Source organism: Carettochelys insculpta, chromosome 26, assembly GCF_033958435.1.
Source record: "Carettochelys insculpta isolate YL-2023 chromosome 26, ASM3395843v1, whole genome shotgun sequence".
In the NCBI taxonomy this organism is placed as follows: Eukaryota; Metazoa; Chordata; order Testudines; family Carettochelyidae; genus Carettochelys; species Carettochelys insculpta.
In genome coordinates this window covers 2,111,247-2,221,339 of record NC_134162.1, presented here as the reverse complement: position 1 = coordinate 2,221,339, position 110,093 = coordinate 2,111,247, and the positions used below count along the sequence as shown (strand labels likewise).

Here is a 110,093-nt window from a genome sequence, read left to right as displayed (position 1 = left end):
CAGCGCAGCAGACTGAGGGCAGCTCCTGTCCTGCCCTGGCACTGCACAGTTCCTGGAAGAACTCGCCACGTCCGGCTCCAAGGTGCAGGGTGGTGGGGGGCTTGGTAGGCTGCCCCCACCCTGAACCGCGGGCAATGGAAGCTGTGGGGGTGGCACCTTCAGAAGGGGGCAGCGCACAGAGCAACCCCGCCACACCTCTGGCTTGGAGACGGATGTGCCAGCCACGTCTGGGAGCTGCCTGAGGTAAGCGCTGCCCAGCTCACACACCCAACCCCAGTCCAGAGCCCCTCCTGCACCCAACCTCCCCCCCAAGCCCACACCCCCTCCAGCACCCCAGCTCGGAGCCCCCCTGCTCTCCAAACCAGTCACCCCCCAGCCCTGCTGCAGAGCCTGCACCTCCCTCCCACACCCCAGCCTCCCAGCCCGAACCCCCAAATGCCTCTGCAGCCGGGCTTGCCACGCACAGATACGCTGCGGTGCTTCCCCAGGGTGAATTCCATCGCCAAGCACAGCATCTCACCCAGGTGTTTGGGCAGCCAGTGAACGTGGAGGCGTCATTCATACCCTCCCCTAAGACAAGAGCTAGGGGATCACGCAGCGAATTCCCCAGGCAGCAGGTTTAAAGCAAAGGCGAGGAAGGAGAGGAAGCTCAGTGCTCGCCACAGCAGACAGCCACCTGGGGAACTCCTCGCCAGAGGGTGTGAAGCCCAGGACTTTAACAGGGTTCAAAAAAGAGCAGGGGAGTTAGGTGCAACCAATGGCTATTAGGCAGGCTGGGTCGGTGTGGTGCCCTAGCCTCTGCCAGGCTGGAAATGGGCACCGGGGAGGCATTCCCAGATGACTGTCTGCTCGGTTCACTCCCTCGGGGGCGCTGGGCATTGGCCACTGGCAGAAACACTGGGCTACCTTCGGTCTGACCATTCTTATGGGTTTGTGGCTGGCCCAGCCCTGCCACCCCTTGGCTGTTCTGTGCCTGGCGCACTGCGGGAGCAGCCTGGCTCCGCGTTCATGCCCAGCACCACTCACCTCACCTGCTCGCTGCTGCCTGTTGTGGCAGAGTTGACCCTGGCCTTGGATACTTCAGCATTAGCTCTGCTTTTATTAACTGCAGGGTGGGGAACAGCCTCTGCTCTGCACCAGCCGGAGCACGTCCTTGCACCTGGCCCAGCAAACGCAGCTGACTTGTCTGGGGAATGGGATTTATTCGTCGGCTTGGCGGTCATTCCAGCTCTGGCTTAGGCCCAGCCGAGCCCCAGGCTGGGTTGGGGACAGGATCTGAATTCTGAAATCAGCAAACAACCAAACAAACCCACAACCAATGGACACGAGCTCCGGAGCAGCCAGAAAACAGCCCTGAGCCTGGCTCTGGGATCCGTAGGCCTAGGCCTCTTCCTCTTCTCTGGGGGTCTTGGTCATAAAGGAGCTTAAACTGGCATAACATGCATCTGGTTCTCATGGGTGACTTTAATCACAGGGATGTCTGTTGGGAGACCAATACAGCAGCACACAGACAATCCAGGAAGTTTTTGGAGAATGCTGGGGATAACTTCCCGGTACAAGTGCTGAAGGAACCCACCAGGGACTGGGCACAGCTTGACCTGCTGCTCACAAACAGGGAAGAACTAGTGGGCAAAATACAAGTGGGTGGCAACCTGGGCTGCAGTGACCATGAGATGGCAGATTTCAGGATCCTCACATAAGGAAGAAAGGTGAACAGTAATATACAGACCCCTGTTTTCAGAAGAGCAGACTTTGACTCCCTGAGCGAACTGACCGGTAGGGTCCATTGGGAAACTAATATGAAGGGGAAAGGAGTCCAGGAGAACTGGCAGTGTTTTAAAGAAGTCTTATTGAAGGCACAGGGACCAACCATCCCGATGCGCAATAAGAAAAGCAAATATGGAAGGCAACCAGCTTGGCTTAGCAGGGAAATCCTTGGTGACCTTAAACTCAAAAGGGATGAGTATAAGAAGTGAAAACTTGGACAGATGACTAAGGAGGAGTATAAATATATGGCTGGTGAATGCAAGGGAGTAATCAGGAAAGTGAAAGCACAATCAGAACTGCAGCTAGCAAGGAATGTGAAGGGAAACAAGAAGGGTTTCTACAGGCATGTTAACAATAAGAGGCTGATCAGGGCAGGTGTGGGGCCATCACTGAATGAGGGAGGTAACCTGGTGACAGCTGATGTGGAAAAGGCTGAAGTACTTGATGCTTTTTTTGCCTCTGTCCTCACGGACAAGGTCAGCTCCCCGACTACAGCACTAGGCAACGCAGTATGGGAAGGAGGTGGGCAGCCCTCAATGGGAAAAGAACCGAGTAAAGGCTATTTATAAAAGCTAGATGCATACAAGTCCATGGGTCCAGATTTAACGCACCCAAGGGTACTGAGCAAATTGGCAGATGTCACTGCAGAGCCTTTGGCCATTATCATTGAAAACTCGTGGCGATTGGGAGAGGTCTCAGATGATTGGAAAAAAGCAAATGTAGTGCCCATATTTAAAAAAGGAAAGAAGGACAACCAGGGAACTATAGACTGGTCAGCCTGACCTCAGTCCCTGTGAAAATAATGAAGGGGATCCTCAAGGAATCTATTTTGGAGCACTTGGAAGAGGGGAAAGTGATCGAGATTAGTCAACATGGATTCACCAAGGGCAAGTCGTGCCTGACCAATTTGATGAGCTTCTATGATGACATAACTGGCTCTATGAACATGGGGAAGTCAATGGATGTGAAACAGCTTGACTTCAGCAAAGCTTTTAATACTGTCTCCCACAACATCCTTTCCCAGAAGTTAAGGAAGTTTGGATTGGATCCATGGACTGTAAGACAGCTAAAAAAACTAGCTTGATGGACAGACCCAACAGGCAATGTCTGGTTGGTGGTCATTTTCAAGCAGAGTGCCCCAAGGATAGGTTCTAGGGCTGATACTGTTCAACATCTTTATTAATGACCTGGATGGGGGATAGACTGCACCCTCAGCAAATCTGGGGACGACAATAAGCTAGCAGGAGAGGCAGATATGTTGGAGGGTAGGGAATGTGTCCAAATTGACCTGGATAAATTGGAGGATTGGGCCAAAAGAAATCTGATGAGGTTCAACAAGGACAAATGCAGAGTCCTACACTTGGGATGGAAGAATCCCAAGCACTGTTACAGGCTGGGGACCGACTGACTAAGTAAGAGTGCAGCAGAAAAGGACCTGGGGATTACAGTGGATGAGAGGCTGGATGCAAGTCAACAGTGTGTCCTTGTAAACAAAATGGTTAATGGCATATTGGGGTGCACTAGGAGAAGCATTTCCAGCAGATCTAGAGAAGTTATTCCCCTCTATTCGGCACTGCTGAGGCCACATCTGGAGTATTGCGTCCGGTTCTGGGCCCACCAGTACAGAAAAGATGTGGATGCCTTGGAGAGGGTTCAGCAGAGGGCAATGAAAATGATTGTGGGGCTGGAGCACGTGACCTGTGAGGAGCGGCTGAGGGATCTGGGCTTATTTAGTTTGCAGAAGAGATTAGGTAACAGCCTTCAACTTCCTGAAGGGGGCTCTAAAGAGGATGGAGAGAGGCTGTTCTCAGGGGTGACAGATGGCAGAACAAGGAGCAATGGTCTGAAATTACAGAGGGGGAGGAGTAGGTTGGATATTAGGAAAAACTCTTTCCCCAGGAGGGTGGTGGAGCACTGGAATGTGTTACTGAGAGAGGTGATGGAATCTCCATCCCTAGAGGTTTTTAAGTCCCAGCTTGACAAGGTCCTGGCTGGGATGATTTAGTTGGGGTTGATCCTGCTTTAGGCAGGGGGCTGGACTAGATGACCTCCTGAGGTCCCTTCCACCCCGAGGATTCTGGGAGGTTAAAGAGATGGGGACTGTTCCGCTCCGCTCGAGGTCTATCATGGTGGCTGTGGAGTAAGTGCTGGTTACTCCCTCGCAGAGTGCAAGAACTTGGGCTCACGCCTCAGGCCCCCAGCTCGTTGCTCAGCTGTGTGCATGGAGATCTCCGATCGCTCGCTCTGACTCTGCTTCAACGGATCAGCCTCCTGCTGGGATTGTGGGCCCCAGACCGGGACACAGGCTCCCAGCAGCGTTCGCCCCAGGGCCATGTGCAGAACCTCTCCGACAACTCAAGAGCCCTGCTTGTGTGGCCCTGGAGCCCATTAGCTCTTTCAGCCCCAGTGTCACACGGGGAGCTTGTGTGTGGCCTTGTTATCCACCACCACCACCCCAAGTGCCTGCGTCCCAGGGTAGATCGCCCCGTCCTGGGCCATTCACTCTATTTACCTTTAGCCCTATTAAATACACACTGCTCATTTGCGCCCAGGTTACCTAACAGTCTGAATCACTGTAGCGTGACAGGGACTTGCCATTATTCACAGCTTCCTCCATCTCTGTGTTATCTGCAGCTGTGTGGGGGATGATTGGCTGCCTTCTGCCTGGTCATGGAGAACCACGCCGAGGAGTGAAGGGCCGAGAGCTGATCTCTGCCGAGCCCCAGCAGAAACATGATGATTCTGTTTCTCCAGGCACTCGGAGACCGCCCAGCTACTTAACGGGTGCTGGGCACTTTTCATGCCATTTTGGCTTTTTAATCAAAAGGTCCTGCAGCCCTGACACAACCCCCGCACCGAACTCTCCAGAGTCCCATCGACACGACTGCCTTGACTGACCAAACTTGCAACTGCTCCAGAAAATGATACCAAGTGAGTTTGAATCGGTCCAATTCCATAAACTCGTGTTGATTTACAGCACCCTCCTGCGATTGTGCCCAGAGATTTAGACCCGTTGGACCGTTTTCGGTACACTGCACTCCACAAAGCTCCCTGAGACCTCTCTCGGTTCCTACATGCACTTGGCAAGTAACTCTTCACAGCAGACTGTCCCTAGGCACCTCCATCTCTGCCTCTGGCCCACGCACCGCTGCCTCTCCAGGTGCCGGGCACCTTGTGGCTAAATTACCACAGCAGTTAAAGGGCTCCGCTTGGAACATGTGTCACGTTGGATTTACATTGCAGCTGGGTTCTTTACTGGCGAGATGAGTCAGAAGACTTGGAAAGGCCCTGTCTGATCACAGCCAGCGGAGCGCCACGCGGTGCTCTACAGCCAGCGGGAATATTAAGGCCGCGTCTTCGGTGGTTAGCGCGTTACTGCTGCCGAGTTAATTTCCTTTGAACCTGCTGCAGCGTGCGTGGCTGGATGGCACTCCTCAGTAGCAAACCAGCCCAGAGGAGCTGGGGGGCACTGCTGGCCGGCGGGTGCTGAAAAGCTCCGCAGGCGCTATTCTCGTGGGCTCGCTGGCAGCTCGGGGGCCTAACAGGGTCAGGCCGGGGCTGGCGCTGTTCCCGCTGTGGATTAAATTATCAAAGCAGGGAGGAACGCGCTGGGAGAGGCGGGGAGCACTGCAGAGGCCAGGAGGGGAACAGAATCACCATGACGAGCTGGAGAATTGCTTCCAATTCAGCACCAGGAGGTTAAATACAGACGAGCTCCAAGCGCTGCATTAAGGAAAAACCCACCAACATGCAGCCTGGCCTGGGAGGTGTGGGCTGAACCCGGGGCCTGCCAGTCCTGAGCATGGCAGATGGCAGGGAGCTGACTGCACTGCACCCCTGTGAAGGGCTGCGTCCCGGGGGTCGTCCCCTCTGGCTGTAGCCCCCTGGGCTGCCACCCCCCTGCCCCTGGCCTCGCAGAGCAACAGGGCTCCGATTGCTCCTCCGGGGCTCCTTGCCAGGCCTCTCCACACAAGCACCCTCCTGGCTGTCACTCCTCCGTGGGTTGAGCCGCCTCCCAGTCAGTCACTGCCCACCTCAGACTCCTCGCTGCAGCCTGGGACGCCCCGTCCTGTGGGCTGCAGCCAGGCCCTCCCGCAAGCAGCTGCCGCAGCCCTCCTGATGGCCAGGCTTCCCCTCCATCAGCTCCCTTCGGCCCCGGCAACGCTTCCTCTGTGGGGAGCCCTGGGTGCAGCCAGGCGCTCTGCTGCTCTGCAGTTGGGTTCTGGGGATAATCTGCAGCTGGAAGCTCCTGGGAAGCTCCTGGCCTTTGGCATAAGCCACTGCAGCAGCTTTGGCCAATCAAAGGCAATTACATGGTCACTTTCGCAGCGTTACAGAGCAGTTGGGAGGCTGTTGCCAGGGCCGGGGAAGATGCTGAGTGCACAAGCCCCGCTGAGCAGGGAGAACTGCTCTTCGCTGCCACTGGGAAGCCCCCACTGCCCGGGCTCTCTCCGGCCCAGGGTGGGAGCCATGTGCGTAATGCTGTGGCCCTCTGGCGGCTACCGGGCTGCCTGCACGCCGGGCTGGGAGCAGTAAGTGCAGCGCCAGCCCCAGGGAGCAGAGTCCCTCCAGATAAGGGGACTAGGCCAGGGCCTGCTGCGCTGGGCAGGGCAGTTTCCTCTGCACAGAGCCCTTTGCACTGGGTAGTGCTGTGGTGGTGTTGCATGGGCTGGGCCTGCCCTTAACGATTGACTGGGAGGCAGTGGGTGGCCCAGAGGAGGCAGCCGCGCCGCGATGGTGGGTGTTGTTCTCTACCCTGCCGTGGTCTTCTGCTACTTCTGCCTGGTGTCCTGGGGCAGCCAGCGGGACCAGCTGGTCCTGGACTCCAGGGCCTCCCTCAATGTCTTCTGCCTCTTCGCCGTCGTGCAGCCGCTCTGCCTGGCGCTGGGGGGCGCTGGCGGCATGCTGGCCTTCTGCACTGCCGCACTGCTGTCCTACGCCCTTCTGCCTCGGGCCGGGCGCGGCGGCAAGGTGAGGCGGGCGCGGCCCCAGGACAGGAAGGCCAAGAGCGCCTGAAGCCTTGGCCAGGGCCCTGCACTGTTGCGTCTGTGCCCGCAGGGCAGCTCTGTGCACATGGCCCTCCCCTCCCTGGCGAGCTGCAGGACACAGGACCAGAGGAGCCAGGTGTGTGATGGGAGAGGCTGGGGGCAGCGGCGGTCCCTGCCACCCAGGCTGGCCGTTGTTGGACTCCGCCCATGGCCTCCTGCTGTGCCTGCGTCTGGACGCGCCGAGACCCTCGCCAGCTGCTGCCCAGCATTTCCTAGCAACCAGCAGGGCCACTTGAGGCCTGACACTGCCCCAGCCCATGGGATTGCCCAGCAGCTCTTGCCTGCCTGTCCTGCTGAAGGCCCAGCCAGCAGCAGCCTTGTGCCCAGCTCGAAGGGCTTGTCCCTATCTCGTACCGAACCGAAACACCGCCTGGACTGGCCAGCACTGCTGGGGACGCACCAAGGGCCCCTCTGTGCACTGTGCTTCTCTGGCCCCCAGCATGGGGCCAGCCTGCCAGGGGGCGGGGGCAGGGCCATGCTGGTGGGCACAGGGTCACGGGCGCCCAAGCCTGGAGTTGAACCCCGGCCGCTTCAGTAACCTGCCCAATAAATATGAGTCCCAAGTGCTGTGGCTGTGCCCTTCCCCGGTGAGCTGAGCGCCCTGCACCCTCGGGGGTGGGACCATCGCTGTTGGCTTTGCCCCAGGGAGAAGCGCAGGTGGGCAGCATTCACGGCTCACCTAGTGTCCTCCAGGCCCCTGCCCACAGAGAGCCAAGCCTGGTCCGCAGGCTGCAGACTGTGTGTGTTGGAGGGCATGGGGGCAGCCAGGGGCTGGGATGGGGCACCCATGAGGTGGCCAATGGGGCACTGTGCCACCAGTGAGTCTCCCCAAATGCCCTGTGGGGAAGCCTGGCCATCAGGCTCAGAGAGGTGGGAATGGAGCCCATGAGAGTCACTCCTGATTTGCACCAAGCTGAGGGAAGTGGGACTGGGGCCCGGGGGTCACTCCTGATTTACACCGGTCTCAGGGAGGTGGGAAGGGGGCTGACCGACACTGTTGACTTTTCTCGTCACTCGCGCTGTGCTGTGTCACTCTGCAGACTGGCCGTGGCAGCCTGGCCGGGCGCTCTCGTCAGCCCCACACCAGGCGCACGCCAGGCTGCCAGCTTTGTCTGGGGAACTCCTGAGGACCTCGTCCCACGAGACAGCCTCTGATCACAGATGACTGGTTCGTTCCCAGAGGCCCCAGGACAGCCGTGGAGGAGGCGCAGCTCGGAGGATAAAAGGCTGGCAGTCTTGCTGCTACCCAGGAGAGCAGGTCCCCCCTCTTCCCTGGGCAGCAGCACCGGCGAGCTGTTAGCCAAGGCTCGCACTCTCCGTTCCAGCCGTGAACGCCCTGTGACTCAGGCTCTCGCCCTGCACGAGGTGGCCGATTCCCCTGCTCCCCACGGAGAAAGTCAGTACCAGCGGTTGGCTGGGCCAGTCAGGTTAAGTTCTCTCTTCACCCCATTGTGCCCAGAGCTGCACACTCAGCAGTCCCACGCCAGCAGAGTGGCAGGGAGTTCACCCCTCCAGACAAAGCCGGGGAGAAGAACGGTGGGTGGTGAACAGAACTGCCCACAGCTGCAGCCGGTCTTGGAGCTATTTCAGGCAGTGGCTCAATTAAACGATAGGGAACACAGGACTTCAAATCTTGCAGCTGGCTGGGAGTGGAGCTTGTATGGAGCTGAGCCCCCCCCGGGCAGTGTGGAGGGGACTGGCTGGGCTTCTCCTCCTGCACAGGATGGCTGTGCTAGGACGGGGTTTCTGGGTGCAGCGAAGGAAATCAACCCAGGGTGTCTTTACTTAAAACCAGGCCACTTACAGGCAGGCTGGGATTTCCTTCTGCCTCAGGCAAATCCAACCAGGCACAACAGAGCCTCTGCCGGCCCCAGTCACCAACCAGAAGCCACATAAGCAAACCCACAGACTTCCCAACTATCTTAAAATGCCCAGTTCAACAGCCCCTTACTCAGGTGAGAGGTTAGTAAACCTAGCTCACCAATTCCACACAGATTCTTCCAGGCCCCAAAGGGTCCAGCCACAGTCCCAGGTCAATGCATCTTACCCAAAGCAGCACTCTGGGCCACATCCTTCAGCATTTAAAATCTAAAGGGTTATTAATAAAGAAAGAAGAACAGGGCGAGAGCGCAAAATGGTTAAAGCGACAGGTTACACACACCAATTACAGCTAGTGACGCAGCCTGCAATGGTCTATACTGACCCCTGAAAGTCTTTACAAGCATCTTTTTGGGAGACGGGACCCCAGTCCAGACAGGCTGAGTCCATGGGGACTGAAAAGACAAAGATGGTCCCGCCAGGGCCCCTCTTAAAATTCCATTCTTCTCCCATGGGGCTTGGCCAGGTGGGTCTCTGGGCTCTGTTGCCGTTCGCTGCAGCCAAGGAGGAAAGTCCCACATTCCTGAGCTGCGTATTGGACATCTGGGCATCTGTCCCTCTGTTTACCCATTGGCCTGGCTGGGGAGAAGCCTGCGCCTCCCTTCATGTACTCTTGGCTCTAACACATTTCTGTACAGCGACAGAGCCAATAGCTGTAACTTCACCTGCAAACAAGGCCCTGACATACAAGCAACACAGACAGATTGAGGGCATCTGCAGCTTTCACTAGACACCTCACTTGGCCCAGCTGGCACAACGTGCGGTGCCAATTACATATACTCAACATACATGATAGACTTTAAAGCCCAGGCACGGCACAGCAGCACCAGCCCTGGTTGGTTTCACTGCCCACTCCGCCCTGCTGCCATCAGCTTAGTGCTAATTCAATGTGCGGCCTGGGACAGAGCCCTGAGCCCAGTGTCAATCAGGAGTAACCCGCCCGGGCCCCAGTCCCACCTGGTGTAATGCCCCGCTGCCCTGGGTCAGTTGCATCCCTCCCAATTTACACCGGGCTCAGGGAGGTGGGAATGGGGAGTCAGTCTGTGCCCCGTCCTCAGCTGGCATAAATCAGCATTGCTCTGTTGAGCTGGACAATCTTCACAAGCAGAGGAGCTGCCGTGCATGTTTGTTCGTATCACATTAACACAGCGGTAGAAATTTACCCATCCGTGGCTGGCCACGGTTCACCAGGGTCAGCACCCAGCGGGCTGCTGCTGCCGTACTTAATCATGCCTCCTGCAGCTCCCGTTGGCTGCAGAGCACGGTTCCTGGCCCCTGGGAACACCACAGTGGAAGTGTTGTCCTAGTCTGGGCTGCTTTCTCCATCTCCCACTGGCTAGGAAGAGTGCATGAGCCCATAGCTGTGGAGGCAGCTGCTGGCCATAAGCAAACTATCTGAATATGAATACATGGAGATATGTCTGAGAGAGCTGGAAGGGACCTCAGGTCACCGAGTCCAGCCCCCTGCCCTCTTGGCAGGACCACACCCCATCCCTAGCAATTTTTTGTTTGTTTAATTTATTTGCCCCAGACCCCTAAATGGCCTCCTCAAGGACTGAGCTCACACCATGGGTCTAGCACACCAGTGCTCAAATCTCTGAGCTACCCTCCACCTCTGCCTGATTGCTCATCCTGGCTTTAAGGTAAGGGCCTGGGAAAGAGCTGGGGGCAGGGGTAAGACTCTGCTGAAGCGTGACCAAGTTGCCGCTCTGTGTTAGTCCCTAGTGCGAAAAGGGAGACGACCTGCGAGCCCTGACGGCTGGCAGGCAAACGACCCATTTATAAACATGCAAAGACCCCTCGGCTCTTTCGTAAATGAGAAAGAGAAGAGACAGAGCGTGAACTCCCATTGCTGCACTACTGCCACTCGAGCCCCGTGAGCCTTCAGCAGCTGCCAGGCACCAGCTGGGGGTGTTTAATTGCAGTGTAGACGTACCCACTGTGGCAGAAAGGAAGCGCTATTATTCCCAGCTGGGGAACTGAGTCACAGGCAGCCTAAAGGGCAGAACTCCGGAGAGCACAGTCTCTATGTAATCACTAAGCAGCTTGATTTCTGAAGAAACCCTGCCTGGCGGGAGGAGAAACAGTCACAGAACCACCCAAAGTCATTGGCAGCATGGGGCGAAGAACGCCGAGTCTCCCAATCCAGTACTGCTCCACTAGACTGACTACACAGGTGCCCTCAAAGCAGCCTGGCTCCCGACCTGGAGCAGGGCTAGAACCCAGCCGCTCTGATGCCCAGCTTTCTGCTCTAACTACTATACCCTGTCTCGGGAGCACCAGAAATCAGACCGCAAGGGCAGCTGGGCTGCGGTCTCCAAAGCAGGTTTTCCAAAATGAAGAGCCCCACCCTCTGAGAAACCAGCCCCCCTCCATGCGCGGACTCCTAGTGGATAGAGCACTGGGCCTGAGCACAGAACATGGGCTCTGTTACTGACTTGACTGCTGGGCAAAGCCTGGCACACTTGTGTGCCTCAGTTTCCCCAGCTGTATGCCAACACTCCCCTCCTTTGCAAAGCAGCGTGAGGTGACCACTGAGAAGCACCTGCTAGGAGCTGTGGTTAGCACTGCCTGCAGCTGGGCACCCCCTGCCACTTCTGAAACCAGAAGGCAGACAGGTTCTTCCTTGGCATTACACTCACTCGGGTCAGCGGCTGGGTCCCCCCCACCTTACTAGCTGATTTCAGCCACTTAGAACAGCTTAGGTTGGAGTGCATGACATGGGGCCTATGCAAGGAGTAAACAGTAAATGCCAGCTCTGAGCTGCTATCTGCCACCCTGCCCTGATCACGCCCTGCCAAGGCAGCCTGTGCTGGGGCACTCGTATTTCCAGATGTCCTGAGAACTGCATCCTGCTTGGGGCCCCTCCCGGCTCGTGCTGCTGAACTGGTCTCCCTGTAAAAGCCGCTGCGGCTCACTGCAGTCTCTGCCAGTGCTGCCCCTTGTGCTTGGGGAGAAGCCACAGTGAGCCACGCTCAGTCCCACGTTTGCCAAACCGGCCCTGCGATCAGCCACTGTCGCATTGCCCCACGGAGTGGGTTTGCACGACCAAGGCAGGGGAGCTGGGCGCACCAGCCTCCTCTGCATCTGACGAAGCAAGTCTTCGCCTACGAAAGCTAGTCAGGTGCCACAGGACTTCTCAGTGGTTTTGCAGATCCAGACTAACATGGCTACCTCTGGGACCAGCCCCTGCGGGCAGGTCCAGGGTGGGATGAGTCCTTTGCTAATCCTGGAGGAAGGGCTGCAGGACAAGTGCCGGGAGCTGGCAGGGGTCTGTGTCAGCACCACCCTGTGAATGGCCCAGCTGCGCGTCAGGCATGCTGGCCTAGATCTGCAATGGAGATTTGGCTACCGCGGTGCAAAGACTGGGGAGCTCTGCTGCCGGGGTAGACCAGAGCCTGGAGATCAGCACCCAGGCACAGGCAGAGTCCGGCACCAGAGAACAGGAGCCCCAAGCAGATGTTAGGAAGTTTTTCCTAATGTCCAACCTAAACCCTTCTTGCAGCATTTTAAGCCCATTGCTTCTTGTCCTGTTCTCAGAGGCCAAGGAGAACAATTTCTCCCCCTCCACCTTGTATTTGAAAGCTGCTATCACGTCCCCTCAGCCTTCTCTTTTCCTAATTAAACAAGCCCAGTTCTTTCAGTCTTCCCTCATAGCGCATGGTCCCTAGACTTTTAATCACTTTAGTTGCTCTTTTTTGGACGCTCTCCAGTTTCTCCATATCCTTCCTAAAACGTGGCACACAGAACTGGCCACAATATCCAGTTGAGGCCTAATGAGTGCTGAGTAGAGCAGAAGAACGACTTCTCATGTCTTGCGCTCAACACTCCTGTTAATGCATCCCAGACAGCAGTTCATTAATGCCAATATGGGGTCGCCTCTTTTTAAAAAATTGCTGGATTCTGGGGTGATTGTTAGGGCAGCCACAGAGGGATACCAGGGTAGATGCTGCTGCTATGATATGAGCATGCTATAATCACCCATCAATCATATTAACCGTGATACAGATCAGGACTGCAGGTGAACCACTCAAGCACAACATATTTGCTGGTGCTTAAAAGAAAAAAAAAATTGGGGGGGGGGGGGGGCGGTGTCACTCGTTCCGCATCCGAAACCGGCAGCAGATGAACAGGTAAAGCAGCTTTTGACAGCAGTCGCCTTGTGTAACAGCACAGGAGTAACTGATTCCATGTGAGAGTTGAACAGACCAGAAAACTTGTCCCTCTCGCAGTCTACGAACAAACATGAGGGACAGGATGGGATCATCTCCTTTTAAATGCCTGAAGGCCAGTTAGACCGAAGTGAGACTGATCTCATTTTCAGGAGATGTAGGTGAGTGGGAACTTAAGCGCTAGTCACTTTCATTTAGGCCTTATTGAACGTTCAGGCTGACGTGAAACATTCACTTTGATTCACTGATTATAATTATTTGCTCGTTTCCCTTAGTAAAGCACACAGATGTAAAGGTGTAACCCGTCTGGATCAGAAATGCACGCACTGGCTGGGAGGCTGCGCTGCAGACAGGAATGCTGCCGAGTGGAGTTTAAGGCCTTCCACCTCTGGCCAATCAGGCATCCAGGTGTATATTGGGACTGCAGTGCTCAGGGTACAGCCCAGTGATGCATTAGCAGTGTCAGAGGTCACTGCTATGGAAAAGGTGTCATCTCAGCCTGTCGGTAGCTGTGAGAAGAGCAGACTGTTTGTGACCACCGCCCACCCCGGGCCCAGAAGGGAGAGCTCCTTCCTCAGCTGCCTCCTTACACAACTGTGCCATCTACACAGCCTCTTGCGGCAGACAGATCCTAAGTCCACTCCGCTGCACAGAGCCCTTATTAACTCCTGAGGGCCCAGAAAAGTAGGTGCCCAGCTAGCAGAACTGACACACCAGTGCCCAAGGGGAAGGTCAGTGCAACAGCTGCTTGTGCATTGAGGAGGAAGAAAACCAGAGAATTTTCTTCCTGGCCTAGCACAGACTGAGCTGTGAAGGCTGGCGAGTGAGCAAAGGACCTCAAGGCTCCTTTGGAGAACTACAGCAACCAAAGGGCAATCCCCTCTAGAATTCAAAGGCCCCTACAGGGAGTCACACACCTTTGCAGGGTACTCCAAGGGAGCGGAGAGATTTCTTGGAAGCAACGAGCTCACCTTCACACACTCAGCGAAACCAGGCACCTTTCTACCCAACTGGCCCTCCCAGGGACAGAAATTATGGCGGCAGTGAGCTCGCCTCAGGTCATTGCAAGAGCAGTCCCCTTGAACACGCCAGTTGTTGCTTGTTTACCTGCTGGCTTCAGATCGCTGGCCCTGCCCCAGAGAGCCTCTTCTGCCAGAGGCCCTGGAAGCTATTAAGTTTCTCCAGCAGAGAAGCACACCGTGGCAGATACTTTCAGTGGCCTTTGAGGCAGATCCCAAAAGCACTATTGCAGTGAAAATGTTCTCCCCCTTTAAAAGAAGCTGTACAGAAGGATTTCAGATTGTTTGCTTAAGGAAATCCCTGTATTACCCAGAGCATACAAGAGCACACCGGTCTTACATGCACTCGTACGCCCGTCTCCATGCAACAAGTCTCCTGTGATAAGGAACTTTACGTGGAGAGATGAGATGTTGTAGAAACTCAGTTCTCTGAGGGAAGATTCCACCACTCTGGAGGCCATGGAAGAGTCTGCCCTGCCCCCGAAGCTGGGGCTTTTGCTTACAAGTTCTAGAAAGACACGAGCTTGCCGGTAGCCCCCTCTGCTGTAAAAGGCTCTTGGGCACTGGGGAAGAAGCTCCCACTCCTGTATTTCTAGCTCAGTTTGGCACATTAATCCTGTCCTGTCGGCTTTTGACGGTAACAAAACGAAGTTGCTGGTCACCCAGCTCGCAGAGCGCGTTACCGGTGATGCTCGCATTGGCAAGGCTCAACGTTTACTGACAAAGGAGGGTGCTGGCTGTTAGACTCTCCTGAATAGAGTCACTCTCATCTCACTGTGCCAACTCCCTCACCCTTACAGGAGAAGGGGCTGCAACCCTGTCTTGGCCCCCCTGCTGCAGAGACCCAAGAGCCGTCCTGCACACTGGTCTGCCATGCAGTTGTGAGCAAGCACAGCATGCCAGCCAGTGGCTCTGTGAGGCCTTTGCATGGAACACTTCCCTTCCCAAGCAGAAGGGGCAGAGAAGGGGTTGCATGTTTCATCCTGCACCCTGACAACACCAAGCAGAACAGGGTTCACTGGGGCTAATTTCAGGCCAGGCCAGCCTGCTCTGAAACTCTTTCCCCTGCGCAGCACGAGGCAACTCAGGAGAAACAGCACTGTCAGCTCTCAGTTTGATTCCTGGGCAACTGCAGAGATTTTCAAATCCAATTCTCTGTAAAGAGACCAAAAGCTCTGCCTCAAAGAGACCTTAAAGTGGGTAAATGTTGGGGCCAGCCACTGGCTGGCGTTCCCCGGAATGACAGGGACAATCCAATGTGCCAAGAGCTCGCAACCGTCTCATCCCTGGCCTAACCAGAGGGGTAAGCCTTCAGGATCTTCACGTCGTCTACTGGGCGATCCTGGGCATTTGTCTCCACCATGCCCATTCTGTTCACCATCCCGATCCCTTGGCAGACACGGCCAAAGATTGTGTGCTTCCCATCTAGCCACTGGGTTGGCGCCAAGGTTACAAAGAACTGACTGCCGTTCGTGTCTGGGCCAGCGTTAGCCATGGCAAGGATCCCTGCACCTTTGTAAGAAAGGACACGAGTTAGTAACCTGCTCTTAGAGTTCCTGTTCAAACCAAAATGAACTCAGATTCCTTCAGGCAGGAATGAAGGAGCCAATCATGGGGCTTATTACCAGACTCAAACATGAAATTAAATACAGTGGAAAGGTTCTTCCAGTTGCTCTCTGCTCCTATGAAATGTCCTTTGTGAGCTCAGTGGGCATCTTCCTCTGTGTACTGCCCTCCTAAGTGCACTGGGATTCCAGCGTATTGTAACTCCAGCAATAACGGAAGGGAGCCCTTGCATGCGAGGTTCTTATGAGCTGAATTATACTGTATGACTAGATTAGCCACTGCTGGCCTTAGGGCCAGGCAAACTGAGCCCACGCCCAGGGCACTGGATCCAGGGTGCGCTGCAAGAGGCTCAGACTTCTCACTAGCTGCAGCACCCTCCTTCGCACCCCCTTCCCTCTGCCCACTCACTCCTCAGCTAGCCCTGTCCCTGCTCCTGGGGAGCCCAGTGCGGACGGACAGGACAGGCCCCCCCCCGTCTATGCTACTCGCTCTCCAGCAGGTACAGGCCTGGGCCAGGAGTGTCGCATGTGAGTGATCAGGGGAACCAGGCTGGGAACGTTTGTGCGTGGGGGGGGGGTGTAACTAGAAGCTGAGGTGAGTGGGGAAGCTGAGCACGTGTGTGGGGGGGGGGGGGGTCGGTGCTGTGAAGGGAAGAGAGCGGAGTGGAGTGTTCATCTTCTAACCCCATGAGCTAGTAAGTATCAGAGGGGTAGCTGTGTTAGTCTGGATCTGTAACAGCAATGAAGGGTCCTGTGGCACCTCATAGACTAACAGAAAAGTTTTGAGCGTGAGCTTTCGTGATGAAGTGAGTCTGTGCTCACGAAAGCTCATGCTCAAAACTTTTCTGTTAGTCTATAAGGTGCCACAGGACCCTTCGTTGCTGCATGAGCTAGCAGTGAGCTAGGGCCTCTTGGCACCCCCCTGCCCAAGCGAAAAGCAGGCTGGCAGCCCTTGGGGGGTAGGGTGAGCAGCTGTTCCAATCTGCCCCACACTGCACCTGCACCTTTCCCCTCTTCTGTCCATGTGCCGTGTCCTGCCTCACCCCACCAGCAGCTCCCCGAGACCTCTGTGCTCGCCATTCCACTCTGCTTGCCTCTGCTCTGAAGCTGCAGCCTAGCTGCCAAGCTTCCCCTTGGACGTTTTCCCTCTCCCTGCTTCCCCAGCAGAGAGCTGCAGCAGGTGTGGGCTGGGAGGGTGAGAGGGAGCTGGGGAGAAGGGACAGGTAAAGGAAGTGGCATTTGTTCCTGCCCATGATTAACAACATACCTGTCACCAGGAAACTCTCACTTCGAGGGGGAAAAAAATGGGGGACCGGGGGGCAGGGGAATGTGCTGGGCAGAGAAAAGCAGCACTCAGGACTGCGAAATGCAGGGGAGGGAGAAAACTCTTAGCAGGGAAGATAAACTCGCTCTTGATGAGACTGGAGTAATGGAAAAGTTTTATCAGCGGCAAAGGGACAGGATATTTTGCTTATCGAGCCAAGTGGGGCCAGGGCCGCCTCTTGAGCTGGGGGCATTCTGCACAAGGGAGAGCGCTGAGCAGTGTAGAGCTGAGGGAGATTTTAAAGGTCTCATCAAGAATGCAGCACATTCTTCCTCACCCCAGGAAAGAGCATTACAAACTACCTTAAATAACCCAAAACGAGAGCCGCTGGTCAAAATGAGAATTGGCTGGCTTGTGGCTCCAGGCCCACTGCTGAAAGTGTGTGCTGAGTTACACCCGGTGTAATCCCACAGACCCAGGTGTGGCAATCAGGTGTGTAAATCGGGGCAAAAAAAGCCTGGTGCCTACAGAGAATTCCTTCTCTTGTTATACTGCACTTCCCACGCACCTCTACTTCTCAGGCCTCCAGAGAGGCTCTGTTTTCAGGGGAACAAAAGGCCATTTGCGGGGAGATGGCCCAGAGGCAGTGGCAGGAAAGGGCCTGGATGAGGGCTGGACTCAGTCGTTAGTATTGGCTAGTTCGTTTTTGTCATTCATGTGGATTTTGGACCATGGTTGCCATCCCAGCCATCATGTTAAATGCTTCCCTGTGGCCTTTTGCCATGCACCCAGAGACATCTGCCTCCCAAGTGCCCACACTAGCAGGGGAAGGCTGCAAAGGTGAGCGCCCACCTCCACACAGCCACTGCCACGCTGGAGCCTTCCCATCTGACAAATAAAACGTGCAGAATTTTATAATTCTTGGTGGTCACTTGATAACGAGTAGGATACCTTCACGGCACCCTCCTACTGGTGAGCCTGATGATGGCTGATCAGCCCATCACTGGAACCGCAGATCTTACTGCAGAGGAGCAGGTGTTGGTAGCTGTTGGGGGGTGGGGGGCAGTGTTTTCTGCTCTTTTCTTCTTCTCTGCCAGTCTGTCTGCACTGCGATGGGACCTCTCCAATTGCGCCCCACCTCGTGGATTACCACTCTCCACTCCAACGAAGGGTCCTGTGGCACCTTATAGACTAACAGAAAAGTTTTGAGCATGAGCTTTCGTGACCACAGATTCACTTCATCAGATGCCTCTCCACTGGGGACAGTCGTGGGCAAGGTTCTCCCAAACATCAATACCAATGCTTCACTTTTTCACATATGCCTTCAGCACGTCCTTATATTGTTTCCACCAGCCCCAAACGTGCCTCTGTCCTTCTTCCAATTCAGAAAAAAGAATCTGTTTTGGCAGGCGCTGATCAGACATCCGAACCACATGACCAATCCAGCAAAGCTGTTGATGAATGATAATGACATCAGTGCTGGTTGTGTTCGCCTCTTCCAGGACACTAGTGGTCGCACGCCTGTCCTTCAAAGAGATATTTAGGATTCTCCTGAGGCAGCGTTGATGATATCGTTCAAGTGCATTCAAATGATGCTTGTATGTTGTCCAGGTTTCACATGTCTACAGTAGCTCTGGAACAGACACTGCATGGTATACAAGGAGTGTTTTCTTGGGATAGATGCCCCAGTTCTACGACCCTTTGTCTCACGTGGGTGAGAGCAGAGCTTTCACGGCTCAGACAATACCGGGATCTCCCCCATCAATGCTGACTTCAGTGGAAAGATGACTTCCAAGGTATGGGAAATGCTCCACCTTTTCCAGCAGTTCTCCACTGACTTCAATAGAAGGTGCAGGAGCCTGTCCTGTCAGTGAAGTTTGGTGGAGCACCTCAGTCTTTTTGATGTTCAGTGTGAGGCTAAGAGTCTCATATGCTTCAGCAAAGGCACTTCAGATGATCTGAAGGGCTGTGGGAGAAAGAGCAACAACCATTCCGTCATCTGTGCACTGGAGGTCTTCCTTTCAAGCCTTCAGTCTCCTGAGGTTGAAGAGCTTCCCATTCATTCTATAGAAGCTCGCCGTCAATGTTGTGTGTTCCAACCAACCTGAGGGCGATGCTGCAGGGACTCTCGTACTCGCAGCAGGGTCACCCGAGGCAGCACGATCAAGGGGGAGCGTTCAGACAAAGAACCTTCCTAAAAGTCCTCAATGGCAGAAGAGGTGGAGGATAGCAAGGGTGATGCTTCAGCAGCTGTGAAGGCAGATGAAGGCTGCAGCAGACAGGAGACTCCCAGTTGTTGTGCATTCCACGCCATTGGGCCCGAGTTTTCTATCCATCAAGAACTAGATGGTGGCTGCAGCGCAACAGTCCCCCCACATTAAAAGAATCATGCACGGGTGTCTTCCTCTGTGCACGGCTCACCTAAGCTTAAGTCCTACAGCGACTCCCTACTCTCCTGAGCATCCCCTTGTCGTGGCGAGCAGGCTTGCGTGTGTGAGAACTTTATAATATTGTGCACAGAATTTTAATGTCTTTGGTGCTGAATGCCCTCAGGAATACGGGGTGCTGGGAAGTTGTGGGGTTGGCTGTGAGAGAGACACTGAGCACAGGGAGATCTCTGGGTGAGAGCTGCTGGGCATAAGGGGGTGGAGGGTACTGGGCAGTGTGGCAGACACCCTGGCAGCATAGGGCTGGGGGCACAGGTGGAAAGGCAGTGCAGGGGCTGGGGTAAAGATGGTAAAATGTGGAGGTTGGGTGCACAGTGAGGCTGCAGGAGGGGGAAGGGGTTAATGACAAAGGGGGCACAGGATGGGGTGCAGGGGAACCATGCCCGGGGCAGGGTGTCATTTTTCCTAAGGCTGGCCCTGAGTTTAGCTGTGTTGCACAGGTTGCCTATCCCCACATTGTGCTCCTGGCCGTTCAGAACATTGTGTTTGTAACTGGGCTTTACCTAACACACAGAATAATTTCAAAGAGGCAAACATCACTCAGCCCTTGGACTCTGCGATTTAGCACAAGGAGTTCTGCTGGTGTTAGATCACTGATTAACTATCACTGGGATGAGGCGTCTTAGCTGAAAACAGGACAGCTGCCGCACAATTCTGCGCTCATAGCTCCTTCATTACATTTATCCAAAGAGAAGAGACTACCATATTATTGTTCATTCGTCCGCCCAGTGATCCTCGTCAGTTGTTACTTTTTTACAGCCTCTTTAATGCTTTACTTGTCATTAAGAGCTACCATGCCTGCAGCCCTCACTCCACCCACACTCCCATTGACTTCAGCCTACAGACGGTGGGACTGAGTCCTAAACTGGTGGTCTGCCCAACATGCAAGGTCAACACAAGAAAAACATCCACACAAGTCTGTCAAATGGCTCTTACCTGTAAATTTTAGTTCCGGATGAAGTTCATCTTCAAATTGCTTCCCATAGATGGATGCACCCCCTCTGCCTGCGCAGTGGAGAAAAGCAGATATGTCAATTCAGACAGCCACATTACATGTTCAAGACCACTCTCGTTGTCATACAAGTGCCAGCCAACAAACTAGGAGAGGGTGCACTCAATTCTACTGGCGGCATGTGATGTTTAGAGGTAAAGACTAGGGACACAGATGTGTAAGTTACCAGCCAGCATCAGAGCACTGGTGTGGCCAATGACTAAGAATGGCCAGAGTGGCTCAAAACATCATCTTCCAAATGTCCCCGGGCAATGAGTTCCACAGGTTGACTGTGCTGTGTGAAGAAATGCTTCCTTACATTTATTTTAAACCTGCTATTTGTGAATTTCATTGGTGAGCACTGGTTATAGTGTTATGTGAAGGGTAAATAACACTGCCTGTTCACTTTTTCCATACCATCGTGATTTCACAGACCTCTAGAATAGTACCACCCCTCTCCTCCCATTGTCTCTTTTCCAAGTTGAACAGTCTCGTACGGAAGCAGTTCCATACCTGTAATAATTTTTGTTGCCTTTCTCTATATATTTTACAAGTCCAATATATTACAATATATTACTAGGAGGGTGATTAAATACTGGACTGGGTTGCTTAGGGAGTGGTAGAATCTCCATTCATAAAAGTTTTTTAAGGCCATGCTGGAATGATTTAGTTGTGGGTAGTCTTGCTTTGAGCAAGGGGTTGAACTAGACACCTTCTGAGGTCTCTTCCTACCCTAATCTTTCATGATCCCATGATACTCTTTTTAAGATGGGATGACCAGAGTTGCAGCACAGCTTGGAAGCTGAGAGTGCCATGAAGTTATACTAGGCAAGTATGATATTTATTTTCTTATTAAGAATAAATACTACCCTTTGAAGTTTATGTATTTATGTTGTAGAAACCTTCAAGTGAAGAAACTGGGACCATGGGGTGTGTGGCCTAGTACCACTTTCACATAGCTTGTTTTCAAGTGAGGTATCTAATAGGACCCACTGCCATAGAATTGAAGCATTTCACAATCTTTAATGCATTTAATCTCTCACAATCCTGTGAGGTAGCACGTACAGGCTGAACATCTCTAATTCAGAGCTCTCTTGTCCAGCAACATCCATGATCCGGCATGATTTTATTAGCCAAACAATCACTTATCATGGGTGTTGTCACATTTCCCATTGTTTCCTAAGTTTGTGTACAACCACTGGTCCTGGCTCTGATGTTCTGTGCTGTTATTTAGCTCTAGTTTACCCCTAAAATGTCTTCCAAGAGCCCAGAAAGCAGCGGGAGTGCTGGTAACGCCGCTAGACAATATTGCTCTCCCATTATCCAGCAAATTCTCTCATTCTGCACTGGTCAGGTCCAGAGGGTGCGTGGATTAGAGAGGTTAAATTTGTACTATTAGTTCTGCTTTTACAGACGGGGAATGAAGACCACAACAACTAAAGTCGTCCTTACCGGTCCCTGTAGGGTCGCCCCCCTGGATCATGAAGTCCTTGATGACCCTGTGAAACTTGGTGCCGTTGTAATACCCTCGCCGGGCCAACTCGGCGAAGTTCTTACAGGTCTTGGGCGCGTGTTTCCAGTACAGCTCCAGGACGATAGTGCCCATGCTGCAGCAGACAGAGCCCGGGGCTCAGCACCACCACGGTGCAGCCGGGGCCAGTTGCAGGCGCTGTTCAGAACCAGGCATGGCCACCAGGCCCCTGTGCCCCCAGAGCTGCGCCCTGCCCCCTGCAAACAGCCCCCAGGGCCCCTGTGCCCCTCCAGAGCCGGGCCCCGCCCCACCCCGCCCCTTACCAACTGCCCCCACAGCCGGGCCCTGCCCCCCGCAAACCGCCCCCAGAGCCGGGCCCTGCCCGAGCCGAGCTGGGCCGGGCCGGGCCGGGCCCCTCCCCCTATGATCGCCCCACAGCTAAGCCCCATCGCCTCCCCGCTGCACCCCACCGCCGAGCAGGGCCCCCTGCAAACCGCCCCCCCCGCCAGGCCCCATCGGGCCCCCTGCGAACAGCGCCCGCCCCTCACGTGGTCTCCATGGAGACGGTGGGCGGCTGCCAGGAGTCGGGGGGCACGGCGGCCATGCTGCCCGCAGCCCGGAACGCTCCGCCGGGGTACCAGCCGCGCGTGACGCACTTCCGCTGGGGCAGCCAACCCGCTCCCTGCCCCCGCGGGGCGGGGCCGCGCGCGCCGCGCAGCCAATGCGCGCTGGGCTCGGGCCCCGCTCGGGCCGCTCGGCCGCCAATCCGCGCGCGGGGCGGTCACGCGGCTCTTTCGAACGGAGCCCCGCCCCCGCCGTGCCGCGTGCGCCCAGGCAGCGCTGCGCGCGGGACGCGGCGCCTCGGCCGGACTGCGGCGAGCGGGCGGCGGGGGCGGGGCGTTGTTACCCAGGTAACCGCGGCTCGGTTCGCTCTGTCCCCCCCTCCCCCGCGTGCCCCGCCCCCCCGAACGGGCTGCTGGCGCCGGGGGTGGGGCAGGGCCAGCACAGCGCTGCCCCCCCCACAGACCGCAGCGCGGGGAGCCCCGCCCCCAGCCCCGCCCCCACCACCCGCAGCCGGGGGGGCGGCCCCAGAGCACCCCTCCCCCGACAGGCCGGGAGGTGGCAACTGGAGATCGGGAGCCGGCTCGGCTGTGCCCCCCCGGCCCTTCCCCCTGCCCCGAGCCCAGCTCCCACCCCACCCGCGCCGGCTGAAAACAGCCATTGTCCCCCAGTGCATTGTTCGTTGTGCCAGCAGCGCCGCGCACAGCAGGGAGGAGGGAGGCAGTGGGGGGGGGGTTACCCTCCCCCTCCCCGCCCCCCCTCCCCCTCCCCGCAGCGCCTCTCCTCTCTTTGCACCACGCCGCGCTCACAGAGGCCCAGTCGGTGCGATTGTCCGTCTCCCGAGAACGGGTGCGGCGTGGGCTGGAGCACGTAAGGACTCGGACCGAGGGGCCGCAGCGCTGTCCCGGGGCTGGGGCGACTGGGGGGGTCGCTTCCCAGTCCAGCCGCTGCCCTGCTGGATCACTTCGGGCAAGACGCTTCCCGTTTCTGTGCTTCAGTTTCCCCATCTGTGAAATGGGGGTGATAATCCTGGTCACGCTGGCAGGGTTCTTTGAGGGCTGATGATGAGAAGCGGCAGCGGGTAGGAGCTGGGCGTTACACCTCCCTGGCATCTTTTCACCAAGGATTTCAAAGCATTCTACAGCCCTGAGTGAATTTAGTCTCCTCACACCTCATTGAATAATCACACGCCATTAGCTTTGTTTTTCACGTGGGCAAACAGAGGTGCTGAACAGGGACATGAGCTTGAACATGAAAAACAAGCCAGCAGTCCTGTAGCACTTTAAAGACTAACAAAATAATTTATTCAGTGATGAGCTTTCGTGGGACAGACCCACTTCTATAGATGGGGAGACGTGGGTCTGACTCATAAAAGCTCATCACCTAATAAACTACTTCATTATTTTATTAATAAAAGCACAGTTCCAAGAAGGCGTTGCTGGTCCTCATCCTGCACTTGCATGGCCAGGCGATCCCACCACTCAGGGCTGGTTTCCCTGGGGGAGATGGGGGGGCAGAGGGTTTGAGTTATGTGGGGTGGGGGAGAGAGGATGGGGGGAGGGGCTAGGGTGCCAGAGGCAGGCTCTGGCCAGCATCCCTGCTGACCCTCAGGCAGGCTCCCTGCCCGCCCAGCCATGGCAGGGCCACATGCGCCTCTGAAGAGCTGTGAGTGGGAGGGGAGGTGGGTGGGTGCTCCCCATGCTGCCTGGCCATAAACCAATCAATGGGATTGTGCTGGGGGCGGGGGCAGCACGAGCCTCCTCCCCTGACCCCTTCCCCTCCCACCCCCCATGATCGTAGCCGTTGAAAAGCAAACAGGGCCCTGCGGCTGCTTGCGGAGTGAGGTGCAGGGTGGGGCCGACCGGCTGCATCCATGGGCTGGATCTGTCGGCTTGGCCCTGCCCCGTACTAAGGAGTCCTCGCAGTGGGCGAGGAATGGTTTGAGTGCTCCTTTGACCACAGCACCTCCCAGGCTCTTCCTGCATCTCTGCCCAGCGGCTGTGGATTTTCGTGGTCAGCACGCTGCTTGCCCTCTCGTTGGAGGCATGTCACAGCTTGGGGCTTGTCACTGCCGATCCAGGCTGAGTCCAGACGTCCCTGGCTGTTCGCGTGGGGCGGGGGCGGAGGTCCCATTCACCCTGGTGCCTGTTTCTCTTTCAGACAGTCCCTGGTCCACCTCGATACGTCCTGGGGCAATGGAGCTGGCAGAGGAAGGAGGTAGGGGCCGGAACGCGACTGCTGGGCAGGGATGTAACTTCTTCGCACCGTGACTGTGTTCCACTGCGAGGTGCTTTCAGCGCGCTGCTCAATCTGGAGGAGGCCTGTTTGCTCGAATTGGTTCCCATGCCCCCGCTGCTGCTGTAGCACGACCTTCACCGGCTCCTGTGCAGCTCTCAGCCGGTTCCCTTTGTAGCTGGAGAGCAGCGGGACACGCTTGCCTGGCTGAAGGGTGGGGTGGGGCAGCTCCCACAGGTGCTACTAGGAGGCAAAGGACAAAGCGAGCAGCTCTGGGGCAGGTGTCCGAGGGGGCGTGCCTGGAGCTGGCCCGAGCATCGGGATTCTGGCTTGACCCTGGTCTCTGCTCAGTGCCACATGACTGCCTTTGACACCACGTGGGAGCAGAGTCCAGGCCCAGGGGTGAGTGAGGCTCTGGCTCTACGTGGCCTTTGCGGGACCCCCGCCCCCCAAGCCACTCAGGGCTGCAGCTTGGGCAGTGCAGAGCCCCTGCTGCACAATGGCTGGGAGGGCTCAGCACCTCTGAGAATCGGGCCACGTCCTCCGCTGGGTATTGGTGTAATTCTGCTAACCTCAGGGCTGGTGCGTCAGTCTGCCCCAGGCCACGGCCTCTGCCGCACTGCTCGCCTGCAAACAAGACTCGGTGCAGACGAGTCCCTAGTATAAATTCAGGAATGTTCAAGGCACGTGACCCCGGGCCCCAGCAGCACATAGCTAGTGTCCCCACCCCAACCAGCGACCAAAGCGGAGGAGCCCAGATACACTTGCTTCGTTCCACAAGAAGGTCCACCCGGCCTGTTGTCCTGGCTTCCAGTTTGGCCACAGTCTCTCCCAGGCCCTTACTACATCTCTGCCAGGGCCAGCTGCTTCAGAAGGGACCAGCGGAACAGGGCAATGAGCGGGTGATCTGCCCTTGTCCCCACTCCCTGCTTTGGGCCGAGGGTTAGGGACATGTGCGTACTGCGGGTCTTAATACTTACTGTCTTCTCCGTCCCCGACCTTGTGCCTGCTGCTGCTGCTGCGCACCGAGGGAACGTCTTCAGAGACCTGGCTGTGCTAACTCCCAGATCTTTCTTGAGCGCTAACAGCTCGTTGTGTCTGTCTAGGTGGGCTGGTGTTTTCCGATGTACGTTGGATTGCATTGGGAACGTGGAATTTCAGCTGCCTTTTTTTCCCTCAGCCATCCCCCGTTAACTCTTCACGGTCAGCTTTGAACGACTGATTTTGTCCCATGTTCTGGCTTTGCCACCTTGCTGCTGGCCACCCTCTGAGATCATTTGTGACTAGGTGGAGCAGGGCTGGTCCCACTACAGACCCTTGGGGGACACCACGAGTTACCCCTCTCTATTCTGGAAACCGACCGTTCGTTCCCATCCTTGGTTTCCTGTCTCTTAACCAGTTTCCAACCCATGAGAGGACCCTTCTCTTCTCCCATGACAGCTTCCTTTGCTTAAGAGTCTTCAAGGAGGACCTTGTCAAAGGGCTTCTGGAAATCTTAGTGTGCTATAACCACTGGACCCCACTCCCCTTGCCGACATATGTTTTTGACGCCCCCAGTAGCTTGGCAGGACAAGATAACCCTCAGAAACCCCATGTTGACTCTTCCCCTGCATGTGTCATTGAGCTCTTCGCTGTCCTTTCTACCTATTGCTGGTTCATAACAAACGGCTCGGTGCTTCTTTCCAGATGTAACGTTCATCTCTGACGAGAAGTTGGACTTCGGCCTGTCTTCTCCTTCAGACAGGTGAGACTGAAGGGCCCGAGCCTCGGCCGGTGTTAGCCAAGCTGGTCTCAGTGAAGGCGAGAGCTGAGGGTCTGGCCCAGTGTCCATGTTGCTTGACGCTTTGTGGCTGTGTGCACTGAGGGCCCCCCCGGGGTGCTGAGCAATGGCGCTAAGCAAAACCTGAGCGCTGGGACGCTGTCCTGCCTGGCCCTCCCCCCTCACTCCACGTGTGGCTCTGGGAAGGGCAGGACCACGGGGCTTACAGTGCTCCAGCCTTAACTTGCCAAAAAGGTGCCTTCTCCGCCCACCTCCCCCTTGTGTCATTCAGCCACGAACATCCCTCTGGGCCAAGGGCCTGACCCTGCCAACACAGCTGTGAACCACCCCGCTTCACTGGGACCACTTGTGGGCACACGGTTACTGGTGTGCGCGCAGGGCCAGGCCCTGGAGTGGTAAATCCGATTGGCTGCTGCCAGGTTGGACACATACAAAGGGCAGGTCAAGCCCCAGCGAGTGTGTTCCTACCAGGCGGGGCAGCCGGGCTGTGCCCGGCTCCAGTTAGTAACCGAGGTGCTGCCGGCTAGACAAACTGCCCCTGCCGCCGGCCGCAGCACCAGCCGTGCGGCGCTGAGCGCGCTCCGTCCAGGCCCTGGTAACTGTGACTTCGCCCCGCAGCCGGGAGGAGGTGCTCTCGGAGCAGGAGGAGGGCCAGCCCGCGGAGAGGGGCCTGGCACAAAGGCTCGACCTGCATGTGCAGCCGCGGGAGGGCGCGAGCTGGAGCCCCCTGAGCGCCGAGAAGCTGGAGGAGATCCGGAAGGAAGCCAACCGGCTGGCCATGCAGCTGGAGAGGTGCAGCCTGCGGGAGACGAAGAACAGCAGCTGCAAGCCACCGGGGGCCACGGCTCAGGAGCCAGTGGGGGAGCCCCAGGCGCCTGTACGGCTGTTGCACAAGGAGCGGGCGAGCCCGCGGAGCCCACGGCGCGAGACCTTCGTGGTGAAGAACAGCCCTGTCAAGGCTCTGCTGCCCACTGTGGAGCCGGGGCTCTGCCCCTCCCCGGGCGCCAGGGCAATGCCGACCCCCAGCCACCTCCGACACAAGCTGGGCAGCTGCTCCGCCGGCAGCACTCGGCTCTGTAAGAAAGCCACGCCCAGCAAGCCTCCCGCAGGCTCGTCCACAAGGAGACCGCAGAACAGCAAGAAGGTAGGTGGGCCCCTGGGCAGGGTCTGCGCAGAGCTCTACCCTCCCTGGCCAGCCCAACAAGTAGGGGTTAGTCTGGAGTCCTTCTGGAAGAAGGAAGGAGCATTTCCCCCCTTCCGCTGTAAACCTGGCCTGCTCCCTGCACCCCGTCCTCCATGCCTGGAGCCTGATGACTCCGGCGGCTGCACAGCACGATCCAGTGTCTGTCAGTTCCTCTCCTACCCACAGCTCCAAGGTGGAGCCATGAAACAGACCGGATGTGTCCTCTCTCCAGCTGCAGCTGCCAGCCCAGAGCTCTGAGCAGCAGCAGAGGCGCCAGCCCAATCTGTCTGCAGACTCAGGCAGGCAGCAGTGCAGCCCGGTCCCGTGAGGGGGCTTTGGCCTCCGAAGCGTAAGATCAAGGAGCTCTGGGTCAGCAAACAAGACTGTCCGCTCTGCTGGAAGGGCTGGCTCGGACCCTGCCCATCGCTGGGGGAGGCTTCCTGTTCGTCCGTGGCAGGCCAGGGAGCAACACCTTTCCCTCCTGGCCAGAAACGCCCATCTCAGGGTGCCTGGCTGGCCCCGGGCCTGAGAACCCAGGGCAGGAGCTGACCCGGGGATCCCATGCAGCAGCCACAGCAGGAGCTGGGGGCACGGGTAGCGGCTCTGGGGGAACTTGTTCGAAGGGGCCAGGCATGTGGGAGTGCAGGCAGCAGCTGCTCACGTGTAGGGCACTGGGTGGTTGCTGAAGGGCGTCTATCACTGCCGTCACGCGCTGGGCTGCCTGGCACGGCCAGCTGAGCACGGGTGGGAGACCACGAGGGGCTGTGAGAAAGGGGGTTCTGGCTGTGAGCCAGCACTGGTCCCACTGCCCCAGGGGTTGCTGTACTGGGGGTCTCTGTGCTATGGGTCAGCACTGGTCCCACTGCCCCAGGGGTCGCTGCACTGGGGGTCTCTGTGCTGTGGGTCAGCGCTGGTCCCACTTCCCCAGGGGTCGCTGCACTGGGGGGCTCTATCAGGGGGTGCTATCTCCCTTTGTGCTGGCCCCATGTCCCTGCAGGGTTCTGGGCCCAGTACAGCTGCCCAGGGCTGTGGCTCAGGTGGGATGTGGCCACTTGTGGTCCTTAAGGATGCCCTGGTGCTGAGGCCATGACCTCGGTGGCTGGAGAGTTGGCAGTGGGGGTGTCTGTCACTGTCTTCTGCCTCCTGAACCCCCCAAAGGGCCCCAGGTGGAGAGAGCATCCCTCCCGCCCCCGCCCCCCCCGTTCTATGCTGCTGTGGGACTGCTGCTGCACTCCACCCCAGAGGTGGCTGCCTTGCTGCGGCTTGAGAACTGACACTGCCTGTTAGTCCCCTGTCAGTTTTCCGAGGGCGGCAGCTGGGGCTCCCATCTCCACACAGGGGCAGGCATGCTGAGCTCAGCTGCACAGCCAGGCCCTCGGCCTGACCACACGTCACCCTCTCTGCCCTAGCCGAGCCTCCTGGACCTGCCCCACAGCCAAGCGCCGCCTGCAGTGGAGACGAGAGGACCAGTGGGCCTCAGGCTGGCTCCTGCCCAGCCCCGCCCTGCACAGGAGCCCCGGTCACCCCGCAGCAGAGCAGAGCCCCTCCAGGAAGCCGCTGCTGGTAAGAGCATCCAGGCAGACAATGGGACTCCTCTCCCAACCCACTTCACCCCCTGCAGGGCAGCCCAGGCAGCTGAGCCGGGTGCTGCGGTGCTGAGCACTCTGGGGGCAGCCCTCTACCCCCAGCCAGGCAGGGGCTGCTGTTCCCCCAGCTTCAGCAGGATCCCGCAGGGCGGCAGCCCGGGCTGTGGATCTGAGCCCTGCGTCACGGCTCCCTGGTGAGGGATCCCAGAGCATCCGCTCCCACCCTCCAGCAGGGAGCCAGTGCCCCCTACTGCCCTGCCTGGGAGGAGCCTCCCCTGGTGCAGAGAAGAGAACAAATGGGGGTATCGTGGGGTGGGCTGGCTGGTCTCTGGCACGGACCAGCTGATGCATGAGCCCCGTTCGGGGACCGCGCATCGGCCAGGTCTGGGGTCAAGCGCTGGCAGCCGCCTTCGTGGCCCTGTGACGGCCCTGGGCCACGGGAGAGGCTCTGCTGTGGCTCGTGGCTGCCTGGGCATGTGGCTGCCGAGGAGGAAAAGGGGGTGCAGAATCGGACCCTGGTTGTCATCCTGTGGCTGCCGGTTATCAGCTGCTGAGAGGGCAGGGGACGTGGTCATGGCAGCAGCAGGCTCTGGACAAAGCATCCGACCCCTTGGTCAGCAGTCAGCACTCGGTGACACCTGGCGTGGGATGGGGACGGCAAGCTGGGGGGGTGTGTGTAGGGGTGTCTGGCACTGCCTTTGCTTCCTGAGCTCACCCCAGGGCCCCAGCTGGTGACAGCTTCCCCCCCCGTTCTATGCTGCCGTGAGACAGCTGCTACACTCCACCCCAGAGGTGGCTGCCTTGCTGTGGCTTGAGAGCTGATCCCAGCGGCAAGACCCGTGTCAGTTTTCCGAGGGCAGCGAGCTTGGGGGTCTGATCTCCGTGGGGAGGGAGGCGTGCTGGGCTCAGCTGCACAGCCAGGCCCTCGGCCTGACCTTGCTTCACTCTCTGCCCTAGCCAAGCCTGGCTCAGGTGCTTTAAAAGGTGGTCGGCGTTGGGGACGGAGAGCAGGGGGCAGTAACAGCAGGGCCCCTGAGGGACTGCGAGTGGGAGTGGGGTGACAGTGGGCTGGGGGCTGTCTTGGGACCTGCCTGAACTCAGCCCTGATGGTTCCTCCTTCCTTTGTGCCCTGTCAGGTGGGGCGAAGGCCTGCAGGGGCAAGGCAGCCAGCAGCAGGCTGGCCCCAGGGCCGCGCCCCTCCCAGGCCAGGGGCACGCCTGCCCCCGTGCCCTCCAGCCATCGCCTGGTGCCCAGTGCCATCCCCCAGCCGGCCCACCGTGGTGTTGCCCTGAGCGTGGCCGGGGTGCCCAGGCGGCCCAGCCAGCTGCAGCCCGTGGGCCGAGGCCCAGCTGGCGGGAGGGGACAGTCCAGCGCAGCCGGACACAGAGGTGAGAGCCCTGGGTGGGCACAGCAGCTGCCCCTGGGATCCTGCCCAGCTGGAGCACCCAGGGACCTGCTCCACCAGCTGCCCTCCGCACAGCAAGGGGTCCCCCACCTCCCTTCCCTTCCCCTCGCCCAGCCCTGGCGCCCCACACAGCCAGCTGGGTCCCCCACCTCCCTTCCCTTCCCCTCGCCCGGCCCTGGCGCCCCACACAGCCAGCTGGGTCCCCCACCTCCCCTCCCACTCGCCCAGCCCTGGCACCCCTCACAGCCAGCTGCACCACCCTGGCCTGGGGCTCCATGCAGCCATCCAATTGCCTCCCCCAGGGCCCTGTGCAACCGGCCAGTCCCCTCTCTCCCCACAGTCTGGCTGGCGTCCCATGCAGCTGGCCAAGAGCCTCCACCTGTCCCTGGGGTCCCCCACCTGGCACGGGGCTCCACTCAGCCGATGGCTGGTGCTGGACAGAGCTCTCAGCAGCACCCTTTGTCCTTGTGCGCTCGTGGCTCGCGTGCGCCAGCAGCTCGGCTGGCCTGTGCTTCCTGCTGATATCTTCCTTTGCCCGCAGGGCCCGGCCCCCAGCGTCCAGCGCCCCCAGGCAGTCGGCTGCAACTGCCGCGGAAGGTGACCTTGCCCAGCTCCCCGAGGTGATGTGCTCAGCGCGTGGGAGCAGCGGTGCAGGTCAGAGCTGTCCCTGCCGGCACTTTGCCCCATGGACACTTCAGGAGCAGGCTGAGCCCAGCCTGGGTCAGCTGCCCTCTCGCTGCAGGACTCCTGTGGCAGGAGCCACCCTCTGCTCCGCAGCCGCTCAGTGGCAATCCTGTGGCCTGGCGCTGTGCCCTTGCAAGCCCCTGGAGCTGTGGCCAGAACGCCCCCTGCACCAAGGGCCCAGCCCGCCAGTGGACGGTGCCCCGGACGGCCTTGGCAGCTGTGCCCACAGCTAGACACCCGCCTTCCCCGTCTCGGCACACCCTGCCCCACTCCGCCTCCTCTGCGCCAACGGGCTCCGCTGAGACGCTTTGGGACCAGACGCTCCAAGACCCCCAGCGTCCTCGTGGAGGCAAACCTGGACTCAGCTGCCGCCTGTGGGCCATTGTCCTGCCAGGCCTGGGCACCCCTCTGCAGCGTGTGCTGCCTGCGTGCGGGGTCTGGAGCGCGGCTCCGCTGGCGGCTTGTGAGCCCCTGGAGTCTGGGCGCGCATGCGAGCGTCGTGCATTTTACTTGGGTTGCTCGGTCGTGGCGGGGAAGGTGCTGAGCGGATCTCCGGCATGTGGCCTGGGCAGGTTGCTGGGGTGTTCCAGCCTCACCTGCTCTCAAAGGGCAGCCGCACCCTTGCAGGCTCAGCAGTTCTAGCAGGGCAGGCCGGGAACTGGGCTTCCTTGGCCAGCAGAAGCCAGAGCAGTCTGAGCCAGAAAGGCGGCCACAGTGCCTTATGGGGGTTGTAGTTTGGGTGCCCTGCCCCAACCTTCCCTGTGCTCCCGTCGCCCTGTAGGGTTGGGCTACCTCTCCCCGGTGCCTCCCATTCCCACATGCTGAGCCAGCTCCCTGGTCGCCTTCCCTCCCCACTGGCCTCCTTGCCAAGAGGGGAGCTCGTGGGGCGTGATGGGAAATGGCTCCAAAAGTGATAAAGAGCAACAACAATGAGTCGGGGGATGGACCTGCTGCCCAAAAGGGCAGAACACCCGGCCCAAGCGGCTGGGGCAGCTCCTGCCTGGTGTGGGGAGTCACCAGAGACCTGTGATTGACCCCGCATGTAGCACAGGACCCAGTGAGGTTAACAGGCAGGAAGTTAGAATCCCGGGGCTGGAAGGGACCTCAGAATGTCACTGAGTCCAGCCCCCTGCCCAAAGCAGGATCAACCCCCACTAAATCATCCCAGCCAGGACCTTGTCAAGCTGGGACTTAAAAACCTCTAGGGATGGAGAGTCCACCACCTCTCTAGGCAACGCATTCCAGTGCTTCACCACCTCCTGGGGGAAGAGTTTTTCCTAATATCCAACCTCCCCCTCCCACTCTATAACTTCAGCCAATTGCTCCTTGTTCTGCCATCTGACACCACTGAGAACAGCCTCTCTCCATCCTCTTTGTAATCCCCCTTCAGGAAGTTGAAGGCTGCTATCAAATCATTACAAAAGGAAGGGTCATCACACAGCGCATGGCGAGTGCGTGGGGGCTTTGCAGGTTGTGAAGACCAAAGACCAGAAACGGGTTTGAAATAACGCGAGCGCCGTTCCTGGAGGCTTGGTCCAGCAAGGGTCAGGAAGGAGCCCCACTCAGTGTGTCCCTATGGGACCCCTGCTCCTTTCTGTTCACTGCTGCGATGCAGGCCTGGGGCAGAGCCAGGGCAGCCCTGCCAGGATGCCTGGGCAATAGCAAGAGGCAGGCGCACGAGGTACTCCCTGGAGGCGCCAGGCCTGCATTTCACTCACCACTCCCTTCGGGCAGGGCAGGTTCTCAACTAACCCCAGAAAGCATCTTGGGAAACTAGAGATGTCGCCTCAAAAAATGCCTGCACTGGAAGCTGCTGTCGGACCAAACTTTCCGAAGGCTGGAGGAATGGTGGTCAGGCTCTGGGCAGCCAGCCGGGACAGACCAGCAAGTGAGGGTTTCCTGCAGTGGGTCACTTCTGTGCGCATGTCCCCACTGTTTGCAGTGGGGCTGGGACGCATGCCCTGCCCAGGGGCCTCACTCTCCTCATCTCACGCTGCTGGTGGACAGGTGCTGGAGGTGGGGTGAAAATCCGCCTGGGTTGCAATATGGACAGCAGAACCCGGTGAGCGCCTCCAAGTGCGTGAAACAAAGCTGGGCCACTGGGGCTGGCTCCTCGGCTGGCGTCCCACCGTGGGGGGCAGGCTTCCTGGGCCTCTGCCACAGCTAACCCCTTCCTCCTCCAGCACCAGGGCCCAGAACCCACCACACCCCCTGCTCCTGGATCTGCAGCCTGCCTAGCCAGCATCAGCTGAGCCAGATGGGAACACGTGCTCTGTACTGCCCCATCCTGGGTGGCAGCCCAGTGGGGTGGCCCTTTGCTCAGCACCAAAGTGACTGGTCCTGTGCTGCTGCGAGCTGCGTGGGCGGGCTGTGTAACCAGGGAGGGTGGGAGCATACGGCTGAGCAGCAGCAGCCCAGCCCAAGGTGAGAGGAGCCGTGGGGTCCCAGCTCACCCTGCCCCATGGCCGGGCCACAAGCGCTGGTGTGTGCAGGGATCACGTGGAAATGCTGTGACCCTGGTGGGGGGGCACTGGGCCCTGTTCCTGGGAGGAGGATTGGTCAAGAGCAGGTATCTTTGTACTCCGTTGCTGGGCACTGAACCACTAACGGGGAGCGGTGGATGACGCTACTGGACTTTTAACTGTGAAAACCGTTTGTATTACCTTTGCACCAAAACCTGAGCCAAGGGAGGTGCCGGATGGCAGCTGGTGACCCGACTGCGCCTTGCGTGTGTGAAGTTAGAGACTGGCTCTGTGCCTGTATTAGAAATGTGTCAGCGCGAAGGACCCACAGTGGCTGGTGGGTCACCTCCTGGGCAGCGACATGGGCTGAACGGAGACCCAGGCCTGGATGCCACTTCTCACGGGAGCTGATAGGGTGGTGCAGCTAACCATGCGGCCAGTGGCAGCTGCCCCAGCAGGGGATCCGCCAGCGCTCACCTGAGGAAGAAAGGCTGAGTCCCTCCACAGGGTAAGGCAACAAAGATGCCCCTGGCTGCGACCACCTTGTTGGTCAGGCCTCATGAACGAAGTCGGTGTGGACTGGGGGGGGCAGGGGGAGCCGGCCTGTCCTTCAGGGGCTGTATTTTCAGAGCCTCTCAAGACAGCAGCTTGCAACACCAGCTGTACCCTGCAGCAGGAGCTGGACTGCTGTATGGGATGCACCACTCTAACAATCTCTCTCCCCCTTCTCTTGTAATAAACCTTTAGCTTTTCGATTCTGAAGGCCTGGCCCTGCGTGTCTGGGTAAGGTGTGGGGATGTGGCTGGCCCCTCTGGGGGGCTGGCAGCATGTTCTGGAAGGATTACAATATGGAAGTACACATCCCATGTGTAGCCAGCAGCATACCTGTCTCCCGGCGCCAGTGCAGGGGCTGATGGTGGCTAGGTATTGACACCACCATCAGGGCAGTCACTGTTAGTCAGTCTCCACAAAAATGAGGAGTCCTGGGGCACCTGACAGACCCAGAGATGAGATCATGTCCCTCTGCTCAGCACAGGTGAGCCCCGTCTGGAGAACTGCGCCCAGTTGTGGGCCCACCCCTACAGCGAGGGGGTGACCAAACTGGAGAGTCCAGAGGCGGGCGATGGAAATGATTAGGGGGCTGGGGCAGGTGAGGTGAGGCTGAAGGGTTTGGCGTGAGTTAGTCTGAGCGCTGGGGGCTGACAGCAGCTTCCAACTGCCTGAAGGCCAGGCGGAGTGGTCGCAGCAGTGGGGTAACCAGACGGCGTCGGCCTTGCTCCCAGGTAACTGCAGGGCTGTGGGTCCCTCTACAGGGGCTGTCCAAAGAGGCTGGAGAGCGGCTGTTGTCAGGGCTGGTGGACGGCAGAACGAGGAGCAACAGTCTCAAGCTGTTGTGGGGGACGTCTCGCTGGCAGAGCGGGACACCCTCTTGCTGGGAGGTTGACACAGCCCGGGCAGGGGCTGGATGACGCTGCCTGAGCGCTCCTGCCTGCCTGTTTCGAGGTGTCTGGCCAGCCAAGCCCTTCGCAGGCCAACGCTGGGCTCTGTGCCCTCCCCAGGGTTGTGGCGCCTCAAGCAGTGATTCTCCAAACCCCCACGGGCTGCTGGGCCCTTCCACCCCTCCACGGAACCGGCCTCAGCAGCAGGGGGACCAAAGTGGCAGCTCCAGGCCCAGGATCCTGTCCTTCCTGGAGCCCGCAGGACCACCCAGGAGCTGCGCACTGCAGCAAAAGCACAGCAGGCCCCCGGCCCTCTGCTAATCACACCCCACCCAGCCCCCACCTTGCCCCGCGCTGGCTGTCCCCAACGCTGCTGCGAAATGAGGCTGCCGCACAGCTGGGCTGAGTCTTTAAATAGAAAAGCGTCCAGCAGGCGTCATAACAATTCCATCAGCGCCGTCAGCAGCAGCAGCCCCCGCCTCCGCCTGCAGCAGCAAGGCCCCCCCGGGGCTCTGGGCACCGACAAGCACCGCCCGCAAGGGGCGCCTGGGCCGCACCAGGACGGGGGACCATGCAGCAGGGGTGGCAGGGCCAGAGCCCCTCACTCACACAGCGCCAGGGAGGTTCGCCCCCTTGGGGGATCGGTACAACAGCGGCAGCTGGCGTCACTTCCTCTCACCCACTCAGCCTTGGCTGGAGGCCTGGCACTGCGAACGGGGTCCGGCGCCACGCCAGCGTAGCCCGCCGCAAGGGCTTGAGCCACCAGCAGCCTTGTTCCTGGTAGGTGCTGGGCACCTGCCCTGTTTCCCCACCCCAGCCAATGCTGGTGCCACACGGAGTAGGGCCGGGCCAGGACTCGCCCACCTGCTGCAGGTGCCCTGAGCCCCCCGGCTGGGCCAGAGGTGCTGAGTGCACCGTGGGGGGCGCATGACCCTCTGCCAGCCAGTCCCAGCTGGGCAGGTGGAGGGGCTGCAGAGGGCAGCCAGTGGCCATTGAGCCAACGTGCATCCCCCTCAAGCAGGCCACAGCTGCTCCCCAGGCAGGGCCCCGTCAGCTGGCAACTCGTTCCCATGGCAGGGCCCCGTCGGCTGGCGGCTCGTCCCCGGGGCAGGGCCCCGTCGGCTGGCGGCTGGTCCCGGGGCAGGGCCCCGTCGGCTGGCGGCTGGTCCCGGGGCAGGGCCCCGTCGGCTGGCGGCTGGTCCCCGGGGCAGGGCCCCGTCGGCTGGCGGCTGGTCCCCGGGGCAGGGCCCCGTCGGCTGGCGGCTCGTCCCCGGGGCAGGGCCCCGTCGGCTGGCGGCTGGTCCCCGGGGCAGGGCCCCGTCGGCTGGCGGCTGGTCCCCGGGGCAGGGCCCCGTCGGCTGGCGGCTCGTCCCCGGGGCAGGGCCCCGTCGGCTGGCGGCTCGTCCCCGGGGCAGGGCCCCGTCGGCTGGCGGCTGGTCCCCGGGGCAGGGCCCCGTCGGCTGGCGGCTGGTCCCCGGGGCAGGGCCCCGTCGGCTGGCGGCTGGTCCCCGGGGCAGGGCCCCGTCGGCTGGCGGCTCGTCCCCGGGGCAGGGCCCCGTCGGCTGGCGGCTCGTCCCCGGGGCAGGGCCCCGTCGGCTGGCGGCTCGTCCCCGGGGCAGGGCCCCGTCGGCTGGCGGCTCGTCCCCGGGGCAGGGCCCCGTCGGCTGGCGGCTCGTCCCCGGACAGGGCCCCGTTGGCCGAGCTAGCTCAGGTGGAGGTCTCGTCACTCCTGCTCAGTGATCAGACACACAGCGAGAAGGGGGAACAAGCAGACGCATGGCGGTGAGCAGACAGCCCCGCGGCTGGGCCGGCCCCAGCAGGAGGCCGGCGGGCGGCAGAGCCATGTGGCGCACATGTTAATGGAGAAAATTAAAGAACAGAAATCTGACGGTGGGTGGGAGACAAAGAGGAGAGACGGGTTAGTGAGAGTGGAAAGGCAGCAGAGGTAGAGCAGGAGAGCGCCCGGCACCGCCCCACACGCCCCGCAGCCCCAGGTAGCTGCCAGGGGTAGTGCCAGCGCTCAGCAGCTGGGGGCCCGGCCCTGGAAAAGAGCGAGGCACGGACGGCTGGGGCTAGGCCTGGGCACAGGGCCCGGCGCCGGGCTGCTCCCAACGGGCAGAGCCCAAGCAGCTCCTGGAGGGGTGGGGCCCGAGGCCGGTGCCAGAGGTGCTGGGCAGGGCTGTAGGTGCCAGGGGGCGCAGGCTCTTGCCAGGTGGGCATGTCCATAGGGCCTCCAAGCTGCGCCCTGCAGGCCTCAGGCACCTACTCACTCGGAGCCGGAGGAGTCCTCGTCCACCGTGCCAGCCTTGATGCTCATGGTGATGGGCGTCACCCCGTTGAGCTGCTCCTGTAGGGTCTGGCGGGGCCGCGCCCACCCCCTGCCAGCCCGGCTGCTCTCGCTGCCCGGCGAGGAGCCCGGGGGGGCAGCCAGCTCACCGGCCGTGGGGCGAAAGCTGCTCTCGCGGATGGAGGGGAGGCACTTCTTCTTCAGGATCCCTGGGGGGGGAAAGAGGGGTGGGGCCTGAGGCTGGGGGAGCGGCAGAAGTAGGAGGGGCCATGGGGCAGGGGTCGCTCGGGGCTGAGCAGCTGGGGTCAGGGGAGGGGCACCCCCAGAGACACTTGTGGGCAGGCAGCTGGTGCCTGGCTGCAGGCAGGAACGGCTCATGGGCAGAGCCGGCCCCTCCAGCCTGGCCTCCTGCGGCCTGTGTCCTCAGCAGGGTCTGCCCCACTGCATGACCGCGCAGCCCTGGCAGGCGGTGGCCTGGGGCACCGGGTGCCCTGCGAGGGAGCTGCCCCGGGGCCCGTGCCGTGCAGCGAAGGGCCGGGGAAGTCAGGAAGCGCCGAGAGCCGGCAGCACCCCGGGGCTCCCACTTACCTCTCTGGGGCTGGGCAGCAGAGCGGGGCAGCGGCACCGGTACAGGCTTGTCCAGGGCCTCCCCGTTCTCCCTGGCCTCCTTCTCCAGGGCGCCCAGCCGCACCTGCCCCGCTCCCAGCTCCACCCACAGCCTCCCGGGGGCCGCGTGCCCATCGCTCTCGCTGGCCGTGGTCGCCAACTCCCCTGGCCAGTAGGGCTGGTCCTGGGCCGGCAGGTTCTCTGCTGGGGAGAGCGCAGGGAGCTGGGCTGGGGGGGGCCGCAGCCAGACGCCCCGAGTCGCACCTCCCCAGCACCCCAGGCTGCACCTGCTCACAGTGGGCGGGGGGGAGGGCAGTGCCCAGCAGGGGGCAGGGGAGAGGGGGGCAGTGCCTGGTATGGGGCACAGCAGGTCAGTGCCGAGCAGGAAAGAGCAGGCGCTCAGCAGGGGAGGGGGCAGTGCCCAGCAGGGGGCGGGGGGGGGGGCAGTGCCCAGCAGGGGGCGGGGGGGCAGTGCCCAGCAGGCGGCCGGGGGGGGGGCAGTGCCCAGCAGGGGGCGGGGGGGCAGTGCCCCCCCAGCTCACATCAGGGCTCCCATCCTGCCTTACCTCTGGGGGTGCTGTGCAGAAGCTTCTCAGCGGGGGGGCCCAGCAGGGCATCCCAGCAGGGCCCCCCCGGGTACTCCTCGCCCTGGCTCTCCGAGGAGTGGCTGGAGGTGTAGGACGCGCTCTGGTCGTCCTCCAGGGACAGGTCGCTGTCCGAGTCGGTGTCGCGCTCTGGGGGCGGGGCAGACGCAGGGCTCAGCACGGGGCACGCCCTGGGCCGGGGGCCAGACAGCCCCATGCCTCTAAGGGGCCCGTGCGGTAGCGGCCGCCCCACCCCTAGCAACCCTCCTCTGCCCCCCTCACCGTCCGGCTGGGCCGGGGCCTCCAGGAAGAGGGAGCCAGGGTCCGTCTGCCCGCTGGGCATCTGGCAGCTCTGCAGTCTGGGCTCCTCCCTGCAAGACACAGCCAGGACACCTGAGCGAGGGCCACGCAGGGTCCCGGTGGCACAGCCCAGCACGGCCGGCCCGGCGGTACCTGAGCACGAAGGGCGTGTAGCTGTGCTGGCTCCGGCCCGAGGGGACGGTGCTGTGCAGGGAGCCCGAGGAGGCGCCCAGCGGCGGGGGGAAGAGGCGGCCGGCCACATACGTGCTGCTGCAGTTGAAGGCCTGGGTTCGGGGAGCAGAGGAGGTGGAGGGTGAGTCACTGCTTCTCCCGATGCTGCCCACTCAGCCTGCTGACCCTCCCGGGCACCGCTGCCCTGGGGGCACCGGCGACCGACCCGCAGCCCTGGGGGCACCACCACCCTGGGGGCACCGGCGACCGACCCGCCGCCCTGGGGGCACCAGCGACCAACCCGCAGCCCTGGGGGCACCGGCGACCAACCCGCAGCCCTGGGGGCACCACCACCCTGGGGGCACCGGCGACCGACCCGCCGCCCTGGGGGCACCAGTGACCAACCCGCAGCCCTGGGGGCACCAGCGACTGACCCACTGCCCTGGGGGCACCGCCGCTCTGGGGACACCAGTGACCGACCTGCAGCCCTGGGGGCACCTCCGCCCTGGGGACACCAGTGACCGACCTGCAGCCCTGGGGGCACCGGCAACCGAACTGCAGCCCTGGGAACACCGGTGACCGACCCACAGCCCTGGGGACACCACCGCCCGGCCCAGCACCCCACTATCCTGGTGCCCAGCCCACAGCCCTGCTACCCCAGGGCACTGCCCGCAGCCCCGTTACCCTGGCAACCAACCTGCAGCCCCGTTACCCCAGCCCTGGGCTTCCCCCCGCCCGCAGCCCCTCTGCCCTGGCGCCCGACCCGCAGCCCTGGGCTCCTGGTGCCCCTCACTGCTGACTCCCAGCCCCTGGCCCAGGCCTGACGGAGGGGATGCCCCGGGCGGGGCACTCACCGCTGTCAGGGGGGGTTTGGTGGACAGCGGGGGGTTGGCGCCGTGCTTCTTCCTGCAGCTGAACGCCAGAGCCTTCCTCACGTCGGGGCTGCCGACGACGCAGGCGAGGAAGATGAAGGGGCCCTGGGGAAGGGGCCGGGGGCAGCTCAGAGCCCAGCTGGGCTGGGTGGGCCATGAGCCAGGCCCCCTGCCCGGATGCACTGCCAGGGTCCTGCCGGGGGCTGCACAAGCCCCAAACACCCCCCGCACCGCAGCGCCGAGGGGTGAGGCCAGCTCGCCACAGGGCTGGGCACGCAGGCAATGGGCACCCTGGGGCTGCAGCCTGGCCCTGCCCTGCCCCATAGCCCGGCCTGGCCCCGCCCCATGGCTTGACCCAGCCCTGCCCCATGGCCTGACCCGGCCCCACCCAGCCCTACGGATCGACCCAGCCCTTCCCCACAGTCCGACCCAACCCTGCCCCATGGCCTGACCCAGCCCTGCCCAGCCCTACGGATAGACCCAGCCCTGCCCCACAGCCCGACCCTGCCCTGCCCCACAGCCCAACCCGGCCCTGCCACGCGGCCTGACCTGGCCCTGCCCAGCCCTACGGACCGACCCAGCCCTGCCCCACAGTCTGACCCGGCCCTGCCCCACGGCCTGACCCGGCCCCGCCCCACAGCCCGACCCGGCCCTGCCCAGCCCCGCCCCACAGCCCGACCCAGCCCAGCCCAGCCCTTCCCCTCGGGCCGCACTCTTCCGGCCGAGCCCCGCGGTACCTGGAGGCAGTTGCAGGCGGCGAAGAGGTAGTGGAAGACGATGGCGTCGCTGTTGACGGAAAGCAGCGCCAGCAGCCACGTGGCGCTGACCAGCAGCAGCACCAGGAACGCAGCCCGCAGCCCTGGCCTGCGCCGGGCACAAGGGTGAGGCCAGGCCAGATATACCAACCCCTCCCCCGCCCTGAGCCGCCCTCCTGCCCCATACCGACCCCTCCCCCACACCCATACCGCCCCTGCGCCAGCCCCTCCCCCGCCCACCATACCAACCCCTCCCCCACCCAGTGCCAGCCCCATACCGCCCCTGCCCTGAGCCAGCCCCTCCCCCACCCCCACCCCCACCTCACCCCCACCCTGAGCCAGCCCCTCCCCCAGCACACACTAATCCCGCTCCCATGTGCTGGCCCTGCCCTGCCCCACCGCCCATAGCCCCCCTGCACAACATGGCCACCCCCTGCCGCATGCACCGGGGCAGGGGCCGTTCCCCCTGGCCCTGCTCTGCCCGGCCGGGGCCCCGCTCACTCACGCTGAGCCCCTCTTCTCGAAGCGCTGCTGCTGGGCCAGGCAGGCAGCTCTGACAGCCAGGCCGTGGAGGAAGACGCTGGTCTGCGGGGAGTGGGTTGATCAGCAGGCCCCCAAGGGGGCAGCTCAGGCCAATGGCCCAGGCTCTGGCTCACAGCGCCCCCCAGCAGGGAAACTGAGGCAGTGAACAGCAATGGCTCTGTCCCGGGTCAAACAAAGTGAGTGGCAGGACAGAGCCCTGACTCCCTGCCCCGACTCTAACCAAGCAGGGCCAGGAGCCAGGACCCTGACCGCCAGCCCCCCACCCGCCCCCCTTGCTCTAACCACTAGACAACCTTGCCGTCAGTCTGCCTCCAATCGTGTGCCCTCCCCGGCCCCCGTACGCACCGCGACCGCGACAGCGATGGGCCCGGCGAAGCTCCACACCAGCGTGTCATAGATGGAGAGCCAGCAGAAGTCGGGGTTCCCATAGCCCTCGGGGTCCAGCCCCACGGCCAACCCTGGCAAGAGAGGGGCCCAGCTGAGCACGTCCCCTCCAAGCAGGGGCTGGAGGAGCTGGGCCCCATGGCCCCACTGAACAGAGATCGGCTGTCTCCACGGTGCCCCCAGTATGGGCCCCTCCCCTGCAGTACCCACCACAGCAGCCCTGCCCCCCACAGTGCCCTGTTTACGGCTCCATTCCCCCTCCCCCCCGGTGCTCCCTTGCCCCCACCGCCTGCACAGTGCCCACACTACCAGCCCATGTGACCTTATTAGGATGAATGGGCAACACATCATTGCAACCACTGTCCTGGGTCTGGACCAGGTCTTGGGCCAAGTGAGGTGTTTACTAAACGCTGGTGATTTGCTGCTCGTGTGTTTGTTGCATTGTACACGCGGCGTTGTGCGTACTGGCTCTGGGCTGGTATTTGACATTTTACTGTCTGGGAGACCACGATGGGAGGTGGGGCGATGCTGTTGCAAAGAAAGCAGACCTGGTTCTGGGCTGCAGGAACAGGAGCGTTGAGAGCAAGACGAGAGCGTCATTCTTGCGCTCTACTCTGCGCTCGTTGGGCCTCGGCTGGAGGACTGTGTCCAGTTCTGGGCACCGCGGTTCAAGGAGGATGTGGAGAAGTTGGAGAAGGTCCAGAAAAGAGCAACAAGGATGCTGAAAGGTCTGGAGAACGTGAGCTCTGAGGGAAGACTGAAAGAACTGGGCTTGTTTAGTTTAGAGAGAAGACAGAGGGGACATGATACAGTTTTCAAGTACCTTAGGGGATTACAGGAACAAGGGAGAAAACTTGTTCTCCTCGGCCTGTGAGGACAGGACAAGCAGCAATAGGTTTAAACTGCAGCAAGGTTGGACATTAGGAAAAAGTTCCTAACTGTCAGGGTGGCCAAACAGTGGAATAAGTTGCCCAGGGAGGTTGTGGAATCTCCATCGCTGGAGATATTTCAGAGCAGGTTAGACGGACACCTACGAGGGATGGTCTAGACGGTGTTTGGCCCTGCCGGGAGGGCAGGGAACTGGACCCAATGACCTCTCACGGTCCCTTCCAGCCCTAGTGCTCTGTGATTCCATGACTGTGAAAAGTTCCTAGGCAGGTGAAGCCAAACTGGACAGATAAAGGGCCTTATCCGATTCCCATCAACACCTGTCACGTGACTGGGTTTTTGTATGGAGTCTGGAAGCCATTTTATACGCCCAAGGTGGCTACTGGCCCCAAACACTGTCCTGGGGGGGGCCGTGTGAGACATCTAAGGAAAGACGCTGACGCCCCAAATCCGCGTGTGCTACTCACGTCTGTCGCGTAGGTGGTAAGTTACAGAGCGTAGCTCTGTAGCTCTGTAAGAAAATGTTTGAGTGCCGAGCTTCACAACGGGGGGTGTGAACGCAGCCCCAGCCGGACGGACGCACTATGACAGCTCAGACGTCGAATCTGCATTTCAGACACTTAGGTCTTACCAGTGGGATGCAGCCCAAGGGTCAGACGACCTGGACTGACTCAGAGGAACGGGCCCGTTTCTGACATTCGAGGCTGTCTCCTGGGATCGTGCACCTGGGTCGGGGGGTGGGGGTGGACCCTCAAGGGACGAGTGGAAGAAGAAAGGCCTTTGTCCCCGAACACAGAGGGGAGAACAATGATGTACACTTGCATCACGTGGCTGGACTTTTATATTGGTCTGGAGACCATTTGCTATGGCCAGTGTGGCTACTGAGTGATTGGGCAGCAAAATGGCAAATGAAATTTAATGTGGGTAAGTGTAAGGTAATGCATGTTGGAAAAAATAACCCAAATTACACGTACTGCATGATGGGGTCAAATTTAGCTACGACAGATCAGGAAAGGGATCTTGGAGTTATAGTGGATAGTTCTCTGAAGACATCCACGCAGTGTGCAGCGGCAGTTAGTAAGGCAAATAGGATGTTAGGAATTATTAAAAAAGGGATCGATAATAAGACAAAAGATATCATACTTCCCCTATATAAAACTATGGTACGCCCACATCTTGAGTACTGCGTGCAGATGTGGTCTCCTCACCTCAAAAAAGATATATTGGCATTAGAAAAGGTTCAGAAAAGGGCGACTAAGATGATTAGGGGCTTGGAAAGGGTCCCATATGGGGAGAGGCTAGAGAGACTGGGACTTTTCAGTTTGGAAAAAAGGCGATTGAGGGGTGATATGATAGAGGTATATAAAATCACGAATGGTGTGGAGAAAGTGAATATAGAAAAATTATTTACCTTTTCCCATAATACAAGAACTAGGGGACACCAAATGAAATTGATGGGTAGTAGGTTCAAAACTAATAAAAGGAAATTTTTCTTCACACAGCGCACAGTCAACCTGTGGAACTCCTTGCCCGAGGAGGCTGTGAAGGCCAGGACTCTATTAGGGTTTAAAAAAGAGCTTGATAAATTTTTGCAGGTTAGGTCCATAAATGGCTATTAGCCAGGGATAAAGTATGGTGCCCTAGCCTTCATAACAAGGGCAGGAGATGGATGGCAGGAGATAAATCACTTGATCATTGTCTTCTGTTCTCCTTCTCTGGGGCACCTGGCATTGGCCACCGTCGGCAGATGGGATGCTGGGCTTGATGGACCTTTGGTCTGACCCAGTATGGCCATTCTTATGTTCTTATGTAGGTATTGTGCTTGGGGGCCATGTGAGGTGTCTAACGAAAGCTGATGATGCCCTGAATCTGTTTGCTACTGGTGTGTCTGTATTGTGGGTGTAGGTGAAGTTACAGATTTTTAGCTCTGCAGCTGGGTGGGAAATGTTCCAGGTTCACGGGGGGGGGTCTCCACCCCAGCCAGGACAATGGACTGAGCAAAGGCCCAGATGGCCAACGCCCATTTTGTGATGGTGGGTTTTCCTACTGGGACTGCAACAAAAGGAAACTCAGCAGAGACCCACCTGGTCAGGCCAAGGCCTATGGGGAAGAATGGAAGTTTCCCTCCACATATGAAAAGCTGTAAGATGGGCCCTGGCAGGGACTTTCTTTGTTCTTCAGTCCTCAGGAGTTGAGCCTGTCCGGACTGGGGACCCAGCCCTCAGAGGGACGATGATACGGGACACTGGTCTCCAGGGATGGGGCAGGGCTGCTGTCCCATGTCAGGGCGCCTTGCCCATGGGGGCTGCTGCTCCAGGGTGAGGCACCAGGGATGGCTGCTCTGCAGCCTCCAATGGGGAGGCACTGGGGATGAAGGGGAGTGGAGGCTGGGGGCGTTTCAAAGCCTCCTGGCAGGGCAGGCCAGGCAGAAGCTGCCTCCCTGAGGTGTGGGAGGCTGGGGATCCAGGCAGCTGATCTGTGGATTGGCTCCCTGGCAGCAGAAGCCTCCCCTAAGTGTAGGGCACCAGGAAATGAAGCACCACCCTGTTGTGAAGTTCGCTGGCAGTGGGGGCTGCCACCGTGGGGTGCAGGAGAATGGGGCAGCTGCCCACAGAGGAGCTGCGGCCACAAGGCACAGAGGTCTGGGGAACAGGGCAGCTGCCTAGTGGAGGAGCTCCCACGGGGTGCCAGGGAACAGGAGACCCACAAAACACGGGACAATTTGCCTATTTTCTTTAAAAAGTCGGGACGCCTGTGAGACAGCTTAAATAAGGGACTGTCCTGGGAAGAACAGGACAGGTGGTCACCTGCTAGACAGGTGACCTGCCCCTGTGACAGGCTCCGGCTCAGACGCGCGTCCACACAGGGAGAACAATAAATTCCCCCAACAGGGGCACGGGGATGGAGGACCCTGAGGTTGCTCCAGTTCGTCTTCAGTCCAGCTCCGCACTTCAGGAGCATCTCGGCTAGGAACCGAGCTGGAAGGATCGCTGAGCCGGCCTAACAGGGGATGCACTCCAGAGACTTCGACTCCACCTCTGCTGCAAGCTGCACCAAGAACCTCTTGAGGCATGATTGGATTTGCCTTCACAATTCTACTCTCACCCTCTTCTTTGTTTTTGTTAATAAACCTTTAATAAGCCCGGAGGTAAGTGGGAAAGGAGGAGGGAACAATCAAGTGGGTTTGCCGGGGGAAGAGGAGAATGTGGGCCAATCGGCCCCTTCTCTAAGATGCTTGTACACTAATGCCAGACGCCTGGGGAACAAACAGGAAGAATTAGAGGCCCTGGCACGGTCAAAGGAGCATGAGGTGATTGGAATAACGGAGACTTGGTGGGACGAGTCGCATAACTGGAGCACGGTCGTGGAAGTTATAAGCTGTTCTGGAAGGACAGGCAGGGGAGAGAAGGAGGAGGAGTTGCGCTCTGTGTGAGGGAGCAGTGTGATTGCTCAGAGCTCCAGTATAAGGAGGGAGAAAAGCCAGTTGAGTGTCTCTGGGTTAAGCTTAGAAGTAAAAGCAACAGAGGTGATGTGGTGGTTGGTGTCTGCTATAGACCACCAGGTCAGGTAGATGAGGTAGATGGGGATTTCTTCAGACAACTAAGAGAAGCTTCCAGATCACAGGCCCTGGTTCTCATGGGAGACTTTAACCACCCAGACATTTGTTGGGAGACCAATACAGAGGCACACAGACAATCCAGGAAGTTTTTGGAGAATGTTGGGGATAACTTCCCGGTACAAGTGCTGACCAGGGACCGTGCACAGCTTGACCTGCTGCTCACAAACAGGGAAGAACTAGTGGGCAAAATACACGTGGGAGGCAACCTGGGCTGCAGCGATCATGAGATGGCAGATTTCAGGATCCTGACAAAAGGAAGAAAGGTGAGCAGTAACATACAGACCCCTGATTTCAGAAGAGCAGACTTCGACTCCCTGAGAGAAGTGATTGGCCGGATCCTCTGGGAAACAAAGATGAAGGGGAAAAGATTTCAAGAGAACTGGCAGTATTTTAAAGAAGTCTTACTGAAGGCACAGGAACAAACCGTCTCACTGCATAGTAAGAAATGCAAACATGGTAGGCAACCAGCTTGGCTTAACCAGGAAATCCTTAGTCAGCTTAAACTCAAAAAGGGTGCATACAAGAAATGGAAACGTGGACAGTTGACGAAGGAGTATAAATAAATGGCTGCAGAATGCCGGGCAGTAATCAGGAAAGCGAAAGCACAATTGGAACTGCAGCTGGCAAGGGATGTGAAGGGTAACAAGAAGGGTTTCTGCAGGCATGTTAACAACAAGAGGGTGATCAGAGAAGGTGGGGGGCCATTACTGGATGAGGGAGGTAACCTACTAACAGATGATGTAAGAAAAGCTGAAGTACTCAATGCTTTTTTTCACAGACAAAGACAGCTCCCACCCAGCGGTGCTAGACGATGCAGTACGGGAAGGTGGAGGGCAGCCACCTGTGGGGAAGGAACGAGTTCTGAGCTATCTAGAAAAACTGGATGTGCACAGATCCATGGGTCTGGATTTAATGCACCCCAGGGTACTGAGGGAATTGGCAGACGTCATTGACAAACCTTTGGCCATTTTCTCTGAAGACTCTTGGAGATCAGGAGAGATCTCTGGTGACTGGAAGAAGGCAAACGCAGCGCCCACCTTTAAAAAAGGAAAGAAGGACAACGCAGGGAGCTACAGACCAGGCAGCCTTACCTCAGTCCCTGGGAAAATCATGGAGGGGATCCTCAAGGAATCCATTTTGGGGCACTTGGAAGAGGGAAAGTGATGAAGAGTAGGCAACGTGGATTCACCAAGGGCAAGTCCTGCCTGACCAATCTGATTAGCTTCTATGACGAGGTCACAGACTCTGTGGACATGGGGAAGTCAGTGGATGTGATATACCTTGACTTCAGCAAGGCTTTTGATACTGTCTCCCACAACATTCTTGTCCATAAGTTAAGGAAATATGGATTGGATCCTTGGACTATAAGATGGATAGAAAGCTGGCTTGACGATCAGGGCCAATGGGTACTGGTCAATGGCTCAATATCTGGATGGCGGTCTGTTTCAAGCGGAGTGCTGCAAGGCTCGGTTCTGGGGCTGGTGTTGTTCAACATCTTTATTAACGACCTGGATGAGGGACTGGGTTGCACCCTCAGCAAGTTTGCAGCTGACACAAAACTAGGGGGAGGGGTAGATACATTGGAGGGTAGAGAGAGAATCCAGAGGGACCTGGATAAACTGGAGGACTGGGCCAAAAGAAATCTGATGTGGTTCAACAAGGAGAAGTGCAGAGTCCTGCACCTGGGGTGGAAGAATCCCAAACATTGTAATAGGCTGGGGACCAACTGGCTCAGCAGCAGTACAGCGGAAAGGGACCTAAGGGTTATGGTGGCTGAAAGGCTGGATATGAGGAAACAGTGCGCCCTTGTAGCCAAGAAGGCTAACAGCATAGTAGGGTGCATTAGGAGGAGCACTGCAAGCAGATCTAGAGAAGTCGTTATTCGCCTCTACTCGGCACTGGTGAGGCCACATCTGGAATATTGTGTCCAGTTTTGCGCCCCCCAGTATAAAAAGGATGTGGATGTGCTGGAGCAGGTTCAGCAAAGGGCAACAAAAATGATTCAGGGGCTGGAGCACAAGACCTGTGAGGAGAGGCTGAGGGATTTGGGTTGTTTAGTTTGCAGAAGAGAAGACTGAGGGGCGATTTGATAGCAGCCTTCCACTTCCTGAAGGGGAGCTCTAAAGAGGATGGAGAGAGGCTGTTCTCAGTGGTGACAGATGGCAGAACAGGGAGCAATGGTCTGAAGTTTCAGAGGGGGAGGTGCAGGTTGGATATGAGGAGACCTCCCCAGCAGGGTGGTGAAGCACTGGAATGCGTTACCTATTGAGGTGGTGGATTCTCCATCCCAAGAGGTTTTTAACTCCCGGCTTGGCCAAGCCCTGGCTGGGATGTTTTAGTTGGGTTGATCCTGCTTTAGGCAGGGGGCTGGACTAGACGACCTCCCGAGGTCCCTTCCAGCCCTGGGACTCTGTGATTCTATTACTCTACGCCCGATGCTAGAGCACCGGCCCAGTGTGCTCTGCTGGGTGAGATGTGAGGTGCACATTGACCTGCAGCTGTGGCTGGTCCTTTGGCACTGGAAGACCCTGGGTGGATTTGGTGTGACGGGTTTTTAGAACCGCTCATCTGCGGATGTTGGCTGCCCCTGAGGCCAGGTCCCGGGTCCCTGCGCCCAGCGCTGTGTGGGCTGCAACTGGCCCAGCGTGGGGTGGAGGGGCGGGCGGGATTCTCACCGGTGCCGAAGGCGGGCAGGCCCCAGCCCAGGAGGCAGTAGAAGCGCATGGGGCTGTGGTCGATGTCCCGGGGCTCGCGCAGCATGCGGTGCAGGTGCAGGGCCTCCAGGAGCAGCCAGGCGAAGGTGCACAGGTAGAAGAAGTGCAGCAGGATGGCCACCACCGTGCAGGCAAACTGCGGGGAGGGCCAGAGTTAGGGAGCAGGCTCAGCGCACCCCGCCCCCTGCACCGCCAATGTGCCCCGCCCCCTCCACTCCCCAAAGCACCCTGCCCCTCTGTACCCCCAGCGTGCCCCACCCCCTCCACTCCCCAGTGCGCCGCACCCCCAGCAGCCCAGCACACCCCATCCCCCGTGTACCCCCCCAGCCCTGCCCCCCATGCCCCTGGTGCACCCAACCCCCAAGGCTGCCCCAGCAGGCTCCATGGGCAGGGCCCACCCTGCACAAGGGTGGGGAGGCCAAGTGGCACCACGCCACGTCTCACACACCCCACAGGCCCAGCCGCTCCCCCCCCCACCCACCGCAGAGCCACCCACAGCTCACAGGGGCGTCGGCCTGGTTGATGCCCAGCAGGAAGACGAGCTGGGCGAGGAAGAGGGCAGTGGCAGCGTTCTGGCGGATGCTGTGCTGGTTGGCACGCAGGTCCCGCAGGCTGGCCAGCACCAGGACGGTGAGCAGGAGGCTGCCCAGCGTCACGGCCACGCAGGCGTAGGTGATGGTCTGCAGGGGCAGGATCTCCCCGTTCTGTGGGGCGAGGGACCTTGTCGGGCACCAGCCACTGCAGGCCCCGCCCCCCAGAGATCCCATAGCCCCGCCCCTCACCCTGGGGCTCCTCCCACTCCCTGGGGACAGGGCCCACACCATGGTTTAGAGGTGGGAAGTAACTACAGTAAACGCTTTCCTATCCAGCCGCCCTGGGACCGAGAGGTTGCCGGATATTCAGATATTTTGGACAGTAGAGAGGTGCACCTAGCAATGCGTAACAGTAAAGAGAAACTAGAGTAGATATTAAGAAACAGACAAAAACGTCTGCAGGGTACTTTATTTACCAGCAGTCGTACCGTACGCTTCAAACTGCTAGTGCATCTGCCGCATTTATCTGCATTTACTCTCACTGCATGGCGCTTATGGAAAACGTAACTGCCATTGACCTGCCGCTAAAGCACCGGATATGTGAGCGTTCTGGCTGCCGGAATGGCGGACGCAAGCGTTTCGTGCAAGCAGAAATACTTCGTTACACTACTCAAGTAATTTCTGTCAGGGTTTGTAATTTACTCCAGTCATTTCTATTTTTTAAACTTGTACTTCAGTCGAGTATTTTTAAAGAGACGCTGTACTTTCACTCACCTGCCATCTCCCCAAGGACTGAGTTACCCACTACTATCACCCGCTCGCGGCTCTGCAAGCCTGTATCCCAGCCTGCTAAAGCGCCGCTGCCCAGATGTATTATCCCAACATCAGGCAGTGTTGCTTTCCCTTTAAAAATACTCGACGAGTGAGCGACCCGCTGCCGAGCTGCATCTTCATTCAAACCTGTCTCTGGGCAGGCGCTGCCAGGCCTAGACCTGAGCCACCAGGACTGCTGCCCAGGGTTGGTGCATATGAAGAGTCTTGTGTGACCTCACCCGCAGCCAGCCGGGTAGGAGAGGAAATCCAGCATCTCAGCCAAAGGCAGAGAAGACAGCAGGACTTACTGTGTCTCGGGTAACTCCTCTGCTCCAGGGGGAGCAGCAGCAGCCAGGTGGGTGCCCAGGGCTGGGGCTCCCCTTTCTCTCTGGCAGGCTTAAAAGTTTTGCTCACCTTTTGGGGTGCACGGGGGGCTGCTGCTTCCCCAGTGCGAGGCAGGTGGGTGGGTGCAGAGGAGACACCCTCCTCCCTCGCAAAACAAGCACAGTTGGTTCCCAACTATCTGCTCATCGGCGAAAGCTTGTCAGGGGGTCCCTAAATTCCCATTAAAATACGGGTAAAAGCCTCTGATTGGTTCCTCGGGCTCCTACCTCGGGGCAGGAGCAGCAGCAGGTGGTGCTGCTTTTGAGAGGTGAGTGAATCTTGGGTTGGGAGAGGGGCTGGAAAGGGTTAGAGGCTGGGAGCAGTGGGGCCATGAGCAGGAGGGAGGGTTAGAACCTGCTGGCAGCTCCTTCCTCCAGGCTGCAGCAGCAGTACCTGTGGGGGGTGCAGCAGGCTGGGGGGTTCGGGGACTGGGCCGGGGGTGCTGGGAGCAGCTGGGCCGGGGTGTGTGTAGGGAGTTGTGGGCCGGGAGCGTTGGCAGCGGGGCAGGCCAGGCTGGGGGGTGTGTGGGGAGTTATGGGCCGGGGGCGTTGGGAGTGGCCAGGCCGGGGCTGCAGGTCTCCCCACCCCGCAGCCAGGGACCCGGCGGTTGGCTCATGCAAGCAGGGGAAGTTCACTCGTTTTGTGAACAAACGTATGTATGTACGTCCCTGGTTTTAGCGAGTACTCGTAAGTAAAGCACTTGTTAAACAACGGACGAGTGTAACCGCTACTGCAATCAGCTCTCCCAGGACCCCCAGGACACCGAGTCACAGGGGTGACGTCTGGCTGGACGGCTGGAATGCATTTCCCCTTTCGTTCACTTCTCGAGGACCCAGCCCTAGTCGCACCTTCAGGCTTTGTTTATGTTCTCACTACAAGTTGTTCTTAGCAGGTCCCGGAGCTGAGAAATGTTTGTGCACAGGGCTGTTCTTGCAGCATGAAGAATAAGGAATTTGTTTGGCTCCCCTCTTAACTTGCAAACCTTCCCCCTGCTCTGGGAGTCCCTGGCATCCCGGTGAGAATCTGAAGATGAGCTATCACAGCGGTGGCCGTGTTAGTCTGTAGCTTTGAGAACAACAAGAAGTCCTGTGGCACCTTATAGACGAACAGATATTTTGGAGCATCAGCTTTCGTGGGCAAAGACCCACTGCATCAGACACTCATGCATCTGACAAGCGGGTCTTCGCCCACGAAAGCTGATGCTCCCAAATATCTGTTCGGCTGTAAGGTGCCACAGGACTTCTTGAGATGAGGTGTGAGGGCTGTGACCTGCACTTTCAATGAGTGAGAGATTTGCCCTTCTGAGCTTCACAGACGCGGAGAAGAACCCTGAGGAGATCCAAAGGCTCTCGCTCACCAACCAGATTTGGCCCAATTAAAGATTCACTCACCTTGTGGCTTTCATCCAAGCACCAACAGGACTATAGCAAAACACCAAACTACACACACACACACACACACACACGTGCGCACATGGAGTGCGGGGGTGTACGTATATATGAAAAGTAAATGGAGCTCTACAATCACTCAGGGGGTTAACCGTAGATTTCCACAGGCGGCTACTTTTTACTTCTGGATACTTGAGTACAATGAAGAAGCGACGCCTCTGTACTTTTACCCAAGTGGGTTTCCAGGATACTCTGACTTTCACTTCAGTACATTTTTACAGAGTAGCTGTACTTTTACTCAAGTAACTTTCTGGTACTTTCCCCACCACTGGTGGGCTGGCCCACGGCTCTGTGCCCTGTGCACAGGGATCCTTCCCCTGCCCCTCACTTTGTGAGCCTGTGCCCATGGCTCTGCCCCCTGCACTGGGGCCCCGCCCACTCACCTCTCTCCTGGAGATGTCCATGAGCACAGCGAAGCTGCTGAGGTGGCCGCACTGGCAGGTGACGTGGCTCTGGTTCCTGAAGAGCAGCTCACAGCCCCTGGCCGACCAGCTGCCCGTCCCGCCAGGCCTGGGGAGACGAGAGCCGGAGTCGGGGTGGGGCTGAGGACTCGCAAGCCCCAGCACGCCCAGGGCAGGGCTGGGCCAGCCCGGGCGGGTACTCACGGCAGGGAGTGGTTCCAGAAAACGCAGATGGGCTTGGCACGCTCCTCCGTCTCCAGCAGCCGGAACTGCACGGTGACGGGCGTGCGCAGCACCCGCCCTGCCTGCGCCGGCTCCTCTTGCACACTCAGGCTCACCACCGGCGTGTTGATGACAGGCCGCTTGGGCACCCTGCGGGAACAGCTGGCGCCATCAGACCCAGAGCCCCGGCCGCACCTGCCGCTCCCCACCGCCTGCCCCTGCGCCTCCGCCCCATCTTGCACCGCCAACCCCCGCTGCCTGCCACAGGCTCCCCTGCAGAATGCCAGGCACAGGGCAGGTTGGCTGGGGCCCAACGGGGATCGTCACTGCCCCCCCAGCGCCGGCAGTACCGCAGGCTGCGCCGGTCCGGGTCGTAGTGCTGGGGCAGCAGCCCCGCCAGCGTGCGGTAGATGATGACGCTAGCCACGGCCTGGCCCTCGCTCGGCTCCGGGTGTCTCTTGTGCCGGGTTACCAGCGCCTGCTCCTTCTCCGACAAGCCAGGGGGCTGCCTGGCGCTGCCCGGGGGGGGCTCTGGGGGGAGAAGAGGTTACATGGGAGCTGGGTGGGACCTGGCCCCACCAGGGCCACACAGAGCCAGGCAAGGAGCAGCACTGCAGGCAGGTGGTGCCAGGTGCGGGCCAGCCTGTGCCACAGCACCCCAGGGCGACAGTGGGTTGCAGCTCGGCCCAGGGCACCCCCTAACCCCGCTCACTCCTGACCTGCAGCCCCTGCTCAGCCCAGGGCTGCCCCCAAGCCCTCCCTCCCTCCACCCGGGATTCCCCACCGGGGTCGCTCAGCTCCACCCCACGTGGGCACCGCCGCTCACTCACGCTGGCCCGTGGGGGCCTGGAAGACAGCTTCAGGCAGGATGACGGTGGTTTCCAGGTCCAGGGGCTTCTCCCCCCGCAGCGCCTCGTAACGCGGCAGCTTGGCCCCCGCGAAGTTCACCTTGTCCAGCTGCACCACGGAGATGACTGCAGGAGAGAACCCATGAGGGCCGGGCTGCCAAGAACCAGGCCCCTCCCACAAGTGGTAGCAGGGCCCCTTGCTCTGCCCAAGCTCCTCCCCCAGGTGGTTGCCAGGCCACGCCCCCCGCTTAAGACCCTCCCCCAGGTGGCTGTCAGGCCCCAGCCCCTACCTAAGACCCTCCTCCAGGTAGTTGCCAGGCCCTGCCCCCTGCCTAAGACCCTCCCCCAGGTGGCTGTCAGTCCCCAGCCCCTGCCTAAGATCCTCCCCCAAGTGGCTGTCAGGCCACGCCCCCTGAGCAGGCCCCTCCCCCTGTGGCAGCCAGGCACCGCCCCGTCGGCCCAGCCCTCACCGATGTTGGGTGTGACGATGGTGAAGGGGCTCAGGTAGGTCTGGCGCAGGTTCTGGGCCAAGGTGCTGGCATAATCCTCGTAGCGTTTCAGCAGCCAGGCCGTGCCGCCCTCCGTCTGCTGGATCAGCTCCCACTGCCGCTTGTTCCTGGGCTCCAGCAGGCTGCTGCCCGCTCGCAGCAGGTTCTGCAGGGGGACACTGTCAGCGCGAGCCGGGCCCAGAGTGCAGGCCAGTACGGCACAGTGGTGAGTTGGTGGCCATGGGGGGCCCAGCACTGTGGAGTCAGGGGCTCTGGGACCCGCCTGTCCCCTGGGTAACTGGCTGTCCTGGGACCACCCCATCCCACGGACCCAGCTCTCCATCCCTGTAGTACCTGCTGGCCCCGGGATGCCCACCAAAGCCTGGGACCTGCTTGGCCTTAGACCGGGGTGGGCAGTAATTGTTGATGGAGCCACGCCAAGGTTTGGTAAGTGGCCAAGGGCTGCACTTTTCTATGGAGGGGGTGCGGGTGTGGGAGGGAGGTCAGGTGCCGAAGGGAGCGGGGGGAGGGGATCGGGGTGCAGGAGGCAGAGGGGGTGCAGGCATGGGGTGGTGGTGGGTGCTGAAGGGAGGTCAGGGGAGGGGATCGGGGTGCAGGCCTGGAAGGGAGCTGGCAGGGCTGCAGAGGGTGGGTGCTGACCTGGGGTGGGGGGTGCCAGGTGCATTTTCTGGCCACAAGGCACTTACCTGGGCAGGTCCAGGCCAGCAGCCCCCCAGGCAACGCCATGTGCCTCGGAGCCAGGCACGGGGCACTGGGGGACGTCATGTGCTGCCCCACTTCCAGCGCCATCATCACAGCTCCCACTGGTGGACTTCCAGCCAACAGAAACTGTGATGACTGTGGGGGCAGCGCACGAAGTCCCCCCCACAAGGGGTGCACCGGGCAGCCAGGCAAAGGGCCCAGCCCCGGCCACTGGTCTGGCTGAGGGGTCCCCGGGAGCCACAGGCTGGATCCTGCCTGCCCTTGCATCAGACCCCGTGGGACCCTCCGAGCCCCATCTCCCCAGCTGGGGGAATCGCCCCTGGGTGCCCTGCACAGGCAGCACCAACCGACTAGGGTGGGAGCCCTACGCCCTTCCCAGCCGTACCTGCACCCGCATCTGGCCTGTACCCTGTAAGAATCACTGACTGCCAGCCACCCTGCACCCAGCCCCGGAGGGGCCCGAACACGCGTGGCACTGCCAGGTCAGACCCCGAGCGCCCAGATCCCTTCCTGGGTCCCTGTGCCAGCTGCTTGGCGTGAGGTCCTGCTTGAGCTTGCCCCACCAGCACACCCACGGCCCCAACAGGGGAGCGTCCTCAGACCACCAGCCCCCCCCGTGCTGGGATCGGAGCTGCAGGGCTCCTCCCTCCCTGGGCACAGGTGGCTCAGCCCCTGCCAGCCGCCAGCCCGCAGTCACCTCGGTGAAGTGGACGTCCTGCGTGGCGGCCAGGCCGAAGCCCCGCTGCCGGCTCTCGTGCTGCAGCAGACGGGCGCAGAGCTGGTAGGCCACCCGCAGGTCGCTGCCGAAGTAGTCCTGCGTGTGCCGAGTGGCGTTGTACAGCTGCAGGGCCGCCTGCTGCACCAGCCCCGGCTCCAGGCGCGAGTTGTTCCGCAGCAGCCGCTCCGCCTGAGCCAGGCAAGGAAGCCTCAGGGCCAGGCGCGGGGGGCAGGCGGGCCTCAGGCTGGCCACAGCCCCCGAGCCTCGGCACCAGGCACAGGGAGGCGCGGGGCAGAGGGGTCCTGGACCCAGCTCAGCCTGGGGCTCGGGGCGGGGAGCAGGGGGCCTGCAGACTGAATGCAGCGCAGGGAGGCCCCAGTGCTCGGGGCTGCCAGTACCGGGTGCCACTCCCAGCAGGCGCTGCACCCCGGCCTCACCCCGGAGACTGGCCCACGCGCTGCGAGCTGCTCTGGCTCTGGCTCTGCGGGCGCTGGGCAGTGGCCACTCACCAGGCTGCGGAGCCGGGCGAAGGGCAGCGAGGTGCAGTTGAAGAGGTTGGGTGCCAGCCAGCCCCTGTGCTCATCACAGTGCCGCACTGCAGTGCCTGCGGGAGGAGAGCCCAGCTCAGCGCAGGCACCTGCCTCCCCCACCCAGCTGCTGGGCCAGGCAGCGCCCCAGGCCCCCCACCCCCACGCGGGCCACTCACTCAGGGTCCCCCAGGCCCCTTCCCCCTGGCGCTGGGCCCGTCAGCGCCCCGCCAGGTCGCCCCCACGCTAAGCCAGGCAGCGCCCCCTGCCTCCCCACCCCCCTGCACGCCACTCGGTGTCCCCCAGACCCCCTTCCCCGCCCCTGCGCTGGACGAGTCATCACCCCCCCCAGGCCCCTCCCCTGCTGCTGGGCCCGGCAGCGCCCCGGGGCAGCTGTGGCGGGAAGGTGGGTAGGGGCGCACCCGGCCCCGCTCCCCTCGCGGAGGCGCATAGTTACCCAAGGACCCTCTCGGGCAGGGCGAGGCGGCGGGCAGCCCAAAGCGGGTGCGGGGCCACCAGATGTCGGCTTCCGTGGCCTGGGGGCAGCTGTCGTAGTTCACTGCACGGCAGAGAGGCCCGTCAGTGTGAGGGGCACAGAGAGCAATGTGTGGGGCAGCCTGGTGGGGCTTGCGGGGCACGGGACACCCGTGAGAGCCAGCTGTCACAGGCCCACACAGCACAGGCACCAGCAGGTCCATGGCTCGTGAGGGAGGGGGGGCGGACCATCTCCCTGGCCGTGGACCACCCCCTGGCCCAGAAGCCTGGGCACAGGGCCAGGGAAGAGCAGGGCATCCACAGCTGGGGGTCTACAGTCCCTTCAGCCGCCTACTCACACTGACAGCTCCACCCTCCAATCCCGGGGGTGGAACTGCCCCGTGAGCCCACCCCCAGCAACTCCCCCACTTCCTGCGGGGGTTGTGCCCCCCCGTGCCACACTCACAGCTGCATGCTGGGCACAGCGTCTGCTGGCATCCTGAGTGGTGCTGGGCCCCTGGAACCGGGAGGCGGGGACCACACCCAGCCCCACCTTGCCCTGGGGGCCAGACCCACCTTCACAGCCGCTGGCGGTGACCTCGGCAAAGGGGTTGTCGCAGCGGTCGCAGCGACGCCCGATGACCCCCGGCTTGCACTGGCACTGCCCCGTCTCGGGGTGGCAGAGCCGCGCCAGGGAGCCGGTGGGGTAGCAGTCGCACAGCAGGCAGGAGTCGCTGGCGGGCGGGCGGTAGTGATTCTCCTGGGAGCAGAACTCAGGCCACTAGTCCCAAGGGCAAGCAGGCAGCCCGGGGGCTGAGCCCCAACAGTCGACCCTTGGTCCGTGGCTGGCGCCGCCCCCCTGCCCCCGCTGGTCCTCCCTTGGGTAGTGCCATGGGTGGCACTGATGCACTGAGACCTGCCAAACTCTGCTCAGGCATGGACCTCCACACAGCCACGTTCCACTGCCTGCCCCTTGGCTGTCTGCAGCCCAGGTGTGGGGCACAGACCACCAGAGCCCAGCGGCCGGACACCCCCCCAGTGCCCCCGAGGGCAAAACTCCCAGTGCTCCTGGGCCCCAAACTGCCTCGGGGGAATTGCTGGCCCCAGTGCAGATTGACACAGGCCCGCCCAGCAGCCCTGGACCTGAGCCCTGGGTCCCCAGCACCTTCCAGCAGTTCTATCGCACCCGCTGGCTGGCACCCCCCAGTGTCCCCGCAGTGGTCTCTCCCCCAGCTTCCCTGGCACCCCCCAGTGCCCCCGCAGTGGTCTCTCCCCCAGCTTCCCTGGCACCCCCCCAGTGCCCCGGCAGTGGTCTCTCCCCAACCTGGCCTGGCACCCCACAGTGGCCTCTTCCCCCGCTGGCTGGCACCCCTCAGTGCCCCCAGAGTGGTCTCTCCCCCAGCTTCCCTGGCACCCCTCAGTGCCCCCAGATTGGTCTCTCCCACAGACGGCCTGCACCCCCCAGTGCCCCTGCAGTGGTCTGTCCCACAGCTTCCCTGGTACCACCCAGTGGCCCTGCACTGGTCTCTCCCACCCACAGCCTGCACCCCCCAGTGCACCCGCAGTGGTCTCTCCCCCACTCACCCTGCAGTGACACTCCCCGCTCGTTTTGTTGCAGTCGAGGTCGAAGCCTTTGCCAACGTCACAGTTGCAGGGGCCACACAGGGGGTGCCCCCACCACCCCCGTGGGCACGGCTCGTCGATCCTGTGCAGAGAGCCCCGGCTTCATTCCAGCACTGGCACTGCACGAGCTGGGCCCTGCTCTCACCTGCCTCCATTGTGCCACGCACCACTTCCTGTGGTCATGGCTCCCACACATGCCTGGCACACTCACTGCACACACACTGCAGTGCCCGAATGCACTACTGGACACTAGGTATGTGCTGCCTGCCCCTGCACAGCACTCTTACCCAACGTACACCTTGCATGCACTTGCACTGCGTTCACATCCAGTGACACCCATCGTACACCTGCACTGCATGCACAGCCTGCGACACCCATTGTACACCTGCACTGCGTTCACATCCCGCGACACCCATCGTACACCTGCACTGCGTTCACATCCAGCGACAACCACCGTACACCTGCACTGCGTTCACATCCCGTGACACCCATCATACACCTGCACTGCATGCACATCCAGCCACACTCATTGTACACCTGCACTGCGTTCACATCCAGTGACACCCATCGTACACCTGCACTGCGTTCACATCCCGCGACACCCATTGTACACCTCACTGCATGCACATCCAGTGACACTCATCGTACACCTGCACTGCGTTCACATCCAGAGACACCCATCGTACACCTGCACTGCGTTCACATTCAGCGACACCTATTGTACACCTTCACTGCGTTCACATCCAGCGACAACCATTGTACACCTGCACTGCGTTCACATACCACGACAACCATTGTACACCTGCACTGCATGCACATCCAGCGACAACCATCATACACCTGCACTGTGTTCACATCCCGTGACACCCATCGTACACCTGCACTGCATGCACACCCAGTGTACAATCAGTGTACACCTGCACTGTGTGCACATCCAACACACCTACCCAAACACCTGCTCTGCAGACACCCCTGGGACAAAGTGGGGTATGTGGGAATTCCCTTAGTTAGGCTGCACCTGTTTCCTGAAGCCATGTAGTAGCACCGGTTGGGCACCTCAGTTTCCCTAAGCCCAGCATCAGAGCATAGCTGGTGATGGGAGTTTCGATGTGATGATGTCCCCCGTGTACACAACGGGCCTCCATGGCCTCTGCAACCCAGCCAGCCAGGCGACGCCTTTCTTCCGGGGGAAGCAGGAGGGCCCTGGCTGGTATGAATGGAACTGGGCTGGTGAGTGGGGCAGTCTGGGCTGGCTGGAGAGGGAGGAAGGGAGCCAGGGCCCGGCTCAGGGACCCCCTCTAGGCCCCTCTCCCCAAGCTGGATGGTACTGACGGCTGGGTCCTGTGCTGACACCTCTGTGCTACGCTGTGTCCCTGTCGCCTCGAAACCGCCTGTTCTCCCTGTGGAGTGAGTCACGTCTGGCTGCGGGTGGGGGGCAGGGCCTGGGGACCCCCACTACCACCACACACACACACGTGCACGCATGCACACACACGTGCACACACGCATGCACACGCCCACGCACGCCCACGCCCACAAACGCGTGCACGGCCGGTATCTCACTTTTTTTCACAGTAGGGGCCGAAGTAGCCAGGGGTGCACTCGCAGGCGTAGCCGTGCGGGGCGCTGGGCTTGCGTGTGCACACGGCCTGGTGCTCGCAGGGGTTGAGGGTGCACACGTGGGCACAGCGGTCTCCATAGTAACCTGAGGGAGGAGCAGAGGTCTGGTGCTCTGTGTCCTGCCACCGCCCCCTGCCGGCGGGGAGCGAGCGCAGCCCGGGGAGCGACCGCGGGGCTGGGGCCGGGGCCGGGGCCGGGGCCGGGTGCTGGGAGGAGGGGGCAGCCTTGGGGTGTCCCTGTGGGTGATCAGCCCCAGAGACATGGGCCTGGCTTCCAACAGCTCCCCAGTCTGGCTGGGGCAGGTGGGGAAATCCCCTTGAGCTGCACATGGGGCACAGCTGATCCTGTACCTGGAGCACTGGGATTGCCAGGCAGTGGGGTTCCCCGCCCACCAGCACAGCACTGCAGGATGGGGAACAGCCCCCCCCCGCAAGCACAGCACTGCAGGACGGGGAACGCCCCCCCCCCGCAAGCACAGCACTGCAGGACGGGGAACGCCCCTCCCCCCGGCACAGCACTGCAGGACGGGGAACAGCCCCCCCCCCAGCACAGCACTGCAGGACGGGAATGCCCCCCCCACAGCACAGCACTGCAGGACGGGAACGCCCCCTCCCCGGCACAGCACTGCAGGACGGGAACGCCCCCTCCCCGGCACAGCACTGCAGGACGGGAACGCCCCCCCCCCGGCACAGCACTGCAGGACGGGAACGCCCCCTCCCCGGCACAGCACTGCAGGACGGGGAACGCCCCCCCCCCAGCACAGCACTGCAGGACGGGAACGCCCCCCCCCCGGCACAGCACTGCAGGACGGGGAACGCCCCCCCCCCGGCACAGCACTGCAGGACGGGAACGCCCCCTCCCCGGCACAGCACTGCAGGACGGGAACGCCCCCTCCCCGGCACAGCACTGCAGGACGGGGAACGCCCCCTCCCCGGCACAGCACTGCAGGACGGGAACGCCCCCCCCCCGGCACAGCACTGCAGGACGGGGAACGCCCCCTCCCCCCGGCACAGCACTGCAGGACGGGAACGCCCCCTCCCCAGCACAGCACTGCAGGACGGGGAACGCCCCCTCCCCCCGGCACAGCACTGCAGGACGGGAACGCCCCCTCCCCGGCACAGCACTGCAGGACGGGAACGCCCCCTCCCCAGCACAGCACTGCAGGACGGGAACGCCCCCTCCCCAGCACAGCACTGCAGGACGGGGAACGCCCCCTCCCCCCGGCACAGCACTGCAGGACGGGAACGCCCCCTCCCCAGCACAGCACTGCAGGACGGGGAACGCCCCCTCCCCCCGGCACAGCACTGCAGGACGGGGAACGCCCCCTCCCCCCGGCACAGCACTGCAGGACGGGAACGCCCCCTCCCCGGCACAGCACTGCAGGACGGGAACGCCCCCTCCCCGGCACAGCACTGCAGGACGGGAACGCCCCCTCCCCAGCACAGCACTGCAGGACGGGAACGCCCCCTCCCCAGCACAGCACTGCAGGACGGGAACGCCCCCTCCCCGGCACAGCACTGCAGGACGGGAACGCCCCCTCCCCAGCACAGCACTGCAGGACGGGAACGCCCCCTCCCCGGCACAGCACTGCAGGACGGGGAACAGCCCCCTCCCCGGCACAGCACTGCAGGACGGGAACGCCCCCTCCCCGGCACAGCACTGCAGGACGGGAACGCCCCCTCCCCGGCACAGCACTGCAGGACGGGAACGCCCCCCCCCGGCACAGCACTGCAGGATGGGAACACCCCCTCCCCCGGCACAGCACTGCAGGATGGGAACACCCCCTCCCCCGGCACAGCACTGCAGGATGGGAACACCCCCTCCCCCGGCACAGCACTGCAGGACGGGAACGCCCCCTCCCCGGCACAGCACTGCAGGATGGGAACACCCCCTCCCCCGGCACAGCACTGCAGGACGGGAACGCCCCCCCCCAGCACAGCACTGCAGGACGGGAACGCCCCCTCCCCGGCACAGCACTGCAGGACGGGAACGCCCCCCCCCCGGCACAGCACTGCAGGACGGGAATGCCCCCTCCCCAGCACAGCACTGCAGGACGGGAACGCCCCCCCCCCGGCACAGCACTGCAGGACGGGAACGCCCCCCTCCCCGGCACAGCACTGCAGGACGGGAACGCCCCCCCCCCGGCACAGCACTGCAGGACGGGAACGCCCCCTCCCCGGCACAGCACTGCAGGACGGGAACGCCCCCCCCCGGCACAGCACTGCAGGACGGGGCTCTCACCGGGGTCGCAGCTGCAGGAGAAGCTGTCCCAGTCGTCGCTGCAGTAGCTGTTGGCCGGGCAGGGGCTGGAGTCGCAGGGGTCGGGGATGCTGCAGCCGTGCTCCACATTCACCCGCTCAGCCTGGTTCACATTCGGGGCCACAGCAGTGGCTGACGTCTCACCGACCTGCAGCCCCTGCCAGGGCACAAGGTGGCCCCCGGGAGCCAGGCATTGGTCCCCTCTCTTGATCCCCCCAGCAAAGGGGCCCAGGACCCCCCCACCCCCACAAATGGGCCTGGAGCCCCCCCAAGATGGGATGTGGAGCCCCCTAAGCATGAGCCTGGAGCCCTCCCCCACCCCCCGGCAGGGGCTGGGATTCCCCCTCCGCCATCCCTCCTCTGCCCTTTTCCTGCTCTGCCCCAGACCCAGCCGCAGGGCTGGAAATCTGCCTGTCTGGAACAGGCTGTAGCTGCCAGGACTGGCCACGAGAGGGAGCCACGGCCTCGCCAGGGGCTCAGGTTGGCAGGTGCCTGTTGCGGGACAGGATGGAGGGGGCTGCTCTGGCCCTGGGGCTGCTCCCACCTGCCCCTGTCTGCCCCCAGCCGGGCCCCAGACAAGGGTCCGACCCCCCGTACCTGCATGCAGCCGCGGAATCCCTGCTGCACCTCGCCGCCCGCGCCCGCCACGCCGCCCACGCTCAGATTCCGCAGCACCAGCCCCTGCAGCTCACTGCCGACGTCCTCCTGCACCTGCCCAAGACCAGAGAGAGCCTGGCAGAGCTGGGGCAGCCCAGGGCGGGGCTGGCAGGGGCTGCGGGTCGGGAGCGAGGGGCACCGGCGGAGCTGGGGCTGGCAGGGGCTGCGGGTCGGGAGCGAGGGGCACCGGCGGAGCTGGGGCTGGCAGGGGCTGCGGGTCGGGAGCGAGGGGCACCGGCGGAGCTGGGGCTGGCAGGGGCTGCGGGTCGGGAGTGAGGGGCACCGGCGGAGCTGGGGCTGGCAGGGGCTGCGGGTCGGGAGTGAGGGGCACCGGCGGAGCTGGGGCTGGCAGGGGCTGCGGGTCGGGAGCGAGGGGCACCGGCGGAGCTGGGGCTGGCAGGGGCTGCGGGTCGGGAGCGAGGGGCACCGGCGGAGCTGGGCTCTGTTGCGCTCAGCCCGGCTCCATTAGCGGCTCCAAAATCCAGTTCAAATGTGAAGAAACCAATTCAACGTTTAAGAAAATGACAGCGACCACCCCCACCCCCACCCCCACCTCCCCCTCCCCCTGGCCCAGCCCACCCTGCAACCCCCGCCCACCCCCCAGCCCGGCCCACCCTGCAACCCCCGCCCCACCCCCACCCCCACCCACCCCCCAGCCCGGCCCACCCTGCACCCCCTGCCCCACCCTTCGCCCAGCCCTGGAGCACCTCCCCCGCTGCGCGCCCCAGGCCCAGCCCTGCCCCGCACCTGGTGCTGCCCGTAGTCGAGGGCCAGGAGAGCGAGGCCCCCTGCCCCCGTGCCGGCCCGCCCGCGCCGCAGCTCCAGTCGCAGGTGGTGCCAGTCCCCGTCATTCACCTTGGCCTGGGGCAGCCGCAGGGTCCAGCCGGGGCCACCCGCTGGGGAGACGCGCGTCAGCACCTGCCCCTCGCTCAGCTGCAGGGACGGGAGGTGAGAGGGGCTGGGCGGGTGGGCGCCTCTCGCAGCCCGGGGGGAAGCACGTCGTCTCCTGCCTTCCTGGGGCTCCGGGAGAGGACCCTGCCCGCTGCCCCCTCCCCCAACTTAGCCCCCCGCTGGGCACTGCCCTGCCCCCCTAGTCCCCCGCTGGGCATTGCCCCTCCCCCAACTTAGCCCCCCGCCAGGCACTGCCCTGCTCCCCAGCCCCCTGCCGGGCACTGCCCTGCCCCCCAGCCCCTGGCTGGGCACTGCCCCTCCCCCAACTTAGCCCCCCGCTGGGCACTGCCCCACCCCCCTAGTCCCCTGCTGGGCACCGCCCTCCCCCAACTTAGCCCCCCGCTGGGCACTGCCCCACCCCCCTAGTCCCCTGCTGGGCACCGCCCCTCCCCCAACTTAGCCCCCCGCCGGGCACTACCCCGCCCCCCTAGCCCCCCGCTGGGCACTGCCCCTCCCCCAACTTAGCCCCCCAGCTGGGCACTGCCCCGCCCCCCTAGCCCCCCAGCTGGGCACTGCCCCTCCCCCAACTTAGCCCCCCGCCGGGCACTGCCCTGCCCCCCTAAACCCCCGCTGGGCACTGCCCCTCCCCCAACTTAGCCCCCCGCCGGACACTGACCTGCCCCCCCCAGCCCCCTGGCGGGCACTGCCCCCTCCCCTAACTTAGCCCCCCACCAGGAACTGCTCCTCCTCCTCCTCCTCCTCCCCCCTAGCCCCCCGCCGGGCCCTGCCCCCCCCACACAGCTCCTCTGCTGGGCGACTCCACCACAGCAGCCTCATGCCCCTGGCCGTGCCCCGCGCCCACCTGCAGGGTGATAGTGCCACGCTGCCCGGCGAGCGCCTGCAGGAGGATGCCGCTGGCCTGCCGGGTGCGGAACATCAGCCCCACGTGCCAGGGCAGTGTGAGCGTCAGGGCTGGGTCGCTCCAGGCCACCAGGCTGCTGCCCAGGAACCGCTGGGGATTTGCCATCTCTGCAGAAGACTCCAGCTCAGGCCGAGGCCGCTCTGCCCCCCACACCCTCCGTGCCCCACCCCAGGCTGGGCAGGGCCCCGCACTCGGGCAGCAGCTTCAATTCTGTGACACCTGCCATGGCCCCACCCGGCTTTGTCCTACAGCCCCACATTGCTCCCCCCATCACCCCCTGGCTGCAGCCTCCTGGCCAGGCCCCCAGCCTGACCTCCCAGTTCCACTGGCGTCTGCCCCCCAAAAGCTCATCACCTAACAAATCATTGTCAGTCTTCCAGCTGCTTGCTGTGCCCGTGTGTGTGTGTGACGCTGTTGGAGACGCTGCTCTGGAAACAGGGCTCTGTGTTGTTTGGAAGCAACTGCCCAGAGGCGGACTCGAACCTGGGACCTCTGGTGCCCAGTGCAGACGCCTCCCCAGGGTGAGCGAAAAGCCACCAAGAGTGCGGCTGAGGCCGGAGGGGAGAACCCTTCTTTCCCTGTGACGCGGGCTAAGCGCCACTCCACACCCGGCGACCCACACCCAGGCACGCGGGTTACAGGCGGCTGTGATGACTTCGCAAGACAGGGGAGCTACTACAAATCTGGGCGTCTTGCCGGGGGACCCCGGATCTCGTCACCGTCGGAGCACCGGCTCAGCGGTGCCTGGCTCCACTCATACCTCGCCTCTGTGTGTGTGTGTGTGTGTGTGTGTGTGTGTCACATGCACTCGCCATTGCACCTCCAACGAACGCGGCGCATTGCCTTCCCGGAGACGCATCCCGCCTGCCCCCACCCGCCCTCTCCCCTGCCCCTACCTTGCCTGCAGGTCCTGCCCCCGAAGCCCAGGGGACACTCACAGCTGAACGAGCCCCACTGGTTGACGCAGGTGCCCCCATTGTGACAGGTGTGGCTCTCGCAGACGTTCTTCTTGGCAGAGCAGCCTGCGGGGGACAGCCCGGCTCAGCCCCGGCCAACGGGGGTCCCCAGGGACTGGGGAGGGGCTGGGGGACTCCAGCAGTGGCACAGCCATGAGCAGCCCCCCCGCAGGATGGTGGAGGTGCCTAGAACCCAACGTGCCCACCTGGGCACACCTGGCCCCTCTCCCCTAGGCACCTCATCGGCCCGGACCGGCCTGGCCTGGCCCATCCCCTGCCACACCTGGCCTGCGACCAGGCACAGGGCCCCCAGCCCCTCCTCCAGGCTGCCCCTCCCCCATCAGCCACCCAGCTCCTCCCCCCCCGAGCCCCCAGCCCCCCAGCACCCACCGGGCTCGGTGCCGTTGTTGGCGATGAAGTCGGCCATGTCCACCGCCCGGTCGTCGACCAGCAGGTTCCGCAGGCAGCCCACGAAGTGTCGGCTGCGCACCGGGAAGCTCTCGGGCAGGTCGGGGACCCCACCCAGCAGCAGGGGGCCCGTCAGATCCAGGGACCTGTGCCGTGGGCATGCAGTCAGGGGGGACCTGGCCATGGGGCGCGCGATTCCTCCCCATTCACTCCCCTGAGCCAGAAACCAGAAAAGGCTCCCCAGCCCTTGCCTGGGCTAGCAGGGGCTGCGGGTCGGGAGTGAGGGGCACCGGGAGGGCAGGGCAGGGCTGTGGGGGCTGTGGGTCGGGAGTGAGGGGCACAGGGAGAGCAGGGCAAGGCAGGCTGGGGGCAGCCGGTTGGGTCCGAGAGGGACTTCAGAGCTGCTAAGACCCTGTCTGGCCTTGGCCCCACGCTCCAGGGCGCCCCAGACTGACCCACCCGGGGGCTGGGAGCCACCTGTGAGTCTCTTACTTCTTGGTGCCCGACTGTGTCCCCTGGGCAGCACAGGAGTAGTTGCCCAGAACAGCTCCGAACTTGAGGGCCACGGCTGCGTCGCAGTCATCCACCGTCACTACGGCCACCTTCTGCTCCGAGGGGCCCTGGGGCGCCCCCGACTCGCCCACGAGGGGCTGCGGAGAGAACGTGAGAGCCGCGGCCGGGGGGGGGGGCAGGGGACGTGCTGGGCCGGTCCCCCCCACCGGGGAGCTCACACCAGCCAGCCCTTGCCAGAGCCGCCAGTGCCTGGGGGCTGCTCTCCGGGCCAGCGGGGCTGCGAGACGGACCCGCTCTCCGTGGGGAAAGCAGTGCAGAGACAGCCTCAGGGCCAGTGCCCCCAAGGGGGATGGACCCCATGGAGACGCAGGGGAAGGGGGAGCCAGGCTGGCTGAGCTTCCCTGGACCAGAGCGAGGCCAGCGGGACGCAGCCGGCCCAAGGGAGCTCGGCTGGGCTTCAGGCTCCCACCCCGCCGCTCTGTGCCCAGCAGGCAGAGCGGAGCCGCAGGGGGCAGCCGGGGACGTGCTGCAGGTGCCCATGCAGACGCCAGCTGCGCCCGCAGCTCGTGTGCCCCCCTGTGGGGTTCAGCTCCTCCCGCCCCCTCTGCCAAGCCCTGGACGCCCAGCCCTGCCTGCAGCGCTGCTGGCACCGGCACTCACCTTGTTGTAGTACTGCAGCCGGACCGTGTGCCACTGGCCGTCGCTCACCCCGCCCAGCACGGCCGGCGACACCGTGGTGGTCAACTCGCCTGGAGGAGCAGGGGAGGCTACTCACTGCAGGGCCCGGGGGTAGGAAGCAAAGGACGAGGGGGGCAGGGAGGGGACCAGGCTCAGGGCGCACAGGGGTCTGTGGGGAGCTGCTGGCCTGGGGGCCAGGGTAGGGCTGGGCACCGGAGCCAGGGCAGCCGGGACAAGGGTAGGGAGCTGGTGAGCCCAGGGGTCCTCACACGAGGCTGGGAGGCAAAGGGAGCTGGGGGTGAAGGGGAGCCGGGCCCGGGGCTCAAGGGGAGCCGGGCCAAGGGGTGAAGGGGAGCTGGAGCCAGGGCTGAGGGGTGAAGGGGAGCCAGGGCCGAGGGGGTGAAGGGGAGCCGGGCCCAGGGCCAAGGGGGGTGAAGGGGAGCTGGAGCTGCGGCTGAGGGGGTGAAGGGGGGCCGGGCCGAGGGGGTTGAAGGGGAGCCGGGCCCAGGGCTGAAGGGGTGAAGGGGGGGCCAGGCCTGGGGCTGAAGGGCAGCTGGTCCCGGGGCTGAGGGGTGAAGGGGGGGCCAGGCCTGGGGCTGAGGGGCAGCTGGTCCCGGGGCTGAAGGGCAGCTGGTCCCAGGGCTGAGGGGTGAAGGGGAGCCGGGCTCAGGCCTCACCTGCGGAGAACGTGAGCTGTATCTGCTCCTGGACGATCTCCAGCGCCACGAAGTCGTGCCTGGCGTTGAAACGCCCGTTGTACAGCAGCAGCCCGTCCCGCGCCTTGGTGGCGAACCTGCCCAAGGGGAGAGGGTATCGCGTCACCCTCGCACACTCCAAATGCCGCAGCCTCCCTGGCACACGGCCAGCCCCCAGGGCTCTCCGCAGTCGGGGGGCAGCAGGGGTCTGTCACTCTGTGTCAAGGTCCAGCCATGGTCCAGCCCCCAGGGACCGACCCCCCCGGATCTCCTGCCATCCGCCTGTCCCTGGGCAAGAGCATGGCCGGGTGACTGGCGCATGGGGCACCTGGCCAGGGTGGGGAGATGACATCGGGACACAGACAAGCCGTAAGACAGACTTAAGGGAGGTGGCGGGGCAGAGTTAAGGTGATCCTTGGGGCAGAGTTAAGGTGTGCCAGGCAGACGACACAACACCAATGGGGGATTTCGCTAACACTGGCCCGGGAACTGAAGCACGGATAGGGCCTGGGGCGAGCACGAGTACAGTCAGCAACACCACCCGGGGGTCCTGCTCGCCCCGCATCCTGCCCCTTACGTTTGACACCCGTCTTCTCAGAGCCAGGCACGGGCTAGGTGCCCCGGTCCCTGCGCTGGCCATTAGACCAGTCTGCCACAGGGAGCCAGGCTGATCTGCAGCCCCCAGGTGCTCTTGGCTTTAAAAGTAAAATCAGCCCTTCCCACGCCACGCCCAGCCGAGCCCCGAGCCCTTCCCCAGCTCTAGGGCAGGCCTGCTCTGGCCTCTTCCCTGGGGGCAACAGCACCCACTGGCCATCCTGCAGCCCGTTCTCAGCCCAGCCGCCTGGCCTGGTCTTCAGGGGCCCGGCAGTGACCCCCCACACACAGCCTCTCCCCTCCGGCCCCCCTGCGCCTGGCAGGACTGCTGAGCAAAGCAGCGCTGCTGGGGGGGCTGGGGCCATGGCAGTGTGGGAGTCAGGGGCTGGGGGGTGCTGGAGACAAGGCAGGCTGGGGGCACTGGGGTGTGGGGCAGGCTGAGGACACTAGGGGTGCTGGGGGGCACGGAGCGGCCTCGGGGAGCAAAGGGGCTGGGGCCAGAGAATGGGACAGAGCACAGCACACCCCTGCTCTGTGGGGCTGTGTGTTCCCCAGCCCCGCCCAGGCAGGATGGTCCCCCCACGCTGAGTGCCGCACTCCCAGGCAGGGCGGCCGCACACGGGGCTCCCTCACGCCCATGGCCAGCAGTCTGGGGGGTGCTGGCGGAGCTCTGGCCCAGCCCCCGGCTGCTACCCAGGACAAAGGGCTCCGGCTGCCCTGCCGGGGCTGAAGCAGCTTCAGCCCTTTGCGTGAGCTGCCCATGGCTGGAGCTGGAGGGATTATGGAGGGGGCTGGGCCCCTTGATGTGGGTTGTGATCTCTTGGCAGCTCCTCGGCATCATCCTCTCCCCCCGGGCGAGGGCGGATGGGAAGCTCAAGGGAAAGGCCTCCCCAGGCCCCAGCCACAGGCACTCCCTGGTAGGGACCCCCCGGCAGGCAAACAATGGCCGGTTCTGGCACAGGACCAGGGGCTCACTGCCCTGGGCTTTGGAACAAAGACGCTGCTGAGGGTCCACTGCCAGAGCCTGAGCCCAGAGCCTGAGCCGGGGCAGGGCTGGCGCCCCCCACAGGAGCTGCTCTAGGGGCCAGCCCCATGCTCCCACTCACCCAGGAGCCCAGAGCAGCGGCGGGGGGGTTCAGCTCTCTGGGGACCAGGGAGGGGCTGCGAGGAATGGGGGACCCACGGCAAAGAGGCAGGGGGACTGCTGGGGCATCCGCCAGCCTGGCAGGCTGGGTCCATGGGCACCCCCCGGCAGCGCCCCCGACTCGCATGAGGGTGATGTCGTCCCCCCCGGCAGTGGAAAGCGACACCCCCTGGGCAATGCCCCCCACTCCCATGAGGACACCCCCCGGCAGTGGAAAGTGACAACCCCTGGGCAATGCCCCCACTCCCATGAGGACACCCCCCAGCAGTGGAGAGTGACCCCCCCCCAGGCAATGCCCCCGCTCTCATGAGGACCCCCCCCCGGCAGTGCCCCCACCCCCATGAGGACCCCCCCCGGCAGCGCCCCCAGCTCACGTGAGGGTGATGGTGAAGCGGAAGCGCTGGCGCAGGCCGCGGAAGGTGACGAAGGAGCCGGGGGGGAAGCTGCGGGTGCGCATCTCGCAGAACGGGTGCTCGTAGCCGCCGGCGGGGCAGTCGCAGCGGAAGCCGCCCACCAGCAGGTTGGTGCAGGTGCCTCCGTTCCTGCAGACGCCTGGCGTGCAGCGACCCAAGCGGGCGTTCACCTCGCAGTGCTCCCCTGGGGGCAGGCATGGGGCCAGCACAGCCTCAGAATGGGCCCTGGCCGGCCCTGGGAAGGGCTCAGCACCCGCCCTGGGTTGCCAATCGCCCCGCGCCCCACAGCGCCCGACCCACTGCATGCCCAGCACGGCACCAGCTCCCCACCACGCCGGCTTGGGGTGCTGGCACAGGCACCCGACCCAGCCGAGTGGGTGCCCCCTGCCCCACTCGCAGCTCGGGCCTGGCACCGGGGGCTCAGCCAGCTGCCCACACAGGCCCCGAGGGGAGAGGCTGGCTGGAGCCCTGGGCCTTTGCAGGTTGTGGGGCGGGCGCTGGAAGGGAAGCAGGGCTGTGCCATGCCTGGTGCCTGTGCCCTCGGGCTGCGAGATTATAAAACTGGCTCTTTAACACTCCCCCCCCCAAGCCAGCTCCCTTGGCACAGGGGCCCCGGGCTGTAGCACTGCGTACGGCCCCATATGCCCTCAGCCCCGCCCCGCCCCGCCCCATGCCAGCGCTGGGGGCAGAGAGGGGGCCAGGGAAGGACCTCAGCTCCCCTCGCTGCAGGGCCAGATTTCCCCCAGGCCCTCCCGCCTCCAGGCCTGGCTTCCCTGTCCATGGTGCTGAGCCCCTGCCAGCGCCACGTCCCCCAACTCCCCATGGCAGGGCACAGCCAGGCAGGGCGGGGGGAGGCGAGGCCCCGGGGCGGCGGTGTCCCTGCCAGGGAGCCTGCCCCTCCGCGCCACTGCCAAGAGGGGGCAGATCAGGCCAGGCTGGGGCTCAGGTGCCCAAGGAGCAGTGGCTGTGACCGCAGGCTGGAGCTGTGCCCAGGCAGCCCCACGGGCAGGAGCAGGGGCAGGGGCAGGGAGGGCTGCCCCCCACAGCTCCCGGGGCAGAGACCCCACCCCGCCTAGGCCCTGGGCCGCAGGGGGATGCCCCACAGCCACGTGCCAATAGCCAGGCCTGGGACGGGCCATTGCCCTGGGCTGCAGGCGACAAAGGGGGGTAAAGGAGGCAGGTAGGGAGGGCTAGACAGAAACAGGTGGTGGTGGGGCTGGACAGGGCACAGCCGGGATCGGTCGGACGGGGGGGAGGTACAGTCAAACGGGGCAGGGACAGTTACAGACAGACAGACGGACGGAGCAACAGAGGTTGTTGCTGGGGGTGGGTAGAGAGCCAGACAAGGATGGGCCTAGGGCATGGAGATGGGGGGCAAGGACACATGGGGGGGCAGACAGAGAGACACAGGTGGGGGCAGAGGAAGGCGCCGAATGGAAGGACATACAGGGATGGACATATGGGGGTTGGGAGCAGGAGAGGGCCAGACAGATGGGGGTGCAAACAGAGAACTGGAGGGAGAGAGCGTGGGCAGGAGAGGAACAGCCGGGGGTGTCCCAGGTGCAGGGGAAACAGGGCCTGGCCCAGGCAAAGGGGAGGCAGTGGGTGCGCAGGGCCTGTCCCCAGCAGAGGGTAAGAAGAGGGGATGCAGGGCCCGTCCCAGGCGGGGGAAGGAAGTGGGGTTGCAGGACCCATCCCAGGTGGGGGGAAGGAAGTGGGGCTGCAGGGCCCATCCCAGGTGGGGGGAAGGAAGTGGGGATGCAGGGCCCAGCCCAGGCGGGGGGAGAAAGAAGTGGGGGCGCAGGGCCTGGCCCAGGCAGGGGCAGGAAGTAGGGGAGCAGGCCCGGCCCAGGTGGGGGGAGAAGGAAGTGGGGGTGCAGGGCCCGGCCCAGGCGGGGGAAGGGAGTGGGGGTGCAGGGCCCGACCCAGGCGGGGGAAGAAAGAAGTGGGGGTGCAGGTCCTGGCCCAGGTGGGGGAAGGAAGTGGGGGTGCAGGACCCAGCCCCGGCAGAGGGGAAGGAAGTGGGGGCGCAGGGCGCGGCCCAGGCAGGGGAAGGAAATGGGGGCACAGGCCCGGCACAGGCGGGGGGGGAGAAGGAAGTGGGGGTGCAGGGCCCAGCCCCAGCGGAGGGGAAGGAAATGGGGGCGCAGGCCCTGCCCAGGAGGGGGTAGAAGGAAGTGGGGTTGCAGGGCCCGTCCCAGGTGGGGGGAAGGAAGTGGGGGTGCAGGGCCCAGCCCCAGCGGAGGGGAAGGAAGTGGGGGCACAGGGCCCGGCCCAGGCAGGGGGAGAAGGAAGTGGGGGCGCAGGCCCGGCTCCAGCGGAGGGGAAGGAAATGGGGGCGCAGGCCCTGCCCAGGAGGGGGTAGAAGGAAGTGGGGGCGCAGGCCCGGCCCAGGCAGAGGGTGGAACTGGGAACACAGGGCCCGGGCCCAGCAGGGGGCGCCCCCACTCACCGGTGAAGCCGGCCGGGCACTGGCAGGTGTAGCCGCCCTCCCGGCTGCGGCAGCGGGCGCGGGGGCCGCAGGGGCGGGAGTAGCACAGGTCGAGCTGGCTCTCGCAGTAGTGGCCGGCGAAGCCGGGGGGGCAGCGGCAGCGCAGGCCGCGGACGGGCCGGACGGGCCGGAAGAGGACGGTGCCGGAGGCCAGGAAGGGCGCGGAGCTGTCAAAGCGCAGCACCGCCACGCAGCGCATGTAGTTCTCGCAGGGCTCCCGCAGGCACACGTTGTCGTCGAAGGGCAGCACCCGCTGGGCCGCCAGCCCCGCCAGCACCGAGCGGTTGAGGTAGAGCCGCTCCTGCAGCTCCTCGGCCGGCACGTAGCGCCCGCCCGCCCCCCGCACCGAGAGGCTGACGTTGAGCACCGGGCCGGCCTGGGCCTCGGCGGCGTCCTGGACGTCGAAGAGCAGCACGTGGGGGCGGGGGACCCCCAGCACGGCCGCCACGGCCTGCAGGAAGCGCCCCAGCAGCGGCGAGAGGAACCGCTCGGCCGACATGGCCTCCAGGCGCAGCGTCAGGCTGCTGCTCAGCATCTCGTCCGTCACCACCGTCACCTGCAGCGTGCACTGAGCTGCCACGCTGTGGGCGCCGTCTGCCGAGAGAGAGGGGGGGTGAGCCTCCGCTGGGCGTGGCGGGCCCCCCACGGGCGACACCCCCGCCCGCCCGCTGGGCTCAGCACCACCTGGAGAACGGCGGGGGGGGCCCAGGCTGGAAGGGGAGGGGGTGCAGCAGCCCCAGCTCCATTCGCCTCTCCCCTGGCCTGGGCCCATCCGGGTCCCCGTGTGAGATGAGTTTGCCAGTTCTCAGAAGGCGGGTGTTGTCTTACCGGATTCCTGCTTTCAGCCCCACGCCGGCCGACGGGCCGCGGGCAGCCACAGCCAGCGCGCCCTGCGCCTCCCACAGACCCTCCCACGGCCCGTCGGACGGCAGGGGGCTGAGAGCGGGAATCCGGCAAGACGACACCTGCCCTCTGAGAACCGGCAAACTCGTGTCATGCGGGGACCCTGATGGGGCTGGGAGTGGGGCAACTCCCAGGAGGACCAGACAGCTGGGCCTGAGCCCATCTCTGCTCCATGCAGCACCAGTGTGACTCCAGAGTGAGCCCAGATCCCCATGTCTACATGCAAACGGGGGCAGCCCCATCCTGTGGGGCCCAGACCTCTGGGGAGACCCAAAGAAGCAGGACACAGAACTGCCCCAGCACAAGCCCACTGCCAGCTCCTCTCCTTCCCCTTGGCCAAGCCCCGTTCCAGGCCCAACCCCAGCCTGCTGCCCTCCCCTGAGGACAGAGGGGGAAACCCAGGCCTGGGACCAGCCCCAGGGTTGGGGCGGGAGAAGGCTCCTGCCCCAGAGCTGTGGACAAGGCCAAAGGGAAGTCGGTACTGCCCCCAGCCCCAGGGCCTGGGCCCACCACAGTGCTGTGTCGTACAACGCAGCACAGCCACCCATGGCACCAGCCCCACGCGCCCAGTGTGCCACTCGCTGCCACAGCCCCACCGGGAGGTGCCAGCCACATGTCCTGCCAGCTCAGCCCCCGACCCATGGCAGAGCCCTGGGGCCTGGCCGGCCCCCGACCCACCAAGTGCGAGCACACAGGTTCTGCTTCCAATAGGCCCCAAGTGGGAGGCCGCAGGGGCCAAACGGAGCATGCGGAGCCGCTCCCGCATTGTCAGCTGGAGAAACTGAGGCACCGTGTGGGGATGTGGGTCACCCAGGAAATCAGCACCAACATCCTGATCGAACCTCTAGACTGCACAGCCGCCCTCCTCCCTCCTCCCCCGCCCCCCGTCGGGGGCAGACAACAGCCGCCTCCCAGTCTTCTCAGCCCAGACACAACAACGGGAAGGCACCTTCCATAGGAACGGGGGCTGCGCCCCGATACTCACGTCCACATCCCCCCCAGAGGTGGCTGCAGCCCAGGGGGACCGCAACAGCTAAGCCAGCAACCCCTTCTGGGAGCTGCCTTTCCTCGCGGAAAGACAAAGCAAAACTCCCACAGCACAGGCAGAGGCCAGGCCAGGCCCGGAGCAGCGCGCAGGCAGCAGCCCAGCGCCACATCCACAAGCTGCTCCAAAGCTGAGGCTGCAGAGAGCTGCCCCCCGACTCCCCTCATTCACGGCTGCTGGGCACATTCAGTCCGGGCCTGGCTGTTTCAACATGGGTCAGTTCCACAGATGGGGTAAAGCCTAGCAGCATGTGGGCGGAGCCTGGGGCTGTGAAGGCGGGGCTTACGCTGGGTTGGGTCCAGGCCCCCTACAATCCATGGGTCATGTTTCCAAAGCAGCAAGGAACCAGAGGAAGATGGGATGCTCTAGGGTTGTGACCTACCGGCAGTCAGAGCTGATTGTCCCCAACAGGGCTGCAGCAGAGAATGACCTGGGGGTGGGGGGCGCCTGACCAGTGGGGGCCCCACTCGAGGAATCTCAGCCCCGGCCAGACCTGTCCGTCTGTCCCCGCTGCTGGAATTTCCTCCCTAGCCTCAGGGTCCCCCCGATCCCCCGTGGTTCCCATCTCAGGCACTGCTCCCCCCATCCCTCCCCGCCAGCCTGCAGCAGGCAGCTGCCGGCTCAGCAAACCCAGGGCACTGGGTGCCCAGCACTAAGGGCTCTTGGGCTGGAGTGCAGATACCCCGAATGCCTAAGGTGGGGGCTGACCCCAGCTCGAGAACCCACAGGCACCTTGGCACATCCTGCACCAGGGGCTTCCCCTGGCCTGGAACAGTGGAGCTGCGGGTCGGGACACGGGGGCACCGGCAGAGCTGGTGGGGGGCTGCGGGTCGGGAATGGGGGACACCTGCAGAGCTGGGGGGGCTTGTGATGGAGTGGGGGGTGCATGTGTGAGACTCAGGCTGGATGTGTGAGACAAGCAGAGCAGCTCCCAGCGGCTAAGGATGACCCTGGGGCCATAACCTAGGCTGGCAGGTAACACCTCTGCCCTGAACAAAGAGGAGGGAGGAGCCGAGCTGGGTTTGAACTGGAGGCGGCAGTGAGAAGCTGGGGGAGAGGGAGCTGGAAGGCAGCCAGCCGGGCGAGGGGGAAGCTACACCCCAGAGGGGCACCCCTCGGGCTCCTCTCCCCAGGACGGGTTGGAATGACTGTCTCTGATTGCTGCACTGACTCTTCTGTGAGAAACGGCCTCTGTCGCCTAAGAAACTTCCTGTTCTACCTGCTGAGTGAGAGTCACTCCTGCCTGCGGCCGGGGTGCAGTGCTTGGGGACCCCTGAACTCCATCACAGGGCTGCAGGTCAGGAGTGGGGTCACCAGCAGAGCTGGGGGGGCTGCGGGTCGGGAGTGGGGGCACCAGCAGAGCTGGGGCCTGGCTCTAACAGACCATCCCACCGCAATGTGCACATTTTCCCAGCTCTGTTCATTGTTTGGCAAGGACAATGGCTGCCATGACAACAGGCAGAGCATCTCCCCTCTAGGCTCCGTGAGGCCCAGGCTGGGACCCCCCTGCCACCTCCAGCTGCAGGGCCTGAGGACCCAGGCTGGCACAAGGCCAAGCTGGGGCTCTTCCCCTTGCTCAGGCAGGGGGCAGGCCCTAGGGCACAGCCCGGCTGGCCCTTCGCAGCCCTGCCCCAGGGCCCGGCCCCTGCCTGGCCAGCCCCACACCCTGATCAGGCAGAAGGCCCTTGGGCAAGCTGCTGAGCCCCAGCGAGCTCGTCACATGCGCCCCAGCCTGGCCCTGCCCAGCGAGTCGCCGCGTTGCCTGCCTGGAGCGCCCCCGCAGGTCCCCGTGTGCCCAGCCTGGGCTGTGCCTGTGCCAGGCCCCGCTCGGCCCCCCGCTGCCCAGCCAGACGGGCCCGGCGCAGGCAGGGTGCCCAGCCCCAGCCCTGCCGGTGCCCCCTCCCTGACCCGCAGCCCCTGCCAGCCCGGCCCAGCCCAGCCCTAGGTCCCGCCCTGCCCAGCTGTGCCCAGCCCCCCGGCAAGGGCTGCCCCGGGGTTGCCATGGTGGCGCGAAGGAGCCGAGCGCAGGAGAGGCTTTTGTTCCTGCTGCTCCAGCTCTTTGCTTGGACAAAGGCCCCAGGCTGGGGGGAGAGACATGGCCCTGGCTGGAGGCAGCAGGGGAGGCGCCGTGGGGCTGGTGGGGGGCAGGGGACCCCCCCCGTCCCCCATCTCTGAGGAGTCACAGGGACATCACAGCAGCTGGACATGGGGGGGGGGGCTGAGCCATGGGGGTTGCCATGGAGACAAGGGCTCCATGGTGATGCTGCTGGCATCCCCCTCTCCCCCCAACCAGGGGCAGGGCGATTGCAGAGACCAGCCCCTCCCCCGGCTGCGCCCCCCTCCCCCATCCGGGCCCCTCAGCCAGGCCAGCTCCCCGGCCCAGATCAGGTCTGGTTTGCCCTCAGGACGCCCCCAGCCTGCCCCCCGGCTCCTCCCAGAGACACTGGGTCCCCTGCCCCACCTCTGCCCCCCACCCCCAGTCCAGCTGCCTGGGGCCACCAGGGATCAGCCCTGACTCTGGGGTGGAGCCAAGCTCTGAACAGCCAGTGGGCAGGAGGGGGGCTGTGTGTGGGGTATGGGGGTCCCAGCCAGTCCCCAACCCACCTCCAGATGCCCCCCGCACGGCTGGTCGCCCACCCAGCTCCCCTCCAGCCTGCCCCACGCCAGGGCATTACCTGGAAGGGGGCTCGTCACATTAATGTGGCGGCAGGTTCAAGTGGCTGAGGGGACGACCTGCCGCTCCTCCTGCACAGACAGCAGCTCTGCCCAGCCCCACGGCCACACCCAGCCCCCCGGCCTGCCCCACATCCATACCCAGCCCCACGGCCACACCCAGCCCCTGACCCAGCCCCCCGGCCTGCCCCACATCCACACCCAGCCCCACGGCCACACCCAGCCCCTGACCCAGCCCCCCGGCCTGCCCCACATCCATACCCAGCCCCACGGCCACACCCAGCCCCTGACCCAGCCCCCCGGCCTGCCCCACATCCATACCCAGCCCCACGGCCACACCCAGCTCCTGACCCAGCCCCCCGGCCTGCCCCACATCCATACCCAGCCCCACGGCCACACCCAGCTCCTGACCCAACCCCACAGCCACACCCAGCCTCATAACCACACCCAGCCCCTGACCCAACCCCACAGCCACACCCAGACCCACGGCCAGCCCCACAGCCACACCCAGCCTCATAACCACACCCAGCCCCTGACTCAGCCCCACGGCCACACCCAGCCCCACGGCCACACCCAGCCCCTGACTCAGCCCCATAACCACACCCAGCTCTGACCCAGCCCCACGGCCACACCCAGCCCCACGGCCAGCCCCACATCCATACCCAGCCCCTGACCCAATCCCACAGCCACACCCAGTCTCACAACCACACCCAGCCCCTGACCCAGCCCCACAGCCACACCCAGACCCACGGCCAGCCCCACATCCATACCCAGCCCCACGGCCACACCCAGCCTCATAACCACACCCAGCCCCTGACTCAGCCCCATAACCACACCCAGCTCTGACCCAGCCCCCCGGCCACACCCAGCTCCTGACCCAGCCCCCCGGCCTGCCCCACATCCATACCCAGCCCCACGGCCACACCCAGCCCCTGACCCAACCCCACAGCCACACCCAGCCCCACAGCCACACCCAGCCTCATAACCACACCCAGCCCCTGACTCAGCCCCATAACCACACCCAGCTCTGACCCAGCCCCACAGCCACACCCAGCCCCACGGCCAGCCCCACATCCATACCCAGCCCCTGACCCAATCCCACAGCCACACCCAGTCTCACAACCACACCCAGCCCCTGACCCAACCCCACAGCCACATCCAGCCCCACAGCCAGCCCCACATCCATACCCAGCCCCACGGCCACACCCAGCCCCTGACCCAACCCCACAGCCACACCCAGCCCCATAACCACACCCAGCTCTGACCCAGCCCCATGGCCACACCTAGCCCCATAACCACACCCAGCCCGACTCAGCCCCATAACCACACCCAGCCCTGACCCAGCCCCATGGCCACACCCAGCCCAACCCAGCCCAGCACAGCAAACTCCTTGCCACCTGCACACCCCCCGGGCCCCCCGCCCTGGTGCCTGTGGGGCCATCCCAACCCAACCACAGGCGGCTGGCAACAGGTGCGCTCAGGGCCTCGGCTCTGCCCCTTGTGCAGGTGAACTGAGGGCTGCCCAGCCACCGGTGCCCCTGCTTAGGGCACCGTCCCCAGCCCATGCAGCCAGCAGTTGGGTGGCGGCCCACTCTCAGGCTGGCCCTGCGTCCTGTGCAGGACAGGCCATGGCAGGGACCCCCAAGGGCTGTGAATCACAGCATCAGGGGCCGAGATGTTAGGCAGGAGGGCACCTGCCGTCCCATGGGCTCCATCCCCCCACTGCCTGGACAGGCCCCACCCTGGCTCCCCTGCAACGCCCCCAGGAGGGGGCCGAGCGGGAGGCTGCTCCCTCACTGGGTCTGGCAGCCCCACCGCAGAGCAGGCAGGGGCCAGGTGCGACTGGGCTGAGCACAGGCCCCTGGCAGCAGCTCTGAGCGGGGCCCAGCCACGTGGCTGCTAATCACCAGCCCTCCCCAGCACCCCCTGGCCAGGGCTCAGGTACAGCTGCCCCCAGCCCACACGCAACCCCGGCCAGCACCCCCTCCCTGCTCCAGGCCAGGAGATCCGGGCCAGGGCCTCCGCCGGCAGCCCCTGTACGAAGCAGGTTTGGGCTCAGGCTGTGATTGGAGCCCGTCTGTGCCACGGCCGGCTGGGCTGGGGAGCAGGAGCCGGGCTGGGGGCACAGCCCCGATGGCCAGAACTGCCATGTCGGCAGCTCCCCCAGCCTGGCACTGCGCCCGGCACGGCACGGCCTCCCCTCAGCCAGGCACAGCCACCCCCAGCTGCAGCCCCAGCCCGAGCGAGACGCCAACAAGCACCAGCCCGTGCAGGAGAAGCCTACGCCCACAGCTGGCTCTGCCTGCGAGCCAGCGCACGGGAGGCCTGGCCAGGTACTTACCCACCCCCCAGCCCTGCCCTGCTGGCCAGGCACAGCGCCAGCCACCGGCATGCCAGGCTGGAGAGCTCTGACTCACCCCTACCCCTCCACCCCGCCTGGCCCCCCAGGTGCACGGGGCGCGGCCCTCGGCCCATGCAGATCTCAGCTTCTCTGCTGAGGCTCCCACCCAGGGCTGGGGCAGCAGGGCAGAGACACGCCCGTCTCTCCAGCCCGGACCCCCACGCGCCCGTCCCTCCGGCCCCAGGCACCGCACCCCTGTATCTCCGGCCTGGACCCCCACGCCCCCGTCTCTCCAGCCCTGGGCACCGCGCCCCCTCTCAGCACTGGAGGCCCTGGGGCAGCTGGAAGGGGCCAGTCGCTCAGCCCAGAGCCAGCAAGCGCTGTGGACAAGCAGGCTGGGACAGGCACTGGCCACTCCCGGCCCCAGCTCGGCCACTCCAGCCCCACCCGGCATCAGGCCCTGCCCACCAGAGGGGCACATGGGAGACACTCTGGTGTCTCCGGCTACACTGGGGTGATCACAGTGGGAGCCACAGACCTCGGCCCAGATCCTGTCGCCTCCTGCCCTGGCAGCTCCTGAGCCGCTGTGAGATTGCGCTCCTCCCCAGCACCTGCCACATCCTGCCCTTCCCAGCACCTGCTCCCCGCCCCTCCCTGGGACCCACACTCCCCCCACATCTGCCACTCCCCAAACCACCCCTCCCCTGCCCACCGTCCCTCCCTGGGACCATTCCCCCAGCCCCTGCCATATCCTGCCCCTTCCCCAGAACCTGCCCCGCCCCCACCACACCCCACTCGTCCCAGCTGCCCCCCACCACTCTGCACAGTGATACTCGGGGAGCAAGAAGGGGCGCGGGGGAAGTGGGAGCCAGCGAGCTGGCTGAGGGATTGCCTCTTGCACAGCCACTGCCCCCTGCTTGGCCCCCACCCCATGTCTGCTGCTCACGCCCCCAGCCCCAGGGATGGCCCCGCACCAGGCCAGGACCCAGAGCCCTGCTGCATGGGCCGTACAGAGGGAGCCCTGACCCCCTCAGTGCCGGGCCTGCGGCCATGGCCAGGCCCCTGCTCCCTGCACTGGCCCAGCTGGCATCTCCGGCAGGCTGCCCCAGCCCCCGAGCCCTGCCGGAGGGGAGGGGAGGGGAGGGGAGGGGAGGGGAGGCAGCCCCCCGGACCAGCAGAGACCAGAAGGGTTTGCACTTTGGGTGGTGTCACCCCTGTCCCCCCCCAGCAGCCCCACGACAACACAAGCCCCACGGCAGAGATGCTAGCCGCTCCCAGACTGCCCTGGAGTGGGCCAGCTCTGCCATGGCTCACCGCCCACAGGGAGGGGCCCCGGGCTCTGCCCTGGCAGTGCCAACCTTCACGGTTGGGCCGAAGCCTCAGCGACGTGAAAGGCCCCGCGTCTGAGCCGGCACCTTACCTGAGACGGACACCCGCATGACGGCCTGCAGAGGCCTGTTGGTGTCCAGCGCCCGGCTGAGGCGCAGCTCCCCAGAGCTGCGGTTCAGCAGCAGCAGGCTCAGCTCGTTGCCCTGCTCGAAGCTGTAGGTGAGTGTGTCCGAGACGTCGGGGTCGTGGGCCGGGACGCGGCCGATGGCCCCGCTGGGGAAGCTGTTCGACTGGTTGGTGACGTAGTTGTTGAAGAGGATCTCAAAGTTGCGCAGCACGGGAGGGTTGTCGTTCTGGTCCAGCAGGCGGACGTGCACTGTGGCCCTGCTCACCAGAGGGGCCGACGTGGCCTGGACCACGATGACGTACTCTGCCTTGGCCTCGTAATCCAGGTCCGTCAGCGCCGTGAGCTCCCCGGAGAAGATGTCCAGCTGGAAGACCTCGGGGATGTTGCCCTCCACGATCTGGTACATGACCTGGGCGTTGGTGCCCTCATCCGGGTCGCTGGCCGTGATCCGTGCCACCGCCAGGCCGATGGGGCTGTTCTCCGCCACGAAGACGTCGAACTCATCCCGCTCGAAGACCGGGGGGTTGTCGTTCACATCCAGGACAGTCACCCGGATGCTGACGGGTGTCCGGAGGGCTGGGACGCCCTTGTCCACAGCGAAGGCTTGGAGCTCGTAGAGTGGGACATTCTCCCGGTCCAGCCGGCGCAGAGTCCGGACGATGCCGGAGGTAGATTCGATTATGAAGTCCCCGTCCCCATCATCCCCGCCCTGGAAGGTGTAGAACACCCTCCCGTTGAGCCCCGAGTCCTGGTCGGTGGCAGAGACCTGCAGGACACTGGTGAAGGCTGGGACGTCCTCGTAGACAGAGCCCTGGTAGGTGTCCCGCAGGAACTGGGGTGCGTTGTCGTTCACGTCGCTGACCAGGATTTCCAAGTAGGTCGTGTCCGATTTCTGGGGGATGCCGTTGTCCCGGGCTGTGACGGCCAGCGTGTAGGACACCTGGTCCTCGTAGTCCAGCTCCAGCTGGGTGGTGACTGCGCCTGTGTCCACGTCGATGCGGAACTGAGGGATGCTGTCCTCCATGAAGTAGGAGATGCGGGCGTTCTCCCCCGTGTCCTCGTCTGTGGCACCGATAAGCACCACCGTGGTGCCCACCGGCCGGTCCTCGTTGACATTGACGGTGTAATGGGAGCTCTGGAAGACCGGCCGGTGAGTGTTGGCATCCGTCACGTTGACCAACACCTGGGCCGTGTCGAGCCGGGTGCCGTCCGAGGCCGTGACAGTCAGCAGATACTGCCGCTCCAGCTTGTAGTCCAGTGGCAGTGCCAGGGTTATAAGGCCACCGCCACTCTGGCTGGTGATGGAGAAGCGGTTGCGGGTGTTGCCATTGGCTATCTGGTAGGTGATGATGCTGTTGGCGTCTTGGTCGATAGCAGAGACCGTGAGGACGCTGGTGCCCACAGCGGCATCCTCATTCAGCCGCACATAGTACTCCTTCCGGGCGAACTCGGGGTTGTTGTCATTCACGTCCAGCACGGTGATGCTGACACTGGCCGAGGCGGCCATCGGGGGGCTGCCATGGTCCCGGGCCTCCACGCTGAAGCTGTAGAACTCCACCGTCTCCCGGTCCAGCTCCGAGGCTACCACAATCCAGCCAGTGCTGTTGCTGATGGCAAAGGGGCAGCTGGGCCCCGCCTCCAGCAGGGCATACGCCAGCTGGGCGTTGGCCCCGGAGTCGGCATCGATGGCCTGCACGTGGAGAACCGAGTAGCCGAGGGGCACGTTCTCCAGCACCGTGGCCTGGAAGGGGGTGCTGACAAAGATGGGGGCGTTGTCGTTGACGTCCAGGACCTGGATGGTCACGAGCCCACTGATGTTGGACAGGGGCGGCCGCCCCCCGTCCTGGGCCCGGATCCGGAGCGTGTGCTCCTTGCTCAGCTCATAGTCCAGCTGGCTGAGCAGATCGATGCTGCCTGTCTGGGCGTCCAAGTAGAACTGGCCCCGGCCGTTCCCACTCAGGATGCTGTAGTGCACCATGGCGTTGCTGCCCCGGTCCTGGTCCGTGGCCGTCACCCGCAGCACGTGGGAGCCAGCAGCCACATCCTCAGGCACCTGGGCCATGTAGCGCTTGGCACTGAACTGCGGCGCGTTGTCATTGTCGTCCTCCACGGCAATGTGCACCGTCGCCGTGGCACTGCGGGGCCCCGGGTCCTGGCCCTGGTCGCTGGCCTCCACCAGCAGCTGGTAGGACTCCAGAGCCTCCCGGTCCACCAGCCCCGTGGTGCGGATGACGCCGGAGCGCGGGTCTATCTCAAAGGCCGCGTTGGCCCCGTGGCCATTGAGGAAGCGGTAGAGGATGTTGGCGTTGGCGCTGGCGTCCCCGTCGGTGGCCCTGACCGTCAGCACCTCGTAGCCAACCTCCAGGTTCTCCCGCACGCTCTCCTTGTACTCCTCCTGCTCGAAGACGGGTGCGTGGTCGTTGGTGTCGCTCACCAGGATGGTGAGCGTGGCCAGGGCCGTGCGCCGGGGGCTGCCGTGGTCCACAGCTGTCACCCGGAAGACGTGGCTGCTCTTGGTCTCACGGTCCAGCTCCTCGGCCGTGCTCACAGCCCCGCTCTGCGAGTCCATGGTGAAGCAGGCGTTGGAGCGGCTGTCAAAGAGGGCATCCATGGAGTAGTGCAGCCGGCCGGCCTCGCCCTCGTCGGCGTCCACCGCCTGCAGCAGGATCACCGGCGTGCCGGCCGGCCGGTTCTCCGCCACCGACACCTGGTAGGTGGGCGGCTGGAACTGGGGACTGGTGTTGACGTTCCGTTTCCTCCGGCTGCTCCCCCGACCCAGGGCCCCCTCCAGCCCCACAAGCAGCTTCTCCAGCTCCACCTGCTCTCGGGGGAAGCTCAGCCCCACGCTCCAGCTGACAGAGACCCTCTTCTGCCCCGGCTCCCCCCTGCACCCCTGGCAGAGGAGCTCCAAGTGCACCAGGTGCCCTGACCGGAGACACAAAGGCCGGCCAGGGAGGCTCAGCGCCCTCTGGGCTGGGGGCAAGAGGCTCCCCCTGGCACCCCGCACCCTGCACTGCAGCTCACAGTCTCCCCAAGCCGCTGCGGGGGGCAGGGGGATGCGGGAACTAGGCTCCAGGCAGAGTGCCTGGCTCCTCCTGCCCCCCGGAGCCTGGGGAAGCAGCAGCCGGCTCAGCAGCCTCCTCTCGCCAGCAGCGCCGCAGCCCTGCCCAGCCAAGTGCGCCCAGAGGCCGGCTGCACCCGCCGGGCAGAGCCACAGGGCACGCGGGGCGCAGGGTGGCTGTGGCCAGGCCCCATCCTGCAGCATCAGCCGCTTCCCAGCCAGCGGCCCCGGAACGCAGGGCCCCTGGGGCCCGGGCGCAGCCCCTTCCAGCCGGGGCACCCCCAGGGCCAGCAGCAGGAGCAGAGCGTGGCTGGGGCGGCAGCAACAGCTGCCCATCTCCCGCCCACCGGGGTCAGAGGTGGCTCTGCCTGGCCCTGCTGCGCCTCATGCCTGGGGGGAACGGTCCGGGGGTCCCACCCGGCTCCCTGCTCCCCTCAGCTCCCTCCCGGCCCCCGCGGCTCCCTGCTCCCACCCCAGACCCTCCCGGCTCCCCGCAGCCCCCGGCTCCCCCTTGTCCCCGCAGGTGGCCGCTGCGCTGCGCGCTGCTGCGCTCCCTGCCCGGCTTCTGCGGCGGCGGCTCGCGGGCGGCTCATTACCATAGACCTGCTCTGCGCAGCCCGGCGGCCCTTAAAGGAGCCACGGCAGCGTCGCCACCGCCGGGGGCCCACGAGGGCTGGCGGGACGGGGCAGCTCCGAGCGCAGCTGGGGCGGGGAAGGACGCGGGGCGCCGGGACTCCGGGCTCCTCTCCCAGCCCCGCCGCTCCGGCCTGGGACCAGGGCCTGGCGCCCCGCGGGGGCTGCGCTCGCCCCGGCCGAGGACGGCTCGGGGGGTCCGGCCGGGCGGGAGAGTGGGGGGCCGGCCAGGCGCTACCTCGGGAGAGCCGCCCCCCGCCACGCAGCGCCCCGGGCCGGGCTCAGGGCGGAGGCGGCGCGGAGCCCACGTGCCAAAGAGCCGAGTTCGAGAAACACCCGCCGCGCAGCGCTTCTCGGGTCAGGCTGTTGCGTGCGCACAGCCTTGTGCGTGCGTGTGTGTGCGCGTTTGTGCGGTCCCGAGGGGTGTGTGTGTGTGCACAGCCCAGTGTGCATGTGCACAGCCCTGTGTGCGTGGGAGTGTGCGCGTCTGTGCACAGTCCCGAGGGGGGGGTGCGCGCGTGTGCACAGCCCTGTGTGCGTGGGAGTGTGCGCGTGTGCGTGTACACAGTCCCGAGGGGAGTGTGTTTGTGCAGTTTCGGGGGGGGGGGTTGTGAGCACAGCCCTGTGCGTGTTTGTGCACAGCCCCGGGGCGTGTGTGCGCTGCACGGCCACGGCCCCAGTCGGGGGATCGAGGCCGGGAACGGGCCGGGCCCTCCGCAGCCCCGGGAGCCGCGCGCCGCTGGGCCGGGGCCGCCGGATTTATACGGGGGGTAGCTGGGCCCCGCGGGTGACTCCGGCGTTGCCCCGGGGCGGGGGAGGCGCGCGCAGCTCCGCGGGGACGCGCACGGGGATGCGGGGCCCGGCCGGGCTGCACCTGCGCAGGGGCGGGCGGGAGCGGCGCCCTCTTAAAAGGGCGATGCCAGGAAGAGCGGCCCGCCTGGGCCGAGCAGTGTGAGGGGCAGCGGGGCCCAGGCTGGGGCGTCCCCCAGTGCCTGGCGCAGCCCGGGGAGCGCCAGGGGCAGCCCGGGGCCGGCAGCCAGCGGCAGAGCCCCCCGGAGACCGACGTGTTACCAGCCACAGCCCGCAGCCGCTGCTTGCAATGGGTTGTGCCGAGTCTCTGTTAGCCGGGTACAGTACAGGGCCTATGACACACAGACTCGCGTTCTGTAGCAGGCGCGAGGTGGCCTGACCCCAACCAGGCCATTGGTGGTAACAGCTCGGGCAGATGCTCCCGCCTGGCGTCTCATGCTGCAGAGAGAAGCATGTCTGTCCTCCCACACCCCCTATTTTGTGTCCCCTCTAGGGCCAGGCTAAGGGGGGACCCTCCACTCCCATGCTGAGAGCCTTGCAGGCCCCGGTCCCGCCCTCTGGGCAGCAGAGCAGAGCTGCTGGCAGGGTAACATCCAGCAGCAGCATGAGGGGAGCTCAGGAGAGACCCGGGGTAACGCAGACCTTCCTGAGCTGACGTTGCCAAGGGCCCCCCCTGCCAACTGGGCCAGCTCACTTCCGAGCCACACCCTGGGCCCATGGGCTGCCTCAGTCCTTTGTCTCTGGGTGGGAGAGGCAGTGGCATGCACAGACTGGGGGGTGTCTGCACCTGTGGGAATTGGGGGTGGGGGGCTGCCAAGGGCCCAGGCCAGCTCCACTGTGGGGTGATGCACAGACCGACGTCCCTTGGCTGCCTTGGGAAGTGACCAAGCCTGGCTCACAGCAGCCCAGCATGTGGCTCCACGCCAGCGAGTGATGCAGCCAGGCCGACCCAGTCCTGGCCCCACCGGCTGCCAGAGCAGGGGAGGGAGGTGGACCTCAGACCTGGGCAGGCCTGCATGTTGGCTGGTTCTTGTGTCACGGGAGTTCTCTGGGCCCTCGCTTGGCAGTGCCGAGGAGTGGGTGTAACCCACGTCCCTGGGTGTGGGTCACTGTCCCATGCAGTGGGACCTAGACCACGTCCCAGGGAAAGAGTAAGTGTCCTCTACAGCCTCAGCTGGGAGCCAGCCGGCCTTCAGCCCACACTGCAGAGGTGCCTCCACTAAGTCCACAGTTCAGGTCTGGCTGTGGGCACTCACACAGGGTCAAGGGAGTCCCCTGCAGTGGGCAGCACAGCAGAGTGGGACCCACGACCCCGGGTCTGGCGCTGGATCCATGGGGCTTGGCACTGTGCAAACCCAGGACAAGCCAGGCCCTGGGGAGCTGGGCTTAGGCCCTCTTGTGCCAGGGGCTGTACAGGCACAGAGCTGTGCCCATCCCCAGCCGGCGTGGGGAGGGCAGCAAAGGGCTGAGCGCTGCTGGCAGTGGTTTTGCTACAGCGCATGAGAGCTGCTCGGTGGGCAGGAGCCGCTGCAGCCGACAAACCAAACCTGCGCGGGGGGCTGGTATTTTGTGGCCAAAAGCACCAACAAACCGCGGTCGCGCAGGGCGGTGGGGGCGCAGCTGCGCTGAAAGCTGCATCGTGCTCACGCTCTAACAGCGCACAGGGGCGTGAGGCCCAGGGCATCCCCCACAGTGCCCCAGGCAGAGGGTCCTGGCACCCCCCCTCTGTACCACAGGCCTTGGCCTGCCTCCATGACCCCCCTCCCCAACCAACTGGGCCAGGCTTACCTGGGGCAGAGGGTGTTGGCGGCAGGGGGTACCTACCAGGCCCTGCTCCACCCCACTGCACTGTGCCCTCCAGCCACTGAGCCCCACTTCTCTGGGGTCGTGGGGACCAGAAGCCACTTCTGCTGCCATGGAGAAATGGGGCACAGCCGGCCAGGAAGGTGCAGCAGGCTGGTGCTGTGTGCTGAGTATAGGGGGGTGACCCCCTGCCCCGTGTAACCCCCCCCGCCCCACCCATAGGACACCTGGGGTGGCTACCTCACCTTGACCTGATGGCTCCATAAGCCTCAGCCCCCTCATCACTGTCATTGCCCCCGGGAGCCCGGGCCAGCGGGCGTGATGGGCAAAGAGGTGGGGTGGGCTGGGCAAACCCTCAAGGTCCAAGTGCATTCCCAGAGTCTCTGGTTTGGAGCACCCAGCCTGGGAATTGCTGCTCCCAGCCCCCGGGGATGTTCCTGCCGCAACTGTGCTCAGCCATGCCGGGAGAGTGCAAGCCCAGCCTCGTCCAGCCAGCACCTCGCCCCAGAGCACCCAGGCAGCCGGCGACTCCCTCGCGCTTTTCATCAGAACATGGCTGGCCCTCAGAGTACTCAGCCCAATCCTCCCCACCGCCAGGAACGGTCCCTCTGTCTTCTCCATCCATCGCCGCATCAATGTGTGGAATGACTTTTTCGATGTGCACCGAGGCCTGGAAAGCATGCACCACCCAGAGAAACAAACCTGCGGGCGCTCTGCTGAGCAGCTGGGTGGCACCTGAAGTTTTCCTGAGGGGGCTGCCCAGGTGCCCAGAATACAGGGACCACGCGTGAGACACAGACAGCTTTGCAGAGCTGTCAGGTGTCTCTGCTACAATCCAAAGCCGCGCTGGCTGCGTTAGGCGTGTGCGGGTTGAGCCAAAGGGCTGTTTCCAGGCCACGATGCTCTGTTGCCGGAGGGATGCTGGTGGGTGCCAGTCTCAGCCCTGAGCAGGGCCCAGAGTAACTACAGGCTGAACACCCAGGCAGGGCAGTGTGGGCGGCTGGGCTCAGCACTAAGCCCAGGGATGGAGGGGATCAGAGCCCCCCGGTCGCTCAGCACAAGGCACCAACTGCTCCTGCTCTGTGGCCTGGGCTATGCTGGAGTTGGTCCCTGCAGGCTCTCAGAGCCCCATGGCACTGTTACCCCAGGAAGGGGGATGACCCTGGCTACCTGCTGGCAAACATGGCCTGGAGCACGGTCAGCACAGGCGCTTAGCCTAGGCACTTTCTTGGCTCCTCCTTGCCAGGCCCTGGGCACCCACAGCCAGCTTCAGTGCCCTGCTCCCCGCCCAGGCAGAGAGCTGGCGGGGGGGGGGGGGCTTGCGACGGCTGGCGGCAGGTCTGTGAGTGCCTGGGGGGCTGTGTGGCCGCATGGGTGTCCCCCAACCAAGAGAGCAGGGCTGGGCTTTCCATTTTGGTTTTGTTCTTATGCTGCCTGGAGCAGCTGTTGTGTGCAGCCCCCCCCACCGTCACTGGGGCTGGGGGATTTCCAGGCTGGGTGGGCTGGGGCTGGATTAGGGGGCAGCCGCTGGCACTGCAGAAGCACCTTCCCGGGGGAATTTGCCAGCTTATCTGCCCAAGTGCCCACTGGCTGCTACAGGCCTGGCTTGGCCCCACGTCGAGCCCCCAACGCTCCCTTCCCCCCGCGCCAGGAATGAGAGTTCCCAGCCCCTTCTGAATGAGGCTGAGTGGCTGGGAGCTGCCCCCTTTGTCTGCCTGCACTGGGGCATTGTCCTGGGCTGGGGAGCAGAGCCAGGCCCTTGCCGGGCCGGGGAAGAGGGCGGGAGCTGGGCTCCCCCCAGCTGCTCTTTCATGTGCAAAACACTTGGCCAGATTTTCTTTTCTTTTGTTTTGCAGCTCTGGGTAGAGTTAAGGAGCAAAAGGCCCAGCGATGAGCTTGGGCGTTTAACGAGCTGCACAGGGAACCCGCTGTGATCTTACTGGGTTTTCAAACGAACGTGAAAACCACGATTGTAGCTACCTTCTGCATTTGCACCATATTCTGTGCCAAGTGAGGCGTCTAATGACCGCCGGTGATTTCCTGAATCTGTTTCTGCTGCTTGCATGTCTGTCCCCCTTTGTGCGTGAAGCTGTAAGTGTTGGCTCTGGGCTCGTAGCTAAAGTGGGGACACAAGAGGAGGTGGAACGCCCAGCCAAGTAAAGCAGAATGGGTTCTAATCCACATCCCAGAAGTGGTGCTGAGGCTGGTCGTCTGACCCCGCAGGCAATGGCAGAACGCCTCTGTGACATGCCTGGATCTTCAGAATAATTCTGAAATCGTTTCTGTGACCGTTGTATTAAGTTGGCAGAGAACCTTGTGCCAGCTGGGCCAAGCGAGGTGTCTAATGAAAGCTGGTGATGCCCTGGAACCATCTATGCTCCTTGTATATCTGTGCCTTGTTTGTGAAGTTATGGAGATTGGCTTTATACCTGAACTAGAATGTTTCAGTGCTGCGATTCACCATAGGAGGTGTGATCCCCTCCCCAGTCAAGCGACATTGGCTAAACAAAGGAACAGATGCCCAGATGTTGATTCCGCATCTTATGGAAACGGACGGGATGTGCTGGCTGACTCAGCAATCAGTGGCAGGGTTACATAGCAGCCCCCCTGGGCAGGTGATACTCCAGTACCTATGGAAGAAGACAGGAATTTTTCCCTCCACGTGGCAAGCTATAAGATGGCCCCGCCAATGATCATCTTTACTCCTTCAGTCCTCATGAACTAAGCCTGTGTGGACTCAGGGGCCCATCCCTCAGAGGATGTGTTTTCAGAGACTCTCAAGAAATCAATCAGCGAGGTGGCCCTGTTCGTCTGTATCTTCAACAACAAGAAGTCCTGTGGCACCTTAGAGATATCTGTTTGTCTGTAAGACGAACAGATATCTCTAAGGTGCCACAGGACTTCTTCTTGTTCTTGAAGATACAGACGAACATGGCCACCTCTCTGATATTTTGGAGCATAAGCTTTCGTGGGCAACGACTTGCTTCGTCAGATGCATGAGTCATACATCATCAGCTGTATCCTGCATCATGAGCTGTAACTGATGTATGTAATGTACCATTTTAACGTTTTTCTCTCTCACCCTTTACTTTTTTTTTCTCTTTCCTTTTTTTAAAATAAACCTGTAGCTTTCAGGTGCTAAAGGGTCAGCCCAGCGTGCTGTTTAGGGTAAGATCCAAGTAGGTATTGACTTGGGGATGTGGCTGGACCCTTTGGGGGCTGGAGGGATCTGTGTGGATTTGGTGAAATAGATTTCCAGAACCTCTCACCTGAGTAGGAGGGTGACTGGTTCAGGGATTGGGAGCAGCTGGAGAATCTGTATGTTTGCATGGGGAGCTTCTGGCTGGGTGGAGGGGCTGGCACAGGGACTTTTGGGGCTGGCATGGTTCCTTACTGAGAAGGAAATCCCAGCCCGGGCTGTAAGTGGCCTGGTTTTAGGCAACTTGCACAGGGTTGGTTCCCTCAGCTGTGGCCAGAGTTGCTTGTAATATTACAGCCTCAAAGAGGGACAGACAGGTTACCGGATCAGGTGGCTCCCCACTGTGTACATGACCACAAGCCAGGGCAACCCTACCTCCCTGTCCCAAATATGGGATAGGGGGATACATGGAAGGGGCAGCTCCTCCTGGCTCCGCAAGCCCCAGGGAGCCGGGAAGGATGCAGCAGCTGCTGGCACTCCCCAGGAGCCCTGGAGAAGCGGCAGCCCCTGGCAATCCCACAGAGCCCTGGTGAAGCCACAGCTGCCCACACTTCCCCGAGGCTTGGGGAAGTGATGCCACCAGCAGCTGTACCTGCCCGGCTGCTGGCGAAGGTGGTGCGTGGGGGGCCCAAATAGGGGACAGTTCGTCCCTTTTAAAAAATAAGTCAGGACCCCTTTTTAGTGTCCCAAATACGGGACTGTCCTGCCCAGTACAGGGCGGGTGGTCACCCTACCACAAGCAGGGTCTTCCTGCCACACAGAGGAACCCTGCCAGATGCCATTTTCCCTCCAGCCTGCAATTCGCCACCTTGTCTCCACGACCGTCTCTGCTATGGACTGAGCACCGTTATGGGCTGGGGACCAACTGGCTCAGCAGCCGTACAGCAGAAAGAGACCTGGGGGTTATGGTGGATGAAAGGCTGGATATGAGTAAACAGTGTGCCCCTGTAGCCAAGAAGAATAACAGCATATTAGGGTGCATTAGGAGGAGCACTTTGAGCAGATCTAGAGAAGTGGTTGTTCCCCTCTGTTCAGCACTGGTGAGGCCACATCTGGAATACTGTGTCCAGTTTTGGGCCCCCCAGTATAAAAAGGATGTGGATGTGCTGGAGCAGGTTCAGCGGAGGGCAACAAAAATGATTAAGGGCTGGAGCACCTGACCCAGGAGGAGAGGCTGAGAGATTTGGGCTTGTTTAGTTTACAGAAGAGTGAGGGGTGATTTAATAGCAGCCTCCAACTTCCTGAAGCGGGGCTCTAAAGAGGATGGAGAACAAGGAGCAATGGTCTGAAGTTACAGAAGGGGAAGAGTCGGCTGGATATTAGGAAAAACTACTTCCCCAGGAGGGAGGTGAAGCACTGGAATGTTTTACCTATGGAGGTGGTGGATTCTCCACCCCTAGAGGTTTTTAAGTCCCAACTTGACAAGGCCCTGGCTGGGACGATTTAGTTGGGGTTGATCCTGCTTGAAGCCGGGGGCTGGACTAGATGACTTGCAGAGTGCCAGGGCTGAGGAAGCCGGCCGGCCGGGCCAGCTGCCTCCTCCTTGCTTTATTGTGTTGCAGTGATTCAGAGACAATCCCACATCCATGCAGAGAGACAATGGCTACAGCAGTCATACAGATGCAAGGAGCCAAGCTGGGCTTTTCCCTTCTGCTCCTCCTGGGGACGTGGGGGCAATGGATGGGAGAGCAGCGCTCAGGCCCTTCCCCCAGGCTGCTGGCCCTGCGAGCACATGGCACCTCTCCAGTGCTGCAGCCTCAGCCCTGCACCAGGCAGGGGCCGGGCTAGGCCCCAGCAGGGGAGAGAGGTTTGCCCAGGGCGTGCGGGGGGCTGGTGTGCAAGCGGATACTGGACGCCAGGAGCCCAGCTCCCAGCTCCCCACACCAGACCGCAATGCTGCAGGGAGCCGGGTTAGGCCTCGTTTACGTCCATGTTCTGCATCTGCACCTCCAGGGCGCTAGCGCCACCCACTGGTCTCTGTTTACTTCCTTCGTGCTGCTTCTTCTGCTTCTTGGACGGCTCCTGGTCGATGGGAGCAGGTTTCACAAAGGGGATCAGCTCCTTCAGCCCTGAGAGAGGCGCAGGCGAGTTACCACGGTGGGAGCTCTCTGGCTGGCCCACTCAGATCACCAAGGGGAGGCCTGACCCTGGTTCCTCCCTCCACCACTCTGCACAGCTGCCCTCCCGCTTGGGAACTTGCCACAGTCACAGGGAAGCAGTGACAGACCCCAGGAGAGGTAGTGGCCCTGGGCAGGAATGGGCAGACTGGATTGGCTCCAGGCCAGAATCCCACCTCAGCCCTGCTCCACGGCCAGACGCTCTCTCCTCCCCTCCACCGCCAGGTGCTGAGGCACAGGGTGCAACCCAAGGGCAACGGGCCACCCAAAGGCCTTGCCCGGTTTTACCTGGTGGCATGAAAGCCCTCAGTTTCTCTGGCACCACGATGCCGTCCTGCGTCTGGTAGTTCTCCAGGATGGCGCAGATGGTGCGGGTGGTCGCACACATGGTGGCATTGAGCATATGCACAAACTCCACCTGCAAGGAGGAAGCCACTGATCCCATGCCCAGGGGCTCCCCCCAGGCCCATGGGATGCAGACACAGCCATGAGCTCGGGAGCCACTCCCCACCCCACATGGGGAGGGCGGGTCCGATGGGCTCCCTGCTCAGACTCTCCCAGGAGCCAACCAGAGAGGAGAGCCGGGCCTGACGCACAGAAGCATTTCCAAATCACGATTTCCGCACGGGGCCAAAGCACTCACCATCTGCCCAGACCCTGGCGCTGGGCGTGGAAATGTAAAGGGGTGCAGCGAAGTAGTTCCCAGCAACAATTTCTGCAGCACACACCCACCCGCCCACGCCAGTTACTGACCAGCTCCACCTGGGGAGCAGTAGAGAGGATGGAGCAGCTGGTGCCGTGGGCTGCAGGCTGCCCGGCAGGGATCTCACCCTGGGAAGGAGGGCCTGGCACAGCTAGGACGGGACACCGCCCGCTCGGCGTGAGCAGGAGCAGCGGCTGACCAGCAGACATGGGCATGGAGCAGCCAAAGTGCAGCAGGTAAGTGTTCTGGGCGGGTTACTGGGCTGCCCTGGGACGCACAGGGAGAGTCAAAGGGAGGGACTCAAACGCCACCTACTTTGTCCATCATTTTCTTGGTCTGCCCGTAGCGGATGCGCAGGCGGCGGGCCTGGTAGTCGGTGCAGTTGGAGCAGGAGACCAGTTCCCGGAAGGCGCCCGAGCCTGGGAACCATGCCTCGAGGTCCAGCTTCTTACTGGCAGCATGGTTGAGGGAGCCTGGGAGAGGCAGGCAGGCTGGGTGTGAGGCCGTGTGTGCATGGCAGCAGGGAGGATGTGCCACAGGCTGCCCCAAACCATCGATGGCTTTGCAGGGCAGAGATCACAGCCCTCCGCGCTGAGCTCTGGCTTGGCCACAAAGGACACCCGCACGCCCCGAGACACAGCAGCACAAGGCAGGCTTGGGGTCAGCAGGCCCCTATGCATGGGGAGTTCCCGGGGAAGATGATGATCCAGGGTGATTCTCTGCCATGGATCTGGAAGGGGCTTGGAGCACTGATCCCTGCCCAGAGAGCCGCTGGGCTCCGAGCTTGGCTCCCCGGTCTCCAGTCGGCTGCCAGTTCCACGGGAGAAGGGGCCAGTGCCGAGCCTGGCCAGCAAGCAGGGGAGCAGCCCAACCTGCAGCACCCACCGTTGTCTCTCTGCCCCAGGCAGGGGCTCCCCAAGTGCAGCGCAGCAGCTCGGGGCCACAGGGCATGTGCCGAGAACCTGGAGCACCCGCGTGTCCCAGAGGAAGGCAGGACGTCTGTGACACATGCAAGAGGCAGCCCCCACACCTGCTGGCTGCTCTGCACCAGAAGCCACCGCCTGCCACTGCTAAGGATAGAGGCGAGGGTGGCCAGTGCGTGGCTCCAGCCCAGCTCTGCCCGCGGCTGGGGGCTGGATGGCAGGCAGCTGAGCTGGGGCACCACCGGATTGAGGCACAGTGAGACAGCAGAGTCTGGCTCTGCTCTGCAGGCAGGGCCCCGGCCCCCAGCCAGTGCTACACTGCCGCTGGCAGAGCGGGCGGGGGGCCCAGTCCCAGCAGAGAACGTCCCGGCCTGGCTCAGCCCTATCGCGGGGGGGCTTTGCCGACAAGCCACCTGCCAGAGCTACAGGGAGGAGAGAGGGGCTGCGGCCTCCAGTCCCCACAGACCCCCCCTGCCGCCCCACTCACCCCTTCGGCAAGAGGAGCCTCCGGCTGCTTTGAGCCAGGCCCCAAGCGCTGACTTAAGGGGATCTTCAACAATGAAGACGCCCCGCCCCTGCCTGCCATTGGCTCTGCGGGCTGTCGCTCAGCTTGCCTCGCTGCAGCCAGGGGCAAGCAACACCTCCTTCCCTCAGGGAGGTGAGCTCGCCTCTCGGCCGCACCTCGGCCCTGCTGGCCGGGGCAGGAGCCAGGAGCCCTGGCGCACACGGTCCCCCCCGTGGTCTCCACGTGCGGCACGTTCCCACCCAGAGCGCTTACGGGGCAGAGCGCAAGGGAACAGAGCTGGTGGGGCACACGGGCCAAGCACACAGCCTCAGCCCAACAGTGCCGAACCTACGCTCGGAAGCCCTGCAGAGCTCACGCGGCTCCTGCTGGCAGGTCCCTACAATGGGACAAGCTGGTCCAGACTGAACACCTGCCTGCGACTATCTTCTCCGAGGGCTCCACCCCACCCACGCCCGCCGGGGAGCTGGAAGAGGGCTCGGACTGTGGCTTGGCAGGGCCCTGCCAGTTGCAGCCAGGGTACAGCCACCCCCAGCTTCCCACAGGGCCCCGGGGCACTGAGCATGGGGCTGCTCTAGCCGTACGCCAGTAGGACACAGAGGCAGAGCCCAGGACCCCCCCATTCCGACAGAGGCACAGTGTGGGCAGGAGCTTGCCCAGGGCCAGGCCCCACGGGGGCCTCAGTCCTCTGCTGGCTGGTCCCCCTCCCACACCGGATCGACAGAGAGGAGGAGGGGCCGTACCGGAGACAATGTTGACAATGTGGTAAGGAATGGCCAGGGACTGATAGAACTCCTCCGCCGTCGCGATCATTTCCTCAAACATCTCCCACGACTTGCCGTCGTGAGGGGACGCGTAGACAAACTGCTCGATCTGGGAGGGGAGAGACAGGCGCTGCTGAACACCCAGAGAGGGACGGGTGCGTGCCCCAGTCTGACGGTGCACCGCGGCGGGGCCAGGCCCAGCGGTGGGGGAGTTGGGGTTCCGAGAACAGGACCCAGCAGACACGGCGATGATCTCAGCAGGGGACGGTTTCTCCAAGGTCCGTCTCATGGAACCGGCGACAGGCCTGCAAACGGGCCAGCAATGGATACCGACCGGCTCACAAGTCGGTAGTGAGCACCTCCCAGTGTGCAGCTCCCGCTGGCAGCAGCTCATCACAAGCCTGCCCAGAGGGGGCTTTCCGGAATAGCTCTTCTGAGGACGCAGCACCTGCAGCCACGCCCCTGAGCTCGTGCAGTTCAGGGGCTTCTGCTCCAGGGTAATTACGCCTGCTGCAAGGAAAGGCCGTGAGCCCTTTCTGCAAACCCTTCCCCGCTAACTGGAGAGCGGTGCCCCCTTACCTTTTCAAACTGGTGCACCCGGAAAATGCCTCTGGTGTCACGGCCGTGCGAGCCAACTTCTTGCCGGAAGCAGGTGGAGAGCCCGGCATACCGGATGGGCAGATCCTCCGGCTTCAGCCACTCGTCCCTGTGCAATGCAGCGATTGGCTGCTCAGAGGTAGCAATCAGGTACTTCTCGTCGATGGAGCTGTCGTCCGCTTTCTCGCTGCCCTTGCCAATGACCTGGAGAGCGGGGGTTGTAAAGGGTGCTGTCAGCGTACCACAGCACCACAGAAGGGATGGATGGTTGTATTGGCAATGCAAGCCTGGGCCTCGGGAGCAGCAGGAGCTATGAGCTAAACAGCTCCTTTGCCCCGGCGAAGGCTAACAGAAATTGGACTTTATGTGCCGGCATCAAGGTGCAGAGGCCTTGCCCGGCAGCTTACCTTGTAAAGCTCCTCGTCAAACTGACTGAGCTGAGCCACCTCCTGCATCACCTCTTTCCTCATGAAGAAGGGAGTGTAGATCGGGGTGTAGCCCTTGCTGAGCAGGGTCTGCAGAGCGTGCTGGATCAGAGCTTGCTCAAGGAAGACCAGGGCCCCCTAGACACAAGACAACTCTCTTAGGACACATGGAAGGCGAATGGCCTGGATTCCTGAGGTGCTGAGTGCATGCGTCTCCTGTCCCGAGCACCTCTGGTGAGCGGCACAGAAGTGCTGACTATACTTCAACTTAGAGAACAGAGCCAAAAGGAGTCACGTCTCATCAGAAGAACAGGGACAGGAAAAGGAACCCAAACTGATGGTGCCCAGGACCATCCCCACACAAGTCTGGGTGCAGGATGCTGTCCACCTCACCTGGAGCATCGGCTGTACAGCATTAACCCTATCATCCCCCACCCAGCCAGCCCCCTCGAGCGTGTACTTGCCGTGCCTTTAAAAAGCCAGGCCAAGCAGCGCGCCCCCTGCACCCTCCAAACAAAGCAGCTCTGCACCCTCCGCAAGGGAGAGGAATGCTCCCTCGGCCTAGTACACCAGCAGCCATCAACTGGCTCCACCTGGGCCCCAAGAGGCATAGCAGAGAGGGCAAGAGAGCAGCCACGAGGCCAGGAAGTCACACTGCTCGATTCCTCGCTCCCGCATTTCCCCAACGATGTTCTGCCGAAGGAACCCTGGGGTTCCGCAAAGTCAAAACAAGGTTCCACGAGAAAACGATGGGGGTTGGCAACCTGCAGCTCCAGAAACTGCCGCTACTGACTCCCCTGCGGCTTCCTGCCGCGCCACTGCTGAAACAGTAGAACGGTGGCGGGAGGGATCCGGCCCTTAAACCAACTGAATTGAGCTCCATGTTTTCAGCAGCAGCAGGGCAGGGAGCTGCAGAGAACCCCTCTCTCGCAAAGCAGCCAGCGCGCGCAGTGGGGGTGGGGCAAGGGGAGCCAATGGCTATCGGGAAAGGGAGCCAGATGGGTCCTGTGTCGCCCTCGCCTTTCACTGGCTGCGACTGGCCTCTCGCATTGCCTAGGGCGGCCAATGACACTGGGCTCTCGGAACTAAAGCCAGAGGAGCAGTGGTGCTCATTTGCCACATTGGGTGAGGTAACTGCTCGAGTTAGTTCAGGCAGGGTTAGGTTGGGGGCCTCTGAGTGGACGGGTTAGTCCTGGGGGCCAGTTTGGGGCTGAGAGGGGTTAAGCCTGGGGATGCGGGGCGGAGAGGAGTTAACCCACATTTATAGGGCTTATTAGAGCTTCTGCAAAATTCTTTTGCACTTAAAAAGGGTCCGGTGGCCAAATACGAGTGGGAAACACTGCCTTGTGCCGTGCTCTGGAACAGGAGGATTTGGGGCTCAGGCTCTCACCTTCAGGAAGTACCCCCTGCTGCCGGCTACCACGGCCCCCTTCTCACCCTCGTAGCCATCCACCATCACCACCAGGTCCACGTGGGAGTACTTCTTCCGCACCGTGCAGTCTCCCCAGACCCTCTCCACTTTGTTATCCGCATCCTGCAGGCCAGGCAAGAGAAGGGAAACTGCAGCTCCCTTGGAAGGTTTCCCTCACCCCTGGCACCGCCAGGCCAGACCCAGGGTGATGCGCACACCCCTAGGCCAGCAGTTTGCAAAGGGCAAGGAAGGAGAAGAGAGGGTGTGGCCGCCCTTCACTCCCCTCCCTCCCTCTCCCCACGAAGGCCGGTCCTCAGGCCTCTTCCGGCGGAGGGCAGCCGTATTTGTCTGAGGACTTGGCACAGCGCTTCCTGGATTCAGCCAGAGGGACCCCCTCATGGCAGCTGACACAGCACCTAACTCCTGACAACAAGACGCACAGTTCAGAACCCTCTGTGCCAAGACGCTGCCAGCAGGGCTCACGTCAGCACACGGCTGCTGGACCAGCCCAAGCATATTCCTGCTGTTAGGCATTCCTGCTGGGCGAGTGGGACGGGCAAGGACAGGCCCCAGCGTTTGGCTCTGCCTGCATTTCCCTGGTGGAGAGTTACGCACAATCCGAGCAGGTCTCTGTGCTCTGTGAGCTCCTGCGCTGCAGATCTCACTCACTCGCTATCTCATCTCAGCAGGGACCTCACCCATGGCCCGCCTGCAATCACTTCGATGGGCTGCTCCTGCCTGCTTTAAGCTGACTGTAGGTTTCCTCCCCAAATCAGCCAGAGACACCATCCACACGGAGTGCATGGACTGAGCACCTACCTCATCATTGCTGATGGGCACAGAGGGGTGGAGGAGGTTTCCGATTTCTCGGAGGCTTTCAAACCGTTCCGCTTCCAGTTTCACACGTTCTGCATCACACTTCAGGATGGCTTCATCGATGAGCAGACGAACTTTCTTAATCTGCGTTACCTGTAGGCTCTGTCGCACACAGATCACTGCATGTTAGGTTTGTGAAAAGGGCCACAAGAGATTTTGTAAGTGGCATGAGCCACTGTGACATTTGCCTAACCAGCCCAACTTTTGCAGAGGCAAATTGCATTTCAGTAATAAGCAAATACATTTTGCTGAATACATTAGTAAAGTATTGGACAAAGGCTACTAAAGAAGAGGCTACTAAAGAAGACAAGAGGCTACTAAAGAAGTTAACGCTTGATCTACACTAGCTAGATCTGTGTATCCGCAATTGACTTACCTGGCCGTCTACACAGAGGGAGGTCAACAGGAGAGTTTTTCCCCATCAACCTCCCTTCTGTCTTGCGATATTGAGGACGACAGGAGTCGACTCACAACCCCAGATAGTTCAATTTTGCATCTAGGTGCATGAAATCGAATTCAGGAAGATCGACCCTGACTGAGTCAATCTTCCTGGTAGCACAGACATATCCTAATGAATTACTAGGGTAAATTACCAGATTAAAATACGCTTCTGGATCAACAACTGGCTAAGGGGCAGGAACCAGAGTAGGACTAAATGGTCAGAGGTAGATATATTTAGGAGTGAACTGGACACAGGGACAGCGGTGAGGTGCAGATGACTATGACTTAGGTCAGTCCAGTTTTGTGAGGAATTGCTGAGGGATCTCATCAAGATAGGACAAAGAGCATCATAACAGCAGATGAAGCTTCATGTTGCTCAGCGCGAAGTACTGCACTTGGGATGGAATAATCTGAATGAAGTGTAAATCTTACGGGTTCTAAATTCATTAGGTCATCTCAGGAAAGGGACCGAGGCACCACCATAGCCCACTCAATGGAGCCACCTGCTTAATGTGGTTAAAAAAAGCAAATAAAATACTAGCACGTATATGGACAGGGACGGGGAATCATGTGGGAAATACTGCAAGACCATTACATAAAATCCAGGTGTGCCTCATTCAGAAAACGGTACGCACTTCTGGCCACCCTGCCGCAAAAAGGATATTGTGGGGTCAGAGGATGGCAGCAGTACCAATAAAACTTATCTGGAGAGAGTTGGGCCATTCCTTCAGACAGGAGAGGAGTAAAAACAGCCACGATGTAAGTCCACAAAGCAAATGACTGGTCTAAAAGAAGGGAGATTGGGGGCTTCTGTTTTCCCTCATCTCACAGCACAAGAACACAGGGACATTCAACAAAACTGAGATATGGCAAATCCACAACTGGTCCAAGGAAACACCTTTTCACACATGTGAGTAAACTGTGGAACTCACTGCTAAAGGACCCTAATAAATGGACAGAACACATCTGCCTGGAAGAGAATATCTGGCTCTGTCAGAGGATACTACTGACAATAATATACCTCATGCTTATGTGTTTCCTAAAGCCATTCTGGCAAACACTGGGCTTAGCTGGAGCAGGGGGCTGATCCAGTCTGACAATTCCTGTATTCACACTTCGGCTGAAAGACAGTACCTCAGACAACACAATGCTCCTTGTCTCCAGGCAGAGATACCGATTCGATACAGACTGAGAACTGAATCACTAATCACACTTTGGTGTGTTCCTCAGAAGGGTCTCAGCCTGACCTTGCCTAGCTAACAAGATCTAACAGGTTCACAGCACAGGCTGAGCTGCCTGGAAGTCAGACTTCAGCTTTGAGGACAGCAAGATAAACGGAAACAAAAAAGGCGGAGGTCACTTGTCCAAGTGCCCACCAGCCTGTGAAAGCAAACTTACTGCTAAAATCTCAGCCGTGAGGCCATCCAGGTTCTGTGCATGTCCTGGTACTGACTCGTCATCCCCCACAGGCTCTTTTTTCTGCGAAGCGAAGCAACACAAAGAACAATGAGTACACTAAGAACGTACGTTGTAACCACTACATTTGCTGCACCATGGGGAACCAGGGCTGGGAGGAAAGGGACCAGGAAAGGCTCTCAAACTCCACCTTACTGAGCGATCCAGAGCATGGCTAGATTGTGCAGGCAGTGGAGTCTAACCAGCTCGATGCTTTGGCACTAAATCCAACATGTGAACAATTTTCTCAGACTCCTTCCTACCAGAGGCCCTCAACTGCAGGAAGGTGAGCCGGCGATTACACTGGTGTAAAACAGTCCCACATCAGTGCTACATGGGAATGCAGCCGCTATGATCTCATAGCACTCACCTCTCTTACCTTCATTTTCTCACCTATCGTTTTGCTGCACAGGTTCTTCAGTTTGTTCAAGTTGTCTGCACGAAATCGGCCTGGAAAGGAAGCATTGGAGGGAAAATGAATCACCCCTCTCCATACGGAAACTAGACATTTTCTAGCAGAGTCAGAAACCTCTTGAGTTAGTACATTGTGAGCCATGTAGGTGACGTATCCTAGACACAAATGTTTCAGATACACAACTTGATCTGAGCAGCACACCATAATGCCCGAGGAAAAGAATGGCATCACAGCAGAACTAGGTGTCAGAGATTCCCCTCTGCCACAGCTTCATGGCATGCCCTTGGGCAAACAAGTCCCCCTGTGATACAATTTTCCCAGCTCTAAAGCTAAAGCAATACCTCACAGAATCACTGGGTGGCTCTGTTCAGTCATGCCCAGCTCCATGTGCCCTCTGGCCCAGTGCAATGTTTTAGACAGGAAGGTAAAATGTTCAGTGTGTCATTGGAAGGTGGAAAGAGATTTTATGCCAGAGCTGCTAAATGTTCAGGGCTTGAAAACAATCCCTTCATCCGCAGGTCAGAGTGCAGCAGGAAACGTCCTATGGCAAGAAAAGGAGGCAGCTCCTCCTACCCCTCCCAAAGTCCAGAAAAAATGTCTTATTTCATTTAAAGCCTCCCTGTTTCTTTGTTCCTAAGACACTCTCCCAAATGTTACCATGTACAAGAGCCCACAGAGACAGCTCCAGGGCTTCTGCTCAAGCTTCCCAAGGAGCAGCCCAGAGAAAGTGACAAAAGTCTGGTCAGTTTCACAGCACATACAGGGACCTTTGGGAGGGGGGGAGATGAAACCACAAGAACTAGCTCATTTTCCTCCTGGGCTATTGCTTGGGAAAGCCAGAAGCAGCACCAGTCAATGAAGGAACCAGCCCTCTTCACCAGAATGGTGGGCTTAAACATGAAGAGCTGGTACCAGTTAGATCAGCAAAGACCTAGCCACTGAGGTGTAAGCCAGGGGCATGGGAAAAAGACACACTAGAGGTGGACTTCCCTCCCTTCCTCTGCCTTTTTACCCAGGAGGCTCTGGAGCTCTCTTCCCACCCAGGCAGCACAAAGAAAGGTTTGAAAAATCTGCTAACTAGAGGCAGGTATTAATGCCTCCAGGAACCCGAGGACAGGAGACAGAAGAGCAACAGACCTGTTACTAGATTCTAAAGCAGGGTTCTCAGGCCACCAACACTTATCCCTAAAATACCGAACTAGTTTTTAAAAAAACAAACAAACAAATGCATGTGTATGTGTGTGTAACTCAGTAATTTATTTACTGATAGCTAGCAAGTCCTTGTGAAAAGTGACATTAACACCTTTCACAGCAGATATACTCAGCTCTAGCAACCTTGGGGTCAAATTAAACCCTGGATGGGGCAGGGGGGCAAGGGCCTGAAGCCCCATGTCAGGAGCCTACCACCACAGGGCTAAAGGTGGAAACCCGAGAAGGTGAGGAATTCACCAACTGTGCCCCATGTGTCTCCAGAGGGGGGCAGGGCCCAACCCCTGCTGGTGGACCTACCAATCAATAGCAAGGCAGTACATCCAGGCTCATTAAGGAATTGTTGCCACTTTGCTCCCACTGCCTGCCCGCCCGCCCGGCAGCCCAGTGCTTTGCAGCTACAAGAAAAGCCCCTGCCGCTGCTCTAGAGCAGTTGTTCTCAACCAGTGGTCTGTGTGTCACAGAGGCCTTTCCAGGGGATCCATCCACTTATCTAGATATTTGCCTGGTTTTACAACAGCCTACACTAAAAGCACACGAGAAGCAATGCAAACTAAAAATTTCATCTGGACTGTGACTTGCTTATAGTGCTCTATAAACTGCACACTGACATACAATATTCCTATTCCAAGTGATTTATTTTGTAATTATACGGTAAAAAGAGGAAGTAAGCAATTTTTCAGTAACAGTGTGCTGTGATACTTATAGATTTGTCTGGTTTTGAAAGCAAGCAGTTTTTAATGATTTGAAACTTGGGGTACACAAGAGAGACTCCTGAAAGCCATGGCTAACCTGCACCACCTCAAACAGACACCTCCCCACATTAGCCTCTGACCTGTCTGTCTATTACTGCTGCTAATGGGCTTCTTCTAAATCCTGGTAATATATATGCATGGAGTTTAACAGATGTGTGATATGCTTTAAAATCGCTCAAACAGGAAAACAGGAACCATGTTCAGATTTATACTGGGGGCTCATTTTGTGTGTGTACTGGTGGCTGATTTTGTGTGTGTGAGATTTTTTTTTTTTAAACACACAGACACGCAGGACACTTAACATCCCCCCATCCTCGGCCACCTATCTCAGTTCTATGCACTTGACTTATCAGTTTTTTTTTTGGGTCCTCTGCAATGAACAGGGTCTGTCCCAGGAAAGTTCATCACTGAATACATCATTTTGTTAGTCTTTAAAGTGCTACTTCTCTGCTGCTTTGTTTTGCTGGTGTACAGACTAACACAGCCAGTTCTCTGTTACACAGAGACAGAGTGGATTAAAATTGCATCTGTTGCATGATATTCCTCCATCATGCTCCAAACGATAGGAGCATCAGCAGAAAAATCGAAGAGCAAATTTCTCCAGCCCTTCTCACAAATACAAAGTTGCATTCCCAGAGCAGCGTGAATGCAAACTGGTAGGACATTCATGAATCAGTTTCTACGCCAGTTGCAGCTGGATTGCATCAGACTGAATGAATCACCAATCGCCAAGTAGCATCCTGCCAAAAAGTGTCCCCCTGATTTAAATGGCAACACTTTCCTAGCACAGCCGCTGAATGAAGGCAGGCTTCTCTTGCCTCAAAATACAGACGGCCTGCAGCACAGTGCTTCAATACAGCAACCTCCCGCCTCACTATCTGTAATTAAGGAGTGTGGTCCAGATATGCCAGACATGAATACAGTGCACACTGACAACGAACAGCGCAGCCTAGCAATGTCTATTAACCCAGCCCTCTTTCCGGAACAATGACAGATGGTTTACCACTTGAAGACAAGTGCATTAAAAAGGAGCTTAAAGATACTTCATTTAGCCAAAGACTTCGCATTAATAATCACTAACAATTACTTCGGCTAAAAGACCCTCAACCACACAAGTTTCTGTAGCCTGAGAGGTGCAGATATTCCGGATTCCGGCAGTGACAGCTCTCCCCTTGCAATTACACGGATGAACTATCTACCGCAGTTATTCAACAAATCCACAATCTTCACGGGGAACAGGTAACCCGCCAAAGACAAGGTTTCCGATGGTCTGTTCCGACGCGTCCCTGCAGCAGGGGCTGGTTCGCTTCCCTCGGCCGGTCACAGCTGTGGGACCGGAGCTGGGAGAAGCTGACAGGTCCCTGAAACACCTGCATTTCTCTGGCAGCCCTTCTGGGAGCGGGACCCGCTACTACCTACCGACCCCCACATCCTGCTGCGGGGACCGTGTGGCTCTGACGGGCCCTTTCCAGGGCCTGGGGCAAGACGCGGCCAGGGACGGGCTCGATGGCCTCGAGCCCCTCCCAACCCTGGGGTGCACCGCGGGGGCCAGAGCTGCCGGCCCGGGACCTGATCCGGCGCTGCCACCCGCAGCACGCGCAGCCGTCGGGGCTGGAGGGGACCCTGGGGAGGCGAAACCTCAGCAGCAGAGGGGCCGGGCACCCCACTCCCCTGGGCACCCCCCAGCCCCCTCCCTCCCCTCCCCTGGACCCCTCCTGGCCCCGCCCCGCCCGGACCGCCCCCCTCTCCTGGACCCCCCCGGCCCCCTCCCTCCCTCCCCTGGACCCCTCCTGGCCCCGCCCCGCCCCCCTCTCCTGGACCCCCCTGGACCCCTCCTGGCCCCGCCCCTGGCCCCCTCCTGGCCCCGCCCCCCGCCAGTGGAACCCCCCGGCTGCGGGGGGGGGGGCAGAGCGAGACACTCGCGCATGCGCCCCGCCGCCCCGCGGACCCAATCTGGCGCGGCCCCGCCGCCCGGCCCGGCACCTACATCGCCGCCAGGCCCCGTCCGCCTCCACCAGCGCGTCAACCAGCGCGGGGTCCTTGAAGCGCTTGACCTGCGAGTCCCGCACGCGGCCCGGGTCGCCGCCCTTGTCGGCGCGGAACAGGTCCAGGTCCAGCACCATGGTGCCGGCGCGAGCAGCGGTCTGAGGGAGCGACGCGGCGGCACTGCGCAGGCGCGGCACTGCGGCGCACAAGCCGCGGGGAGCGGAAGCGGGACGCTGGGCGCATGCGTGGGAGCGGGTGCTCGGTGCGCGTGCGCAACGTGAGCCGGGTTGCGGGGGTGGAGCTGGAGCGCACCCTGCCGGCGCGGGGTGGGGGCGGCAGGGCCGGGAACAGCTGGGCGGGGCAGCGGGTGGGAGGCGGAGCCAGGACCCTGAGCACGTGTAGCCTTCCTGGTGCCCAGTTGTGTTGAGTCTGTGCCCCAAGGGCCCTGCCCAGCCCTGCCTCATTCCCACAGCCTGTGCCCGAGGGGCTTGGTGCTTTCCATCGCCCCTTTGACAGCACCTTGTCTCTGCTCTTCTCCCTGGGCAGTCCCACAGCGCCAGCTGGAGCAGGTCTGCAGAGGGATGGGTGTTAAAAGCCTGGGAGAAGTGGCCTGTAAACGGTCCATGCTGGCAGGGCCATGCAGCTGCAGGGGAGTTAGCACATGGAGTGGCATGTGACTCTCTCTTCTCAAACCGTTGGGCTTCAGGGTTTAGGGGGCCCTTGGAGCACTGGTGATGCTTATGGCTTATTGCCAGGGCTGTGTGACTGTCCTCTCCCACCAACGCAAGCCCCCTGGATAACTGGGTGCTGTGCCAGGTAACTGCGCTCCCGTCATGCGCCACCTGGCCGTTTCCCTTCGAAACCAAATCAGGACAGGAGAGCAAGTGGCCATGGCCGCCTGGGCTGAGTGCTAAGGCTGCATGCAGGGGGTTTCCCCCAGCTCCCGCCAGGCACCATGGCCAGGCACATGCAAGGCTGGGGCTCTGTGGTTTGCCGAGCACAGCCCTGAGCTATGTGTGTGCGGTGCGAGTCTCCCCTCCCAGCTGAGCCACTTGCGCTCAGGGGGTTCATAAGAAGATGACGGCCCAGTTAACGAAGAACTTCATTACTTTGGCAATGCTTGGTAAGGGACCTGCACCCAGCAAGGCGGCTCTAGGGCTTGGGCTGAGGCAGCTTGACATGCCCTGACTTCAAAAGAGCCCCTGGTGCAGGGCAGCCCAGCTTGTGCCCCGTGACTGATGTGGCAAATAACACTGCCCGCCCCCAGTGTCTGGTGAAAGCAGCGCGGCCCTGGGCTCTCGCTCTGAGGCGTTTCAGACACAGGGATTCCTGTTTCGACACAGCCTGTGTGCAGTCAGTGGTGCAGTAGGAGACCTCTTCTGAACTGCCCCGGTTCCAACTGCCCTGGGCTCCTGCGGGGCCGACACTGCAGCTGCGGGCGGGAGGGGTGGTGGAGTCAATGGAGTTAGACAGATGCAGAGGAACAGGAGACTCAGCTGTTATTTTCGTCCCATGGAGCCATGGAGTGGCACCAAACTGAGACCTTCGAACCAGAAGCGCAAAGCCCCAGGTGGATGCCAGCCCTGGCAGGGCTACAGGCGCTTGTCAGCTGTGACTCAGTGTTTGTGGCTGTCCAGGACACAGGTGCTCAGCCCTGCGCAGGCCCTGGGCTTCAATCAGCACTGGGCCCAGCGTGAGGAGAGACGATTTCTCTTGTGCTAGGGAGGCCGAGGACTCCCCTGTGCAAACGCAGCCAGGCTCCCCTCTGGTGACAGCCAAGGGAGACGGCCGAAGGAAGCCGCTGCTGCTGGTGGTGTGAATTCTGGGTGGCTGAGTGGTGCCACGCTGGGCCTGGCAGCCCGAACATGCACATGTGGATTAGCCCTTCACACAGTGAGTGATGGGTCTATGTGATGTAGTGCGGGATGCGTGTGGCTCACAGAGGGTGTGGGACTCCTGCTGAGGGTAACTGAGGTGACCAGGTGACACCTCTGGGCTGCAGACAAAGGGGGAGGTGGAGCCTGAGGGGTTTGAATTGGAACTGGGAGTTGGAAGCAGTTAGTCTGGGCTGGGAGAGAGAGACACACAGGAGGGGGCAAGGCCCCAGCACCGGGGGCCCCTCGGGGCCTCCTCTCCCCAGCATGGATTGGACTGGCTGTCTCTGCCGGCTGCACTGACTCCTCTGTACGATGCTGCGCCCATCAGCTAACAAACCCGCTGTTCTGCTGAGTGCGAGTCACTCCTGCCTGCGGCCGGGGTGCAGAATTTGGGAATGCCTGAACCCCATCACAGGCTGCTGCTCTGCACTGCCAACTTCTGGTGCGATGCCAGCCACCCAGCAATGAGCAGTGCGGTGCTGTGGGGAACGTCTGCGCCCGTCTGACTCCATTGATTCCACCCCCCACCCACAGCTGTAGCGTTGCCCCGCAGGAGCCCAGGGCAGTCAGAACTGGGGCAGTTCAGAAGAGGTCTCCTACCACACCACCGACCGCACGCTGAGGCTGTGTTTAAACAGGAATCCCTGTGTCTGAAACAGACCTCATGGTGAGAGCCCGGGACCGCGCTGCTTTCACCAGACCCCGGAAGGCGGGCAGTGTTATTTGCCACGTCAGTCACTGGGCACGAGGTGACACGGAGGCAGCGAACGACCTTGCTTGGGCCTCAAATAGGGCGAGTGAGTCACAGACACTAACCTGGCTTCGGCACGCAGGGTCCCAGCGCCTTGCCAGTGGGGCGGTGCGTTGCGTGCGGTCTCTGAGGGCTGGGGCAGTGCAGTGTCAGGTCTGGTCCCCAGCTGTGCTTTGCTGCAGGTCGGGTACTAAGCTGAACAATCCAAGTCCCTGGCTAACCGGGGGTGCAGGCACAGAAGGGATTACGTGAGTCCTCTGTCATCAGGGCGCTGCTGCCCCAACCTGAACATAGACGGTGGCCCAGTTAACACCCATGCTCACCCGACCATGGGGCAGCCCCAGGACACAGCTGGGCCCAAGTGGCCGGAGAGAGCAAGACACAAGGCCCAAGAAGGGGGCGACTTTGCTGCGGCTGGTCTGCTCTTTGCTGCTGCCTGCGTCGCACGTCCCTGTCCCTCGCACGGGCGCTTCCTCGGCGTCATTCCAGCCTGGCGAGGGCGGGGCTCAGCACCCAGCACTCACACGAGGAGTTGGGGGTGTAGCTCTCTCCTGAGTGTTGGTCCCACATTTTCTCGGACGTGGGGGGGAATTTGCCGCTGGACACGGCCTTGGGGACAACGTTCACCACACGTGGCGAAATGTGCTGCAGCTTTTCTTGCGTGGCAGCCACCTAACAGCCCAGGAATGCCCCCCGCCATGGCTCACCAGTGCCGTGAGGGGCAGGGGTGCAAAAGGCTTGGTCGCCCCCACGCCCATGGCAGGGATGTGGGGCTGAAGCTCTGCACCTGGGACTCAAGCCCAGCGCTGGTTTGATGCGAGGAGCTGGACGTGGGTCCAACCCCGGGATGCCACAGGCTGCAGCCGCTGGCACTCCAGGGCTGAGCTCAGTGCCAGCCAATGAGCCGGGGCCCGGGCAGCGTGGCTGGTGCTCAGCCTGTTGGCTGGTCGGCAGGAAGGGGCACTGAGGCTGCAGCGGGAGGTCTGAGCACAGTTAGACGGCCTGCCCGACGGGCGCCTGTCCGGGGAGCTTGCGTGGAGCTTATGCTAGATGTGGGTGTTTGGGGTCAAACGTTGGCCAAGCTCTCACTGCAAACTTGCCTTGGCAATGACTGGATGGATGGGGTGTGGGGAGACCTGGAGGGTGGGGGGCTAGGACAGGTGACCCCACCACAGCAGAGGGAAGGGCCAGGCCAACCCCCCTCTGCTCCAGGCCCAGCTGCTCCGTGCTCTGCCCTGCCCCACCCCGCCTTGGGGTTTGGGGAACAGCTGGCAGTGGGCATCTGGCCCCCGCACTCACCAGCACCAGCAGAAGAAATGGGGCAACATGGACCCAGCTCTCTCAGCTTCCCCCCAGCCACATCCTGCCAGTTAGTGTGGGGGAGGGGGAGAGGATACCAGGCCCCCAGCTAGCCCCCCTGCCGGCTGCTGGCTGGCCCCTTGCCCCTCCTTCCCATGGCGTTGGAGGGCACATGGCCCCCGCATCAACCTGTACGGTAATCAGTCAAAATCCCTGCATCAGCCCTAACCTCTGGGCTAAGGCACCTCCAAAGTTCAGGGGATGAAGCCAGAGCTCTCTGGGAGGCGGCACTCACAGAGGCTGGACCGCCCTGTGAGAAAGGTCGTCGTCCGCCAGGCGAGCGGGTGACGGAGCTGGCCCTCCGACTGACACTGCCAGGGCTGGGGCTTTGGCTCTGCCCCCAGATCTCCAAGGAGGGGTGCCTGTGAGGTCACTGGATTTTCAGATGAGCACGAGAACCATTTCTGTAACCCCTGTCCTAAGCTGGCACCAAATCTCACACCAAGTTCGTCATGTGGGGCGTCTAATGACAGCTGGGGATTTGCTGAATCTGGTTGTGCGGCTTGTAGGTTTGTGTCCTTTGTGTATAGGAAGCAGCAGGGCTGGCTCTGAGCTTGGATTAGAAACATAAGTTCTGGGAATTTGCTCTAGGAGACGTGGCCATGCCCTGGGCAGGAGAAGACGGACGGAACAGAGAAAGGGCCTCATCGGGTTAACCCCCAGCTCAGGAATTTTGCTGGGACACGTCGCCTGGAAACCTGCCAATGGCAGAATGCCCCAAAAAAGGATGGACAGGTGACCAGATCATGTGATTCTCCACTGTCAACGTGATCCCAGGCAGGAATTTCCCTCCACCTGGGAAAGGTGTAAAGAGGACCCTGGCAGTCACCATTTGCTCTCCAGGCTGCAGTCTGCAGGAATGTCTCTGCTAAGAACTGAACGGCCTGCAGGCCCACCTTGACAAAGGCTGCATTCCAGGGACTGTTAAGATATCCGCCTGTTCCATCTGCTGCAGCCTGCAGCAGGGAATTCGTAATTGATGTCGGTAATTTGACTGCTTTGAGAATTTCACTCTCCCCCTGGTCTTTCTTTATTAATAAACCTTTAGGTTTCAGGCTCTAAAGGGTTGGCGCAGCGTGCTCGGTTGGGAACGATCTGAGGTATATTGGCCTGGGAATGTGGCTGGTCCCTCTGGGTTTTGGAACGACCTGTGTGGATTTGGTGTGCTCGGTTTTCACAATCTCTTATCTGTGTAAGACGGGTGCTGACCGGGGCACCCACGAAGCTGGGGAGCCTGAGGGATTGTTTGTGTAACCTGGTGCTGGCCAGGAAGGTGGCAGAGGTGTTTTTCGTGGCTGGCTTGGTTCACCTGGTGTGAAGGAACTCCAGCCTGGGCTGTACATGGCCGGGTTTTAAGCAGTTTGCCCAGGTTTAGTTTTCTCAGCTGTGCCCGGGAACCTCTGTGTCTTACAGTCAGCAGCCTGGTATGGCCAGGGCTGATCCGAAAGCTGTCCCTCCC

At 62.1% G+C, this 110,093-nt stretch overlaps 4 protein-coding genes across 5 annotated transcripts; 1 reads left to right on the top strand and 3 right to left on the bottom strand.

The window, feature by feature from the left end:
• Nucleotides 1–14,165: 14,165 nt before the first annotated feature.
• PPIL1 (peptidylprolyl isomerase like 1) lies at nucleotides 14,166–22,295 on the bottom strand. Its single transcript, XM_074977316.1, has 4 exons — nucleotides 22,171–22,295; nucleotides 21,604–21,758; nucleotides 20,097–20,165; nucleotides 14,166–15,396 (listed from the first exon to the last, which is right to left on the bottom strand). Exons 1-4 carry the CDS (start codon nucleotides 22,224–22,226, stop codon nucleotides 15,176–15,178), a joined length of 501 nt encoding a protein of 166 aa, XP_074833417.1. The 5' UTR covers nucleotides 22,227–22,295; the 3' UTR covers nucleotides 14,166–15,175.
• Nucleotides 22,296–22,343: 48 nt separating this feature from the next.
• Nucleotides 22,344–30,996, top strand: PSRC1 (proline and serine rich coiled-coil 1). Its single transcript, XM_074977243.1, has 7 exons — nucleotides 22,344–22,533; nucleotides 24,344–24,400; nucleotides 26,105–26,162; nucleotides 26,817–27,342; nucleotides 28,791–28,944; nucleotides 30,104–30,355; nucleotides 30,914–30,996. The coding sequence occupies exons 1-7, from the start codon at nucleotides 22,344–22,346 to the stop codon at nucleotides 30,994–30,996; spliced, it is 1,320 nt and encodes a 439-aa protein (XP_074833344.1).
• Nucleotides 30,997–35,353: 4,357 nt separating this feature from the next.
• On the bottom strand, nucleotides 35,354–84,007 carry CELSR2 (cadherin EGF LAG seven-pass G-type receptor 2). Of its 2 annotated transcripts, none has more exons than XM_074977584.1 (35): nucleotides 80,506–84,007; nucleotides 72,085–72,717; nucleotides 69,594–69,816; nucleotides 67,464–67,579; nucleotides 66,769–66,857; nucleotides 66,088–66,245; nucleotides 65,578–65,741; nucleotides 65,128–65,253; nucleotides 64,172–64,338; nucleotides 63,166–63,351; nucleotides 62,359–62,472; nucleotides 61,744–61,918; nucleotides 59,446–59,587; nucleotides 57,844–57,964; nucleotides 56,836–57,019; nucleotides 56,243–56,344; nucleotides 55,768–55,862; nucleotides 55,238–55,447; nucleotides 53,800–53,983; nucleotides 53,312–53,455; nucleotides 52,832–53,012; nucleotides 52,464–52,631; nucleotides 52,242–52,368; nucleotides 49,184–49,384; nucleotides 48,642–48,816; nucleotides 41,421–41,533; nucleotides 41,038–41,117; nucleotides 40,515–40,641; nucleotides 39,760–39,882; nucleotides 38,888–39,018; nucleotides 38,717–38,805; nucleotides 38,417–38,584; nucleotides 37,833–38,054; nucleotides 37,228–37,453; nucleotides 35,354–36,841 (listed from the first exon to the last, which is right to left on the bottom strand). In XM_074977584.1, the coding sequence occupies exons 1-35, from the start codon at nucleotides 83,936–83,938 to the stop codon at nucleotides 36,814–36,816; spliced, it is 8,925 nt and encodes a 2,974-aa protein (XP_074833685.1). In that variant the 5' UTR covers nucleotides 83,939–84,007; the 3' UTR covers nucleotides 35,354–36,813. The 2 variants fall into 2 exon arrangements, with proteins under 2 accessions (XP_074833685.1, XP_074833686.1); XM_074977585.1 differs by having other exon boundaries at nucleotides 35,354–36,686; nucleotides 80,506–83,281.
• Nucleotides 84,008–91,537: 7,530 nt separating this feature from the next.
• On the bottom strand, nucleotides 91,538–104,837 carry SARS1 (seryl-tRNA synthetase 1). The gene is made up of 11 exons (XM_074977416.1): nucleotides 104,649–104,837; nucleotides 100,662–100,732; nucleotides 100,226–100,306; nucleotides 98,330–98,488; nucleotides 97,490–97,633; nucleotides 96,082–96,237; nucleotides 95,657–95,878; nucleotides 95,057–95,186; nucleotides 93,183–93,340; nucleotides 92,453–92,582; nucleotides 91,538–92,116 (listed from the first exon to the last, which is right to left on the bottom strand). Exons 1-11 carry the CDS (start codon nucleotides 104,782–104,784, stop codon nucleotides 91,959–91,961), a joined length of 1,545 nt encoding a protein of 514 aa, XP_074833517.1. The 5' UTR covers nucleotides 104,785–104,837; the 3' UTR covers nucleotides 91,538–91,958.
• Nucleotides 104,838–110,093: the final 5,256 nt, after the last annotated feature.

What these genes read in the sequence shown, in the direction of transcription:
- PSRC1 (XM_074977243.1), top strand. Translation starts at nt 22,344, where the DNA reads ATGCGCGCTGGGCTCGGGCCCCGCTCGGGCCGCTCGGCCGCCAATCCG. An exon ending in CTGTCTTCTCCTTCAGACAG is followed by an intron (nt 26,163 to 26,816) that starts GTGAGACTGAAG and finishes TTCGCCCCGCAG; the next exon opens with CCGGGAGGAGGTGCTCTCGG. An exon ending in CCTCCAGGAAGCCGCTGCTG is followed by an intron (nt 28,945 to 30,103) that starts GTAAGAGCATCC and finishes GTGCCCTGTCAG; the next exon opens with GTGGGGCGAAGGCCTGCAGG.
- SARS1 (XM_074977416.1), bottom strand. Translation starts at nt 104,784, where the DNA reads ATGGTGCTGGACCTGGACCTGTTCCGCGCCGACAAGGGCGGCGACCCG. An exon ending in TGCCCATCAGCAATGATGAG is followed by an intron (nt 97,634 to 98,329) that starts GTAGGTGCTCAG and finishes CCTGGCCTGCAG; the next exon opens with GATGCGGATAACAAAGTGGA. An exon ending in GAGGGCTTTCATGCCACCAG is followed by an intron (nt 92,117 to 92,452) that starts GTAAAACCGGGC and finishes CGCCTCTCTCAG; the next exon opens with GGCTGAAGGAGCTGATCCCC.
- CELSR2 (XM_074977584.1), bottom strand. Translation starts at nt 83,938, where the DNA reads ATGGGCAGCTGTTGCTGCCGCCCCAGCCACGCTCTGCTCCTGCTGCTG. An exon ending in CATCGTCACACCCAACATCG is followed by an intron (nt 53,456 to 53,799) that starts GTGAGGGCTGGG and finishes TCTCTCCTGCAG; the next exon opens with TCATCTCCGTGGTGCAGCTG. An exon ending in TTCGAGAAGAGGGGCTCAGC is followed by an intron (nt 40,642 to 41,037) that starts GTGAGTGAGCGG and finishes TGCCCGGCGCAG; the next exon opens with GCCAGGGCTGCGGGCTGCGT.
- PPIL1 (XM_074977316.1), bottom strand. Translation starts at nt 22,226, where the DNA reads ATGGCCGCCGTGCCCCCCGACTCCTGGCAGCCGCCCACCGTCTCCATG. An exon ending in ACCGTCTCCATGGAGACCAC is followed by an intron (nt 21,759 to 22,170) that starts GTGAGGGGCGGG and finishes TGTCTGCTGCAG; the next exon opens with CATGGGCACTATCGTCCTGG. An exon ending in TCCGGAACTAAAATTTACAG is followed by an intron (nt 15,397 to 20,096) that starts GTAAGAGCCATT and finishes TTTCTTACAAAG; the next exon opens with GTGCAGGGATCCTTGCCATG.